Source organism: Sceloporus occidentalis, unplaced genomic scaffold (genome assembly GCF_023333645.1).
Source record: "Sceloporus occidentalis isolate IW3139 unplaced genomic scaffold, rSceOcc1.0.p SCAF_72, whole genome shotgun sequence".
NCBI lineage: Eukaryota > Metazoa > Chordata > Lepidosauria > Squamata > Phrynosomatidae > Sceloporus > Sceloporus occidentalis.
The window spans coordinates 51,127-173,022 of record NW_028317052.1 but is presented as its reverse complement, the minus strand read 5'-3'; the positions used below and the strand labels follow the sequence as shown (position 1 = coordinate 173,022).

The 121,896-nt window shown below is 38.2% G+C and overlaps 1 protein-coding gene and 1 non-coding gene across 4 annotated transcripts; both read right to left on the bottom strand.

The window, feature by feature from the left end:
• Positions 1-235: 235 nt before the first annotated feature.
• LOC149286040 (glycine receptor subunit alpha-2-like) lies at positions 236-68,684 on the bottom strand. Of its 3 annotated transcripts, XM_089494382.1 has the most exons (10): positions 68,617-68,684; positions 66,859-66,989; positions 56,926-56,993; positions 48,488-48,711; positions 44,766-44,848; positions 39,145-39,282; positions 36,235-36,449; positions 20,837-20,986; positions 14,896-15,009; positions 236-514 (listed from the first exon to the last, which is right to left on the bottom strand). In XM_089494382.1, the coding sequence occupies exons 1-10, from the start codon at positions 68,682-68,684 to the stop codon at positions 236-238; spliced, it is 1,470 nt and encodes a 489-aa protein (XP_089350508.1). The 3 variants fall into 3 exon arrangements, with proteins under 3 accessions (XP_089350508.1, XP_089350509.1, XP_089350510.1); XM_089494383.1 differs by lacking the exon at positions 14,896-15,009; XM_089494384.1 differs by lacking the exons at positions 14,896-15,009; positions 56,926-56,993 and adding an exon at positions 56,752-56,819.
• Positions 68,685-100,796: 32,112 nt separating this feature from the next.
• Positions 100,797-100,869, bottom strand: TRNAV-UAC (transfer RNA valine (anticodon UAC)). Its single transcript has one exon. It is a non-coding gene; the product is annotated as a tRNA-Val (tRNA).
• Positions 100,870-121,896: the final 21,027 nt, after the last annotated feature.

The window sequence follows — 121,896 nt, the reverse complement described above, 5'->3', positions numbered from 1 at the left end:
AAAAAGTATTTGAATAAAGTAGGCAAAGTTTATAATCAAGAGAGGCTTCATTTATTTACTTCAGTGTGTATTTTGTTTGTTTGTTTTTTTTCTTACTCTTGAAATGTCTTTTTTTTTCGTTTTTCACTTCCTTTGGAGGAGACGGATAGAAAATTAGTCAAAATGGCATTTGGATCTTTCATCGTTCATTTACAAGCACACTTTGGCTTTCACTTCCCTTAAAAGAAAATGCAGCTTATTTCTTGTGTACATCCTCATGCCTTATTATTTTGTACGTAATCCAGTAAAATATGTTAAAAATGAGGAAGGCGAGTGGGAAGGCAGCACGAGATATTGTGTCAATTCTTTTTGCACGGTCCACAAATTTCTTTCTAATTGATTCTGCATCTTTTGGCTGAGCTGGAGGAGGGATTGGCGGAGATGGTTTTACTGCAGTGCCGTCCTTGACTTGCAAACAGTGACCCATCCCGTATCCGCTAAAGTTAAATCTACTCTCACGCACAGCGTCTTCTTCCTAGAAAGAGAGATATTATATAAATTAGAAACTCTAAAATAAATATACATAGAATGGTGCCATTTAACAAATGTTTCAGGTTTGCATCGCCAATTTTAATGGAAGTCACATGTATGTTCAACCTAAAGTATTAACCTGACATCAAACCTCAACCAGACAGCACTGGATTTATTATAGTATACTTAATGTGAGAACAAACAAATCAGGAAATATTCAAAACTCGTAACTCGCTAGCTAACTAAATTAAGTGCATTGGCCATTCTGTAAAATATTAATTCGAAAGTTTTGCAGGAGATTTGGTATTCAACAAAACTTTAAAGGTATGGATTTCATGAATCTCTAGTTCTGAATGTTACCTTGTATTAGGTATTTTATTTCAGAGTATTATTACAAATGTGCTGAAAAATATGCAGCTGATACAGAATCTTACAGAATTTGACAGCTGATAACAATTCAGGGTATATAGTCTGCCCATTTCTCACTGATGTAAAGACACAAAATGCAACAAAAAAACCACAACACTGACTAACAGCTAACGGGACAAACACATTCTCTAGCGCAATACTGCACAGTAATGTGCAATTATTTGACAGTTTCTTTTGGAGTATCTGAATTTGGATATAAAAGAAAAACAGTGCATGTCATACATATAACAACACATTCAAGTTATATACATTTTGCCAGTAAGAGAAACGTGATACACTTGGTGCGACTCTATTCCTTCAGGTGTTTTGTGAGTCATTTTTTGTTTTTGAAAATGAAGCTAAAAAAAGCCCTGAAACTCCTTTAAAACATATTCTACATTTGCTCAGATGGCAGAACAAAATCCTTCATGACTCTACCCCTCAAATGTATTTGTACATTGTGACGAGGACCCCCTTCAGCATCTCTTATGTAAAGTAAATAAATACAGTTCTTCTCTGTATCCTTTCTATTTCATTGTATCTTTCGAATGAACTCTTATGAATTGTATAGCATTTCTACAGAAATGTAATCACATTCATGCCTCTTTTGAAATACACTAATAACGTGTTAACTCTAGCTACTTGGTATTGTACATGGTCACTGAGTGTTGACCCAACAATCAACTTCATATCTTAGTGATGATTTCTACAAACAGGGAAAAGAAAAAATGTTGGTGCGCTAAGCTAGTCTCAGGCTCAAATAATACAAATGTGTAAAATGAGGCCTACTAAACAGTGTGAGCATGCCGCAAATACAGTGTATTGGCTGTACAATGTATACAAAAAACAAAATACTGTCTGCGCTTTTCACCCTAATAAAGTTGGCAGCAAATATATAAACATAATATAAATGAGAGGTTTTGGTTATATGAATTGGCCAAAGCGAAATCACCCGCGACGTCAAGGCACACTCTCAATAGGGTGAGAACCAAAACCTTATTAATGTGTTACTATCCAGGTTAATTACGTGCACCTCCCCAACACATTAATAAGGTTTAGATAGCAGTATAAACTGCTTTGGCTGATTCATATAACCAAAACCTCTCATTTATATTATGTTTATATATTGGTTGCCAACGTTATTAAGGTGAGAAGCGCAGACAGTTGTTTTTTTGATGATTTCTACAAGCTGACCCCATTTAGCTTATAGTTAGTGTGTGTGCTTTTATTGCCCAAATGCATTACTTTACATTTATCAATGTTAAATCTGCCATAGGATTCTGCCAATTAAATTAAAACATTCCTCAACAAACACATTATAACTGAATTTAAAAGCCTGTGTAATTTGGTGTCATCTGCGAAATATAAGTTTCACTATCAATACTCACTTTTATGGCATTAAAAATAATAAATAATAATAAAGTACAAATTAACTTAAGAAAATTATTATTAGTTTATTTTAAAACAACGTTCTGTTAGGTAGTAGCATAGTAGTAGTGAAATCATCTTAATTAAAAAAAAGCCTCCCATGAGGCACTGTATCAAATGCAAAGTTTAACCCCTTCAGTACCGGGACGTACCTGGTACTTCCTGGTTAACAGTCACCGGTAGACCGGGACGTACCAGGTACGTCTCCTCCAAAAAACGCCCCCACATCACCACAATCGCGGTGATCGTGGGGGCGCTGCTGCTGCTGTCTGCCCAGGAGTTCTGGGCAGACAGCACAGCCTGTCTAAGCCCGCCCCCAAACCCACGATCACTCCCACGGAGTGATTCTCTAGGCAGAAACAGCGATTGCAGAAAAATCTGCAATCACGGTTTCAGCTGCCACAGGCAGCTTCAGGGAAGGGGGGGGTATTGAATGGGTCCCCACACAAGTGTGGGGACCTGATCCAACACCCCCCTGCTGCCTGATCGCTCCATGAGAGCGTCAGTGCAGCGTTAACCCCTTCAATGCCGCGATCGCGGCAATGAAGGGGTTAATTCCCGTTTTTTTTAGGGGGTTCTGCTGCTGGTGGTCTGCCTGGAAGCCCAGGCAGACCAGCAACAGCAAAAACGAGCCCCCAGAAGTCCTCTGATGAGTCCTATAGGACTGATCAGAGAGACTCCTCCCCTACAATCTCCAGTCTATTGGAGATTGTGTCCCCAGCTGCCAGAGGCAGCTTCAGGGACAGGGAGACAGGGTTCTTTGGTCTCCACATGAGTGTGGAGACCAGCCCCCCCACCCCCACCCTTCCTCAGTTAACCCCTACCCCCCTCTTCCTCAATTAACCCCTTCAATGCTGTGATTGTGTATGACCCCCATCGCAGCATTGCAGGGGTTAATATTAGTCCCCACAAGCTTGTGGGGACTAAATATCAATCAATGCTGTGCTTCAATGGAGCATCAGCATTGAAAGAGTTAAAAAAAATAATGTAAAAAATAATAATAATAATTTAAAAAAATAAATAAAAAATAAATAAATAAATAAAAAATTAATAAAATAATAATAATCATTAAAAAAAAATAACAGCACTGACCTGAAAGTCCAGGGTGCTTCCAGGTCAAATGCTGGGCTGATCAGATCGCTCCTGGCCAATAGGAGTGATCGGATCATTATGGCAGCCCACGGATGACCCTGCTCCACAAAGAGAGAGGGGTCATCTAGGGTAATTATGAAAAAACACAAATTATTAATAAATGAAAAAATCATAATTATTACCTGATCACTTGTCGGTGACATTTTAAGTCGCTGATTATTGATCGGTCTCCCTGATTGATGTCAGCGGCCTAAACCTGTCACTTACAAGTAATCTGATGAAAAAAAATATTTAAAAAAATATGTAAATGCACATGTTCCAGTTTTGCTCTCATAGCTTCCTCAAAAAATACATGAACCATGCATGTGAGGTCTTGTTGGAACCGGGGGGTGTTGGTGAACAAAATGTGGTGTTTTTTTTCCAGTGTTACACATATGCTGTGCAAGAAATAAATTGCAACATTGAAATGTATGCGTTAAAAACGCAATAAAATAATTTCCCTGTGAAGTTTGGCAGACATCAGTGAAGAAATGGCTGGCTGAAAACTGTAAAAACTACCCTAGTTGAACACCTTGACTCGTCTACTGTTCATAAATATATACTTTTATGGGGTAATTTACAGTGGGGGGGCTTCTAAAATGTCCCAAATGGGATATGGGCCCAGGAAACCAATTTGTGAAAATTCCAAATGTGAAAACGAAAATGCGCATGTTCCAGTTTTGCCCTCATAGCTTCCTCAAAAAATGCATGTGAGGCCTTGTTGGAACCGGGGGATGTTGGTGAACACAATTTGGTGTTTTGTTCTGCAGTTGCACATATTCTATACAAAATATAATATAAAATCTAAAGCAACATTGCAACATATGCAAAAAAAACCCCAAAAATATAAAAATACCTCAAAATTTGGCAGCAATTGGCGATAAAATCCCTGTTTGAAAAGTGTCAAAATGACCCTAGTTGTACACCTTGACTTATCTACTGTTCATAAACATATAATTTTGGGGGGTAATCAGTATCTGTGACAACTATTGCAGTTATTAGACTACCATGCCAAATTTGAAAAAAATTACATTTCAAAAACGTGATGCATGCCTTGCAATATTTGCCCTATACTGGTCAAAATAGATAAAAATCCTGGCCATGTTGGGTGGTTTCCAAATCAGGACAAGTTAATGAATATATTTGGGATAATTTTTTCCCATTCTTTTAATGTGTGTACAATTTGTATGTATACAAAACTGTAAAAAAATGCGTTTTTTTCCATTTCCCCCCCACTTTTTCCAGTTTTTTTCAAACAAAACAATGTACTACACAGCTTACTACTTACTCAAATGAAAGCCCTACTTGTGCTGAAAAAAACAATATATGATTTGTGTGGGTGCACCAATTGATAAGAGAGAAATTACAGTTGAAGAAAGACATGACAAAAACACAAAAACGGCTCCGGTCCTTTAGCGACACGTTAGTATCAAAATCCCGGTCCTGAAGGGGTTAAATAGACTACATTTACAATAAATAAAATAGAAAGAAGAAAAACGCTGTATGATGGATGTGTTCTAAATAACCGTAAAACCCTGTAGAAAATAAATAGTAAAACTATATAATCAATTTTCGGGTGAGCTAAAACAAAATTAAGTGACACCAACACCAAAATGATAGTAAAATACTTATGTGATAATATAAGTAAAAGTCTTCTATCCCAAATCGGAGGGATCATCCACATTATTCCATGATATTTCAACATACATAAAAGAGAAAAAAATATCATAACATGTATGTAAATGTATTCAGGAAATTCAAGGAATCTCACTCACATGGGGTATAAAACTATAAAATGTTCATATATATATATATAACGCTTCTCAATTTTTTTATCAAACAAAAGGATCACGTTAAAATGTTCCAGTCCTGTGACGTTTCTCGAGAAGGTGGAAATTTTAAATTATTAAAAGAATAATTCATATTTCAAATATTCATGAATGTATTAATCATTAGATAATTTTAAGGATTAATTTAACAAATTTAGTACAAATAAAAGGATATTATATTCCAGTATATATAAATTTTCCTTGCTTATGGTGAACTTTCTGCATTTCAAACTGTAGGGAAACTATGTACAATTTTATCCTATAGGGAACACAGCTGCTTTAGAAGGAATCCCTATTTTACTCAAAAGGAACTTCTATACAAATAAGAACAAACATATGAGAGCCATGTACAAATACAAGGTAACCTGGTCAGGAATGGTTAAGAAGTCAAAACATTCACACAGCTAAACAGACAGCAAGAGAAGCAGCCTAAGTGGAACCCTGGAGAGAACGATATTCTGAAAGTGTGAATGTGTTTGGATGGATGTGAAGTAAACAGCAGGAAAGGCAGAATGTGATAAACAGAGCCAAGGTATAAAGAATATTCTGTAAATGAAAATCTGTGGAAATAGGAGACCCAAATAAATTCTGCCTCCGGTGTGTAAAACCAGCGGCTCCATTTTCTAGTCTGGAGTGTGATGTTCATAAGTGTAACGGATGCTGGACCCCTATTCTATGAAAATGATTGGGACTATAATTGTTAAATAGGGGTTCTATTTTGTATATTCAACTTCTTGTTTCCATTTCTATGTGTATTTAGATTGGCTAACCCTCTAGTCTATGATAGTGTTACTTCCCTAATCCTTTTACCTCTGTTGTGTATTCGCCATTGTTTGATGAGTTATGAGATTAATCTAGTGCCGATGTCTGTTTAATCCCTTGTTTGGTGTTAATTGTGTTAATCTTTTTCCTGTTTCCTGTGTTTCCCTCCCACAGTAAAGTGGTTGTATTATTATATACTATGCCCAGTCCCTAGTATGGTGGGCTGTGGGCTGGTGGCAGGGGCGGGCAATTGCCGAACATTCACAGACGAACATTCACGGCAGCCGCAAAGTTAAAAACTAAGCGGCTGCCACCGGGACTGGCCACTGTGCCGGTAGCGTACCTGGTGGGGGGGCAGTCCGCCTGGACTGCTGCTCACTGAGGGGTGCCAGCACGCCTCCAAAAACAATGCGCGCGGCAACTGTGGCTGTGCGTCAGGACTTGATGTCAAATCCCGGCACACAACACTGAAGCCACGCCCACCGTCTTCCGCGCACCGGAAGGACAGGACACAGAGGAGGAAGAAGAAGAGGAAGAATGAAGAGGAGGAGGAAAAGTGCCAGTGCCAGAGGAAAGGTAGGAAAATATTAGTAATTAATATTGTTGATTTTTTTTTGTCTAATTTTAAACGTTTTTTTTTCGGTTTTGACCAAATGAATGCTGAATTTTCAGTTTTCATTTCGGTGCATCCCTACTATGTACTAAGCCAGTCACTGTTAGGCCTACACCACATCAATGTTTGGCTTAGTATATAGTGATAGGGGTTGTACTGCAGTATTGTCAGTGTCTGGCTCAAAGTATAGGCACACATTGACGGTGGTACAGCGTAATCCCTAAATATATAATGATAGCAGTTATGCTGTACCACCGTCAATGTGTGCCTCAGTATATAATGATAACAATTTTGCTGTACCCCTGCCAATGTTTGCCTAACCATAGAAACTATGCAGTTTTAAAGTGTGTGTGTGTGTGTGTGTGTGTGGGGTGCCACATACAGGATCTGCCACAGGTGCCAAATACTCTAGGTACGCCCCTGCATCATGCAGCAGTCAGACCCAATGGCCATTCCTCAACTCTTCGTCCCACGTCTTAAAAGGGGTGGGATAAAGAGCTGAGGCACGGCTATTGGGCGGCGCGGTGCGTGCACACCGGCCACTTTAATTTCATTAGGCGCCGGTGGAGTGACTGCTATCAATGTCGCTCGCAGCCGCTTTGGTGGCGCAATGGGCCACTTGACTAGACTTGCCCCCCAGGCCTTAGGCTGCCAGCCCTCCCCTGGCTGGTGGGCACCTTTATTCTGAGAACCGTAGTGGCCACCCATCTTGTAGCCGTCTTTCGCTATGAGGACGGTGGAATGACCAGGGACATGACACCAACACCCTAAGGTTCCTGTTACAACGAGATTCTAAGGGGGCAAGGGGCAGCTACTGTAGGCTCCTAAAAATGAAAGATGGACCTTACATGGAACATGTACACAGGTACAACCTTTTGCAGGTTCTCAAATATACAAGTGCAACTCCATACTTAAAATTTCTAATTAGAAACCTAGAAGTTGATGGTAGAACCATTCTGTCTATCAAGTCTATCTGTTTTTCCTGCTGTAAATATCTTTGGTCTCATCTTAGATTTAGGATAGCCACTTGCCTATCCACATGCCCATCCCATGCATGTTTAAATTCCCTTACCATATTAATCTCTACCAATTCTGCTGGGTGGCTGCAACCGTTATTCATGGAAACAAAGCAATGTCTGGAATTATAAACTATATGGAAATGCTTTATACTTCAAAAAATCAGCTCTACAGCCTCTTAAGGGACAGATTCTTTTCATTCAAACTGTAATAATCGGAATGATGGGTGATTCTACACTCAAAATGTTCTCCTCACAAGTATTATCCATTAACCAAGCCAAAAAACTACATACACTTAATCAGTGCCACTAAATGTATTTTGTAGGACTATTTACATGGTCATGGTCACCAGGTTTTTTACATGCAAAATATATATTGACAAGTACTTATTTGAAAAAGATTTTACAGAGTGTGGAAGCTTTCTGGTTATTTTAATGCATTCATATATGCCAGCTGTCCCGTTTCAGTCTTGATTATTATCAATGTGTCAATGCCTTAGTTATTGCCATCCATGTGCAAAGTTTACTTAGTACGGCAGCCTGATGATATCAAGTATCTTTTGACCTGGTTTCTTCAGAGGTATGTCAGTCTGTCTATCCACCCATTGACTATGCCTGTGAAAAATATACCTCGAGTCCGCAGACAGGGAGACACACTATCCAGGGCCGGCCCTACCATGGAGCAGAGTGGGGCAATTGCTCCAGGCGGCTCTTTTGAAGGGGCGGCACTTTGATAATAGGGGGGTGGCAGAGGAAGGGTAGATAATGGGGGGGGGGCGTCATTTTAAACTTCCCCCCAGGAGGCATTATGTCTTGGGCCGGCCCTGACACTATCTGGATTTTCCAGGTGTTTCCCCAAACCGAGCTGCTCCTTTAATTTAATAGACTTGTGCGCAGCAAGTCTTTTTTGCCACATTCGTCTTCGGGCAATGATATGTACCCTCCTACACACATTCCCTTCCGCATTACCTCACCAACAAACACCAAACAGCTTGTAATGGGATGTGGCAACAAATGGAGGAATACTAACACATTTTCGGCACTCCTGATATTCATTTTCGGCAGTTTGGTCGGAGATCGCCCTCGTTATTAGAGATTTGTACAAATGCAGAAAACAGGCAATTTTTTGTTAAAATCAAGTCTACACGAATACGTATGCACACGTCTATTTGATGAAATTATAAATTTGTTCTAGGAAGAGAGCAGCTGGTCAGTGGCTTCGGAGAAGAAAAATATTATGTGCTTGGGTTTTATGATTTAAATTCTAAAATAATGGAACTGAAAATTTTTATCTAGCAAACACATAAATTTGCCCATACATAAATATGCAATGTAAATCATTCTAATTGAAATTCCAGCAATATGAAACACAGCAAATATAAAAGATTCAGGCTGTCATGTCCTAATTCCTGTGTATTAAACACCTTACAGGGATAAAAGTTAATTTTAATCTTTTGTCAAGGATACAGTAGATCTGATTTATTAATCTGTATGTAATATAAGTGAAATCTCATTAAATGCACCAGTCCACAGGCAAATGGAAAATGATTTGTTCCAAATAGCTAAAAGCCCAAAATTCCTACTGTAACATATATTCAAAAATAGTGATTTAAATAATCTTTTTTACTAAGTTACACGATTATAAAATTCATGTATCCTTGTAATATTTATATGGATAAAAATAAAAAATTGGTTAAAAAAACTTGGATGAATGAGTAAAACACATAAAACGCTCCAAAATCTTGTGGAAAGCCTTCCCAGAAGAGTGGAAGCTGTTATATCTGCAAAGGAGAGGACCAGCTACGTATTAATGACTATGTATTTAGAACGTAAAGCTATAAAAGTCCCTGTTGGTGTAATCGTCAGGTGTCCTATTACTTTTGTACACATGGGGAGGTGGGAGAGATACAAAAAGTGATGTTAGACTGTGACCAATTTGTCTTGATAAACACTGCCATGGGTTAGCTGAAATGTTGTCCATCACTTTCTATATGTCATAATAAATTAATCGAAAAGCTTTCTGTGCATGCACACAGGGTCTTAGATCATTAATCTCTCTCTTGTATTAAAGTGCATATAATGACTGGAGTGTACATTTTAATTATTATTTTAGGTTGTCATTGTATGATGTTACCGTGAGTTGTGTGTCAGTGTATGGTGTTTGAGTGCCAGAGGTGAGCCTAGGGTTAGTGGCACCTGTGAGAGAAAAAAAAGAGGAGCATGAGAAAGAATGTCTATGTATGTAAGTGTATGGTGCTAGAGTGAGTGGGTGTTACAGTGACTTTGTGTGTTAGTATGTATGCGTATTAGTTATAGAGGAGCCTTGATGAAATACTGCACCCAGGCACCACTAACCTTGGGTTCGCCCCTGCTGTCATGTGTTTATAGGGGATCTTAAGAGGGAGTGATGGGTGGAGCAATGGGTAAGGAAATGAGATGGGCATGGGGCAGGCATAGGGGCCCAGACACTAAGCCTGTAATAGGCCCCGAGATTTCTGATGGTGGCCCTGCCACACTTCATTTTCTTGGGGTAGCGCAAGGTCTCTAACATCCACCAGCTCCGTGATGTCGTCATGGAGGAGTGGAAGAGGACTCCAGTGGCAACCTGTGAAGCTCTGGTGAACTCCATGCCCAAGAGGGTTAAGGCAGTCCTGGAAAATAATGGTGGCCACACAAAAGATTGACAGTTTGTTTACACTTTATATTGTAGCAGAGTGTCATTTCTTCAGTGTTTTCACATGGAAAGATATATTCAAATATTTACAAAAGTGTGAGAGGTGTACTGACTTTTGTGAGATACTGTATGCCTTCAAAACTGTTAAATAATATACATAAGAAATATATAAACAGAAACAAGCATAAATAGTAATGCTGAGACTGAGAAATGTAGCATAACATAGAACACCCATAGGAAGTTTGCACCATTGTGTACGTCCTATCCAATTCATTCCAGACATACTTATTGAGTCTCCCAACCTCAAGCTTTTAGACATAAACCAAAAATATGACTATTATTTGCAAAATTAACATTTACTTGTCACAAGGCTTGATTATGACCAGTCAATACAAAAGTGTAAGGTTGGACTGGAAATAAAAACCAGTCCTAGAACTAATTGAACACCTGAACAGCCAAGTATCATTGAGCTTTTATGGTGGGATGCATAATGGTGAAGCCCTATCCCCATACTTGCTTTATATTAATCAGTAACCCATTCCAAGGTCTGTAAAATCTCACTAATATGCACTTATGTAATAAGAAAGAGAGTCTCGAAAATCTCTAAACAAATAAGTTGGTAAATAGACAGAGATAGGTAGACAGACAGATAAGAGCTAAATGTAACATACCCTTGGAGTTCTAGGTCTATTATCTAAAGGGTTTGGTGGTAGTTGTGGATTATGTGAGTATTTAGACCGCAGTATACCTGAGCTCTTCATGTTTGTATGTCTGCTCTTTGTTCTCCTTCTGGAATAATCTGTAGGTGTCGGTACCCCTTACCCAAAGATGATGAAGTATGCAGAGGTACTGGTGATTATAACACTCAAGGCAAAATGACATGATTATATACCTGATAAAATGAGCATTTTCCTAACAGCACTCAAGATTTTACAGTAAATCTTCATAAGGTGGGTCCATCAAAATGCTCTCTTACCGATTTCCCACTTTTATATTTTGAAGTAACATTATGGGGACCATGTCCATTATTTGCAAAGTTCTCCAGTACTTCAGTTTGTAGCCACTAAACTTAAAATTATGTTTGATTCTGCTGTAGGCACAAAGGAGTAACTGGAGGTGACAAATATAATTGAAAATTATCCCTGGCTGTCATATAATGTATCTAAGAGGAGCCTACTGAAGACTGTGGATGGTACCCCCACTGATTTTATATTTTCACTCTTGATTAAAGTAACCACACCTTGGGAATTGTTTTCTTGACTTCTTATGTACTGGAGATTATATAATACCCACAGAGTTTAGAAAACAGCGTGAACAGTATCTGAGAACACAGTGTTGGCAACTTTCTCTTACAGAATATCCATATTTTACTTCAGACATAATATACAATATAAGGTGAGAAAATAAAAATGTTTTATAGGCAAACATAAGTATCCACATGCAGGATCAAAAGGGGGCGATTAGAAATTTACAACATTTAGCTAATTTGCTGCAGAATAATTTGGAGGGGCGGGCTATCAAATTGGGAAATTAAATGAAAAGACAAATGTTTGAAGGTACAGTCTAATGTTCCGTACATTCCCACCAGCAAAGAGTGCATATTAAAGTACTCTGTAAGTAGTTGAATATCCATTCTTTTCCACATTACCCAAAAATTAAAAAAACCTCAGACATTGAACTAGAGAAAATGTTGCGCTCCTTTGCCATCCATATCTGGAACTAGTTTTGGCTGTTTGAAGCAACCAGTCATAAGAAAATTCTCCCATCGGAATCAGTTGAAATCACATGGGCACAGGAGGTTCTCGTTAGAGCATGTGAGCCACTACTGGGCAAGAGATGCGTTTGGCAGAATGTATGTAGATGGTGGGGAAAGAGGGCAGATGTATAAACCCTACACGAATTTGCATACAAATAAAGAATATTTACAAATCAGTGAAAAGAGTGCTTTCCATAAAATAATTTATTGTTACAACTTATCTTCCATAAGATCTGTGTTATAATTCCAGAGAAACTCCAAGCATATAAAAAATATAAAAATAACAATAAGAATGTATGACTCTGTAGGGTCAGGGTGAGCCTAGGGCCACTGATGCCTAGGTGCAAATGTTTTTGGTGCCACCAGGTGGATGTGGCTATATTGCTAACTTCTTCCATTAATAAACATAACCCTTCTAACCACACCCATTTTCTATGGCAACCACTCCACCTCTTTTTGCCCACCAACTTCACCATGTAACACATCACAACACAGTGCCAGTTTTGTCCCTAAACAGTTCGTCAGTGCTGTCTTTGCCCCCAAACTCATTGTCAGTGCCATGTTAGACATTTCACATCCGGCACTCAAAATATAAAGAAGCCACTGGGCGAGAGGGGCAAAGCAGTAGTTAGCACCTTTTGCACCTGAGGCAAGAAAAAAAATTGTGCCCCTCACTATATCCTTACAGAGGTTATTTAGTACATACATAAGTACATACATAAATAATACAGAAATTCATGATATGAGAACTGCATAGAGTTAAAAAATAAAACACATTTCCCCAAACCCAGTGATTTTTTCACATTTTAACACTAAGGGTGTAACAGCATAACTCCCATCAATATATACTGAGCCTGAAAGTGGTGCAGTATAACTATTAATCTATATACTGAGCCTGATACTGGTATACCACAACCATAGTGATCCAGACACAGAGTGGTACAGTGTATCTCTTATCATTATAGCAAGACAGACACAGACAGTGGTATCGTATATCTCCCATCACTATGTACTGTGCCAGGCATTGATGGTGATACAGCATAAGTCCCTATATCACATCAGTATATTAGTATCACTTTTTACGTGTGTAGGGCCATTAGTGGAAGCTTTCCTAGTTTTTACACCAAGTGGTTGGAGGTAAAACATGTGTACACTAATTATACTTTATGAAGGACCAGTTTAAATATATAAAAGGACCAGCTAGAAGAAACTATAACATTTTTTGCCCATCAGAATGTACAATTAAAATATGAACATTGATTCATCACAGATCACAAAATTTAAATTTTTATGGTGTTAACAAAGTTAGAATAAAAAACAAACAAACAGAAAACTACCAAAGTCAAAAATGCACATTAGTAGGACCTGCTTAGCACCCTAGTTACATCTAGTCACATGGGACTTGCCCAAGCACCCAGATTGCATCCACTGGAATTTCCCCAGCACCCAGATCACATCGTAACCACTTGCCCAGCACCCGTATTGCATCCACAGGACTTGCTCACCACTCAAGTTACATCAAAACCACTTGCCCATCATCCAAGTTACAGCCAAATCACTTGCCCAGCATCCAGGTTGCATACACAGGACATGCCAGAACCCAAATTGCACACACAGGATTTGCCCAATACACAGATTGCACTCAAATGACTTGTCCCAGCACCCAGGTTGCACTCGTAGAGCTTGCCCCAGCACCCAGATTGCACACAAGGGAACTGCCACCTTTCTTTCTCCTCATTAGCTCTTCCCTATATGTTTCTTTTTATTTATCTAAATCATACAGAGTCACACATTTGTATTGTATATGTTTTTTTCTTTTGTATGCTTGGAATTTTTTTTCTGGAATTACATCACAGATCTTAAGGAAGATAAGTTAGAACAACAAATTCTTTTACACAACACTTTGTGTACACAAGTGTTTTTGCTGCATACTTTACTGATAAAATAAGCGCCTACTTAACTTCTCTATTTTTTAAAGAATATATAAAGTTGACACTATAAACTGTAGTATCCCTATAAGAAACCATAAAAGAAAGATTTGAATGAACGTAGAAACTAAAATATGTGAAAGGAAACCATTTACAATTCTGAAGGATAATTTTGGCTTTGTCCCTCTGGAACCAAAATAAATGCCTGCAAACACCCATATGGTAAATCCTAACTAAACCAACAAAAAATATTTTTACTAAATGTTAGTAATTAGGCTTGCAGGATTACATATGCTCAAGTATGGTAAACAAAGCATAAACCCCATATAGATAATAAAAAAATCAAGGATTTATTTTAATATTATTTGGTCTATTAACTAAAGGCTAATGCCTTTACACTGACAGTGATAATGTGTCATGTATTGCCAACACTAACAATATGTTCAGCAGGTTATGTATAAAAGTATCCAATAATATTGCTCTTGCATCTTTACTTGTTTTAAGACTTTGCATTAGTCTAACTTACATGCATTCAGTGATTTTGTTATTCTAATTTCCCTTCCCTTCTCTCTGATAGAGTAATAATTATATAAATGTGTACTGTTTTGTAAACAGAACAGAACAGCCCAATGAGCACTCCCGTAAAAGACCAGTTACATTTAAATGAATACAACTAAAAAAACATTTAACAGAAATTATAAAGGATTTATAAAGGGATGCTAGTAAAAAAAACTCTCATATACTGCACATCCAAGGGTGAATGAAAATGCTGAATTCTTGTAATAAAATGTTTTATTTCTCCCCTATACTGTTCATTTTTATAATCCTGATTATTTTTACCCTTGTGCTTGGATTGTAGATTTGATTCAAAGTTCCGTATGCTGAGGAATCTGTACTCCGCAATCCATTCATTCGCTGCACGGACTCCACGCTTTCATTCCCAACAAGCACAATCTGTCCCCAGATTGTCACAACAGATAAAGGCAGCAAAAATGGAAGAACAGCAAAACGATTAAACAAAAATGACAATGTTAGACACAACATGAAAAACAATAAGAAAGCACTGTAAATAATAGAAATGGGGAGGTTTGTGTGAAAGGGGAGCACAAATAATAGAATCATGCTTCATTCAAAATCAATGACTAAAAAGAAATCATATTCTTTTGGCTTCTTATATTATTATGTAAAGCATTACATATAAACCTTATATCATATGCTTGTTTGCCATCCAGGAGATGATGGGCTTAATCAAAATACAGGAATACAGAATAGCGCAAATTATTAAAACAAGTTACTGTACCTATTAAAGGTTAAAACATTAATGTTGTAGCATTTGTGAAGTAGATTATATTTGTTTGTTCACTTTAAATGGAATATATACACATACTAGTGTATGTGATGTCATTCAAATGACAAGGACAAAAAAATGTTTTTGTCGCTCCCTCTCCCCCTTTTCTCTCCTTTCTCTCTCGCGCTCTCCCTCTTTTGCCTGTTTTTTCTGTGTTCCTTCCCAATCTCCCCTCTCCCTCTTCTATCTTGTTCTCCCCTCCTTCTGTATCTCATTTATATCTCTCTTCTCTCCCCTTTTCTTCTCTCATCCTCCCTTCTTTTCTCTCTCTCTCTCTCCTCATCCTTCTCTCTCTCTCCCTCCTCTCCTTCTCTGTCCCTCTTCCTCCCTCTCTTTCTGCCTCTGTTCCTTGTCACTTAATCCCCTCCTTGTTTTTCTCTCCCTCCCTTCTCTCCTCTCCTCTCCCCGGTACATCACATTAGATTACTTTACATCATGTCTACTTTTCTTTTGCTAAAACTGAGCGCCTCAGCACTGGTTTCCTTCATGTTGTTCCACTCTGATGCTTTCTTTTTCTCTTAAAGAAAAGTTGTGGCTACATTTGACTGCAAGTATGTACACTATGATTTTTAAAATTATAGACAGTTAGGTCTCATATTTTTGAATAAATGTGTTGTTTTCTGTTGACATACAGGGCATGGGCGTTAATCAAGTCTGGTGAGTCAATTTAAGCCTTAACTTCACTGACCTCTCAACTTGATGTTGAATACGCTGAATAGTATCTACTAAAAATATTTAAACTTGTACATATCATTAACTTTAACATGCCCAGGAAATCACTTTTTGGTCCCATTCTATAATAATTTTTTATTAGTAAGACTAATTAGTATTAGCGAGACAGTAAAGGAATTACTGTATATTTGGGTTGATTCTGACTTGTCTTTGACAATGTAAAATCTGTATTTTGTGCCAAGTGTTCTTCTACATCATGATGCATTAGATGAGAAATATTTCATCACTGAAAGGGGATCAGAATTCACAGCATCTGAATGTTACAAACATCTGAGTGGTTGAAGACCCTTAAAGAAGAGGTTTGTTCATGACATTTTCAAGACAGGCTTGTATGTGGAAAGCATCAGGATGACTAATAACACAATACTTGATGCCTCATGGCACAGTATGGGGAAGACCAAGCATATGTGACAGATATTTGCCTAGTTTAAATGATTCAGCCACACATAGAAAGTAAAAAAATTATTTACTGCAATATATTTATTGATATGCCTAATATAAGAGTAAAGACTACCTGCAATTATGGAACAGATATTTCTTCTTTATATTCCTTGTATTTGTATAGTACTCGTCCTCTGTGGGTGATTAAACAATGATATATATATATATATATATATATATATATAACTAGAATAAACATGCTGGTGTTTGTTATGTTACCTTTGGGAGCAAAATCCATTAAAAGTACTCCTTGAATCCTTGAATAAAGTTAATGTTATGCAATGGCTTGACTTGTATAATTACTTCAAGGGCAAACTTTTTTAATGCAAAATATGGTTTAAGGGTGCCTTCATTTTTTTTTTCTCAGCAATGTCTACAAAAAACTGCATTCCTTCTAAAAGGGATAGTTTACTGATCCTGACAGTCCCACTAAAAATGAATGCATATTAAATTACTCTGCAAATGCTCTGAAAAGGTCATCTTCTAATCAGACTGCACTGCAGGGGACCTGGATCCTCCTCTCCGGCAGCCGATGGGCGTCTGTGCGATACGCGCAGACAACCTCCGCTGCTGCTGGCACTTCCTCTGGGGCTTCTATGACAGAGCGCCGGCATCACATGACCTTCCGGTGCTCATTCATAGAAGCCCCGGCGGAAGTGCCGGCAACAGCAATGGAGGTTGTCTGTGCGCATCGCTCTGACCTCCACCGGCCCAACTAGACACCAAGGAATCTAAACCACGGGGGGGACAAGTCTAGGGAAGCACTGGTAAGTCGGGGGAAGAGTCACATATGGGGGAGGTATAAGGGCTTTCTGGAGGGAGAGTGGCATATAGGGGGTTAAAAGGAATATCAGGGAGGCAGAGTGGAATATTTAGGGTTAAAAGTAATATCAGGGAGGCAGAGGGGCATATAGGGGTTATAAGGCATATCTGGGAGGCAGAGTGGCATATAGGGGGTATAAGGCATATCTGGGAGGCAGAGTGGCATATAGGGGGTATAAGGCTTATCTGGCGGCAAAGTGGCATATCAGGGAGGCAAAGTGGCATATAGGGGGTATAAGGCATTTCTGGGGTAGAGTGGTGTATAAGGGGGTATAAGGCATATCTGTGGGGTAGATGTACATAACTGGGGGCAGGTTGGCAAATAAAAGGAAATAAAAACAAAAAAATTAAATTCTCAATCATAGTTTTTATTAAATATGAAAAAATTGTGAATTAATATTTACTTGTAAAAAATGTTCCTTATAGGGTCGTCTTATATTTAGGCTTTTTCTTTTTTTCCTAAATTAATATTCAAATTTTGGGGGGTTGTCTTATAATCAGGGTCATCTTCTAATAGAGCCAATAAAGTACTTTAATATACCATACATTCTTCAAAAACTACCTACTCAAGCTAGAAACTGCAGCCTTGCAGCTGCCCTCCTCCTTGGTTTGAAGAAGCCAATCAGAGGCAGGAAAGTGCCCCACTGCCATCAATGGGAGTGATTTCAGCATATGCACACGGGGGTCTGCAACGTTCTCCAAGCACGGAATGGTAAGTATATCACGCGCGCGGAAAATAGCTGGGGGTGGAGGAAGGGGCCAAATCCCCCGATGCATTTGCAAGGGGTACGCCACTGAAATATAATGGGACCCTTCATTTATCATACACATTAAATTGCATATAATGCCTGCAGTGTCCCTTTAATTCAAAGACTATTCAGACACTTTGGATCTTCTTGAAAATATTGTACGAAATACATCTCATTAATATGGAATATACCAGTTCATCAATTGTTTTCATGTTGGCTTCTTACCTTTAATATGTCAATTATTAATAATTATCTGTTTTATTAGAAATATACTTAACGTAAACATATTTATCTCTATTGAACCTCAATTCAATTCATTAGCAAACAATATGGGTTTTCTTTTAGTGCTGTTTTATGAATATCTACTTATTACGTGTCAAGCTTCTTTTTTCTTTTAAATTAGGTACAGTACCAGACCATATTCATTTGTTTAATAACTGCCTACTTCAACTCCACATCCCTCTTTTCCTGATTACAATCATTTGTGTAACCTTTGGCCGCCGTGGGTACATATGTTACAATTAGCATAATGTAGGATTATGAGAGAGAAAGTTAACAATACTTCTAAAGCATATAATTTTTCATGAAGTAAATAGAGCAGAATATGGTAACTGATATGTTTGGCGTACGAAATTACAGAGTTGTTTTATATTATACAGAGTAAATTAGAATACAGTAGCTAAAGGGAAAATATACGTTGTGCCAAAATTTATTTAGATGTCAAACACTATCCATTGAGATGTGAAGAGAAGAGAAGAACAGTGCAGGAAAATAGCCTTTTTTTTCTAAATAGAACTTTAAAAGAGAAAATCCTCTTGTGATTTTACTCATAAAGCATTTTGATAAGAAGAGCAAAAGCGTCAGATATTAGCTAATCAATCTGTGAGACTCCTAAGAGGGTTGATCTGACATTTTGGATTGTCAAATGAACCAAAATGCATTTACCCACCAGGGAAAAAAGACATTTATATTTTTTTTAATGTTACCTATTTCCCTGAATTTCTCCTGGATAGAATATGTTATAAATGGCCTTATTCTCAAAGCAAATTTATTTCACTACCCCTACCATAAAACAATTTGAACCCGTATGTATAATTTATCATCACAAGTGGTTCTACCATATAAGCAGGTTAACCAACTGCTTAGGACTCAACGGTCTACAAAAGTCCAAATTTAGGCAACAGTGATGTATTTTTATGTAATACAATTTAGTGATTAGGAATATTGCATTCCTCACTTTATACACAAAGAGATGGGGCCCTAGTATATATTTTTTGTGTTTAGGGCCCCCAAAAATCTATGGCCAGACCTTGTAGCATGCCATTTTCTAAGATCAATACCAGAAATAGTTCCCTTACAAAAAAAATACTGCAGTTTTTTTGAAGTAATACTGCAGTTTTTTGGACATGAAAAAACTGCAATACTGCACTTTTACTGCAGTATTACTTCACATTTACTGCACTTTTACTGCATTTGTACTTCACTGTACTGCAGTTGTACTGCAGTTGTTTTTGTACGGAAGTACAAATGCAATAAAGCTACAGTACTTTAAAGTACAACTGTAGGTTTGCAGTATAAAAAAAAAAGTGCAGTAAATGTGCAGTAATACTGCAGTAAAAGTGCAGTATTGCAGTTTTTTCATGTCCAAAAAACTGCAGTATTACTTCAGAAAAAAGTGCACTAATTTTTCGTAAGGGTTGATTTCATATCAAAAATAGAGAACACATAGAATTGAATCCTGATGCTATTACATCATCAGAATGGAAGGAAACGTGTCGCATTCTAGACCAGATAAACAATGGAGTAGATGAATAAGCCAACAGATCTAGGAAATTGGCTGAGGCTACATACATACAGACACGCAGAAACATAGAACTTTACGGCTGATAAGAACCATTCGGCCCATCTAGTCTGCCCATTTTATCAATGTTTAAATTCCTCCACTGTATTAGCCCCTACCACGTCTGCTAGGATGCTGTTCCACTTATCTACCACCCTCTCAGTAAACTAAAGCTTTCTTACATTACATCTAAGCCTCTGACAATTTAGTTTTAGACTATGACCTCTTGTTCTAACATTTTCCCCCTTTGAAATAAAATTCCCTCTTTACTTTGTTAAATCCTTTTATGTATTTAAATGTTTCTATCACATCTCCCCTCTCTCTTCTTTCCTCCAAGGCATACACCTTTAGATGTTTTAGTCTTTCCTGATCCATTTTTATCCTGCAAACCATGCACCATTTCAGTAGCCCTCCTTTCAATGCGCTCAATACAAATTACTCCCCCACCAAGAAAAAAAAAAGTACTGTTTGGGAATTCTAGCAGATAACTTTTAACCCCTTAATGACAAAGCCCATACATGTACGGGCTCAAAATGTATTTTTTTCAATGGGTTTTGGGACTGCCCATTGTCCTTAAGGGGTTAAACAGAAAGCCTCCGAGGTAAATCGGTTCCCAATTCTAACGTTTAATACATTTGCTAAATATATATATATATATATATATATATATATATATATATATATATATACATATATATAGTCATTAGTGTTAGCATTGGTCGAATAAAAGCACTAAGAGCAATGATTGGGTTATAGATTTTACCGACTTACACATATAATAAATCTGCATATAAAATCTTTATATATTGGGTAAAGAGGCAAAAAGGTAACATTACTTCCAGGCCCTACCTTGCTTTGTCTTTTCTGTCTTCTACGGAGTCTTAAGAATTCTTTGTGTTGTCTTGATACAAAATTGACAGCCGCGTATTCCAGGAGAGCCGCAAACACAAACAAAAGGCATACAGCCATCCAGATGTCAATGGCTTTCACATACGAAACCTGAAAGGAAAGACGAGAAATTACTTGATGTAATTAATCTCCCACTGATTGCTTCTTGTAACGGTGTTACCATGCTTTTTTACAGTATTTCTAAAAATATAATCAAAATCATTTATTTTGTTTTAGGGGTTTTTTTTTGCTTCCATAAAGATGGGGATATAAATTCTGTTTTGTTCTTATTTATATATCAAAACATTTTTTCCCCCCAGATTTTCCTACAACCACAATTATGAGGTCGCTAAAGACAAAGAATAATGTTCAGGATTTGGATCTAATGTTACTGAACCTATCAACGCGTCTACTCAAACTCTGAACTTTTCTAAGTGTTCCCGCCATTTTTATTTATTAGCCAATGCATTTTGAACTGGGTCCAAGAGTATATTTCTCACACTGTTGCAAATTGCTTTTGCTGCCTAAACTCTGCCACGTGGCAAAAGCCAGTAAGGATACAGATATACAATAGAATATACCATTAAACTGAATGAGTTTAGAGTTCTGGCACGTGACCCTAATAAAACACAACATCACATAGAAGGGAGGGGAAAATACATATTGGGGGGATTCTACAGAACCCCTCCATGTTTTTGCAAAAGGAACCACAGGAACATTTAAGGAGACCAGCTGTCATTAAAGTGTTAATTTGTATGCGTAACTAGGGAGATATACCATTTTGGACAAATCCAATACACATTTCTGTACTAACCTAATCTATGTTATATGTTACACAAAACATGCTGTCATACTAATTTCCTTCACTGCTCATACGTGTATTCATTTATTCTGTGTTTTCAATTCATCAGCCAAGCTGAGCAATGATCCAATTTTCTGGATTTAGACTCAGCCTTTTAATTTCTTACTAATTAAATGTAGTTTGACATTTTCATATCCCAGGGAATTTTAACAGATTTTGTGGTATATGCTATGACTGACATGCATTGTTCAGGCTTTCATTAACTATAATTCAACATATTTATGGTGTTTAAACAGAGGTATGACTATGGGTAGAGGAACTCTTTTCATGTAGATTTCCTGGGAAAAATAAATTTCCTTACTAAAAAAGGAAGTGCCATAGCTATAAAGCAAATATGGATAAAATCTCTTAAAATGCGTAACATATTCAGAATTCCGTGTTTGATGCCTTTAACATCCGCTCTTAGATATACAACAGAAAGTAGGAGCCACTAATTTTAAATCAAAAGGATTGCATTTTTTCAATCTTTTGGTGGTGATCCTGACATGTATCCGCCTTGCAAACAACACACACAATACAACACTGGAAATGTAATGTAATCCCAACAGAATTGTTTGTAGAATTAGAAAATATAATGTAGGTCACTTCCAGATTAGATAAGAAGGTGCATTTGGAATAAAAATAGAAAATTGGATATACTGCACAGTTGTACTGCCTAAACTGTTTTCATTCATTAGAACATGACCAAGCGCATAATGTTTAATGGTCATATTAATACATTTCTAGGCTGATTTATATTTTTGAAACAATCACGGAAAAAAAACTTTCTGTAGTTTAAGAACGTGTGTTATTGATGTAGCCTGAGTTACTTTAGGATTTACTTTTTCCCAAAAAATCTCACTACCCAATAAGTAGATGAACTTAATATTACACACCACAATGTATTCCACCTTGAGCTTAAACTTAGGTTAACTCTAAACAGCGAGAAATTTATTATATTGGGACGATGAGTAAAATATGCAGGATCTAAGCAGGAAGGTATAGAAAACCCAGAGTACTACCACTACAAGTGCGCCTTTGCATTAAGCCCTGTCCAGGGCGAAGCCAGCGGCAATGGCTAAGAAGATAATGAGGCGTGAAAGGGTGATAATGTAGAGAAATAAGGTACGACAGAGAGGTAATGCAGCTGGCAATCTGCCGTGGAGATGCTGATGGATGTAGATGGTGACAAGGCTGGTAAGATGGGCATGGAGTAGTAAAGTGTGGATATGCTGAAGCTGAGTGAAGGCAGTAAAACGTATGGAAAAGAGGGTTTGGGACTGAAGGGCTATTGGGGGTGTTAAGGAGAGAGAGGCTACTGTATGGTGGGTGAGAGCTGCCAGATAGTGTTGTGTGCGAAGGAGAGGGGCTGATACTGTGTGATGAGGGTGAAATGAAGGTCTACCGGGTAGTGTTGAGGGGGGGAAATAAAATAGACAGATAAGAGAGAGAACAAAGAAAGATAAAAAAGAAATATAGAAAATGTACATATCATTTTAAGGGCAGTCAATAATTCCTTTATGAATCACAGTAACATTCCTATGATTAGGCTCTAGTTTCATGTAACTCTTGTTAGGAGATCTTTAGTTACGCCAAATAATATGAATATACCCACATGCTTAAATTTCACTAGTACAGATAATGTGCTTAGTATTTGTTGTGAAATCATTTGTGTGTATGCGTGTGTACTTGTATCTATAAGAGAAAAGATCATTAATACTTAAAGTATATTAAAAGCAATATCCTTAAAACAAAGTTCCACAAAAAAACAAAATGAAAAGTTTATAAAAGCTTAGCGTCGGTATCTGTGAACGGCAGAGTTATATGCATATCTCAATATCATTCTGTCATATCCTGGTTAACACCAGTTGAGAATGTTTAAAGCCTTGAACGTATCAAGCGTGAAGTACTAGAAGGAAATCAGCTACCTGCTGTTTGAAATGAGATTTAAAATTGAAAATCACAGCCTTTATCTGCTCTGGGTCATATCTGATAATAAAAGAAAAACGGAAACGTTATACAACACTGATCAGCTGAGCAAAATTAAATAAAATTGATTTTTTTTCCCTCTGTTGGCTCATATCTTTCTATGTCTTGCCAAAAGGCAACCGAGTAAAATGAAATACAGAAATATACTGTATATTTATATATACAAACAATTGTGTATAGATGTTCTGTACAATAATTCTAATTTATCATTTAATCTGTTATTAGACCTATACAAACATACAGTTATCTTTTTAAGACATTCTCTCGCTCTGTCTGTCTATCTCTCTCTTATAAATAGAGAAATCTATTCTTTGAGTAAACTATTTAACCTTGAATTTCTGTTTAATATAAACTTGTACGTGGAAATTAGTATAGGGATTCAATTTACTGATTTTTAGTAGGACTGTGTCTATTAATAAATACAGTTCAAGAAACAATGGAAACACATGATTTATAAAGAAATGAAGATGATAGAGGACTGAAGTCAATATTTCTATATTTAAAACATAACAGCTATAGAATTCCTCTTCTGAGGACTGAAGCAAATAAAAAACATATTCGCCAGGAGGTGGCACGGGGGAATAAAATGTATTTTTCTCTAGAGTTTCCTTCTCACCATGACTGAATGCCCCCCCCTGCCGAGATTAAGTATGTTTTCAAAATAGTCATTCATGTAGTAATAAAAGATTGTTTAACACTGCTGTTGGGAGAATTGCTATAATAATCATAACTGTAAATATTAGAGATTCATGAGCCTCCTGATGAACCTGAACCCTACATGGCTAAGAGAATTCCCAAGTATTTTATATATTTCAAGAATAATTGAGATTATATAGAAGAAACACTAAATTAACATATGCAATGAAAATGATATGAAGTAATACATTAACTACACATTAGACAAACCCATCAGAGATAATGAAAGCTTTTATTTGTAATTCCATAAATAAATGGCTTAAAATGAAACTAACATTTTCTTTTATTATTTTCCGGATTCCGAGAACTAAAGCAAGACTACTGCCACTTGTGATTGTATGCCTGTGGTCAAGACACACAGTTTCCAATCTCTGTGATCCTAATGTGTTTGTACAGCGTTAGTAAACTTGGATCAAGACAAAGCCGTAATCTTTTACAAATAGCATTACAGGCCAAGTTAGACAGGTAATCTTTTATAAATAGCATATTAGAATGAGTCAGAAAGGTAATCTTTCTCAAACTGGGTGCTGAGACACACAATTGGGTGGGGGTTGATGCTTACAACCAACAAGAATGGAGTACGTTAGTCTCAATTACAGCTATTTGCAATCAACATGCAGATTAATCACAAGGACTAGCTACTCCAAAATTAGAAATGTCGGCATTATCAAAACCAAACTGCACCTTGAAATGAATTGATAACATTTAAGAACCATAAATTTGCTGTTCCACCAAAACAATACATTAATTGAGCTCTCTATATGTTTTATAGCTCTGAATAAAAATATTAGCTATATATCTGCTGAAAGCAGCAAAGCCAATTATTCATAGATTTAAAGCTGGAAACGTCTCCCCTCGACTCACAACATACGCAATCCAATGCCTCCATGCTGCGTAACCACTCGGTGCTTCAACTGTTAGACACGCTTCGGAAATCAAACAGGAATTGGGTCCGCAACGCTAGAAGAAATAACTTTTTTAACAAGGTAATGCATTTCAATACGTCAATTTATACACTTCATTCAGCTGGCCTCAGCCTTACCAAGGCATTCGCCAACTGGATTCCTCACTATCTCACTAAATTGACATATTGAAATGCATGACCTTGTTTGAAAGTTACTTTTGGTTTTTTAGAGAGCCTAAGGTTTGTACTCTTCGTGATAAGTGATAAAGGTGATCACTGATCCAAGCTGTGTGAGCCACAGTGGAGCCGAGTTCCTAATCTTTGTCTTCTGGGGTTGCACTCCCTGTAGAGATATGCAGCTGCTTACTTCCCTCCTTGGCAGAATCTACGATTGTTTTCTTCACCCAAATGGTGTTGCTGTAATGTCTCGATGTAGAGGCATTCAGTAACACCAAGATTGGCATCAGGGGCCATGTCTGACCCCTCTCTGATCAACAATCGCCTCTTAAGCTTCAGTGGTTTCGCAAAAATGCCTCGATAGCAAGGCATTCAGCAGCACCGGACACCCTCCCCAGGACGCACTTTGACCGCTCCAGAGAGCGCCACTGTGAGAGATTTTGCCAATCGCAAGATTGCAGCGTCCTTTAAAAAAAAACAAAAAAAACAGACCCTCCTGAGAACTCTGGTTCCACCTACATATAAAAATAATTCTCCACTGATGTCACCATCAGTGAACCTTCCACTTTCAACAAAATGTATATAAAAAAAAATCCTAAAAAAATTAAATTTCTATATATTATGTGAGCTGGGATCATGTAACCACACAGTCTTAAGGTTTGAAATACCACATAAGGCTGAATTATTTTTAGAATTGTAGTCCTTTTTATTAAAAGGTCTGTAAACAAACATAAATAAAACAAACAAAAAGAAAAGCCTTGCTCTCTGAGCACTTACTGACAAACAAAAACTAACTATCGTTGGACGGCTTACCCGCTACCAACAAAAAAACATTTAGCACAGACCTTTTTCGTTTAGGAACCGTTCAGCAGATTTGTTTAGGAGAAAATGCAGTCTCACTCACTGCTTGTATGTTTCTCACCTGACTAACTTACAGGGCTCCTTTTTGTAGCAGCCCCCTGCTGCTCATTGGTAACAGGTGAGTAAATCTCTGAACCAGAGCTCCTGGACTGGCTGCATCACCTGCTGCAAGTAAACTGTGGAGTGGAGCACTGGCCCTCCCTTCTCTCCAAATGCTCCACCCCAGGGACCCAAACATAACTACAACATTACCATTACTTTGCTGGTAACAAAACATTCTCCCTGGGGTTATCGAATACATTGCACTGCAGTATTTGGTGGGAAATGTACATGTTATCCACCACAATGCCCTGTTCCCTGTCACAATATATATATATATATATATATATATATATATATATATATAAAGTCTTAAAACTAGCACTATATCTTCAGAAACAATTATCGCATGGAAAGTGCAAAAATACTGCCGCTAAATGCCCATTGGGTGTCTAGTTTTTAAAAATTTATGATTTGATGGGGTAAATTGAATTGGCCGGGTTCAACAATGTCCCAAATAACACAGGGGGCAGGATGACCACATGTCTAAGTTCCAGTTTGAAAAGTGCACACATCTCAAATATGGCCTTTTAGCCACCCAAACAACCCAACAAACCCATGCATGGGGGTATGACTGTACTCAGGAGATACTGCTGGACACATATTAGGGTGTTATTTGACAGAGACAACCTGTACCTGTAAATCCATACCTAATGTAGAATGTGTGTGGAACAAAAACACACAAAAAAACGACTGCAAACTTTGATGAAGGCTGGTGGTAAAATGCACACTCAGAATATGTTGCTGTAGACATATTATGATGTTGTTTGAAAGTGACATATACCAGGAGTTGTAAATTCATACCTGAATGTGTGTGAAATAAAAAAAAAAAAAATTACTACCACAAAGTTTGACAAAGACTGGTGGTACAATTAGTGCATGAAAAGAGTTAAAATACTAGCATTTGAAATACCCTGGGGTGTCTGTTTTTCAAGAGTATATGGTTTGATGGGGTAGATTGCATTGGCCGACTTCAAAGATGTTCTAAATAGCACACGGGGCAGAATTACCAGATTTGGAAAAAATGGTTTTGAAATGGCAAAACGCTACTTGTACTTATTGCCCCATAACGTGCAGAAAAAATGCAAAAAAACTAACGCATTGGGTATTTCTAAACTCAGGACAAATAGTAGAATCTATTTACCTATTTTCATTAGGTTTTAGAGGGGTAAAAGAGTTTTCAAGTAAAAGTCAGAAAAAGTCATTTTTTCTCAATTCTTCACCATATTTTATACTTTTTCTTTTAGTAAATGATATGATCCGATCATAATAATGATATCTAAAGAAAGTTATACAATATGCAATATATAACTTGCGTGGGTTCAGTAAATGGGAAAGAAGAAAATTACAGCTAAACATGAGGACCCCAGAAATGTTGAAACAGCCATTGTCACAAAGGGTAGAAACATTTTTTTAAAAAGCCATGATCACAAAGGGGTTAAAAGGCTAATTGATCATTTGGCAATTATATAAGCATAGCTAGAAGTGACCCCAAACCTTTGAATGGTAGTGTATGTACAGTATATATACAGTACATATAATATACTATATACTGTATATAAATAAAGATATAATATATTTAAAAATAAGTATTAAAGTAAATAAAAGGAAATGCTAGAGAATGTGGACACTGTACAGGATTTCAGTGAGAAAATGCTTATATATAAAGACCTCCTTCTCCAAGACAGGATGCCAGGTTTCCAACTGTCCTATTATTCTTGCTCTCATTTCACTTCATTGAGCAATAATTTGCTTGCGATTACATATAAATTTGTGTGCGCCAGGAAAAATATTCAGAAACAGTTCATGTTAACAGCTTAATTCATAATCCTCTGGCAGCATTGAGATAAAATATAGAAACACAGATGCATGTAGTTTTCCTAGGAAATATCCACTGACACGAAGGGCTAAAAATCCCAAAAAAAACAAACCAGAATATTTGCCAAGTATGGTAATTCATGACTTTATATATGTATATACACTGTTAAAATGTAACAGTGCGATAATATGCACAGGAGAACATTTTGGGGTTTATTCCAGAAACGGTGGATGGCAGAGAGAAGAACGCTCTGCGCTTCATATATTTAATTTGCTTAACCCCTTCAATCCCAGGGGGTTTTGGTACCTCAAAGCCCGGAGCAATTTTGCGCTATGTCGGTTCAGCGATTATTCACTTTTCCTGTGAATAGTGTACCCATGTAAACTATATATTGTTTTTTCAAGGAGAGATAGAGATAGGTAAAGTGACAGAAAATTCCATCCAGATTTATCAATTCAGGTGTCCTGATTTCAGAAATACCTAATTTATGTGGAATTTTCATACTTTTCCAGCACATAAAGCCAACATACTATAAGGTGTACATTACTTTATACGAAGCCGTACAATTTTTACATTAGGTATGATGGGACTGTAACTCTAGTTTTAAACAAATAAAACAAAAACACCCACAAAAGGTATATATTTCTGTAAAGCAGACAACCCAGGCTATCCTATCAGGGGTATTTGGGCATTCTACATGCAGGTATTTGGCCACCAATCACTGTCAAAGGTGGCCACAGAAATTAGTTCCTGCGCTTTTTTCAACAACGCGTCTTAGTATTTTCTAGTATTCTTAGGATTTTTTGTACAGGGTATGTGTTACGGCAGAGAAATCTATCCTAAATTGTTCAGCCGCCTCTCCTGATTACGGAAATACCCCACATGGCTAGTTTTTTTGTGGTTTTCTGGACATTACAGGGCACAAACGGGACCATGCGCGTTATAGATTCCAAACGTGAAATTTTCACATTTTGCTTTAGTAGACCTATGTTTCATTTGGGGCTGTTTAGCACCCCCTAAGTATAAATATCCCCATAAAAGTATATATTTCCGTAAAGCAGACAACCCAGATTATCTCATCAAGAGCATTTGGACAATTTTCATGCAATCATGTGGCCGCCAATCACTGCCAAAGTCAGCCGTAGCAATAATTTAATGCGCTTTTTTCGCCAACACATCTGTGTTGCTGAGGATATTTTGCACATGGTATATGTTATGGCAGAGAAATCCAGCCTAAAGTGTTCAGCCGCCTCTTCTGATTACGGAAATACCCCACATGCCTAGTTTTTTTGTGGTTTTCTGGACATTACAGGGCATAAGTTGTAACGTGCCGACATACTGGATCACCGATTACGGAAATACCCCACACGGATAGGTTTTTTATGCATATGGTTATTTATGTTTTGTTTTTTTTAATTTGCAGGGGAAAAAACTTATGGAATTGTGCCAATTGAAAATACCCCCCTGTGGCTCACCCTAACACAAAAAAAAATAAAAGAAGTATAACGGAAATTTAATAATCTACCTTGGTGTGGTAGATCATGAAGCACTCATCGATACAGAGTCCTGGCAAAGAGGGACAGGAAGGGCAGTGGTACCTGGAGTCCTTCCTAATACCCTTTTTGTAACAGACTTTGCATCTTTTCTGAGGCTTCTGTTTGGCACCAGTGGTGGGGATTGTAGAAGGAAAATGCCTGCCGGTAAGACGCAGGACATTCTCATCCTGCACGTTAGGGTTTGCCTGCTCAAAGAGGATATCCCTCAGGATTTTGAGCTGGAACTCTAGGAAGGTGTAGATCTTCCCAGTGGCACATTTCTTGCACAACACATATGTGTTGTACATGGCAACCTGGGTGAGGTAAATGGCCACCTTTTTGTACCAGGTCTTGGTCTTACGCAGCACCAGGTACGGCTGCAGACACTGGTCAGAAAGATCTACACCCCCCATGTTCTTGTTGTAATCGGTGATGCACTGAGGCTTGAGCCCCTGAGCATCACCTTCCCCACGTACACTGACAGGTACCACCTTCTCGTTGTGTATAGTGGAGAGGATATACACAGGTCATCACAGCGATCATGTGACATTACTGCCGGATGTGTGGCACTGGGGGACTTCCCCGGATGTGGGGCAGTCCCCCAAGGCTAATGACACACTGGAGGGAATGTATCTGTAATAGTTTACCGGCATTCAGTTTACAGCTCCCTCATCGGCAGTGGCGGAACTACCGGGGTCGCAGGGGTCGCGACTGCGACCGGGCCCCGGCGGCAGGGGGGCCCAAGCCAAGGGGCCGCCCGAAATCTTTTTTCCGTTTTTTTTTTTTTTAAATAAGGCAGGGGCGTCCAACATGCAGCCTCGAGAGACCTCGAGGTGCGGCCCGCGTAAGATCGGCAGCCAGGGCAACCGATCTTACGCGAGCCACACCTCAAGCCCTGCTACTTACTTGTGGGAGGGTCTTCTGGACTGCACAGAGGAAGCGGAGTTCACGTGACATCCTACTTCCTCTGTGCTTTAGCAGAGAAGGCAGAGGGAGGCCGCGCCCCCTGCTGAAGTCTGTGAGCGGCATCGAGGAGCTGCAGTGCAGGTAAGGGGGTGGGGAGGGTGTTTGAATGAGTGTGTGTGATTGAGGGAATGAATCTGTGAATGAATGATTATATGAATAAATGAGTGTGTGTGTTTGTGTGATAGCATGGATGTGTAAGTGCTGGAACCTAGGCATGATGGGACTGTGATTGCTGTTAGCAATCACACTCCTATCATGCCAAGTCAGCCAGTACATGCTGAAACCTGGCTAGCTGCCCCCCTTGTGTAGTGATGCTGCCAGCAGTATGGGGTCTGCACTTACAGCCACCCTGTACCAGCATGTACTGGCTGACTTGGCATGATAGGAGTGTGATTGCTAACAGCAATCACAGTCCCATAATGCCTAGGTTCCAGCATTTACTGGATGGATGTGTAAGTGCTGGAACCTAGGCATGATGGGACTGTGAGTACTGTTAGCAATCACACTCCTATCATGCCAAGTCATATTGCTAATTTTGTCCAATTGTGTGTTACCTACTTTTATTAAACATGTGAGTTTTTATTATTATTTTTAAAGGTGGGGGTCATTTTCGGTTTTGGCTAAGTGAACCCTGAATGTTTTGGTCCAGAATTTTCATTTTAGTTCATCCCTAGAATAAATCTAGGGAATCCTGAATTTGTAGTCGCAGAACTTTCAAGGCCCAGAAATCAGTGAGAGGAAGAGTAAAGGTTTTGTGTCATTTTACTTTATTTTAATCTGCATATTTTATTAAAGGCCATATTTTTTGTCACAGTGAAAAATGAGTGCGGCCCGCGCACGTATACAATTCTGATGAAGTGGCCCACTGCAGAAAAAACTTGGACACCCCTGGATTATGCCCTTTGTACATGCGCCCCTTTTTCTTTGATTTTTTTACAGATATGATTCAATATGTAAATTGAATTTGTTGAATTAGTTGAAAAAAAATTGTTGGGTAAAAATCATGGTTTTTTTTGGGGGGGTGAGGGGGCCCTTAACAGATTCTCGCACCCGGGCCCTGAGGCGTCTAGTTACGCCCCTGTTAGCCAGTATAGGTCTACTCAAGGTTAAGGTAGCTTTATATATATATATATATATATATATATATATATTGAGATACTTCTCATCATTCATCAATTCTGAGATGTTCTTTGAAAAAAAAAAGAGGGCACCTGCAGTCTTTGGACTACTTCGCAATGAAAACAATTACCTAACTTGTGTCTGAAAAATTGCTGCGCAGCACCGTTTTCTAGTCTATGGAGAAGAGATATGATCTTTCTGTACCCCGCTGCCTGCCTTTGATTATTCTAGGCTTGACACCGATCCCTAACAATGTCTGAAATAATAGCGGGAACTTACAACAATTTACCTCCTGCGGAAAGGCTGCAAGCTAACTGGCCCATACTTTCCAGGGTCATAGACAAAGCATGAATAACAGGGCAGGCAGACAGATCTAGTCTGACAGAAACTCACAACCTGTGGTTCTACACAGACTATACGCAGACATCATCCTTGAGGACGTTCCCTTATCCTAATCATCTGGTTTACATTTAATTAACACGCGTTGTCATTTTGGACGCACCATACTCTCCTTCTTTATTCTTAGTACTTTTAACAAAGATCTGATATGATTGTGTCTTCTTATGTGCAATGCTTACATTATCATCACATAATAGAAAAACATCCAATGTTAAAAGAAACAACTGCAAGTCAAACTATGTTAAAATATATGCTTTGATCATAAGGAAATGACCAACATGTGTTACAGCAGTTCGATATGTTATAAAAGGGCCCACCTTTCCATCATTATTTTACTTTATTTGTGGATGATTCACAAATTGCCAATCCTAGTTAAACCGATGTCGTTAGAAAGACTGGTGTGTTACAGGGAATGGAGGGGTATATAGGCTCTAGGTTAATTTTATTGCCCCCGCCCAACTGCGCACAGAATGGAACAAGGGGTGTTATTCTTTGCCCCACCTTTGGTTGATAGGCAGTGACCCCTGATTATTTTTTAACATGTATTTATTTAATTTGTGGATCGGGGGATCAAAATGCTTGCAAGTTTCAGGTAAGGACATGCTAGTTCTCATCAAACTAGCAGACTCTCACCTGAATCTAGCAAAATCAAAAGTCGCATGCTCTCACAAACAACCTGCATACTGGAGAATCTGCATGCTGTTTCACAAAGGCTATCATGTGAGAGAGCGTGCAACCTCAGTTGAATATGGTCAGCGGAGTTAACTCTTAACTCAACTGACCAGTCACATTGTTAGTGAATAGATGTATTTGTTGACACACTGGTGTCGGTATGTGGAATTGCAAGTATAAAGTACCTTGATGTAGACTGTGAAACTCCAAAACAGTTACGCTTTCTAAAACATATTTTAATTTCAATCCAAAGAGGGGCAATTGGAAGATATGACACACTAAATGAGGGAGAGGGAAATTACAGATTAGAACAGACATAGCAAAAATGCTGTTATAAATATGCGTTTTAGCCTTTGTTCTTAACGGGTTATTAAGAAAACTGTAACCTACCATCTGGAATTACTAGGATTAAGAAATCATGATTAAAAAATTAATGTTTATTGTCGAAAGACAGGCCATGGACCACCAGATAAAACTAGAAAGGTAGGAAAAGGGAGCAAAACAGAGACCAGTATTCATCCAGCTAATTTCTATGGCAACAGGCTTTAGTTAAATATAGAAATAGCTTAAAAACGTATCAGATTTCCTTTTTTCTATTTTTTCTTGCATCCACACGTGAGAGTAATATTCTCTTCATTCTTTCGTAAGGATGAGCTTTTAATGCACACATTATTCTTTAGCTCCTGGGTCATTGTCTGTCAAGTATGTACTATTCTTATCAAACTACAGTGCTTAAAATAGAAAGAGGACAAATAGCTCCGAGGTAGAAGACTCTTTTTAATGGTGAAACTGTTTAAACCCTTGAATGGCTAACCACTGGGCTTGGATCAATTTATTCCAGCTTTGCCACAACTCAGAAAAGAAAGGGAAATAAAAAAGACTACGTCCACTACAGTGAAGTAGTAACGGCTCTTTGATGTAATGTGAAGTAATAACATTGCAGTCTTAACGCCAAGTCACATGACTTAGAGAGACATGTAAGGCCAGCCAACATCTCAGAAATAATCATATAAAAGGTGTAGCGTGATCACATTTAACCCCTTGTCCCAGATGCATTCCAGTTTAAATATCAACCATGCTGCCTAAGTAGAAGACAGCTACCATGGAATTTTCTATCATGGATTCATAATTATATTATATAAAGCAAATTATACTGAGATATTGGATAAGCGGACCAGCCTCCCAGCAGAAGTGATAGAGGGTAATACAGTAAGTGAATTTAAACATGCATGAGATAGGCACAAAACTACCCTGCACATAAGAAAAGACCAAGGACCATTTAAGGTCCTACTACTTGAGCCCTACAGTATCTACTGTCTTAATTCTACATTTCTAAAATTCACTGCCAAAAAAAAGAAAGTATCATCCAATAATCCAAATTGTAAATTTCAACGACTGCCACATTTAATAAAAATCTACATTTTTCAGTGATGACCAATCCAGTTTCCTAGTGAAATAACTGTAAAATAAACCTAGCCCTTTTCTATGTCTTCATATTAAGTGTCCCCATCTACAGAAGCTTTGTTCATTATAATCTGTGTTGAATAGCATTCCTTGAAGCCTTAACATGTTTCACATCTGGCACAGCTTTGAATGAATTGAATATTTATTGGATTAAAGCCACACTCAAATGGAACTGGAACACAGCTGATCCATTAGTATTTTTTGACCACATGTATTAGGAGTATTAGGCGTTCTGTGAACATGCAATTTAACTCACTTGTCACATCAATGAAACCGTTACATAAATTATAATGGAAATTAACACCAAATGCACTTCCAGGCTGCCAATTCTGTTATCTATGCAAAGAATTATAAGAAAACTTTCTTCACATTGGAATCAAGCCATAATTTATACTTCCTTTCCCTACGTGCAGCTAGCCCTGTCCCAGGAAAGTTCCCAGGCATGTCGGTATGTATTTAGAAAAAAAAACTTTTTATTACCTTCATATTGATTGATGATTTTTTAAAATATATTTTAAAAAATCAAGTATTTATTCTGCAGTTGTCTTGTTATTTTGCAACAATGTGTAATTTGTACTTCTGTACAGATGAGCTTTTGATACATTATTTTTGTCCCTGGGTCATTATCCATCAAGCATATACTATTATTATCTATCAAAAATAGATAGATTTGCCTGCTCAGAGGTAAAAAGACAATGATTTTTTTTTAATATTAGCATTGTTCACCCTGGAGAAGGAGAATCAAAGTGAAAAACCTCTAGGCTGGAATAAAAATATTTCCGCAGCCATGGAGTTGTGATAGTAACCATTATGAACCCCACATTAGAAAGTACTACCTCTTCATCCCTGCCTAATGTCCAATTATATTGGTAGAACTAGAAACAGACATATCTGGTCTTTGATTAAGTATCCACAAAGAAATGTATAGTAAATTGTGTTGATTTTCCCAGTTACCTTTACATTTTATTCTATAATAATCATAACTGAACGAGTTAGTGATCAATGTGTCCAAGTCTGAGCTGGACCAATTTGGTATTCTATGCAGGACATAAATACAGCAATGTAGTTCTTTGAACAGGCGTACCAATTATTTGAAATTTGGGATTTTTTTCTGTCCAGAGGCTTGGTTAGGCTTGCCTTATATATTTTATACGGCAGAAGAATAAAAGAAGCAAAGCTAAAGCTCTCGGTAAAATGGGTGTAGTCAACGAATAGCGAGTTTGCAAGAGAGTTCTACATTTTAACTTTATTATGCGTTATGAAGTACAACCCTGTGATCTTTTTCCACAAGAAGGGCTAATCTGAACCCACATAGTGAATACTTTAAAAGCAAGATGACTTAGAAGAGATCTTTCTGCATTATCTATACCTTCTACAAAAGACGCTTACATGGGATGTCCTTCCATAATGCATTGGGTACGCCCTCTTTACTGAGTTGGAGCCCCATTTTGTTTGTATATCTTTATTAAATGCCAAATATTTATAGGTACATATCATCAAAAATATTATACAGACATATTAACGCGCTCGCTAAAATGCCCCTTGTCACTTTGTGCACGTAATAATGGATTTTAAGTGTCCTGATACCAACAGTGCATTTTGTTTTATTAATGGTGTAAAGGTGCCGACATGAAGATGAAGTAAGGTACATCACTTTTTGATCCCTTGCTTTATTCTCTCAAGGTATTTTTCTTATAGTAAAATAAAACAGGCTGCAAGTTTGATATAAGTCATAGAAAAATATGGAGCTCTAATGACTTTTTGAAAATGGCGGCCACAATTGGATATCCATTTCAAGCTTTATGTGAAGCCTCTTACCTTTGGAAGGGAAGCTCTAGAGCCGGAGCTCTGAGTTGTCATTGTCAGGACAGTAGTGATCCCCAGAGCAACTCTGGCCGGAGCAGCATCCATGTTGATCCAAAATGACACCCAAGACAAGATGACAATCAGCAAGCTGGGGATGTACATCTGTATCAAATAGTAGCCCATCTGACGTTCCAAGTGAAACTTAACCTCAATGCATGTAAATTTTCCTAAAATCAGAACAGCCATTATAAGGTGTTTGTATTAAATAGGGATATTAGAGAAGTGGTATCGTCGTATAATGATTCAATGCATTAAAGAGAAATATTTTACAAAATTATGGATTATTTCTCGACTACTCAAGCCTGGGTGTTTTTGGAAGGACTGGTGGAGGACAGATCTTATTTATGGTCCCATCCAGATCTGGAACTGAATCTTCACCAGTGGCAATTGCATTCCCTGAATTTCAACATACATTTTAATATTTGCACTTGTCCTTAATAGTAAGTTAACTTCGTATCTCACCAAACACCGAAGCTTCCTAATGCATTCTACCTCAGGACTTGAAATGCTGTTCGAGAGGCCAGGAGCAGTATCTATCTTGCTCTTCCTCATCCTTCCCAACACCATTTGTGTTTATGTCTGATTTTTTACATTTACTGTCCATTTAAAGAGCCACTCCCAGTATAAGCTTAATTTTTTTTTTTAATAACTGGATATTTTACTAAAACATTATTCTTAGAACTGTTGAATAACCAAACCCTTCCCACAAATAATTATTGAATAAAGTCATTATTTTACTCATGCATATATTTTACTGGGAACATGTCATTGTCATGTGACACAAAAGCTGGCACCGATAGGCTGCTCTCATAGAAACCAAAAAAAACCTTCTTTAGTGTTTGTGTTTTTCACTGTCAGTAAAAAAAATTCATCTAATCGAACAGCACATTTAAAAGATACGGGAAGTAATTCTAGCAGATTCATAATAATAACATGTGCTAGGTTCTCTCTTAATACTAAGTTTTTAAACTACGAATGCATTTCACCAGTAAAATATGCACTCACATTTAGTCCGTGCACCCAAAGTGGAAGGATCTATTTGGACTATTCTATATTCCACAATCGGTGGATTTCCCACATACACGCTTCATGCACTTTGGGTGCACGGACTAAATGTAAGTGCATATTTTACTGTTGAAATTAATTCTTTACCCGGATATTGCACTATTTTAGTTTATTTTTTAGAGTCAACACGAAGATTATTAAAGATATTATTGCATTCTACTTGGATGGGTCTGAATCATCTATTCCACTTGTGAGTGCAACACTTCACCTACACATAAAATTGATCTTACACTCTACACTATATTGTTTTTGTTTTTTTCCCTTATATGTATTGGTTTGACGTTTCATTATGAGGATGAATGCAGTCACAGGCTGATGCGAGAAGGATACACTCTTGCTTATCTCCCAAATCATGGCTCTGGTTAGAGCATATTCATTTGGAAACGTTCAAGAGGCTGTATAAGCATTCATTGGATCCTCTCGGAGCGAATCTCAGCATATCGCCATCCATCACACAAATGCTTTGGGAAATGTCCTGAGACTTTAATTTCCAAGGAGTGATAGCTTCATTTCTGACTTATTATGGAGGCACTTAGAAAAGACATGCAATAAGTAGTGGTACAAAGAGACACTGAAGTATATTTTCTATGTTATAAAGATTTAAAGAAAAAGCAGTATCCAGTAGATTTTAATTTTCCAGTACTTTGTGTTTTTTCCATGAGTGCTGCTGGTGGGCATTGTTAGAGCAAAGGGGGCATGCTAGCCATCGGCATTCAGAAGTGAATTAAAGGGATACTCTAGCCATAATATGTACTTCAATGCATGTTGGCTGAGAGGTCTCTTTAAACCTACTTGGTGCCTGCCTTGCAAATGCATGGGGGGGGCGGGGTCTGCAGAATCTCCCCATATGCATTCGCCTTATCCCCTCAGTTATTTTCTGTGCAGGAGATGGACATATCCTTGCACCTGATATATTTACTGGCAGTCAGCTCCAGCGCTAGCTCAGTGAACAACAATCTACTCCGACCCCCATACGCATGGAAACTGCTCTTGTTAATTTCAATGGGGGTACTTTGTTTCCATTGATCGGCTGCTTCATTTTGCATGGGCTCCAATACATTTTACTGCATGCAACGTACATGTAAAAAAAAACCACTTTCCATGTTTATCTGATTAACATGCAAGTGAGCACAATTCATGTTTGGTCTGTTGAGAGCATCCTTCACTTTCCAGAGGAACGTAATCTCCCAAGATGTGGACAAAATAATATATACATGTGCAGCACGTTTTCATTATTTGAATGCTGCAGTTTCACAAACAACTGAACATGTAACATCAACTATGACTGCAATTCTGAAGGACTTTTGACCATCTTCTATAACTGTGGTGACTGAGGCCATGAATTTAAAGAGGCATCCAGTGATCTAGTCTATATAGCAATAAGGGTTGCAGAGGTTGGATGAGATACTAGCCTTAGCTATCTCCCTCTGCTGATGACAACAACCATCTCCCACTGCGGGAGTAGTGAGAAAAGATTTCTCATTCAGCTATTTGGCTGGAGAATGCATCAACATCATCTATATATTTCTACACAGTCTACGCACTGATGAGCTGACCGCTGCGGAAAACTTGGTGTGTTTAGCAAGATCTGCTTAATTTTCTCAAAATTAAATTTAAAAAAATTAACTTTTGACTTCTATCATAAAATAGAACGAGCTTTTAATCTGACCCCGATTTCTGTTTTACAATGCGATCGACTTCTGTATTTTTGTCTGAATGTATTAAACTAACTCCTTCATTCACAACTTGATAATAGTTGGCTATCACCAGTATAGCTAAACGTTTAAAATAAGTTACCTGTATTGTAGTGTTTGGTACAGTATCCAAGCTCATTTTCTTCTTTCAGGATAAACTGCGGCAACGTTAAACCATCAGCTACTTGCACTGGACTATTACTCAGCCATTCAAATATAAGGTCATTCATTGTGTATCCAACTAGAGTAAACACAACACAGTTCATTACGTTGTAAATTGGAGGCACATAGATGTCTTGTCTAATAGTGAACCAGACATCACAGCTGTATTTGGAATGGGAAGAGCTCTTACTATACTTATTACACTTCCAACAATCACAGTGGCTACAAATAAAGCATGGGACATTTATTTTACATACATTTTGTATACTAATTTTCAATAAAACACAATTTAGAATAATCTGTACAAGATTCCATGGACAGCAAAACCCACTAGAAGAGAATATAGTTAGTAATATACCGTATTTGCTCGATTGTAAGACGAGGTTTTTTTCAGAGCAAATGCTCTGAAAAATACCCCTCGTCTTATAATCGGGGTCGTCTTATAATCAGACCTCAAATAGGTCTGACTATGAGACTAAGATCCAGATCCCCCGCAGCGATGCAGGGGACCTGGATCCTCTTGTGTTATGCCCCCCACTTACCGGTGCATCTGAGTCCCCAGTGCTTAGTCTGGGCAGTGTGTAGAGCTCTACCTGATTCGTGCAGCAGACGTTGTCTACGCGAATCGGGTAGGGCTCTACACACTGCCCGGACTAAGCACCGGGGACTCAGATGCAGGGCACCCGGAGCCTTCCCCCCAACTTACCGGTGCCTCTGAGTCCCCGGTGCTTAGTCCAGGCAGCGTGTAGAGCTCTACCCGATTCGCGTAGACAATTTCCGCTGCAGCGGACGTTGTCTACGCGAATCGGGTAGAGCTCTACACGCTGCCCGGACTAAGCACCGGGGACTCAGAAGCACCGGTAAGTTTGGAGGAGGGAGGGGGAGGGAGTGTTAAATGGGGGGCATAAGGTATTTCTGGAGGCAGAGTGCTCTGTGAAGTGCCTTTTAACCCCCTTAATGCCACTCTGCCTCCAGAAATGCCTTTTAACCCTCTATACTCCGACTCTGCCTCCTGAAATGCCTTATAACTCCCTATATGCCACTCTGCCCCGTAATATGCCTTTTAACCCCCTTAATACCAGAGTGGCATATAGGGGTATATGGCAATTCTGGAGGCAGAGTGGCACATATGGGGTCAAAAGGCATATCATGGGGCACAGTGGCATATAGAGGGTTAAAAGGCGTATCATGGTGCACAGTGGCATTTAGAGGGTTAAAAGGCATATCATGGGGCACAGTGGCATATAGGGGGTATAAGACATTTCTGGGGCAGAGTGGCAAGCCAGGGGGCAGATGTGCATAACTGGGGGGGCAGGTTGTAAAAAAAGGAAATAAAAACAAAATATTTTTCTCAATCATAGCTTTTATTAACAAACAATAGTTCACATAGTTTACATGAATTAACATTTACTGGTAAAACTTTTTTCCTATAGGGTCGTCTTATATTCAGGCTTTTTCTTTTTTTCCTAAATTAATATTCAGATTTTGGGGGGTTGTCTTATAATCAGGGTCGTCTTGTAATCGAGCAAATACGGTAGTTAGCTTAGCATTTCTTTACCGGTTTTCTGTCTCTTACCAGTCACTAGTCCCCGTCAGAATACGATTACCCTATGCTATTGTATGAAGCGCTGCGTAAATTGTTGGCGCTATATAAATAAAAGATAATAATAATAATAATAATAATATATATAAATAAAAGATAATAATAATATGGGAGGCACAGACCTCAACACATGCCTCCCTCTTGCCCCATCCCGTTACTGGTGGTTTAAGTAAATAAATATCACTGCATTTTGATATAGTTGATATATTATTAGATCAGGTTGTTGTCATCATAAGAACAATTGTCCAATCCCTGTTTGCATGAAGGAATCAGGATTGTGATGTGACAGATATCACCCCACCTGTCAAACTCTCAATACAAAAAGGCATAAAGGACAATTATAAATAAAATTATTATATATGTCATAAAAAGGCCACTTGAATTATTTTTGGATTATGGCTCCCATAATCCTCAACCATCTAGTCATAGCCTTTGAATATATGTATTGTACAAGGCGCTGAGTAAATTATTGGCGCTTTATAAATAAAAGATAATAATAGTAATAAGGGTCATTGGATCTGCAACCCACAAGAGATGTGAAAAAGGATCACTTCATTTGAAGAAGGAATATTAAATGGATGAATTATATGGTATATAACATCCATCATAGCTGTGTCTGCCCTTTAGTCATACCTGGGAACGCTCCAGGTATTGGAGTTCTCAGGGTCGTGGGGTCCTGACACGCCCCTCTACCCGCCCATTTCCCCGTTAAATGGGGGGGGGTTTCTCACTGACGGCCTCTGGAATGCCCCCGACGTCAGCGGGACCACCAGGGTAGGCTCCATGTAGCCAGAGCCCACAAGTTTCCAGGTATGCCTATATTAAATATTAAATCCTGTCAAATGTGTGGGTTTCACATGAAATCTACATATATGTAAAACCACATACAATGGATACATAGCTAAAGGATTTTTCAGGAAAATATCTTGCAGTCGCTGCTTTCAGTTGCTTTACATAGGTAAATAAAGGGCAGTAATCAACGGGTTAAATAAAACAAGTTGCAGAGCAATTTTGGTTTACATGGTCGTAGTTATTTAATCGCCTAAAACAGTATTGATAAAAAGTGTCAAGGAATATGATACAGTGCATTTCTGGTAATTTAAATGAATTAATTAAGCCTAATCTAATTTGTTTCTGCTTATTATCAGAGCAGGAATGTGCACAAATGATATAAATAAAGAAGGGTTTTTTGTGTTTTTTTCACTGATTGAGGTTTAAACGACATTCCTGTTTATATCTTGCAATCGTGTAATTTAATGATGATTTGCTGATAAATACATAATTTTGAAAATGTGTGTAATCTGCATAAATAATTTGCATATCATGAAGATTTGCATATGGCAGATAGAAAAAAATGAACATAATAATCTAATTTTTGCATGGCTTGAACATGCAACGTCAGATAAGATGAAATTTGAGTGCAAACAGCCAGTTCCCCCTCAAAAAGCATCTGCCAAATGTTAATAAAAAGCACAAATTACTGTTCACTTATCACACATTCTTCTAGTTTTTGTGCAATGGCATTATTGTTTTGACAGCACGCTTGCACTGAACACTTAATGGACTGTATAATACTCAAAAGACCACACTGCATTTAGTAGTATAAAAAGAAGTGTAAGAATGAATGTCGCATAGAATCCCAGCAATGAAGAATGAAAACACTTAAATATGCATTCTTCACCTGTAAAAACTCTGCAGCTCTGGAGCTGCAACCTACTGCCAACTTCTGCTCTATGCACATAGCATATGATATGATATAGCTGGGTGTCTATTTAACCCCTTAATGTCAAAATGCATTGTTTTCAATGGGTTTAGGGACCGCCCATTGTCCTTAAGGGGTTAATAATACTGTAACATTTAATCAGTCCTTGGCCTAGTCTTAGATTCAAGATAACGTATGCCTATGCCATGGGTGTATAAATTATTTTACTGCTGGGAGGCAGTTCCACTTATCTACCACCCTCTCAGTAAAGTAAATCTTCCTTACATTAGGTCAAAGCCTCTTACCCTCTAGTCTTAGATAACCTCTTGTTCTAACATTTATCTTCCTTTGAAATAATCTTTCCTCCTGTAGTTGTTAAATCATTTTATGTATTTAAATGTTCCCATCACATCCCCCCCTCTCTCTTCTCTCCTCCGCTCAGTGAGATCCCCTGGCCTTTTATGATAATTTTTACCCTGCAACCCATTTACCATCTTAGTAGCCTTTCTCTGAACTCTCCATGGATATGGAATATGGTTCTTGAACTTATTGCTTCAGGTGCTTAACAGATAAAACATCTTCTGCGCTTCTATTTTCCGAATCATGGAAAGCTGAAGATCTTGCTCTCTTTGTCAAAAAATAACCCTTTTTTTAGCAAGAGCTTAAGCTTTCTGTGACTCGTGAAGTTGAAGCAAAATTCATTTTATCTGCCAATCTCCAATGAAATATGGTTATAAACATGCAGTCATTTACTAACAGCATTAATAAAAACACGCTTCTATACAATTTCATGTATTTTATCTCTCTCTCTCTTTCTCCCAATCTACCTCTTTCTCCCTCTCTCTCACTCACTCTATATCCGCTTCTCCCTCCCTCTTTTTCTCTCCCCTCCTCTTTCTACCTCTCTCTCTCCCCCTCTTCAAATGAAATATGGTTATACAGTCATTTACTAACAGCATAAATAAATACTCATAGATCTTATAAAACATGCTTCTATACAATTTTATGTATTTTATCTCTCCCTCTCCCCCCCTTTCTCTCCCCCACCCCCTCTCTCCGCCACCCCCCAACCCCCTCTCTCCCCCCTCTCTCTCCCCCTCCCCCCAACCCCCTCTCTCCCCCCCCCTCTTCTCCACCCCCTCTCTCCCCCCTCTCTCTCTCCCTCCCCCCAACCCCCTCTCTCCCCCCCTCTTCCCCACCCCCTCTCTATCCCCCTCCCCCCAACCCCCCCTCTCTCCCCCCCTCCCCCCAACCCCCCCTCTCTCTCCCCCTCCCCCCAGCCCCCTCTCTCTCCCCCCTCTTCCCCACCCCCTCTCTCCCCCTCCCCCCAACCCCCTCTCTCTCCCCCTCTTCCCCACCCCCCTCTCTCTCCCCCTCTTCCCCACCCCCCTCTCTCTCCCCCTCTTCCCCACCCCCTCTCTCTCTCCCCCCTCTTCCCCACCCCCTCTCTCTCCCCCCTCCATCTCCCCCCCCTCCCCCCCTCCCCCCTCTCTCTCCCCCTCTTCCCCACCCCCTCTCTCTCCCCCTCTTCCCCACCCCCTCTCTCTCTCCCCCCTCTTCCCCACCCCCTCTCTCTCTCCCCCCTCTTCCCCACCCCCTCTCTCTCTCTCCCCCCTTCCCCACCCCCTCTCTCTCTCTCCCCCCTTCCCCACCCCCTCTCTCTCTCCCCCCTCTTCCCCACCCCCTCTCCCCCCTCTTCCCCACCCCCTCTCTCTCTCTCCCCCCTCTTCCCCACCCCCTCTCCCCCCTCTTCCCCACCCCCTCTCCCCCCTCTTCCCCACCCCCTCTCTCTCTCTCCCCCCTCTTCCCCACCCCCTCTCTCTCTCTCCCCCCTCTTCCCCACCCCCTCTCTCTCTCTCCCCCCTCTTCCCCACCCCCTCTCCCCCACCCCCTCTCTCTCCCCTCTTCCCCACCCCCTCTCTCTCTCTCCCCTCTCTCTCTCCCCCCCCTTCCCCACCCCCTCTCTCTCTCCCCCCCCTCTTCCCCACCCCCTCTCTCTCTCCCCCCTCTTCCCCACCCCCTCTCTCTCTCCCCCCTCTTCCCCACCCCCTCTCTCTCCCCCCTCTTCCCCACCCCCTCTCTCTCTCTCTCCCCTCTTCCCCACCCCCTCTCTCTCTCTCCCCCCTCTTCCCCACCCCCTCTCTCTCCCCCCCCCTCTTCCCCACCCCCTCTCTCTCTCCCCCCTCTTCCCCACCCCCTCTCTCTCCCCCTCCCCCAACCCCCTCTCTCTCCCCCTCACAAAATAATAAATACTTACAACTCTCAAGCTGCATTGCACATGTTTGTACATCCATAGGAAAGTTCTTTAAGTCCATTGGGCATGACAAGATTAATGTTAACCTGTAGAAGAAAGATAGCAGATAATAAAAAAAACATAAATCACGTTCATCATTTTTGCTTTTGTTTGTATATACTGTATATGTGACAAAGACTTCAAACTTATTTGAAACCAATATTGGTAACACTTTATATAAGTAACATAAGTAATTATGTGGTGATAACGTGAGATCTACAGTAATAAAATATTTTGAATCTTAAAGAAACAAAAAGGCAGAACCAGAAACATTTAGATATAATTTAGAAGCCAAATACTTTTTGGATTAAAGTTTTTAATATGTTCCTGGAAGAAATTGATACCACTGCCTGATTCCGTAGATGTATCCATACTAGAAAGAGGTATATAATTCTTCTATAGTGGTGATTACCAGCCTGATGTTTATGTTAGTTATTATTATCAAGCATAAGCACTTAACACTGCTGGCATCGAAGAGTCAACCTAGGAACCGTTTTACATTCTAAAATAAAAAGGCTTGTGTTTAGACATGTCAAACCGAAACGAGATCCTCAACCACTCCCACTCAGATACTTTTGATTGAGCTAATTAAACCATACTGAAATGATTAGCATTTCAATGGCATCACGGAAGATCTTGATTAGGTGGTAAAAAATAGACCAAGCAAGTGTTTCCATCATTTATATGTAAGCAAAGAGGTTTTGTTTGTGTTTCTCAAAATAACAACTCTTATTTAATGATCAATCAGTGTATACATGAAGAAAAGGTCAGTCCACTTAGTGTCCAAGAGGACAATCTGTGCCTACATGGTACAGAGTTCAACATTCAAGTTGCTTTTTAACTTGTAATCATGGAAATTCATGGGAACTGTGTCAAGTTTATGCCATGGAAACTAAAAATGCTGGATAAAAGTAGCCAGTCAATACTTTGTGAAGAAGAACCTTTAATACCCTCCAGATGCTTTCATGGAATAAGAGAAGCTCCTTGCCATGTGATGCCAGAAAAGGTGACTGCAGATTTTAATAATCATAATAAAACAAGCATATCATTCTTAGCTTAATGACTCTAAGAACCTTTAAAAAGTCTTTGACAAAAAACTATGGACAGGGGAGAGATTTGTTTTAATGCCAATTTACCTCTAAGAAGACCTTTCTTAAATAGAAGGACATAGCTTGTCAAAACGCTACTTAGGATAGAAAGGTATTACTTGTTTAAGTGACACCAAATGCCATTTTTCTGAAAACATTATGTAGTTGGGTGCCGTTGTGAAATGAACTGGATAATGTTCTTGACGTTTGCCCAAGACAAAAATTCTGAAAACTTATGCAAAACGGAGTTCACAGCTGCATTTCCTAGTACAGCAGTGAGCTGTCGGGCATTAGTCACGGTACAATAGTTACTGATTTGTTATTCACTTAAATAGGAAAACAAAAATGTCAACAAATGTGTAACACTTCTTAATACCTCATCATCTTAAAATGTAAAACAATTACTGTGGGAAAAGTCTTTCTCTTGCGACCGTATTACCGGAATTCAAAGGTAGTAGGGAACGATTTACTGATACTCCAATTAACACTTTAAGCTCCAGAATGCAAACAGGTAAGATTTGTATTTAAACAGAGATGCACAGTATGGCCTAGGCAAACTAATTCTAAGCCTAGAACAGCAGGTCTCAAGAAGGCAGCAGCCTCATAAACGGGCGACATAGCTAATTAGGCGATCCAGCCTCCCATGCGCTGCTGTTCCATGGAGTGGCTTGGGAGATCAGATACAGATATGAAGGTCTGTGCCTAGACAGCACAGCCTCCACAGTAACCTTACTCAAAACCTGTATTATCTTAAGAAGGGGAAAACTGACAAATGACATCATATCCTGATACTCCTAAAGGACAGCTGGTAGCAGAGAGAGCACTGGCTTGGGTGAAAATACACCACCAGCGAACGGTTGTGTGTTCCTAACCCAGCTGCAAGGGAAAGAGCACTCCCCTCCCCCATTGACAGGCTGTACAATTACATTTTTATATCACATGTTCTCTAGACCCAAAATATTTGCTGCAACCAAATGATCTAAAAATGTTTTTAAAGATTGTGTAGGTGGGCTGAGAAATGGATAGTGGGAAAGTGATTGGGCGGGTTTATCAGTGAGCTGCACTCTCCCACAAGCCTCCGGCACAGGACACTCAACACAAATCTTTAGTCGGACAGGGAATCCGGTCCTCCTGGCTGGGAGGACCCCCCCCCCCCATATTACCAAAAGGTTAAATTGCAGAATGAAAAAAACACAGACATTTTGCTATTTTAGTATCATTTATAAAGGGTATACAAAAAACAAAAACTGTCTGCGCTTCTTACCCTAATAAAGTTGGCAACAAATATATAAACACAATATAAATGAGAGGTTTTGGTTATATGAATTGGCCAAAGCATAATTAAGCTCACCCGCCACGTCAAAGCACACTCTCAATAGGGTGAGAACCTACGCTCACCTCCTACATAGTGGGCACACAAAGCAGTTTATACGGCTACCAAAACCTTATTAATGTGTTGGGGGAGGTGCAATTAAACCTCCTCCCCATTAACCCCTGGACAGCAAGCTGCAACCAGACTGATGAGGAGCCAACAACCTCAAATAGGTACAAACAGGGAAAAGAAAAAATGTCGGTGCGGTAAGCTAGTCTCAGGCTCAAATAATACAAATGTATAATACGAGGCCTACCAAACAGGTGTAAGCATTCTGCAAAAACAGTGTGTTGGCTGTACAATGTATACAAAAAACAGAAACTGTCTGCGCTTCTTACCCTAAGGTTTTGGTTCTCACCCTATTGAGAGCATACCTTGACGTGGCGGGTGATTACGCTTTGGCCAATTCATATAACCAAAAACCTCTCATTTATATTATGTTTATATATTTGTTGCCAACTTTATTAGGGTAAGAAGCACAGACAGTTTTTGTTTTTTGTATACATTGAAGCACAGACAGTTTTTGTTTTTTGTATACATTGTACAGCCAATACACTGTTTTTGCAGCATGCTTACACCTGTTTGGTAGGCCTCGTATTATACATTTGTATTATTTGAGCCTGTGACTAGCTTAGCGCACCAACATTTTTTCTTTTCCTCATTTATAAAGGGAGATATCCTTAAAGCAAATATATATTATATAGTATGAAGCAAGATTATTTAACAAAAAAGCTTTTCGCGTTATTGACCAGAGCATCCTGAAGAAGCTTTCTCCCTGGGAGAGTGGCAAGAGTTCTGGCTAGCTCTACAGAAACTGACGAGGGAACATTAAGCTTTACTGGGTACGTAGCAACCAACGCAGTTTGCAGTCTCTTTGAAAAGCATGAACATTCCACTGGTTTCCATGGTCACTCTTCTAGATTTTAACCCTTTACCTGGAAATGTTTTTTATACATAACTTTGCGTTGGTACCACCCTGAACAGGTCCTTGCAGGGTGAGTATGTTGGGTTAGCCATTCCAGCTAACTCAACATACTCAAATCAAGCTGCACTAGAATTAGAGTTTACTTATTTCAACTAGTTAATCAGATTAAATATATAGTCCATCCTGTAACTGCTGGGTAACCAATAAAGCCCCATGGCTTCTTGACAACAGGTTTAGATTTATTAAGAAATCATTAAAAAAAAAATATGACATGTAACCATGTAATAAAAAAATTCCTTACCTAATACTGTACAACACGTTCCCATTTTTGAAAATTCGCAATAATTTGTTGTCCGTTGTGACGTCATGAAAGTTTGCACCCTTTTCATTAGCAAAGAATAAATCAGGCTTCCAAATAGAGTCTAACATAGAAGGATCCAAATCCAAAGAATCATCAGGGTATTCGCTATAAGAAAGTCGAGGGTCGTTCCATTGCTGCCTTAAAAATATGTTCACTCTGTAGTCCTATGAAAAGTATATGAATGCAGTTAACAAACCATTACAGTTTAAAATGTCCTTTAAAGCTCTATCACATTTAATTGTTTTGCTGTCAGGATGTTCTGCAAATTGTTGAAGAACACATAGGGTCAGCCTTAAAATACTGATAATTCCCTAATGCCTTTAAAAACAATGGCAATGACAGACAATGTAGGGCAGACCTGGGCAAGAGGTGAAGCATGGCATCACTTTTAACCACACACAAGTGACTACTCTACTTCAAGGGAAATCTGGCCCTTCGAGTAGACTTCCTTGGCCAGTTCAAGTCTTCTAAATACCAATGTAAGAGACGTGGCATGATGTTAACCTTGCTTTACACCTACAGACAGGGCAATAAAATGATAATAAAACAATAAACAAATTCTAGTATAGAAATAATAATTAAGGGCCAATTTTCCAGTAGTTCAACTTGAAGCTTTGATCACCTGAGAGGTAAGAAACATTTTATCACATCTCTGCCACTATGATGGTTAAATACCAAGCATGTGTATTCTTTATTTGGTACTTGTGCTTGATAATTCAGTTTTAAAGTCTGTATTTTTGTAATATTGTTCATATAGTTACATTTAAAACAGGTTCCAGTTTGTTTTGCCTTAATGTGTAAATCCCAAAGTAGTTAATGCACTTCTTACACTGCTGATGCAACTGAATAAGCTCCATACTACACTGTCACAGAGGCAGTCAAATGTACCTCGCCGAGAGTAATGGAAACACCCTTCACTACCCCCCATAATATAATCCGTGCCACGACTCACAAAGGCGTAATATTTGACAGCGGGGAGTCCATTTTGTGCTAGACTTCCCACAGTTTTAATCTTCCTGGCTTGGGGACACATCCATACAATAAAACGTATTGTTATGGAAGAGTGCAGAAAATTGTAGCTAATGCAGTATTTTGCTATAATGGTTCCCTTGTACCAAACTGTAGCTTTCATGACATGTAAATACATTCTCATTACAGTATTTTAGGGCAGAAATACTAATTTCTGAAACTTAGCGGGTAGGTAGAAAAACTGTGCTATGGTATAGCATAAACTGAAAAACAAGAGTAGGTAAATACTGGAGAATTGTCAGCAGTGCGGCAATATATAAGTAAATATACTGTATGTTAAAATAGTTTTCTGTTAGGGATAGTGGGCTGTAGCCCTCCACAGAAGGTAGGGTGCCAGAGGTTGATTCTACTTGTTCCACGGATTGGAAATGCAGAAACATATTCGGTACATGGTTTGTCTCACGTCAGGGGACACATGATAGAGATTAGAGTGGCATAAGGGGGTTCCAGTAAATGCATATGCAACTGTGATCAAAGTCAAACTGGGAACAGCAGCTCTGCACTCCTGCATTTCGACTCTTGGTGGCTTACTGATGGGGAGAAGTGAAATATATGGCTCTGATGACACTTACCAATACTCAACAGTAGTGACAGGAGCCAAGGTATAACATCATATTATAGAACTTTAAGACAAAGGGCAGTGGTGCCACAAAAGGGAGCAGAGGAATAGTGAAATGTGCCATCAAAGGTTCCTTTCCTCTAGTGAAATGATGATTAGGAATGTAGGACTTACTACACTCCGTACAAAATGGTGTGCAAAACATCGATGGGACACAAAGTCCCTTTTCACAAAAATATGTGAGTTCTAGGCACTGAAACCCAAGGGAGAGTCATTGTTTGTCAGCAGCTCCTTCTGAGGTGAACACACACTTAATTGGTTTAGAACTTTGGGAAATATACCAGATCTGAATTTGTAGCACATTTTCACCAAAGTGAGATACTTGCAGACATTGTCAATTTTTTTTAAATTACTTTGTCACCATCCCGTGTGAAAATAGACTTTGCGAGTTGAAGTCAAAATAGACCAACGGAAGTTTGAAAATATCCAAGGTACTCCACTGTGACCGGCTGGTAGCTTTACAAATAATGCCCAGAGCGGATGCTTACTGTGACTTTTTTTAGGTTACTAGGTTATAGATAAGCTTTGAGATGCTCATATTCTCTAAAAATATCAATTGCTTCTGAGGAAGGACAACCTTTTCTCCTTTTCGTTTCTTAGTAAAATCAACTCTGATTGATCAAGTCTGATATACACCAATTAGCCATAAGATTATGAGCATCTGTCTAATATGGTGTAGGCCCCTTCTTTGCAGCCAAAACAGCCCTGACCCATCGAGGCATGGACTCCTTATTCCTTATTTTAGCTGCTTATCCTAAAAAGACACATTTTTGTCTGCTTTATAATATGTAATAGGTAACATACTGTAATAGGTTGGATTTCAGCAATACAGCAACAAACAGCCATAATTTATTCAAACAAATTATGCACTGCAGTTTTGGGAACAATGGCGCTGCAATGAGTCGATGAGTTTTTAAATGCCTTCCATATGCCACATGGTATGCAGATCAGAGATAAATAGACTGTGTTATCCTAGTAATGCCAAAACAGTTTAATCAAATCAGTGTACCCTTATTTTTACGCACAGCAAATGCAGGCTTCAGAGAGCTCTACAGACAGAGGATTCCTCATCGTCTGTGTGTGTGTGTGTTCCAAATCATCACTGTGTCCATATGGATCCCTGATTTAATGCTATTAATCCATTAACAAAATGATTTGGTTTTGTTTACATCAGTTTAAATCTATCTGCACATAAACAACATATATATATATATATATATATAAGGCTGCCATAGGGCTGCAATGGGTTTTACGAATGTATGGGATTCAGCCAGTAGCAATGGAGGCTGAGATTGTAAGGTGTAAAGTAGGGCTGAAACAACTAATCGATAAAATCGATAATGAAAATTAGAGAGAGGCAGAGTGGTGAATGGGAGGGGGGAGAGGGCAGAGTGCTGTATGGGAGGGGGAGGAGGCAGAGTGGTGTATGGGAGGGGGAGGAGGCAGAGTGGTGTATGGGAGGGGGGAGGAGGCAGAGTGGTGTATGGGAGGGGGGAGGAGGCAGAGTGGTGTATGGGAGGGGGAGGAGGCAGAGTGGTGTATGGGAGGGGGAGGAGGCAGAGTGGTGTATGGGAGGGGGGAGGAGGCAGAGTGGTGTATGGGAGGGGGGAGGAGGCAGAGTGGTGTATGGGAGGGGGAGGAGGCAGAGTGGTCTATGGGTGAGTTATAGTGGTGATTTGGGGTATAATGAATTTCAGGGTAGCAGAGTGGTGTATGGGGGTGTAATGAATTTCAGGGAGGCAAAATGGCATATCTGGGGGGAGTTAGAATGGTGTAAAGGGGAGGTAGAGTGGTGTATGGGGGGTATAATGAATTTCAGAGTGGCATATCTGGGGGAGGCAGAGTGGTGAATCAGGGAGTATAATGAATTTCAGGGTGGTGCAGGGAATTTATGGGGGGCGGAGTGGCATATCAGGGTGCACAGTGGCATATAGGGAGGTATAAGGCATAAATGGGGGCGAGTGGCATATTGGAAGTTATAAGGCATATCAGGGGGCACAGTGGCATATAGGGGGTATTAGGCATATCAGGGGGCATAAGACATATCAGGGGGCTCAGTTGCATATCACTGGCATATAAGGAGTATAAGGCATATCGGGGGGCACAGTGGAATCTGGCATATAAGAGGTATAAGGCATATCTGGGGGCAGAGTGGCAAGCTGGGGGTCAGATGTGCATAACTGGGGGCAGTTTGGTAAATAAAAGAAAATATAAACAAGGCTTTTTTCTCATAGTTTTTATTAAATATGAAAAATAGTTAACATATGAATTAATATTTACTAATAACTTTGTATTAAAACGTAGTTTGAGAAACACTGTGTTTGGGTTCTTGTAGCTTTTATTATTATGTCAGTAAAATAAGAAGGTGAATAGCGAGAGGCCATTGCAATAAAGAGATGAAAGTGTAAATTGTACGTTTTTTATTACATTATTTTAAATTTAAAAAAATTTGCATTTTTTTATCCGATTAATCGAAAAAATAATTGGCCAACTAATCGATTATTAAAATAATCGTTAGTTGCAGCCCTAGTGTAAAGCACTTATACAGTCATGAAGCCTGTAATATTCTCATAATCCCCATGACAGCCCTGCAATGGTGTGCCACCCTACACACTACTGCCTGGAGTAATAATACCCTGTCGCCAGCATCATATATGGAAACATCTGAGGGTGGGCTACCCTGAGCTTCATGAAAGGGGCGTGGATAGCCACACGTAGAGGTAGGCTAGTGGACATGGTAAAAGGTTGCTCCCCTGTCTAGAGGAAGAAGGACTCTGACCCAGTAGAGTAAGGCTTCACCCACAGAGTCCAGGTCAAACTCAGAGAGTTCCGATACACATGGCCATCATTTATTACTACACTCCTCCTGCGGATAGACAAAGCCACTTTCAAAGGACCTGCATCTTTACTTAAGTCTGAGATTCCAAACATGAAGGGCCTAGAAGAGCTGGATTTGTTTAACAAGATAGCTCAGGGGTAGGAGGGGTGAGTTTTTGAAGAAGAGGGTGGATGAGTTTTTTTTTTCAACATGAGGGGCCCTGGGAGAGTAGGGGATTGTCGTTTTTCTAAATGCATGGTTGGGCCTGGGGGGGGAAGAAAACATAGAAGGAGGTGATAACTTAACACCGGGGCTGATTTGTGATGGTGTTCTTATATATTTATATATGAATCAGATCTGCCTGTTTGTGTGTTTCTCTATCTATATACCAATTTATCTATCACTAGCATAATAGAGTATATTAGAACATGCACATGCATGCATAACCATTTAGTTCACCAAATTTGTGATACAGCTTTAAAATAATACACACACATTTGGTTTAGGCAAATACATATCCCCAAACAGCAGTCCAAGGCAATGGTTACTCATTGTGATACTGGGAGGTAGGGTTCTAGTGCTCCAAAGTAATCATTGTGCTGAGCTCTGGATAGTGTATTTACATGCAATGCATTCTACTTGATACAACACTGGAATATTCTATAGCTTATCACATCGATGTGGAACATCATACGTGCAGACAGATGGTTTGAAACATAAAAAGGCACTTTCATTACGAAACAGTAATTATCAAGAAGTATTGTATGAACGGGAAAACAAGACGAAAAGAAGCATTCATTATCCAGGAGTAGAACAATAAATTATTAGAAAATATTCTTTTAATATAATAATGAAATTATATTGTAATTTCCTCTTCGTGCTACAGGCCTTTATTGAGTCGGATGTGATATATTTAAAAATAAATTCATAAAGAAGCCAAATGCTGGTGATACCCTATAGGTCAGTACAGCTGCCTCTGGGTAGAGTGACTCAGGCACTTCCAACCCCTGGGTATAAAGCCTGTGTTAAAACAACATCTGTGACCTTTAAACCAAATACTTGCATACATTTTTAATTCTCTTTATTTTTCTTTTGTTTCTTTTTTTTGTTTTGCCTCATCTTGTTCTTGTCAGTATAATGTTCATAACATCCATATAACGTTCCAAACATTTAAAAAAAATATTTTAAAAATAGTATTATTGTATGTTACGAAATTTAGGTTTTGGCAATATATTATTTTTTTTATTTCAATACCCCCGTAAGGGATTTCTTCAAAGAAAATATTACATTCTCTTTATTCTATTCTAAAAACATGTTTTGTAATTTTTTTTTCAGAATAATTAAAAGTGCTAAAGCATATAGGTCTACATCTACCTATAATTTATTTCATTCTACAAATCCTATAGTCCAGTATGAAGGATACCTAAGGAGAATTTTTTACTCAATTGCCAGGGCTTTCAGATTATTTTCCCCTGGACCACCTTTCCAGTAGGTCATGAAACAATTTACGTATATCAAGTTCACTTTAATAACAAAAAGTTGGATTTGGTTATTTTTTATATTTTCTTTACGTATAACACTGCCTATGTTTTTTCAATTCTATTCTGCACATGTCCTATAAGTAAGTGACAATCTCTCGGTGGCTTGAAGACAAACCATTTTGGAAATAATTAACATTTTTTTTACCATTAATTACAGGCAACAATATATAATGTTACCTAGATTTGCCAATATTGGTCTATTTCAAAATATTATTAGGGTAAATGATCAATCTAGAATATATCTATAGCTATAGATAACAATTTGCATCAATTCTATTTTCCTCCACAATATGCGGTGTCTTGAGTGTTGTTTCATCTTCCTACTCCTACTGTGGTAGATTAGCGGTATAATTAGAACTGTCTGTCACCCTGCGCCGATCCGTATTTCATGCAGGAAATGAACACAGGAACCTGTAATCAGACGCAGCGCTTTGATGTGTTATATTCCTGGTGTTGGCAAAACTGTTAGACTTTGCATGCAGAAACATCATTACACCATGTAGCAGAGGCTCTGCTCATCAAGCACCTTGAAAGGCAAGGTTCAAGAGCCACACGCAATGCAATGTCTACAAGCGTCTCTATGTTCTCTGGTCTGACTAAACAACTATTTACATGCTACAATCAACGTTATAAATGTTTAGAAAATATATGTGAGGGCCTAGAATCAATTGCTATCATATACATATCGTCCCCAGTCCATATACTAAAACATCAGATTCACAACCACAGACAGAAGACGCACGCTGGCGTCCAGTGACTATCCAATCTAGTAAATCAAAACCAGTTCGCTCCATTTTGGTCTAAAGAGACTGGTGAACCTGTAGGTTTATCGGTTCACTGGATGACTGGAAAATACTATGGGAGCACATTACTTCATTACTTTTTGTGTGTGGCAGGGAGCTTACCTTGGGGATGTTTCTGGGGCTGGTGTAAAAACACCAATGACCTTGATCCGAAAATGCTCTCATTAACAAGGGTAGGCAGTAGCATTCTGTGTTAGACATTTGACTAAATGCCCCATAAGTAGCAATTACTTCTATAAGCTTTGTCATGGACCCTGGTGTCCCCGTCCAGACACTTTGCCTCCCCGCCTGAGTAAGTTGTTAATACTCTGTGGAAACCTCACAGGTACTCATTGACCATCCAAAAAGGTATCTATGTAAAAGCTCTGGAGAGCTGCCTGTTTGATATAATTATAATATATATATATATATATATATATATATATATATATATATATATATATACTGTATTGACTCGGATATAGGCCGCACCCTAAAAGTTTGGTGCTTTTTAAAAGAAAAAGTTTTTTTTGTAACAAATACATACTATTTTACAAATCAACAAATAGCATCATCAAATATTTAGATTATTTTATAAACAAAGCAAAGCGAGGAAAACAACAAATATTTCAACCAACATTTTTCAAACTGCGTAAACTTATCGCAAGTGAAAAATCCTTCTGTCCTATCATTCACAACTTCAGATTCATCAAAAAAGATGGTTCATTGTGCATCCTTCAAAACTCAGCTTATAAATAGCATAAGACCGATTGATTTTTTCACTGGAGATAAGATGACACCGTTTGATAAATCGAGGTTCATTGTGCATGTGCCAGAGGCAACAATGAAGTTTGGAAATGTGCACATGTACATTTTTTCGGGTGCCACGTAAAATGCAATGAGAGGACTAGGTAGAAAACAATGCAGCATTGTAAGCGTGTCCAATTAATCGCATTGAACGCCATCCTGCCAAGATGTTGACATGCTTTTTTGATGCTTTTTTATTGTTCTGCTGAAATTAAATATATATTTTTATTGTGCAAATTAATATTATAATATCACAATTATTAAAGAATATTTTTTTTATTGTGTGAATGAATGGTAAAATAGTATAATCCGATCAATAAATCTGCTTACAAATATGAATACTTAATATTTAAATTGCATTAAAGCAATCCCAGCGCAAAAAAAAATAATTTATATTATTATTAGAAAATATATTTTCCAAAAAAATAAAAATATTAATGATTATTGTTACCCAATACTGTTAGTGATAAACCTTATGCTAAGACCATTTTAATGTCAATGTGCCATTATAATAGTTTTTTTGTTTGGTTACTTCTAGCTGAATTAGTAGTCTCGGATAGCATGTCCATCTCCTTCGCAGGGTGGCATCAATGGTCAATCCCACTCACCATTGTAGTTTCTGCTATTGAACCAAAGCTGTTGATAAATATGTTGCAGGTAACATTTACAGGAGGACCTGTAAATTAAACAATAGATAGAGAAAAAAAAAGAAATGACAGATTGCGTTTAGAGAAAAGCATTCGTTTAGGATGGGCTTTGCCAGCAGCAATAGCTGCACTTACCATGGTGGTTTCTGTAACTGATCCAAAACTGTTTATAAAAATATTGCATGTAACGTTTACAGGAGGACCTGTGGAATGCAATAAGAATGTTGCAATATATGCAGAAGCAAAGGAATGAGTTGGATCTGTACGAGCCATGGCAGGCACAGAGGAAGAAAGGTAAATTTCATTTCAGAAAAAAATGGTAAAAAAGCAGTGAATCAAAGCATTGTGGATGCTGGAATATTAAATAAAACATGAACAGAAAAATGCTGGTTTGTGTATTGTCAACTGATGATGTAAAATGAAATCATGTATAGTACTATGCTGGTAATGTATGGTAATGGTGAATTACATGTAAAAGCTTTAAAAAAACAAATACAATCATCTCTTCAACAAGCGATGTAATGTAAAAACAGTGGAAAATACGGACGCTTTAGACAGTACGCTTATGAGTATGATCAGGGGAAGATATGAAAGCAGAGAGATAGGCATAACTCAATGACACAAATGGGAATGTTAGACACAAAATACATTTGGAAATGTATTTAGTGAAAATCTAATGAAAATAGAAGCAAGTCAAAGACACGGAGAGTCACTCTGAATAAATGTCTGAAATGCAGAGGGTCGTGCACATTTTTTACATCCCTTGGGAAAACAGGGATCAATAAATGCCATGTCTTCTACTGTACAAAGGTATATTATATTCACTTCCCGTACACTGAATACAGATGAGCATGCGGTTGATAAATGTTTGCAAAAATGATGGATTCCGTGAGAAAATATAACATTGATCATTTCGTTGTCTATGAAAGGTTTGGCTGGTTTCAAGTTTTTGAATGCTGACCCATTAATCGGCGATGTATGAGCAATGCATTGAGTATGTTAATTATATTAAAATATTTCTGTATTGCAATTCCAATGTAAGTCTCTTTATCCTGCCTGTACGGACTAAGAATACTGCCATCCCAAATTATTGGTCATGGAGGGAATAAAAGGGATGCATATCTCAGTAGAAGAAGCCCAGGAACCAGTGATCTATTGTGGCCTTATAATCATACATGGGAACATCCAGGCTCCAGCTACCCAGAGCTCTCCCAATTTGGGCCGCAGGTGGGCGAGTTTGTTGACAATGGACGGGTCCGCTGATGTCAGTGGGCAGTCTGCTGGCATCAATGGACAGGCTTGCTGAAGGGAGTGAGCGGGGCCAATGATGTTGCAGATGGGGCCCCCAAATGTATTTAAATTGTAAGGGGTGGGAAGGGAAATGGGCTTGGAGTGGGGTTTGCCTAAACGCTGCTCCCACGACCCTGAGATTTCCTACAGTGACCCGGAGAACCAGAGAAGCAGCGCTTCAACCGAAGAGCTCCCAGGTATGCCTGCGATCCCACATGGTTCACTCCATGTTTAGGCTGGACACTGAAGCCCAGGACTTGGGCGGGAAAATCAGGAAACTAAAATCTTTACAAGTGCATCTCACCTCTATGGTTGCTTAAAAGCTGGAAAGCAATATGTATAGGGGAATTTTTTAATAAAATGACACTAACATTTATTTTGCTTTACAGGTGCAGTTTCAAAGAAATTGTGGATTAGAATGCTGATGTCAAACAACACTTCTTTGCAGGCCGTAATCAATAAATACAAACTTGTCTTCAGGGAGATTTAAAGTCACTTAATCCAAGTAACCATTTTCAATTAAATCAGTATTTTTTACATGCTCTTGCAAACATTCCTTATCACTCAGTTTCATCCACTCTTTGATGTATCTTATACTCACACCAACATAAAGAATTTTCACAACTTCTGTTTCTTTATATCAAGATGTTATCTTGATATTGCTTAGTCTCCCTGCACATAAGCAAATAAGGTTTCAGCCAACTAACTCACATCCACGCCAAATTAGTTAGCATGGTCACCATGGCAACATAACATTTCTGCCCCTTTCCTCATCCTTTTTCTCCCATATTTTGTCATCTGAGTCTTTCCATTTGCATTTGTTTCCCTCCATATGCTTTTTTTTTTTTTAATGATCCTTCAAATGTAGTCATATATCGAGTTTGATTGATAATGTATAATTCTAAAGCTACACATGGTTAGGCACCAACATTGGACAATTTTGTGATCTTCTATGGACCTTCCCAACTGTTGCCACGGACACTGGTGTCCCTGTACAGACACTTTGCCTATCCTTAAAGCTACATGATTGCATAAGAATAATACATTAAAAAAATGTAAGACTTCATTCTGTGTTGCAGACTGGAAATGACTGACAAAAATTGCTGTGGCATTCCTTGGAAAAAAGCATACATGCCATAAAATGTATTAATTGCTTAGTATACCTCACTGTGTATATTTAGTCTGGGGATCCTGTTATAGCTTTTGACTAGTAAGGGGCAATTAAGAGAAAGCAGACGCATTTTTATGATATATTTTATGGAGAATTTTCATTCGCCAGTTAAAAAAGTTAGGAGCCAGGATTTTTTTTTAAACTAACAGTTGGTCAGGCGTAATCTGATCATCATCAGCCCACTTACTAAACTCACAGCATTTGACCTGAAAGCACCCTGGACTTTCAGGTCAGTGCTGGTTTTTGTTGTTGTTTTTTTTTTTTTAATTATTATTATTTTTTTAACGCTTTCAATGCTGATGTTCCATTGGACACAGCATTGACTGATATTTAGTCCCCACAAGCTTGTGGAGACAAATGTTAACCCCTGCAATGGGGTTATACACAATTATGGAATTGAAGGGGTTAACGCTGCACTGTCGCTCTCATGGAGCGATCAGGCAGCAGGGGGGTGTTGGGGCTCGTCTCCACACTCATGTGGAGATTAAAGAACCCTCTCCCCCTGTCCCTGAAGCTGCCTCTGACAGCTGGGACGCAATTGCTGGTCTATAGACCAGCCATTGCAGGGGGAGACTCTGATGACTGCTGTAGGCTTCCATGCCTACAGGAATCATCAAAGGGCTTGTGGGGGCATGTTTTTGATGTTGCTGGCCTGCCTGGGCTTCCAGGCAGACCACCAGCAGCAAAGCCCCGTACAAAACGGGAATTAACCCCTAAAATGCGGCATTGAAGGGGCTAACGCTGCACTTTCGCTCTCATGGAGCGATCAGGCAGAAAGGGGGTGTTGTGTCAGGTCCCCACACTTGTGTTTGGACCCAATCAACACTCAACCCCCTTTCCTGAAGCTGCCTGTGGCAGCTGAAAACGCAATTGCAGGTTTTCCTGCAATCGCAGTTTCAGCCTACAGAATCACTCCGTGGGGCGGGCTCTACGTGGCTGTGCTGTCTGCCCAGACTCCTGGGCAGACAGCAGCAGCAGCGCACCCCGCGATCACAGGTTGACAAACACCTAGGCGCCAGGACAAAATTCTGAGTCGCCATGGCGACCTGGCGCCTGGATTTGTCGAGCCCTGTCCTATATTATTGTATACATCTTACAAGTGGTTTAGAGGCTTTTCAGAACATAAAGAGAGAGTAAAGCTCTAGTAAGTACCCATGGTGTATGTGTAAAAAAAGAACAGGACACTTTAAATTTTGAATTTCTACCTAAAACAAATGTCCTCAATGGCTTTGTATGTCAAACAATAAAGATGGTGGCTAATTCTGATTATGTTGCAATTTTATTGAATTATATATTAACACTATAGCTATAATGTTTGGTGAATTGGTTTAAATAATATATTATGAACAACGCCCTTTAATTATTTGTTCCAGGCTAAAAGCAGCCACAGTTTGTAAAAGATATAATAGCCCGCACTTTGACCAGGTTTGTGGGTAGCTCGCATTCTTTCCAAGGCAAAATATATAAATGTTTGGCGAAGCCCTCACTCTAGCCACACCTCTACTTTAACAAATATTTTGCTCTTTTAGATATATTCTAGATTAAATAAAATTAACATCATTAATATAAATATAATTTTTTTGCTGTGCATATTTGCAGGTTCTCACCAAACCTCCTGCCTTACAGGTGGCTCATTAACGGTGTCCAGAGAAGGCTTTAAATGCATGAGTCTCTTTGGCAATATAGCCATTAAAAGTTAGATAGGACTCAACAAACTTTGGGTACATTGACATAGTGGCACACTAATCTATTTGGCCATATAGTGTTATGGAATCCCCAATATTTATGCCGTAGATAGGTGATTTACTGGGTATGCACTGAATTCTTGCTCTGTTTTGTGAACTTGTTAATTTGGCATTAAAAGAATACCAAAACCAACTCCTTATATAAAGATCCGTGTTAACCAAGACACACTATCAAAACCTATGTAAAAAAAAACAACAGAATTTCATCAGGTTAGTGCAAAAGATTCTAATGAACATATTGGGAGGTAGACTTGCAACTTTTAGAGAGTTTGTTAAGTATATTAATGTGTTTAGAAGTATGCTACTGAACTCCCTCCTTCTCAGCCAACCAAGGTAGAGAGGTGTGTCTATGTTACTATGTGTGTGTGAGTATGGTTGTATGTGTGTCACAGTGTGTTTGTAAGTATGTGGTTGGGTGTGTGTTAGTATGTAAGTGTGTGCCTGCAAGTATGTATGTGTATTAGGGTGTGTAAGTATGATAGTGTGTGTAAGTATGTTACTGTGTGTGTGTAGGAAGAGGAGAATCTTGGCCGCCAACAGGGAGGCCCTGGCGTCTTTTGTTACGCCACTGCACCTTTATGGTTTTTTTGAGTTTTGTTTTTGGCACCTGTATATTATTATGATACATGGCAAATGTTTATAGGTATGCCTGTTACTAATCCTAATTTTTCTTTGTATGTGTTTTGGTTTTAATGCTGTATTGTTATTTTAAGTGTTATTTTTTGTTTTGCTTTGTTTTTGTTCTCTGTTTGCACTCAACCCAGAGAAATATGACATTCCACAAAAAGATTATTTTCTCTATCTTGCAGATAAGAATTCTCATCTTGAACAAATAGTGTAAATTAGAATAACAAGAGGAAATAAGACTTATCGTATAGTAACTGCTTGTTACGTGTGTTATTATTATTTTGTGTTGTTTTGTTTTCATTCACTAAGTAAAGGGAAGCCCCAGGTATGTTTTAAAAAAAAAAAGACTGGTTGCTCTAGGGTGGTCTGGAAATGTGCATATGTAGATACATTTAAAATAAGCTTCTCTTGAATATATTGACCCAACAAGTGCTACATCACACACTGCTGCTTATTGTAATAATAACATTTAAATGGCATTCCTATGAGTTATCTTAAAAGGGTACTCACAACAATTATTAAAAATACTTAAAATATTTTTTCCAAAAATATTCTCATTTTTGGATAATAACTGGGATTAGCCCAATGTACCCAACACACTGACTCCTTATGATACTGCCTGTGGAAAGAAACAGATCTCAGTCTTAATCACAGGCAGAAACTATAACTAATAACTTAATTAGCATTGCCATAAAGAATCAGTTCAGTGTGGCGTTTGAGCAGGAAAAACGTTATTCAAAATATCACATGACTAACAACAATGGCTGCCTCCAGGCATGCAGATAAAGGAAGTTTTTTTGTTAGAAATTCAAACAAGATTAGGTTTTTTTGGCAATATTAAACTATTTTACTTTATACATCACTGTATTTTGGACCCAAGTACAAAATATTTTTCCAAGAAAATTCCAATTTGACAAAGAAATTAAAAAGTGGCACAATGCTCTTTTCATTTTTTTCAATTTAATGTATGATTAAATGTGGATATGACATGTTTTGTTATAAAAGTGATCCAGGTAGGTATGTTACTTCAGGGAGGGTAAATACTAAAAGATATCACAAACTTTATATGACATACACAGTGATGTATCCTGGCCAAGGCCGACTAGGCCTAGGGTAGTGGCAGTCCCCCTGTGGCAGTAGATTGCCCTCTCCCCGGTGTGCAGCTCCTCAATGGACAAGTTACAGGGGAGACCTCTGATCTCCTCTACTGGTCCGCGGGTCGTGCAGGCTTAAACGAATGCCAAAGGTAAATACACCACTGGACGTGCAATAAGTAAAGGCAATTTTTATGGTCAACAATAATTACTATTGCTGTGATTCTGTTTTCTGGGTTTTGGTTTTTTTTGCTAGGTATAGCTTTTGACCATATTTTTGTGAAAGTGCTGACACTTCTAAGCACCTTTCAAAAATGACTTAAAATTATAGAATGCTTAGGTATTTTATTATTACTTTATATTTGCCTAAACTATAATCAATAGCCTAGGTCCTGAAGGCGCACTTTGCCTTTGATAACTGCCCTCTATATATGAAGGATTCATGTGCATAAAATGTTAAGACAGGTAGAGTGATTGTATAGGTATAAACAACATATAATTGGTTATCCATAGAAATAATCAATTGCAGCATTGATTGTAATTTATTCCATGTGTCACATAGCATTCTAAGGTCTTTAGAATCCAAAAAGAATCCTTAAAGCTCCAAATGCTCCGAAATTTGGTAACACTGGTAAGGCTACAAATAAACAGTAAACTCTAAATAAGTATAGTAAATTATAGCGTACAATTATGTTAACATTTAGTGAACAGAGACCCTAAGTAGCCTTGATTTGCCAAACTGACCATAAGCATAAGGCACATGTATAACCAGCTGGTTGCTTCACTTACCAGCAACTCTACATGATATTACAGGGATGAACATAAGGACAGAGCTCCCCTCTGCCCTCAGTCACGGACACCGCCGGTTTTTAAAATGTGTTTGTGGCATTTCCTAAGAACTGACTCTAGAAGGCACGCTTTGTGACCCTGCCATATGAACCCACAAAACAGATTTGGGGTGCTGGCTTGAGTAAAATTCTAGATTCTGTTTTATTGAAGTTTGTTCATTCAGTGGAAAGATGAATAACATTGCAAATATTTCAAAATCCACTGTACTTAGCTTATCATAGCTTTGTGAAGTATCTGGAAGATTCACACACAGCATTTTCACATGTGTCTCTAGATCAGTATGCTGATAATATGAGAAGGTTTCTGCATTACATACATCAGGACTCAACAGGGAAATAAACTGGTCCGTGTTGTTATATTATAACAGACTAGACAGGTCATTTAATTAGGGGTTGAAGCCTCTGTCATTAAATAGTGTTTTGGTTTTCAATACTTACCTTGATAATGGTGTAGGAAACACTGAAAAACTAACTCTCTGTCACTCTGGTGATCCATAGAAATCATAAATACCAGCCAGACTATATAATATAAATTTGTATAACCATTTTCTGGTATTGAGCTAATAATTCATCTATTCTTGTTACAGTTCCTGTTTTAGTCAAGACACTCCTGTTTGAATCAGGTTAACAAAATAGACGACAATATTACTCTGTGGCCTAGGAGCTTCTTGCTATAACTGCCATATTTGCTTTTAATAGATCAGGCTTTCCAGTTAACAGTTTATTTATAGTGTCTATACCTGTAAACCCTCCAGGTTTGACCTAGACTCCAGACTGACAAATTCATCATCATGTCCGAGCAGCGAAACCGGGAGTTATACCAACTCCTTGTCCATTTTCCCTCCTACTCAAGACCATCTGGGGCTAGCCCGGTCCCTATGCATGGCCAATTCCAGTCCATGCAGTGATAGCCCCACCAACACAGCTGGCTAGCCCTGCCTCTTACAAAGCTATTCCCCCAGAAGACGGATAGTTCCAGGCAGCCTGCCCTGACAGGCTGCCAGGTATGAAAATGTCCCTAAACCCAACATCACTTTCACAAGTGTATTCTATAGAATGTTAATAATTTTAATAAAGTGCTGACTCGTTCTGACATGTCCTCCACATATGGAGGTTTTTGCGCTCATGCAGAAGGACCTTCTGCCAGAGGTTGTAGCTAGTAAGTAATTTCATATAATGGCTGTGGCCCCCTTCCATGCATTTTTACTAATACACTAGATGACTAGTCTTTGGTTGCCCCCAGATATACTGCCATATTGTCTTTTAAGTAATTTTAGACCCTTTTTCCAAATATAATCATAGTTACATAGTCTATAAGGTTAAAAAACGACCTAACTCCATCAAGTTCAACCCTTCTACCTAACCTTCCTAATCTTGATCCAAAAGAAGGCAAAAAACATTTTGAAATTATTTCATTCTAAAATCAAATGCAAATTTCATAGAATTTAGATTTTTTTAAATACTCTATTTTATTTTACAAAGCATTAATGCTACCTGAATGCAATACACTGACATTGAGACTTACGTAGCCAAGCCTGTGTATTCCAGAGAAACAGAGAGGATATGAATTACTTTGATTATAATCATTGAACTAAGCTTAATACAGAAGTACAGATAAAGTTAAAAAGCCTTCTTGAAAGCTACTGCTAATAAATGCAATATCAAGTTCTAGAATCACCGTTTGAATATTAAGCCATTTGAAAAGCACTCCCAGATCTCTAGCAAATCCTCTATGTGTTATAATCTGGAAACAAACATGCTTATGTTAAGTACTGTGGAAGATAGACAATCTCGCCAAAGTGTGATACCTAAGAACATTAATTCTGCATCTATTTTGAAACAACAGAGATTAAAGCCTACTGATATCTTTTATTACATCCTATTCACCAAGTAAATCTAAGTAATGGTGTTTACAGAATAAAATAAGCAATGCATATATTAAAAACCAACTTTATGTGTATACCGTGGGAAAGGGAAACCAAAGCTCCTGTTCTTTGGATATGCACTGTATGATTATTGTTCCCCATTGAGTTAACTCTCTCCTAGTATTAATTTGATGATTACTGTTTGGGTGGGTTAGGAGTAGGAAGACACAATTTCAGTTTCTCTGAAGGCGAACTTTAAGAATAAATGTTCTCCAAAACAATTTATTGATTTACAAACACAAATCCCAAGCTATACACAGGGTTGGCCCGAGTGTTTCTAGACCCCTAGGTAAACCATGATCTCCTGCATGCATTCACTTGGTAGCAAAGGGAAGAATATGTGCCCTCACCAGCTTTGCCCCTAGGCAGCTGCTTACTTAACCCATATAGTAGGACTGGCCCTGGCTATAGGTAGTTTTCATAAATGTATTTAGTTATAGTAAAAGGTAAGATGATGACAATTCCTTTTTAAGACCACCAGATACTAGCATGTCTTTTGCGTGCTGTATAGGTAAAATGAAACAAGACTGTCCTTTTAACTATCCTTTCCAGCTACAAGAGGAGGTATGTTAAGAATCCCAGATAATTGCTAAGGAACACAGAGGGATCCCTTTTCCAAGGGGGTTTCCCTGACTCTTCATTACTCATGATCAATGTTATTTCAGTTGAAGCAATGAATGGAATGTATTGGAACAGTGTCTCTCAAAATGATGGATTGGTTGCTTTAAGACATAGTAAAAAAACATGACTTCCTTTTAAGGCATGGTAGCAAAAACAGGCATGATTGGATATGATTAAATGCATTTTTTTGTAAAGAAAAAAAAACACAATGAAAAATTAAGTTGCTCTTTATAAAACAAAAACATTTGTTGGGTTTTTTTTTGTATGAACTATACTATTCCGTAATTTATTTAATTATTTTTTTTCTGTTCTTTACAACTGTTTTGCTTTATTTTTTTTTAGGAAAACATTTTGTATTATGTATATAATAATGTTTACCACTGTACTACATACTAATGTAAAATTTAGGAAGAAATATTCTTCTGCTAATCCAGCTGGTCTGGATGGCAAACTCTGGATATCAAAATCCACAGATGTTCTACCATAACTATTACATTTATTTAGCATAAGGGTTTTTAAGTCTGGTCTATAATACTACTGAAACATTCCTATACACCTATTTAGCCAATAATATTCTCATTATTCTCATACTCATTAAATTACATGCTGTCATGCAATAACTGATGAAATATTTACTAAATTAGATACATTTTAAGGCTTGTTAATCAAGCCAATTAAATATGTATATTATTGCTTGACTAATATGAATGATTGTATTATTTATTTATTTTCATAAATACAGCTTACCTTTAAAGTTTGGTCTGATTCTTGCATCGTATCCCGATGTCCTTCCCATTAACTTGTCCAAGAAGTCTGAAGGAGACATGCTCTGTGGAGGAGATTTTCCCCTGGAATCATGTTCTTTACAGAAAGCAGTCCTAAACAAATTAGCATTCACTGTTAGCTCTTGTGGTTTTTAGTTAGTTAAATTGTGTTAATTGTTAGCATTCCTATTAATAGAATCCATTCATCAATGCTAATCATGATTGCCTTTGTGTCACAAACAGCCAGGCAACCTGATAAGGTTCTGGGGACTATAACTCCCATCAGGTTGGACAAGTCAAATGCAGGTCCCATTTGATGATATCATACAGCAAAAGGTTTTCTGTCATTGATGATGATAATTTTCACAACTTTCAATGGAAGTTTATTAAATAAACTTTTCTTATAGAATTATAGGACCTCTCAAACTTTATTTTATGGCAGGTATTGCAAACAGTAATCAATATATATATATATATATATTTATTTATTTATTTATTTATTTATATATATATATATATATATATAATTGCATCAAATTAAGCAGTCTGAAGCCTGAATCTTTACTCTTGATCAGCTGAAAGTATATTCCGTTATTTCTTTATGATGTAGACCTACATTTCTGCAGGGTTAATCTAGTTTAACTCCAAATTCTGTATCGCATGGCAACAGACTTCTATATCAGAAATGTGCAAGAGAATCACTGTTAATGTGATATTAATGTCAAAAATCATATCCCGAGTATTATCCAATAACTTTGACGGTCAATTCAAAATGTCATAGATTTTGAGATCCATAGCTTTACATAGACATATGTTGGTTCCTTATACATGTATGCATTCTAGCAACAGTCAAAGGGCCTTACAATGTCTCTGATAATCCATGGGCATAGCATGTGAAACATAAGAATAACATGAGGACAGATTAATTAAAGGTTAGGTAGCACTACTGAAATTTACCATTATCGCCATGTTAACCACTATTCCATTAAACAGTTAACATGCCATACATTAAGAAATTAATGATAATATAATGGCCCTTTTGCAATGATTTCTTGGGTTAAAATAGGAGATCATGTATACTCAGACAAAATGGCATCATTTCAAAATCAACTGAAACACAAGGACAAGAAGAGATCCAGTGCAAAAACCTTGATCTTCACATGTTTTTAAATAATATTTAATAATGTAAACACAATATATTGCTTTAACATGAAATTTCCTATGAAAAAAATCAACCCAACACCTGATCATCCATTTGTTTAATGTTCATTTTGAGAAATAGTTTTTTTTGTTTTAGCTTGACATTTGATTATTTTAATAACAGTTTGTAATGCAGCAGGGAGCATCTGTATGGGAAATGCTGTGCCATTGGTGTGGGTCTGTTGTATAAAATAGATATATGGCTCATTCCTATGCACACACAAGCATGTAGGCAGTGCACTTATTAACTACCAAAATTAGGATTAAATCACAGGGAAACAGAAAGAGGATCTTGGATGTGATCTGATTTACTAGCAGATTAAATACACCATTTGGGAATGGTAATATTACAGTACAACTACTGAATTCACAAATCAAGCCCCCCCCCCCCCTGTAAAGCTGCATTAAACATGAATATCCATTGATTTACTGCACTTCACTAGAAAGGTGGAAAGAAATCCTTTACATGCATTTTACATATATGTATATGACATAGCTGCGTTTGTAAATGTCATCACAGCATGATTTCATTTTTGCCTACCTTAAGTGATTGGTTTCAAGGGTTATTGAAAGCAAGGCTGTCAGAATTGTGACCAGCTGCCGGCTCATTCCTTCTGTTTTCTGTGATGATTGTAAAAAAATATTCCAGAAACGATTCCAGAAGCAAAAAGCTGATGGTGCAAGCCAAGAGTGTTAAAACACGGCTTCTAGTGTCTAGATCCCATGTGTTTGTTGTCCTTCCGTAACAAAACAAGACAAATCAGCATTGTGATTGTCTTTGGGGTGATCACAACCAGAGATTGGATCTGGAAGCATTCTTAGGTCAAACCAAGGCTCATTATCAGGAGACAAAGCAGGAGACGATGTGCTTTCCCCCCTTCCTTGCTGCCTTTTTTTCAGTCCAGGGAAAGGCTACCTTAAGAACATACCGTGGACCCCCCACATTTGCCAGTTCGGGAACGCTGCTCTGTTTGACACGTATGTTGCAATTACACACACAATCCTGATGGTGAGAGTTCCATACGGACACTGGAATCCATAGGCACGGATAAATAAGGAAGATCGGGAAGGGGTTAATGCTCCTAAACCCCTCCTCTAAACTTTTAGATTAGGATAATATATTGGACCCCTATGTATTTGGATGTGTGCCGAGTGGCCCCAGCAGTTCAGAGCTGCTGATACAGTATTTACAGATGCTGATGCGCTCCTTGGTGTAGCAGCAGCTACTTCTCTGATGCTGATGCTGCTGCTGCTGATGGTGATGCTGCTGATGCTGCTGATGGTGATGCTGCTGATGCTGCTGATGGTGATGCTGGTGATGCTGCTGATGGTGATGCTGGTGATGCTGCTGATGCTGGCACGGAGGCTGGTGTAGGAGTAGAGAAGGAGGGGTGTGAGATCTGGAACAGAAGCTTTTAATACTGCAACTGTAGAGGGGTAGTTGGTGGGAGGGTGTAGAGACAGCTATCTCAATCCCTTCTTGTAGGTCCAAAGTGTCTCCCTCCCCGGGACACATTATGTGGCTGCCTGTTTAAGTTTGCAAGGTATCTGACTCCTATGGTCATACAGACCCATGCAACAATAAAAAGTGAAGGCATGCAATCAAGAATAAAAAATAATACAAGTGGACACATTGTACCCTAGTTTAAAAAATAGATTTTTAGCTTTTGTGTTTTTATTTGTGTTACATTAGTTTTGCCTGCTGCGTTTGGGTAACAAAACTGCTTCTTAACAATGGCTTCTACAATATTAACAATTTATTTGGTCATTCAAGGAAAAAGCTTTTTTTTTAGTCTGATGGCTAGTTCTACTGACTGATATTGGCAGCTACTGACTGATAGTAAACCTATTATTTTACATATAAAGTCTTCTGCAGGATAAAGGCAAAATCATGGCTTTCATAATAAACAGTGAAGTGAAACCACAACTCTCCTGCAAATTCTCATGGCAACTCTCTCTTAAATGGGGTTGCCATATTGGCCATAAGGAACAGACTGGTGATTAAAACTGGCCCTGGCATTATAAAGTCAACAGTTAATTAATTGATGTACATGTGGACTCTTGCTGGAAGCACTACTAAAGTTTTGTACCATGTGGCTGCGGTATCCAGCTGGCATCTAAACAATGAGCAACGATAAAGGTGGACAACGACACAGTCCCAATGGAAATTCTTCAGGGACACATCTACGTTGGTTACCCTAGCCTACATACATACATACAGTACATAGAGTTGTCCTGCACTGTAAAAAAACACAGAAGAAAATCAATACTTAAATCACATTTATGCAACCCCACAAGGCAGAGAAGAACTTCATAGGTGGTGTTCAGCAACATGTAAAAATTGAATGTGTTCTGAAAAGAAATAACTGGTATGGCAACCCTAGCTTGGGTGCCTTCACAGCAGTCTAGTCCTTGTCTGTTATAAAGAATAAACCACTCTTATTTTTAAGCCTCACATAACTCATTTTACCCATGTTATGCCACCTCCCTTTCTCATTTACAATTACCAAATTGATTTATATTATTTTGGTGATATATTATATGACTAGTGGACATTGTCCCAAAGGGGCACCTGAGATGTAATCCCCCACCCCAGAAATTGAATATAAAATACTAGATGGGAAAAAGTGACCAGAGAAATGCCAGACAAGGGTGTGTGTAGTAGGTAGAAATAAGAATGCACCTACTAAAAACTCCAAACTCAGTGTTTTATTATATATTAATAATGTGTATATTTGATATAGATTTTCAATTTTAATTGGCTCTTTAATGGGGGAAACTCCTGGTCCTGCTCTGGCAGAGAACCGGAAAAATGCCATAGAAAAGCATGATGAAGCAGTTGACTGTAAGCCTACCAGCCATGTCCCCGGCTGCACTAGATCCAGGTGATGTGTCTGACATTTCTGGAGACACAGACAGAAGCCATAAAATAAGAGGGATTTTTTTCCAGCCAGGAAAAGCAGTGGCTACTATCTGACACTCTCATGTAATAAGGATAATATCGTTGTTGAGAAAATTGTTGCACTGTGTGACAGGCTTTTGGGAAAACTGTCTGCAAAGATAGAAGAACCAACATTTGCAAATAACACAATGCAGGGACATTGTAATCCTTGTCAAATGATCAATCCTACGGTGTAAGGAAATCAAGGTATCAGAAGTGAGATGAAAAAAGGGACTTAGTCTTTGAGTGACCAATTTGAAGTCTTTAGTTGAAGCTGATACCTCCAATGTTTCTTTTCTAGATGGAGGGAGAGACCTCTGACGCCCTGAAAGCTACACTAAGTACTGTTACATCTTTTCTAGGTTGGTCCAATAAAGGGATCAACCTCTAAACACTTTATTTTCTCCTGAGCTGATATGACCATTTACATTGTTCCATACTGGACAAATCAAGGAAACTGAAACATACAAATTTGGTATTATTATTTTTATATACAATCCAGTTGCAGTCATTCTTTCATTATTTTTCTCAATATTCTAAATATATGCATCTACTTATTAAGCATAAAAATGCTCCCTCTTTTCTGAAACCCAACTAAATTCAAACACAAATAAAACATAATTAATGTAAAATAAAATGAATGATTCCCGTACATTTCTTAATGATGTCAGACCCTGTTGCTATTAACCAGTGGCATCAATGATGGCCACTTGATGGCCACCAGAATGAGGAATCTGCACACACACCAAAGGAACTCAGGTGCTTAACTGTGCCAGGAAGGGCCAGCTCCCCAGTAGATCAAACTAAATAAAGGCTCCAGGCACTCAAGGGTTCCAGCTCAGGCAGATTTATTGAAGAAGGACGTCAACAACAACAACAATGTTTCGACCTCACAATGAGGTCTTTATCAAGTTGATACTTGATGGCCACAGCAGATCTGTTAAGTGTCAACCTATTGTGACATTGGACAGGACTCTTAGTAAGTGGCACAACTCTTGGTCAAGACTGTCCCATTATATCAGGACAACTGGCAAAAAATACAATATATAATTATATTATTTTACATATACAGCACAACACAAGAGTGGGCAAAACGAGGCACTTAACCTCCTCTATGTTGTTTCTGTTAGCTGATACAATAAAAAAGTGTTTCATAACCTCACTGCTATATAATATTTCAATGTATGCATTTGAAAAAGGATATTTTATCCCTGTGAAAAGGAAAACTATCTTGTGAGCTTTAAAAGCAGATGGCAGCTGCTAGAGAAATAAATCTCTTTTAAAGCTCACAAGATGTTTTTATTTTTTTAAAAAAAGATTCCCTAACAATTAAGTTAGAGGAGAAAAGTCCCTCCTTATTAAGGGTTAAATGAGTGAGGTACGTAAAGTCTGTCTTCTTTCTTATACTTATATATCATATAAGTAGAAATTTAAGTTTGGGTGGTATTTTCAACTTTCCTGTCCAACATGAGGTTGGAATATAGATGCTGTATTCCCAGTCCCTTTCCTTGTTCCAAATTTTATGAAAGTAAGGGAACCCAGAACGCTTAATTGGAGGATTAGATGAGATTAAGGTCCATGAAATGGAGTAATTGGGATTACTAAAATATTTCTGAAAAATAAAAATTGTGTATAGGCATCCAACAGTGAAACATATTGACAGTAATGTGGCAATAAATCTTTATGGTATACTGTGAAGCAAAAATGAATTGGCCAACGAACGTACCTGGAAACAGATTTCAAAAGACAATATGCCAATAGTTAAAATACAACTTTTATTATGGCAACTTTTTTTTAATTGGGGACAGAGCATTTAATGTATTCCAACATCTATAAAGTATTTAAAAGATAGGGTATATATTCCCAGATACATAACATGTGAAAAAAAAAAGAAATCCTAAATTACCTTGTAATTCGATGGTTGAAATACCATAGAAGTACGGTTTTCACACAAGCTACCTCAATAGTACAATATGCATACTTGCTAGTGTTTAAGATACCACATGTGTGATGCCCTGGACTGGAAGCACATCCATCTTGTCTTGGTTTGGTAACAATGTATTTCAATAAGGGCTGAGATCTCATGGGGTACCTTGATGTGGCAGCTGAGCTTCTATGCTTTAGCCAAGATACAGTACTGAGTTCATGTATATTGAACGTATATATTTGTAGGTGTGGATTTGAGTGCTGCTAATGATTTTATATTTTCTGTTATCTATCGCCAAAAAAAAAAATGTTTGATGAGAGCCATCATATTCGCTTTTTAGACAGTGGCTACTGTTGTTTAAATGTGTCACTAAAGTGAGATTTGTGGTTTTAGCTCATTTTAGCTCAGTATCTTCTCTGTCCTACCCCAATTAGCTTCTGCAGCATGACAAGCTTGGTCGGCCCTTTAATGTATAGTCAAAACCAGTGAGATTTCTACAACTATACATTATGCAGGGCCAGCTGAGCCATTCTTGGCGGAGAAGGTTGCCATTGTTGCCCCTTCATAATGAATAACAAAGGGAGAAAGTTGAAACAACACCACCACCTGGCAACTATCCCTTTAGTGAATAAAGCTCATTAGAATGTCTGTTTAATACTGTCATGCTGTGTAGTATAAGCCAAGATGAAATGGGAAATGTATATTTCTTCACCAGAAGCCCTGGGGATAGCAACTGTACCAACTCCCTGCATGATCCCACCAACCCCCCACAGTCCCATTCCCGTTATTCACCTAATGCTGCCCTCCGAGCATTGTTGTAACCTCCTTCTGGCTTCTGCATCAGATGGTAGGAGTACGCTAGAGTCCTAGAGTAGGAAACCAGAAAAGGTGGCATGTATAATGACAGGTAACACAAAATGAAGATAGACGCTGGAATGCACAACAAATAATTCCAAATACATATATTAAATGTATGTATTTTATATAAAAAAAAAAATAAAAACAAATAATACACATTATAATTAAGAAATACATTTTTCATTTCATTCTTCTGCTCCATGTCTAAGCAGTAATTTTACTATTTGCATTATTTAATAGAAATATGCTAAAATGTGTGATTTGTGAACCCAATAAAACATAAATTGAATTGAAGATTTTATGGTGGCACAAAAAGAATACATTCCTAATGACGGCAAAAAAATAAATTGCAGGAAAATTTGAAAATGTATTCCACCTTCCTCGTAAACAGTGATTCACTTGTTTATTCTATGTGCGTGTATATAACCTTTTATGCATGCGCATACGGTTATCCTGTTGTAATGAGAACAAGACGCAATGTACTTTAGCATGAAATTTCAGCACTTGGACAGCGCCATACAGCCTTTTATGCAAAATCAGCAGGAGAGGGTCAACAATCGTGATAGGGCGCTAAGCGCGATACAAGTTTTGGACAGGTCTGGTTTTCGCTTGTTCGTTTAAATTAGGGTATTGTGAAATCACACATTGAAAATGGTTGTTATACAGACTGGGTTCTGCTATACATCATTTAAAAATAAAATGTGAGTGCAATGCTTTGGTCTTGTCAATTCAATGAAAGGGTTTTTCTTTTGCAGTACGATATTAAAATACCCCCACAGAATATACCTTATTTGCTCGATTATAAGACAAGGTTTTTTCCAGAGCAAATGCTCTGAAAAATACCCCTCATCTTATAATCGGGATCGTCTTATAATCAGACCTGAAATCAGACCTAAGCACCGGGCAGCGTGTAGATCTCTACGCGATTCGCGTAGACAACTTCCACTGCAGCCGGGAAGAGGTGCGGTTAACAGCGGGGGTTGTCTGCATCCATCACGCAGACCTTCCCCGGCTGTCAAAGATCAGAGTTCCTTGTGATCTTTGACAGCCGGGGAAGGTCTGCGCGATGGATGCAGACAACCCCCGCCGCTAACCGCACCACCTCCCGGCTGCAGCGGAAGTTGTCTACGCGAATCGCAGAGTGGCATTTAGAGGGTTAAAAGGCATATCATGGGGCACAGTGGCATATAGGGTGTATAAGGCAATTCTGGGGCAGAGTGGCAAGCCAGGGGGCAGATGTGCATAACTGGGGGGGCAGGTTGAAAAAAAAAAGGAAATAAAAACAAAATATTTTTCTCAATAATAGCTTTTATAAAAAAAAAATTGTTCACATAGTTTACATGAATTAACATTTACTGGTAAAACTTTTTTCCTATAGGGTCGTCTTACATTCAGGCTTTTTCTTTTTTTCATAAATTAATATTCAGATTTTGGGGGGTCGTCTTATAATCAGGGTCGTCTTATAATCAAGCAAATACGGTAATATAAGCAAAATGTAACTGTTTTTTGGAGACTGCCGTTCCTGCTACATCCTAATTATCAAGATAGGGTGACATAGATAAAAATAATTATAAAACTACGGAAGATGAAATGGAAATTAGGGGATCTATGCATTGTATTAATGCATTGATCACATTAACTCTTTCCCTGAATGTAACAGTACTGCCCTTTGATTCAAGATGAATTTTGATTAGTTCAATGAGTGCAAGATCAAACAGTTTGGTATATTAATAGACGGTGTCTTTTTGTGAAACATTCCTTTTGGTTATAGAAGGTAGCAATGTAATGTAACAAAAGCAGTTTGTGAATTCAATAATAACGTAATGCTATTGATATTAAGAAACTATCATGGATCAAGATTATATGCAGTGCAAACGGTTAAACAATATTAAACTTTAAAAAGCCGAAACTTAAAATGGCTCTGCCCTTTTCCAGGTCATAGTTTATCAGTGGCACCTACTGTGTAGAAAAAATTCTAAGCAAAATTGCAAAAAAATATGTATATTTTGTTATTTTAGTATAGTTTTTTTTACATACAAGCACTCACAATTGTTATTATTTTTATGTTTCTATGGTTTCAAATGTAAGCTATATTTTTTTCTATAAATAAAGGATGTATAATTTGTGTGGGTACGTCAAACAGGAAAAAGGGGAATCATGATTAAACCCACATGTGGTAAAAATTACATAAAACCTACGGTACGTATGGCACTAAAAAGGTAAAGAAGGGGTTGAATCAGAAATGGATGTCATCTCCATGCAGAAAGATGTAGAAAAAATAGGAGACGTGGCAAAATATGGCACATATGTTTCAACATAGAAAAGTATAAAATGAAGCACTTGGGGGAAAAAATAACCAAGCTAATTATAAACGGAATGGCTGTTTATTGGGCAAATGCTATATGGGATGTAATATTGGTTCACACCTTGAATATGCAGTACAATTTTTGCCACCAGAGATTAGTTTGAAAGGTTCAGGGGTGGGAAATCTCAGTTATTAAATTCCAAATTGGGCTAGTTGTGTTTGAAGAAAAGATGCCTATGAAGATATATGATTACCATATCAAAGTATACTCAAGAACAATACAAAGATGAGCCTGGGATTCTTTTCACCATTAGACCTTTGCAGACGACATAGAGACATACTATAAGGTAAAAGGATTTTTTACACAAGGAAAGTTTATTTTCACAGCTAGGGCAGTTAACATGTGGAATCTACTGCAAAGTAAAATGGTGGTTAATGCTTTCAAAACACAAGCATTTAGGGCTATAATTTACTTTAGCAGAGATTATGTTGATTTAGTGAGGACTGAAGAATGTTTTTTTACCTCTTTGGGACCACATTGGTCATTTTTGTGTGTATTCCACTTGATAGACAGATGAAGGTGTGTGCATTTTTTCAACATTTCTTAAAAGAACACAAAGCTACCTTGAAAGGTTTAGAAAAGTTGATTTAGAGATGTATAGTGATTTGGAAAAAAAATAACTAAAATAGCTGTATTAAGTGTTATGTGGAAAACTAAGATTCTGAAGAAATAAAAACACAGAAAGCTATGTGAGAAAAGAATATCGGTTTGGAGGGGCTTTGACTATGCATCGTTTTAACATCTCCTAAAATCAGTGAGCACCTTGAAGAATTCATTATTTAATGGCTGAAAGTACAATAGTGATTTTGCTAAGAATGTTATTGTCTGAGAAAAGATACCTTGTGTTATGTGCTCCTTCCTTCCTACTGATCATGGACTCATTGTTCCTTGACATCCTTTCTGTGACTCTTGAGAACGTAATCCTTAATGCCCAGTCTGCTTTTGATTGCTCACAGACTGAATTGTCTCACCTGCTGAGTATATAACATTAAAACAGCAGAATTACAGAGAATGTTCTCTATCCAAGACTTAACTAGAGATTGCTAACCCTCAAAGACAAACAAGGAGTTGGTTCTCTTCTGTATTAACCAGGAATGTCCATATGTGACCCTCCGGATGCTGCATTTTCTAAATGCTGCATTTTTTAGGCATCAAACTTTTGTCATAAAAAAGAATTTTGTGTAGGGAAGACCAGGTAATGTTCTTGGTCTGGTAGAATGCTTTAGCATGATATCCAAGCAGTATTTTTATACTCTTGATAAGAGCAAGGATTTTCCAGCTTGTCAGTCAGTTTTAACATACACAAAACACAAGGTTCTTTTCTATATATTATTCTCTAGGGTCTTCTCTACTTTTAAAATGCTCTTTTATACTGACAGAAAAAACGTAGAATGTAAGGCAGTTTGAATGAAAAAATGATGTTCAAGTAATGGCAGATGAGTCTAAGATATATATATATATATATATATATATATATATAATACTCCTTGGCCCTCACTATTTATTATCTGTGTTGTCTTCTAGTAAAGATATTAAGGCAATACGGCCATTGATTCTCACAGGTAAAAATACATATACAAAGAAGAAAACTAAATAGCAACTGAAATGTTCATGCTAATCCCACCAAATGTATTTCCTTTGGCAGCTGGACATTGACCGGATCAAATCACAGTTAAATGCCATTATTAGATTGAAAAACTATTATTTACAAGCACAATACCCTATATTTTATGGGAGAATAGCATCAAAGTCAAAGAATATGGAATGGGAGATTCCATACTGAAGAAGGAAAGTAGAAGAGAGACACTCGTTTCCTTTGATCCTAACTGGACGTGATGCAAGGGATGAATGGATCTTTACGATATACAGAAAGCGCATTCACTTAATGGATGAATAAATGTGTATAGTTTATTATGCAAATCAATGTACATGCATAAATGAGAAATGCAAAAAAGGACAGATTGCGTTTATGTTTTTTAGCTGCACGGGGACTCTGAAAGCTTTCAGTACTTTGATTCACAGCGCAGAGGGGGTGCGGAGGGAGTGATTGCCAGGCACAATAAGCCTGAGCCTCATTAGATGTAGATAGATAGATAGATAGATAGATAGATAGATAGATAGATAGCATACACTCCTCCAAACACCAGGAGTAACCATATGATATTAATCTAAGGCTGGGCAATTCAGTTATTCTTTGTGTGGGCATCATTAAAGGTTGAGTCTAGCAAAAGCGCCCCAAAGATCTAACCCTCCTGTTAGGACTTTAGGCTACAGGGGGAGGGGACAGTGAGTTTCCCCAACTTTTGCTTGACTTCCAGGTTTCGAGTGTCGGCTTTAAAAAAAACTTTGTAAGTATATTGCCTGTGTAGTCTAGGCTCATTTATACACTTCACCTCTGGGATATGTCACTTTTAACTTCCATCTGTGGAAGCAAATAGTCATCTGCCTTGATGAGAAAGTGAAAGATTAATAACTTGTTCTATTAATTATGTGTTAAGTGACTACTCAAGGGCAAATCCTGATCCTAAGTCCAAAATAGGAAGCTGCCTAAGGTGCAAACTTAAAGCGGCACTTTTAAGAACTTACTTGTTCACAATACATTGGATTTCAGTTAATGTTTAGGTTGACATTGTGCTTGGGAGAATGAGTGACAAGGCTACTCAATAACTCAATGCCTATATTCATTTCTATATTCCCAAATATAATAGGGGAAACAAAAGTCTAAAAACAAGTCAACATAAAATACTTGCTGTTGATTGTGGGGTGATTTGCACAGTGGTAAAGCACCTAACTTCATGTAGATATCTAAAGGAAACTGCACCAAAGCCCCACTAAACATGGCAACTGCATAGAATGAGAATGTGGATGCTGGCTAAGCGTTGGCTGAAGTCTGCTGCTGGAACGGACGAGGTGGGGAGGCTACCAGACGTACATTTCACAGATTCAGCATGAAAGGGTAACTACTTCAATCGTGCAGCCGTCTGATCTCTTTAAGATGAATTGGCCGCACGTAGCAGGAGAGAAGGTGGCTGGCATACAGACCTCAGGGCAGGTAACCTACCAGCAAAATAGCCTAATATACCACTTAAACTTTGGATAGAAATGAGTGAGCCACTTGTTTATTTTATTAACAGATAAGCAACTGAAGATCTGTGTTTTCCTTATAATAAGACATTCCTCCAAGAGACAGCAAAAAACATGAAATAATTTGAATTCAGCAAAGCTTCCAGCATTTTAATGAAGTTACTTTGTTTACATTCTACTTGTGAATATATGAAAGTTACTATTTATAAAACAAGAGATGAAGATTCTTAACTTAAGAAATTAAGTAATTGGAGCAAAAATGTCAAGTGATTTTCAAAGCTACTTTCAAGTGCGAACAAAATCACTGCCAAACATGTGTAGAAGCCACATACCACAGTACGTAGACACCACAGTCTATTAGATATGCAAGCTGTGTTCAACTGACCACAACAACACTCTACAATACAATGAAGTTAAATCAATAATGAGAATACAAAACACAAAAGGGCAATTAAATCTCCACTGTCTCCTGCCTACAATTCCTATCACGTCCCAATTTCTTTGCAGGCTTAATAAATATGAACCTAACATGACCTCACTTGTGCATCTTCATAAATGTCTGGCATGCAAGAATGAGTAATGGATACTTCTCTTGTGCTAACACACATGTGTATCGCTGTTCATGACAGTGTATGTATGCGTAATAAGTAGAATTTGTCAGAAGTTCGTAACTGAGCTCCAGATACACATCTCAATGGTCTTTGAGTTTCAGCAAACAGAGTATAGTCTGAAACACGCTGATACTTTTTGTTTAAATATATTCAACCATCTTCAAACATACTCAGATTCTCTGGTGATGTATAATATTAGTCTAGCAATCACAGTCCCATCATGCCTAGGTTCCAGCACTTACACATCCATGCTATCACACACACAAATTCATTCATTCACAGATTCATTCCCTCAATCTGACATACTCATTCACACAATCTCCCCCACCCCCTTACCTTCACTACAGCTCTCGATGGCGCTCACAGACTTCAGCAGGGGGCGCGGCCTCCCTCGCTCTCCCCACAGAGGAGGCAGGACTGGAGCAGAGAATGGACCCTCCCACAAGTAAGCAGCAGGGCTCTTGTGATCCTGGCTGCCGATCTCACGCGGGCCGCACCTCGAGGTTTTGCGGGCCGCATTTGGCCCGCGGGCCGCATGTTGGACGCCCCTGTACTAGTACATCAGTGTATTCGGTTTGCTAGATCATTGTCCTGACAAGTTAGTAGAAATAACACGTTTCTAATTCACATCAGTTCTGGATAGCACCCCGTGTTAGGGGGAAGTAAGCAGAGTAAGTAGAATAGTTTGTGTTGTAGGGAGCAGTTTACCACGTCTCATCTTCTGTTAAAGTCGTGTAAAACCCTTCCCGATTTCTTCTATTTTTGCTCACATTTATAATGTTTCAGATCATTCAACTACATATGACAAAGACAACTTGAGTTCACACAAAATGCAACTTTTAAATGATCATTTTATTTATTGAAGGAAGTTAACCAAAGTCTATAGCATCCATGTGAAAAATGAACTCCCCCCCCCCCAAACCTTTAAACTAGTTGTGCCACCCTTGGGCAATGAGTCTTTTACATCTCCGTGGAGGAATGTTGGCCGTTCTTCCAGAGCATTAGAAATGGCTTTGTAACCCTTTGACTTTGTTTCCCATCTGTTCTTACATTTTTGTTTAGATCACTGCATCATATGCAGCTTTTTGATACCTTTTTGCCTACTTCATTTTGAAGACAGTTTCTATTTAATTGATGTTTGCATTCAACAGGGCTGGCAGTAATCCTGCGTGGGTTTAGTAAAATTTAACCCGATGATCAATTACATTTGGTTAATTGGTTGATTTAGTAACTAAGGGGGGAATTACTTTCTCACATGGGTCCTGGCACAGTTGGAGAGCTTTTTTTCTTTCTTTCTACACATGAAATAGTAATTTAAAAACTGCATTTTGTGTTTACTTGGTTATCTTTGTCAAATAATAAAAATAGTTTGATGAGCTGACAAATGTGCAAAAATAAAACAAATTGGGAAGGGGCAAATACTTTTTCACAGCACTGTATACATACTGCCTGTAGTTTTAGATAAGCAGTGGTATGGATAGCTCATGGAAGTTTTTCTCCATCCCTTCTACTACTTATCTGCAGACAATGCCTCGGTAAGTATGTATTATTTATCCCTCGATAATTGAAGCTAGAAAGGGTCGTTTACCACTGACCGGGAACAGTATTGACTGATCCATACAGTATAATTAGGCCAATCAACCTCCAAGGTTCCTCCTTCGCTAAGTGGAAGACGTTGTTCTTTTCTTATGTCTTATGGATGACAATAAGACACCTTAACGGTCAGAGTTTCACCATAAATTCAGTTTTTGGTTACATTTAAGATGAATCATTCACTTGCATTTCTTAAGACTGTAGAATGTGTCTTGTTCAGGTTAGTTTTCAATAGATTTTACATATTAAATGCTATAAGAGGAGGCCCTGTACTTACAGTGTATACCATCTGCAAAATTTTTCACATCATCTTGCTTTTATTTTAGTCAGAGTTCATTAATCTATTTGCTGCCCCATGGGGCTGGTATCCTAATCAGCATAATAATTATTACAGGATATCTCCTATTACTTAAAACAGTTATACTAATTAGCTTTATATTACTAAATTCTTCCATAAAATTAAGAAGAAATGTGCTGTTACTGGACGACAGATATAATTTCACACCAATTTTAAGTTAATTTAACTCATTTCAGCTTGTGATAGCAGTTATATAACCAGATTACTTTTTTTCTCATTACAGAAATTATTTAAAACCCAGTGTTCTATATATTACATAGTCGCCTAAGTATGAAAAACCTCAGCCAAAAGCGTAACCACAATGCATCAATTGTGAGTCCCTCATTGCAGAAATGTTATAACTCTCTGTGCCGGTTAATAAATAGTTATAAACCTCAAATTATGTTGAGAAAAGAGTTAAGTTCCCCCCTATTTACACAGATCCTTTTTCACGTTTCCTTCTCCAACCTGTACAGCTGGTGACTGAAGGTATGAGAATATGATGGCCTGTGTCATAGCAAGACCAACATCCCAAAGGACTCAATGACTTTGCCTGCATCCCATTACATATCATTGAATTACATCGCTGCTTCCTTCCTATAAATACCTAAGCTAGTGGGCTATTATTATTACATATTATTATAACACTGATGATTCTTGACATCAACTAAATATAAACTTATTCTTCACTTTGTCTTTTTTCTAAACTTTACTAAACAGAAAGGATGTGTCTTAAACAATAGCCCTAGTCCTAATGGATTTTTTTGTTTTCGCGATTTTATTTTAATATATCTGAATGATTTGCACAAAATAATTGCATTCTTTATTTTGCTTAATGACCAGAGAAAGCAATTCAGTCCACATTTTCTGCACACTGAGACTAAAGCTGCATAATCATGTTTACAGATGGAATAAGCCAGACAAGCTTAATTTATTTGCAAAATGGATTTTCTCAAAGTGAAGTATTCATTTTTCTTACTCCTTGAAATCAAAGAGAACAAACAGTGCAAGAAAAACCAGTAAAAAAAAAACCAATAAAAAGTATCTTTTCAAACATTCTCCTGCAGAACAGATTTTATTTCAGACTTTCTGAACACCTAATAATATGGTTAATTCATAATTAATTGTTTATCCCACCATTATTACACACTATATACTCTACATATCTACATAAATTAAATCAGATTTTTTGCATTTATTGACATGATGAAGACGATATTAGTAAAATATAATTTTTTTGCATAATGGTGGCTTTGATACTCAAATATCTTAAAAAAATGGGTTAAATAAAATATTTATTATAGTATTGGGCCGGCAGAATTAGGTAGGCATTGTCTGTAGGGACTAGAAAGCACAGGACCAATAAATGTTAAAACAGAAAAACATATATTCTAAATTAAATGTATTATCTTTTTATTTATATGGTGCCAACATTTTACACAGTGTTTCTTACAGTACATACATTAAAAGGGAATAACAAAACTAAAATTGACAGACTAAGACAAACTGATACATTAGATAAAGAGGGCTCGGCTCACAACCCTACAATCCAGAGGTAGAATAGCTAGTCATACATAACTTGGATTGGATAAATGTTAAAACAGATGTTAAAAGACTTTAGTTAATAAACATGCAGCCAAGCAAAAAATGCTTTCAGGATCATAAAATTGGTGTCAAAACTTATTTTCTAAAGTGAAAAGTGCCAGGTGAACTGTTTGTGGTGGCAATAGAATATAATAAGGCTGATTTGTGCTTATGGGAACAGGCTGGGCTACTAAATGAAACTGTGCCTGTGCCTAAACCTCAGCTAAGTCACATATATGTTTACAGTGGGAAGAAGGTAGCTGATATAATACAATTTTCTATGTTTAATTATTTCAGCACCATGGACAGCGAGCAGAACCACTTTAACTTCACTTAGGCAAAACATTGAATTTGATGGTAAAAAATAATAAAGAAAATAAAAACACATTTGACCAAAGTAGACTTTTTCAGCATTCTACAGCATTCCTTGTCTCACAATGTCTACAGTTGCACTCTTGGTGCAAAACGACTAGGGATATCATCTTAGTGTAGGACATCTGTCTATAAGAGTTACGTTTTGAGATTTCGCTAATATGTTCAATAAATCAAAGTGCTAATGGGAATCCTTTCTCAAAGTCAGTAAATAGAGCAAAGTGTTAGGGCAGGCTGAGATCAGATGGAGTCAACTGGACCAGCCAAAGTCAAATAAATGGAAAATCAATAACTGGAAATAACTCCCACAGTTTACCAAAACTGCCTCATTACATGGGCAATAAGGAAATTAGTCTTATTGAAACAGATGCATAGGACCTTGTTGTTTGGTACAAGTTTGTTGCAATATATTGCTGCATAGAAGATGATGCAAAGAAGGGTAGGAAAGGCACCAACAAAATCGCCTATGTGCAGGAAATCAGAGACAAATTGACGCAAGTATGTGACAGGGAAGATGTCCAGACTGAGGCATAGCACGAAAGAAGATTCATTGCCATACAAAAAAATTTCATCCCTGCATTGATGACAACACGCACAATACTATCACTATTAAAAATCTGTACTCCTGTGCTGTAACCTCTCCACTGGTTAACAACATGCTTGGGCCCAGGCATTGGACTGACCAGGAAGGGCCACGTACTGGTCTCAAAAATGTTTGTGGAGAAAATAGAGGCATATTTGTTAAGTTTTTATAAAGTTGCATGGGTACTACATGATTGGTGTATTCTCCTTTTATTCAGCAGTATGGAGATTGACATTTATTGAAACACTTTTAGCCAAGCATCCCATGTACAGCACAGTTGTTCCTAGTATAGGTGTCTAGGTTATATTACACTATATGTGGGATTTTGTAATCCCACTGCAATTTAATAGCATTTTAATTTTCTTTACTTTAAAAAAAAAAGTTATAGGCACTGTCCATGCTCTTCTTCTCTGTTCTACCAGCATCTACCAGACTTTCTTTTATTAAACCAATCTCTGTACATTACAGACCACTCAACTTTCCTACAAAAAATGGTAAATATTCTAAGAATTCCATGCAACAGGAATTCCTCACATAATCTTAGGTCTATTCACTAAGAAGATGAGAGGTCAGTCGGGTTATTTCAAGTCAACCAAGATGCATTGTCTCGTCCAACCATTTGGGCCTTTTTTATTTTATTATTTGGCTGTCCATTCACTGGACCAAGGATAAGTACTCAAAATCACCTCTTAACAGCATTGGATGGTTCCTAAAAGTTGTGTTCATTTTTTATCCCCAAATCTTGAGCCCCTTGAGTTCTAAGAGGGTGGACAGTTATTCTTCAGAGTGTGCGACCATTATATGTGTGAATTCAAGATCTAAAGGATGTAACTGAAGTCTTATGGGCTCTAAGTGTATGGATTTCTAGGTTGTCACAGATTTTAAATTACAATTACCACACTGATTGGGGTGACACTTGTAAAACAGATGTGGCATGATAGCTAACCGTGTTTTCTGGTTTAGATCAGTTAATTTAAAATATCACATATGAGGTGCAGGGAGTTAATACAAACTAAAGGAGAGGAGGCAGAATACTTTTTTATCAATAGTCATCTAATCCAAGCCTAATGGCTATCGTTGCTAGCAGTAGTTTATTAATAATAAATAATATTATTTATAGTTTATGTATAATACTCCTTCTGGGTGTTTTCAGACTTCAAAACATTTGTGGACAGGTTAACATTCTAAAGAGCTGAATGAAAATCAATGCAATTAGGATGTTAGAGGATGAATAGGTATAATGACAATGTATACCTGACAATGTAATATATAGACTTGTGCATTCGTCTTAGGGCGAACATGAAAACGAACACGAAGAGTGCGTTTTCGTGTTCGTTCCGAAGACATGAAGAAGAGAAGACAGTGCCGGTAAAACGTAGGCGAAGACGAAGACTCACACACGAAGAATCTTCGCCTTCGTCTACTATTCTCCCCGGTCCCTTCCCCATCTAACTTACCTTATCTTCACGGCATCGCGGGAGTTGACTGAAGTGGAAATCCGCAGGTCCGTCGTCAGGGGTTACAGGGCAGTGTGAGTGAGCCTATTGGTCACCTGCAGGGTCTTCCTCTGGCATCAACCAATTGGTTGATGCCAGAGGAAGACCCTGCAGGTAACCAATAGGGCTCACTCGCACGGCCTTTTTAACTCCTGATTTCCGCTCCCGTTAACCCCTGCGATGCTGCGTTGGATAACGGGAGCAGAAATCCGTAGGGTAAAGGGCTGTGTAAGCGACCAATAGGCTCACTCGCACGGCCCTTTACCACTAGTTGCTAGGCAGAAAAAAAAATCAACCTGGGACCCTGCTGCAACAGTTAAAAGTCCGTGCCAGCGACCAACAAAGTCGCCGGTACGGACATTTAACTGACACAGCAGGGACACCAGTGGTCTCCCCGCTGTGTCAGTTAAATGTCAGTGCCAGCGACCAACAAAGTCGCCGGTACGGACATTTAACTTAGCATAAATAACTTACTATAACTTCGGACACAATGCTGCCCTCTGTTGGTTTTACATTAAGTAGCATATGCTTGAAATCCAAAGTTATTATGCTACTAGTGTAAAACCAACAGAGGGCACCATTCTGTCCGAAGATATATTAGCCATATGTGGCAGTGTGCTCATTTGCATTTATTCAAATAAAATATATTCCCATGATCCTTTTGTGTAATGGTTTAATACAAAAAAAACCCCAAAATAAATAGAAAAAAAGAGTTTGCAAGTTCGACAGAATTAATGTCTGCGAGTGCGGACATTTAACTGTTGCAGCGGTGAGACCAGCGGATCATGGGGATATATTTTATTTAAATAATTAATAGATGAAAATGAACACACTGCCACATATGGCTAATATATCTTCGGACAGAATGCTGCCCTCTGTTGGTTTTACTCTGAGTAGCATAATATTCTGCCCGAGAATATATTAGCTATATATGGTAGTGAGCTCATTGGTCCCCAGCAGGAGGCCCCCTGCTGGCGACCAATAGAGTTGCAGCAGAGCTGCTGCGGTACGCGTTAACCCCGTATTAACCCCTTAACCGGAAAAAACGAAGAAAAAACGAATATTCCCCCGAAGAGAAGACAGGAACGGGCGAATATTCGCGGAATACGAAGATTTTTTTTTTTGACGAAGACGAGCACGAAGACGAACACGAAGAGCCCCCTGGTGCCCAAGTCTAGTAATATACTTTAAAGGAACACTTTACAACAAAAACTGGAGCCAGAAAACATATAATGCAACTTTATGATCATCTACAGAATTATGTTCCGGTCCATAAATCAAAGGTCAGCAATCTCTCAGTAATAAAATAAATGGAAAAAGATATCCACTTTTGTTGATAGGGACAGTTTATTTTGTCTAGTCTAAGAATCTCGGTTCAGTGATTTTATGAGAGACCCATGTCCCCTTTAGAAAGCATCAATTGTATACTCTACTACCACAATACAGAAAAAACCTAGATAAATTCTCAGGACCCCCAACATCACCAAGGAACATGTCCCACAATGTCATTTTTCCCCCAAACAGATTATCCATGCCATCTTTGTTCAAACAGCTTATTTGTGACATATACATCTTTGCAACCAGCTTGTCAGGATCCCTAATGAACAGCCTGCCCATACCATATTTGCCCCATTAACAACCTACATGTGCCATCTTTGCTACAAAACAGCTTGCCAGTGCCTACAAACAGCCTGTCTGTGCCATCCTTGTCCCCAAGAAGCCTGCCAATAACTCCAAACAACTTGTCTGACTTCACCAAGGAACATGTCCCACAAAACCATATCTGCCCCCAAACGGCTTATCAGTGCGATCTTTGTCCCCAAATAGCTTGTTTGTGAAATCTATGCCCCCAAACAACTTACCTGTGTCCCCAAACAGTTTGTGTGTGCCATCTGTGCCCCAAAAAAACTTGTATGTGCAAACTTTGTCCCCAAACAGCTTGTCAGTGTTATCTTTGCCACTAAACAGCTAGTCAGTACCCCCAAACAGCCTGCCCATGCCATATTTGCCCCAAACAGCCTGCATGTGCCATCTTTGTCCTCAAACAGCTTGCACGTCCCACCTTTGCCACGAAACAGCTTGTCAGCACCTCCTGAAAAGCAGTACTCTCAAACCACCTGCCTGTGCCATCTTTGCCCCAAACAACTTGTCAGTGTCCCCAAACACAAAAACAAATGCAGGAGTGCATGTCTCTCTTCCTCTGTGCTCTGATGTTACTTCCTGCCTGCTGTATCAGTCAGAAACAGCGTGCAGGGAGAGAGTGTGAGAGATCATCCAATCAGATAATCTCTAAATTATTACCCACACCTAACACCTTTAAACAGTGGACAAGCGCCAAGATGGTTACTTCCCTGCCCAGACTGGATGCATTATGTGCTCCTTTCATTGCTATTCTATATAGTACCTTTCTGTAAAAGTGATTTGCATACATTTAGTAGTTTGTGATCTGCTTTATTACTGAATGACAGAAGGTGTAGATGGCTGATCACTACAGCAGGCAAAATTAAGGACACAATTCTACATCAATAGACACACACACACACACGTGTGTATATATATATATACATTACTTGCACAACAATTTTAATGCTAGCAATAGATATCTGTTGAATTTGTAATAATCTTGAGGGTTACTATAGAAACATGTCCTAAAGGATCTGAACATGTCTTATTTAGACTGTTTACAAGAGAAATGTTGTGTTATCAAACTTTTTAGATACATCAAGACTTCTACTTTGTGGATCTATCTCGGTTAGCAGAATCAGGTCTTTAAAGTAAATGTGACTATTGTATGAATATGTTAACAAACTTAAAAGCATTATAAAGTACAGAGGATATTGAAACGCACAGAGATACACACCATTTTTTCATGAAAGCTGTCAGTTACTGTTGATGCAACAATCACAGTAATTGCCTAGAAATGAACCAGCTTTATATATGCATTTGAAAAGGGGGAAGGAATTCTAGAATATTAAATAGTAGAGGTACAGAGAATTCAAGGGAGGTGAATTCTCTCACAAATTAACTATACAAAACATGGGGCCAAATCAGAAAGAGAAAAATATTTTTGCAATAAACAAAAACTGAAGACAATATACGGTTATCTTCTGGGTAACATTCTAATATGTAATAGTAACATGACCATTGTGTTCATGGTTGAAACTCTGCTTGGTTTGCCCAAATTTTACAAATTATACCTTAGGGTTATTTTTTTATAATTTTTGTTTATCAGGTTGAGTTGAAATATTATTGGGTGTCTCAAAATACAGCACCCTAGGCCTTGCATTTTAAGAAAAAAATTTCAGTTAAGGTCAAAACATTGACAGTTAGGGTTTTGATAACACATTTAATAACCACTTGCCATTTGTATTTATGATCAAACAAATGGTGCCAATGAGAGAGAAGTTTAAGGTCTCAACCTGCCCTACACGTGCAATTAATATGACCATTTGTGATTGAGCTAGCAACTGCTGTCAGTGCATCTTTCTTCTAGATACTAGTGGCTTAAACTGAAACACATCACATTATTGACTCAAAGAGATGTTTTCTACCAAAGCAGTTCATGGTTATCTTTTTACATTTCCCTGATTTATTGAACAGAATTTTTCTATTGATTTTTCCAAAGAATCGTTGGAGTAATTCTAAGAACTCTGTAGGACATTAAAGGCAATGAATGTATCTGAAGTGCTTTAAACAACATCATGTCATGTTTTCATAGAAAAAAGACTGACATGGAAACCTATGAGCTTACTAGATATGGTAATTCTCATTATATCAACCAATAGCTGTTGCCATCATCTGACATACTTACTAAAAATACAATACTGGAGGTGAAACAAGCTGGAGTGGGGAAATACATATTAGCTCGCCGCCAGGCCTTTTCTCCACCCTCATCCCTTGACGTCATACATTATATTCTAAGCCACTGAATTCATTTTCCAGGGGGGTTATAAACCTAGTTATTCTTGTTACCAAAAATGATTAAAAACTATGGTATGCTTTCATACCTTAAAGACTAAGGTATGACTTCACAACTTAAAGTCTTTAATACATTTAATAATTCACTGTATTACTTTTTAGAAATGGGTTAATGTAAGAGTTGAAAAAAACTTGGTGTATATTATGTATCTTATGAATCATTTAAATTTTAACCTGGAGGTGGTTTTGCAGTATCCATACTAACAAAGAAATATGAATTATCGCATCCTGGCCTCTTGACCCATGGATTCCGTTTAGTATACACTAATACTGTCAACTTTTATTCATCACATTTTTCTGCATAAATCTTAATGTGCCATTTTATATGGCTTTGCCATAGTACAAATGTAAAGATCAACAAAAAAAGATATAGTATTGATACATGTCAGCATACAATACATTTGGTTTGCCTAATTTTATCTAACGCAAACACAGCACTTCCACTTTGACCTCATCTACTATATGTATGCATCATATATCTCCTTGTTATTGTTTTGACTGATGAATCTCTCCTCCAAAATCCCTTAACACCTTGCCCTTGAGAACATCACTTCTCCTTTCTTATGTCAAATTTTAAATTCCATAAGTCAGACAGGCCAAAGCACGGGGAAGTATCAGATGCGGAATACAAAACAAGCTGAGGCCGAGGTCAGGGTCAGGCCGTGTGGTCCTTCTAAGAAGTTACTCCTATTCCTAATTTCCTATGTCTACAGTGCTCTATCCAAATACTATTGCCTTATGGAAAATCCATTGCAGCTGTTTTGTATAAAGAGTTTCTGGACATAAACCATACATTATTTCCAGCCTTAAACCAAATCTGAAAAGGTTGAGAATATGGGAAATGTGAGACGTAGTGATCTAGTAAACAGTCACACTTGGAAATATTTTCCAATTTGTGCAGTCTTAATATAATTATATATTAATTATGAACTTGGTATACCCATTCCACATAGAAATGTAACTGGCTAATTTAAAAGCATTTCTGATTCCTTTCATCTGATGAAAAAATACAGGATATTGTAACATCTTCTACATCTTAAAATAAGCTAAGAAAGCATTTGCTCAGGCATACACATCAAATAACTTTTATTAGGATAAATGTGACTCATAATCTTTCATACTGTTTTATATCTTTTCAAAGCAAATAATTTGTTTCCCCTTCTGGATTTAGTGTGACACATGCAATATATCATATATTTTTCTATGTCCCTAGTTACTGTCAAAATAAGCATTTAGTAAGCTGAAGATTTTTTAATTGTCTTATTGATCTCTAGAGGAAAGAACATTTCTATCAGTACGGCATTCTGTTAGTAATGATTAAGAATGTTGTACTTTCAAACATTGGCTTTGTAAACAACCTTTACCCAGTAGGGTATATCAGAGAAATTGTTATTTGTACAGGTCATATTTCATTTTTTCCACAATACTTAATTCCATGAATTCTAAATATTATCCATAACTGAGCACTTTCCAGGATAGGCTACTCAGATGTCTCCTTCTTCTGGGAGATTGGCTTAATTTGGGGAGAGAGAACATGGGCAGAATGAGTACATAGCCAAATGTCCGGATAAAAATAAACTGACTTGGAGACCCAAGGAACACCGCTTCACCTGGAGACTCCAGGTCAAAGCCAGAGAATTATTAATAATGTACATTGAATAACTTGTGAAAAGATGTTTATGAGATGTTTTATTTAATCATTAACATGTACAAATATTTAATGAAAGAGTCATACAATGTTTTTCTGGGCACAAAGCATTATTCATGGTCTTACCTAGTATAACATTTCATAACAATGTCGGCAGAGGTGTCTCCTGGCCAAGGCTGACCAAACCAGGGATAGATTGCCCCAACCAGCCTATTTACACTATGGAGACTGTGCCGACCGAACACACCTTCCATGCTGTTTCCAGGCAGAGAACATGGATCTCCTGTTCTGGCACTCAGCAGTAGGGATAGGGGGTCCTGGTGGGGGCCTCTGTCAAATAACCCTATTGATGCCTGTAAATGCAGGGCAATTGCAAAAGTTATATGTGAAGCCTGTGTATTTTCTACACTTGCTTAGTTAAAGTTTGGTAGAAAGAAATATTAGGCCCTAGCGACACTAGAGACCGATATTAAAAAAATAATTTATAAATATTATTCCCAGCATTAGTAGGCTTCAGAATAGTTGAAAAACAATGATGTTTAAAATCTAACTCTTGTGTGCAGATTATTTTTACTTTACATGAATAAATTGAGAAATAGAACAGCTAACCCTTTAGGGTATAGAAAGTGCATCATTTCCTAGTTAATCCCTACAAACTTTATCAAACTGTCTTCTTTGGGACCAGTATGAAAATAAACTGACTTGAGCACCAAGAACTGGCACTGAGAAAATTGTCAAATTTAATAATAAAATAAGAAATGATAGTTCTTATAGTCAACCACTTAGATACCTCGGTAGAAACAGATTAGCACGTGATGGTTGAAAATTCTACTATTGTCACAATGATGATAATGTTTATTGGATTAATGCTGTGTACTAAATAATTTTACTGTAATAGAAATGATCAAGAACTGTATACCCTCTTCCACTAACAAGAATATGAAAAACTCCAAAAGCAAGTGGAATGGGAAGTGTCTTAGAAAGGCAGCATATCTAAATTATTCTGAACCACAAATGTAATAAACATTGAGAATCATACAGCAAACCAACACTAAGACTCTCTATCTCTCTTTGGTATCTTGTGATTGTTCATTAAAATGGAATAAAAGACCTTGAGACAGAAACCATCTTTTTGTTTAAGTGTTTTTCTGTTTTCTGTACTTCCTCTACATTGTGCTCTTAATCAAAATACCAAAACACAAGCCTTGAGGATGTTTTTTTTAACTCCGCATAAACAAGGACATTGAAGGTGCCTTTGCCATGGTCCACGGTCACTTATAGTTTAATTTCAGTATTGCTTCTGGGTACGTGATGCCATTAATCACTGCAACTTGCTAATTAGTTGCTTTGAAACCATACAGCATTTAGCGCTAGGGTTCCCATCATTAATATCTTTGATCAGATAAGTAATTATACGTGTTCAATAAAAGTAACACATTTTGAACATATTAGCAACTCTTTTAAAAGATCAGAGATTCGTGGCGTCCTGGATCCATTTGGCAGTGAAGTGCTGTTAAGCAGTTGAGAAGCATTGTGATCTCTGTTTGACCCCTGATGGTTCATATTATAGAAATAGGATTATTATTCATCTGCCGTTTGATTAATCTTCTCTTATAAGCTAGTAATAAATCAAATGGGCATACACTATAGTGTTCATTTTATTTACAGCTTATTAAGAAACCCATACTATTTAACCCAACCTCGGCTTATCAAATGTTTGCTCTTGCTTTGCTTGTTCAAAACTTTGATAATTCTATGGCTAGCCAGAAACTTGAGTTAAGCACTGACATTTATATTAAAAGACTTTTATTTTAATATGGTAAATTTATGTATCTATATTCAGTGAGAAGAAAGAACTCTTGTTAAGGTCTTTTAATTACATCTCCTTTGATAATGACAAATAACAGAATGCACAACCAGGGCTTGGCAAAGTGTTCGTATAGGGACACCAGCGCTCGTGACGAGGCTTGTGAAAGTCATTGTTGCTAATGGGGCATTTATTTAAATTACCTTCACAAAGAATGTTGCTGCCTACCGGGATACCGGGATACAACTCACATTATATATATATATATATATATATATATATATATATTTATTTATTTTTATTTTTTATACTGACATACATTATGTGCATGCAAATATATGTAAAGGGTATAACGTCTCCACTTGTATGTGATCTAGACAATTTGTCAGCTAATAGCCTAAATTATACCACTAATACAGCGGCAATCTAAGCAGAGGGAAGCTGGTAACAATGGCAGTTTTATGAAACCATTTGTCAATATGTTGAAATAAATTACAGTATACTGTTCTTTATTGCTTGCCTAGGAAAAGAACACCTTTGCAGAGAGTGTGGTATAAATTATTGCTCTGCTTTTTTATTATTAGAAGTTGCTCTTACAGAATGGTTTCAGTTGTGGATATTGGTAGTTTAAACAATTTGAGAAATATTAAATTTCAAGTCCTAATTATCATACAAAATGTATACCATGTGCTGTGGACCTTCTTTCATTTAAATACAAAGTCATAACATGTTGTTTTATACTTTATTTTTTATCTAGTTCTAGCCGAGGCTGTCCTTAATTAAAATGGGCTATCAAATACCCAACTCCATTTGCAAAAATGCAGCCCCAAACTTGCAAAGAACTTCCACCAAGCTTCACCTTTACCTGCAAACACTCATTCTTACCGATCTTCAGCCCTTCAACGAATAAACTGCTTTCTGCTACAGCCAAATATTTCACATTTTGGCTCATCAGTACAGAGCACCTTCTGCCATGTTTCTGCACCCCATTTCCTGTGTTTCTATGAATAGTTGAGTCACTTGGCTTTGTTTCCACATCGATGTATGGCCTTTTGTTTGCAAGTCTTCCATGAAGACCACTTCGGACCCAACCTCCCTGACAGTAGATCGGTGAACTAGGGTCCCACTGTTTTCTGCCAATGCTGAGTTGATGGACTGCTGGACATCTTCCATTTGAGAAGGGAAGTAAGCATGATGTGTCTTTCATCTGCTGCACAACGTTTCCTTGACTGACCAGTGCATTTATGGTAACATAGTAACATAGTTCATAAGGTTGAAAAAAGACCAAAGTCCATCAAGTTCAACCTATATACATATTGTGTCCCTACTGTGTTGATCCAGAGGAAGGCAAAAAACCCTTATGAAGCAGATGCCAATTGCCCCATACCAGGGGGAAAATTCCTTCCCGACTCCAAATATGGCAATCAGAATAAATCCCTGGATCAACGTTCTGTCCCTATTAATCTAATATCCATAACTTGTAATATTATTGCTTTCAAGAAACACGTCCAGGCTCCTTTTGAACTCTTTTATTGAGTTTACCATCACCACTTCCTCTGGCAGAGAGTTCCATAATCTCACCGCTCTTACTGTAAAGAACCCCCGTCTGTGCTGGTGTAGAAACCTTCTTTCCTCCAGCCGTAGAGGATGTCCCCTTGTTATAGATACAGTCCTGGGTATAAATAGGTCCTGGGAGTGATCTCTGTACTGTCCCCTTATATATTTATACATAGTTATTAAGTCCCCCCTAAGCCGTCTTTTTTCCAAACTAAATAACCCCAATTCTGATAATCTTTCTGGGTACTGTAGTCCTCCCATTCCCCTTATTACTCTGGTTGCCCGTCTTTGAACCCTCTCCAGCTCCACTATATCTTTCTTGTACACTGGTGCCCAGTACTGTACACAGTATTCCATGTGTGGTCTGACTAGTGACTTGTACAGGGGTAGAATTATTTCCTTGTCGTGGGCATCTATGCCCCTTTTGATGCACCCCATGATTTTATTTGCCTTAGCAGCAGCTGCCTGACACTGGTCGCTACAGGTAAATTTACTGTTAACTAAAACTCCTAAGTCCTTTTCCATGTCAGTCGTCCCCAGTGTTTTCCCATTTAATACATATTCCCAGCCTGGATTTTTCTTCCCCATGTGCATAACCTTACATTTATCTGTGTTGAACCTCATCTGCCACATCCCAGCCCAAGCCTCCAACCTATGCAGATCCATTTGTAATCGTGCGCTGTCAACAACCATTGTGCTTCTTCCAAAGAGTATAATTACCTTGTGTCTTGTTTTTCTGAATTCTGTATTGCCCTGGCTTAACTTTGGCATTTCATGCTCGATACCAGGATAATAGCCGTGCCGAATTGTATTATCTGTGCATTATCCTAACATAAACATCCCTTACACAATGGCATAGTGTTTCTGAAATACAAGATCAGCACTGCATATTACCCTGGCCCGAACTGGCCATCGGGCAAACCGGGCGTTTGCCCGGTGGGCCGGGCCACGGCAGGGCCGGATTGATTTAGGGGCTGATGGAGCTGCAGCTCCAGCCCCCTACCTTAAAATAGGCCCAGTCAGGACCGAACTGACTGGGCCTATGCGGCCTCTACGGCCGCATTAACTCAGGGCATAAGGGGCACCTGCCCCTTAAGCCCGCCGCAACTGCGACCGGGTCCGCCACTCTAAGGGGCCGGGAAGCCCCCACCAGGGCCGGCCTTAGGGGTCTGCGGCCACACAGGGTTTAAATTAAAACATCGGGGGTTTTTTGTTTTTTTTTTACTTTACTTAACATCCTCCATGTTAAATAAAGTTTTTGTTAACTTTATTTTACATGGAGGATGTTAAATAAAGTTTTAAAAAAAACCCTGATGTTTTAATGTAAGCCCTGTGCGGCCGCAGACCCCTAAGGCCGGCCCTGGTGGGGGCTTCCCGGCCCCTTAGAGTGGCGGACCCAGTCGCAGTTGCGGCGGGCTTAAGGGGCAGGTGCCCCTTATGTCCTGCGTTAATGCGGCCGTAGAGGCCACATAGCCCCAGTCAGTCCGGTCCTGCCGCGGGCCCGGCCGCAGTTGCTGCTTGCTCCGGCAACAAGGTAAGTAGGGTGAGGGAGGGGGGTGCAGTGAGAAGGGGCAGAGGGGGGGTTAGATAGTGAGAAATGTGGAGAGGGCATAGATAGTGAGAGGGGGTACATAGGGAAAAGGGGGAACATAGTGAGAAGGGGCAGATAAGATGGGGAGAGGGGGTAGTGTGAATGCGTATGAGAATGAGTGAATGAATAAATGTGTGGATGAATTATGTGAATGCGTATGACAATTAATGAACAAATACCTAGAATGTATGCCATTAAAGGGTGCTGCTGGAAGCAAAAGAGCATGACCTATGCATTGCTCCATCCATTCAGGTCTATGCTTGGTCAAATTGTAGCCAAACTCTTTATGTGGTCAAAATGTTTTGGTATATTCTGCATTTTGCCTATTTATGCCCTGTATATTTATATATATATATATATATGTATATATATATACACAGGATCCAATTATCAATGTTTTTAGGTAAAAACTGCAGCCTTTAGTCAAAGATGATACCTTTTGTTGGGCCGCATTAGCTTTCAGGTCTTTCCTTTGGGTGAGCTAATATTACATCTGTCTCTTTTTTAATGAAGTTTTTATGAATGTTTTTGTGACCTACTTTTAGTAAGTAAGAATATAATTTCAGTTACATCATTTCATTGATAATTTTCTGCTGTTTACATGCATATTATTGGGACTTTTAGGGCTGTGAAACACTGTAATACACTTACAATAAGCAAACTCTCATAGAAAAAAGGGGAGAAAACAGGGTTTGGGTCCCAAAGAAAGACTTTTCATAATAAAGGGGGCATTTGAAAGTTAGGAATCATAAGCACTAGATGTTAGAAGAGAGAGGGTCATGCATGTTTCACATATAAATATTAGCCCCCCTTTTTCTCTGCCGTTCTGCATCTTGAATTTTTATTATTTTGTTTTATTAAACACCTTTATCCACACTATGGTTCTGACAGACGTGATATTATTATATTCACATGTCTCATTTCTACATGATTCATGAACTTCATTAAGCAGCTTTTCAAATTCAGTTTTAACAGGAAACAAGTTTTATACGCGACTTGTCTCTGCAACGCTTGGAAAATACTGATTTTGACACGGAACTTCAACTGTCACAAAACCTCATTATGCTTGAAAATACATTTCTCTAAATTAGGTATTCTCTGTTTTCCACTTGCAGTTTTGTAGAACTAGAGCTATTTCCACCGTTTGCTAAAAAGGAAAATGGAAACTACAGAGAAGGAAATATTTGTTTTTGCAAAAAGAAGCAAAGCATTCAAATTATTGACTCCCAGTGGAATATAATGGAAAATATTGAAATTTCACTAGCAGAGTAAACATTCAACAGGTATAAAGAATTATAGAAAAACAAGCACAAACACCTTTACAGTCATTGACAATTTGAAAATTAATTTACAGACATTTTGCAGGACTTTTCTGTAGTTTAGGTGCAAAATATTTCATTTAGAAAACTATAATAATCATAAGCACAGTGTGTTGGATGACTGCTAACCTTACTTCCAAGGGTATATTGATGTTTTTCTTTAAGTATGTACCACAATTTTAATGATGTAAGGACCTTTCCTCTAGTGTCCCATACAACTGGTCACTAGTGGTGTTGATTGTGTGGTTTGGCATACTACTGGCATCTTGCTGATTGTGTTTTCATAGCAGTTTCTTATAGTCCTCTCACATGGGTATATGTTCGATGTCTTTTGTTGCATGCTTGTGGTCCACATTACGTGGGGCTCTTCCTAACAATATCACATCAATACCTAATTAATTATCTAATTCCGACAGTGACATCTCTTTCTTGACTGTGTAGCAAGCCCCTGTGGTGATGTTTGGGTGGGCTCTATTTGATTTTCACATTTCCTATTTGATTTCTATTGTTATCTCTACTTCTCAGTCTGCTCTGACCCTTTGGCCTCATTTTTGACATTTTTTAGGACCTGTTGGTTGTACTCACAGGGTTAATCCGAGGGGGACATCATACCTCGCTAGACAGCATTCATTGTCTGAACTCTCTCTAGTAATCTCAGACTAAGGGCTCTATCTTTCACATGGTATGCATTACACCTAAATGATGCAGCAATATGGCCCCTTATGAGGTGGTTAACTTCAGATCAATGGAGGAGCACCAAAACATTTACTAACTTTCTTACATTCAAGTCAAAGCATTATGTAATGCATCCAACTACTTGGAGCTGCTGATACACAGGAGTGTATATATATATTTATATACTTCAATTGACCTGCAGCCATTTTGGAGTAACTGCCATCAAGTGAAGAATGGGGTAGGATAGAGGTCACAGGTGGTGCACTTTGCACTTGCAACTAGACCCTGATATATATGGTGGTCCAGTGTGAAAAGCTTCAGCCAGTCTGCGTAATGCATTCAAAATGCTATATCTTAATTGAAAAAAGTCATAAGTAGCACAATAGTTAAAAAAATGAATACTGCTGGCTCATTTATCAGGGAGAAACAGGCCAGAGGCACGTACGTGAAAATAATATCTGGGTAACCGGATCTTGGAGCCATAGAATCGGGTTTGGGTCTACTATACAGACCAGCTAAGTGTGTGGTGCTTCGAGCAGGTTAGAGTTTCTATGACAGAGTATTCTCAAGAAAACATTCAAGTCCAAGAGGAGGAGTATGGTAGACATAACTTACCCAAAATATTACAAACGCTATAAACAACACTATTATAGAACTATCTGTAGTCAATATGTGTCTCAGCGCTGGGCCAGTCCTAACCAACTGGTCTGCTCCAAGCAAGGAAAGCAACAAGAAAATCCAATTCAGTTTCAGGGTGATAGTTTTAACTATAATCTAGTATTGTTAAGGTTAAATATATCACTTTAATATTTAAAGTCACTGATTTTGTCACATCTAAAACTTCTTAACATTGCTGATTTTTTTTTTACTAATATAGATTTGTTGCCTAAGTCATCTTTTTTATGACCATTAGCAAAATGTACTGACAGATGGTTTCTGTAGAACGCAATAGACATTGAATTCAGAAAGCACTTTATGTCATTAAAATAGGTCACTGGAAAGATTAAGGTGACCAAGCTAAATAAGACTTTTAGTATTACAGAGAAAACACCTTATCTATCAGACGTAGAGAACCATATTATATTTTATGGACAATGAATCGCTGAATGCTGTTTTTCTTTATTCTTTTTGCTGTAATAGAGTTTTTAATAAATGGACTTGGAGTTAAATGGAACTTGGTGATGAATATATTCAACATACTTTATTTTTTGATTTTTGTTTATAAATTAAACCGTTTAATGAAACATTTAGTATCAACAATTTGGAATTTTGAATTAAAAAAGAGTAATTATATGAAATATACTGTGAAACATCCACAATAAAATAAAAAAGATGTTATCCAGAAATGGAAAGTAAAATGGATATTTCCAGTGCTAAGTTCTGCTTAACTCCAAGTCCATTTATTGTAAAAAAGTTATGTTTTATCAAAAAGTATGATCTATGTAGATGGGAAAAAAACACCAAAATATATATTTATAAACATTCCTTAATAAAATAATAATGTTTGTATGTTTCATTAGAATCAGGATTATCTGGGTAAGGTGGATTCCATATTGCAAAGTTTTGACTATTTTTGTTTCTGATTATCGTGTTTCTTTATTTCCTTACCCTTTCAGCATTTGTTATTGCATGGCGACAGGTTACTCTATATGTGAAGAATGCTGTTGTTACAAATAATTTCACATTCCAGATTAAAGAAGATCGCCAATTAGAAGTCTACATTACAGAAGTCAACATTGGTTGACATTTATTGAATCAAAAGCATACCATAGACACCCATGGAATATTTCTTCTAAGAGCAGCTAGGTTATTTTCAACTTTGAAATATACCAGCAGGTTCAATTATAAAAAGAACAGCAGACTTGTATGCAGTATGGTACCTAATATGATATGCGCTGCCGAAAGTGTCAGACTCTAGGTTTATCAATACCTGTATATCTTGTCATTGTTTAAAAAATACTTGTACTTTTCAGACTAAGACTTTTCCCAATAAAATCTTGTGAGCTTATATTTCTAACAATATCTGCTATCAGATCTAACTTTACCTGTTTCGCCAACAGATAGGTGCTTCATATCTGTGTTTTGTGCAATTTTAGAGAACTACTACTAATAGTTGTGACAAAACTGTATAGCTAATACCAGTTTACAGAAATGTTTATAGGAAAACAGCAGATTTTCTATGTATATTGAATCTGAAGTGTAAATAACCACAACTATGTCACCATAGAGAACCATACACATAGCACTTGTAAAAAGCAAACATTAGATCCCAACCCCTATAAATATTTTCATGTTTTGATGCTGCATGGTGTTTATAATTGTGCATAGTGCTTAAAAAATACTTTGTCATTGTTCTGGAATTAGTTTTATTTATTTATAGTTTAAAAAACAAAATGGTTCCACTGGGGCTCGAACCCAGGACCTTCTGCGTGTAAAGCAGACGTGATAACCACTACACTATGGAACCTGACATATATAATAACATAGACCTGGAATTAAAAGTCTGGACGATCAGTTGGATGATCCCAACCAGCCCATGGAGCAGTGGTGCCATTTATCTGTCAAAAGAGCTGCCCCCCCGCGTCCGATCTGCTGCCCTAGGCATAGGTAAACTTAGCCTAGGGCAGAAAATCCTTCTCATGTATGTTTTTATGTGTACCAATTTGTATTTGAGACATCCAAGTGTAACCAGATCTGTTTTCAAACCAATTTGCTTGTTTTTCACGTATTGATTGAATCTAGTTAAAATTCTGGTGCTCAGCAATGATGTATCAGTTCTGTCAATTTAATTTGTCACCTCTTTAAGTTCTACCAGTCTGCACTACATCTATCTCACTGAAGATTATGTTTTAAACTGAGTATTCCAAACTCGTGCCCAGGCATTTCTCAGTGATAATATAAATTTCGATTTTCCCTGTTTCAGTGTCAGACTTAAATTTAAGGTTGGCCTCAACAAGATAACACAATTAACTTTGATTGTGCAGAGAAGAGGGGTCAATTTCTTAAGTATATAAACACATTCTCTAGCTATTCTTAGAAAAGTAAAAAAATCACCTCCATTATCCTTTGTTTGTTGCTCATTCTGCATTAACAAAAGATGATTTCATAATTCTTCACTCAACAATTCTTTAGCATTGGCAGAAGGGGGGGGGGTATAGTACTTTAACCACTACTGTTAACTGTCATTGCTTGATCACTTAACAGTGAATGTTGTCAATTAATTTAATTCTGATTTCTAATATAGTTTTACCAAAGTATACATTTAATTCACATTAAAGGCAATCTCTTACATAAGAGCAGGTCTGGAATGGCAGTGAATAAAAATGTAAGACCAATGGCCAAGAAATCACAGGTATGTGGCCACCTGTTGGCTACACAGGGCCTAACCATTTACCATAAACACTCTTTTAGCGTGCTGCTGTGTTAATCCAACAGGTCAAACTAATTTATCTGAATCCCATTGAGCGGGAGAGTTCCAAGCGCCACTGGTCCACCACCACTTGCCAAGTGTTCCGAATTGACAGTTCAGACCTGCATAAATGGTAAAAACATAACTGAATTCTGCTATCTTTTTTCTTCAGGGTTATATTTTGTGATTCTGACATCACAATCCCAGGACATATCATGCTTTGGAACTATATGGCAGTCTCCTTAACTGTGTTTATGTCTCAATTTTGTATCTCACAGCCAGGTTGCTATTGCTGCCGCCCACCCCATGTGGTCCCTATTAAGGGCTAATAAATGTGTAGGGGTTTAGAGAATACCCCTCTTTGTCTCATTAGAGTTTTTTACCCTTAGCTCACAGCAGCGAGGTGAATTGTTCAGTGTTGGACTCGCCTAAGAGGTTTGCCGTGATGTGGCAGGCGAGCTTCCATTTTAATGGCCATTGGAGTGAAACTAAAAACCTCCATTTGTCTATATAAGCACAGGTGTTTGGGATAGTGCGCAGGTAACTATTTTTCGGTCCTTAACTGTAAATGTTGATAATCATGCAGATTCTCTGTAAACTTATTTCCACAAATATTGTATTGTTAGGGTTAGACCTATGCAAAGAATTAAAGATGGGTGGGCTGTAGGGACCAAGCCAGATTGCATGAGTAAAGATCCAAAGACAGAAGGGGAAGAAGGAATTCAATCAACCGGGCTCTCCTGCTCTTCTGACGAGTCATGCTTGGGTTCAGTGCTACTAAGAATAAAGATTTTATCAAATCTATTGTTAAAATGGCAGCTGCTTTTCTACATATTTCATTTATGCTTGTTCTATCATGTAATGGATAATACATGCCTTGTTGAATGTTAGAAATCTACATCCAGGTCTGGCACTGGCTACTTAACTGACTGCCGCATGGCAGTTCTAACCCTTGAATTTGTGGCCACAGGCTGGCTGTACATGCAAAATTATATAATAATCCACATAGATTCAGGAAGAACTTGTCTTCATTTTTCTGACCTTCTGGTAAACTTCCACAAAATGGTGTCTTTTCCTGGCACACCCCCTCCTCCCATAGGAAGAACAGGGGAGAGGGCCCGAAGGCCGAAGAAGAACAAGATGCAAGCGAAGAAGAGATGGCAGCACAACAAGAGGAAGGTAGGGAGACATTCAGATATAGTATTAGAGAGAGTGAATGAGAGTGTGAGAGAGAGTGAGTAAAAGTGTGAGAGAACGTGAGTCAGTGTGTAAGAGAGAGTGAGAAATTGAATGAGGATAAGTGACATCAAATTTATTTTCCAAATGTAAAATGCCCTCCGATTTAAATCTGAATGGAAAGGACAGGAAAGTTAATTTGTTGTATGAAAACAAAAGGAACAAAAACGAAACAAAAAAAAATTGCATAAGTCTACATTGTAACAAAAAACATACGCATTTGCATATTTTCTCGCCGCCCAGCTTCTTAGCTTGCGAGAGATGTGCTTGGCTGAACACATCCCCTGCTGCCTGCTCCTATGTGGTATGTTTTATTGGAAAAACTTAAGTCTTAGTCTGAAAACTACAATAAGCATTGTTTTAAACACTGACAAGATATACAGCTATTGATTAACCTAAAGGCAGCACATATCATATTAGTTACCATACTGCATACAAGTCTGCTGTTTTTTATATTATGGAACCTGCTGGTATATCTCAAAGTAGAAAATAACCTAGCTGCTCTCCATCCAAGAAAAAGCATAACTGTTACAGTAATTATTAGGAGAAATATTCCATGGGTGTCTATGGTATGCTTTTGCTTCAATAAATGTCAACTAATGTTGACTTCTGTAATATAGACTTCTAATTGGCGATCGGTTTATAGCCTCTGCATCTTCTTTAATCTGGAATGTGAAATTATTTGTAACAACAGCATTCTTCACAGCTCTCAACTAGAGTCCTGGCAGGATACTCTAATCAGACCCCTTGTGGACATACACAGAAAGTGGTTCAATTGATTTAAATGCCGTTCAAACAGTCAATCAGCAGTGAAAAACAGGACTATGTAAGGGACTTTGCACTTCAGCTCTGGATCTGCAGCTTCTCCTAATAGTAAGTAATAGTAATAATAGTAAGTAATATTTACAGGAATAGATATTAAAGAACTTAGTTTGTTAGTGAGGCAGTGGGATGTCTCTTTAAAAAGTACGCATGGATGACAAAAAGGGGGAAATACAGAGGGTAACAGAAAAAGGGAGCAATTATTAGGAAGCATAAGCTCCATGATGTAACAATGGAGGTTGTAGTAGGGAAGGTGAATAAAAGCTAATGTGGAAATTGTATGAAATGCTAAATAATTTTATTAATTATATTCTTCATTCACAAATATTAAGTAATGAAATAGTATGTATTTAGCTATCCAAATGATTTTTGACTATTAGCTCCGTAATGTCTGGTAAACAGAATGCAGCTCCCAGTATAAAATGCTAAGTTGGTTCCCGCTGTTGAGTTTATTCCATAACATCTAACTTTCACCACTTAAAGCACTTTGAGCACTGAGCAGCAATTAATGTCAGTGCTTTCAGTCTTATACAACAAAAAGGCTGTTTTGACATAGATAGGAAAACTGTTTTTCCTTCACAAAAAATGATTATACAGAATATGTTATGATTAGGTTCTCTAAGAGAACACACTTTATGCCTTGTGTTTTCGTCATGTTCTTAAAAGACTTACAAAAAAAGCATCCACTTGAGCAGTCTACGTGTTCTTTAGGTATGTTGTATTTTACCATTAATCCACATGGAACAATTATTTTATGTTTTACAGTGACATAAAAAATTATTGATAAGTGTGGTGTTTAGAATCTTATAAAAAACTTCCAGTTGTCAGGTTAGAGAAGAACCAGATAGAGACGATTTAGTTTAGTCACACCTTTATTAAATATAAATAACAAGGCAATAACGGAATCCAGAGACGTAGTCAAAATAGACAGCCAGAAGTTAGGAGCCAAAACAGGCACTCAGACAAGTCAGAATACTGGAGGAGAAGGTAGTAAGGAGTAGAACCAGGGTTCAGAAACCAAAGTGGGGCCTCAGCCGGGCCAGGGTCAACACAGAAAAACAGCAAAAAGAATGGTAAACGCGATTGGAAGTCAGAGACCACGTAACGGCAGAGAGATACTGGGCCTTTGCTCCTAAATAGTCAGAGCACAGCAGGAAAAGGGGCTGGCTGATCAGCAAGTAACCCGTGAAATAGAGGAATCAAAGGCTGCTCATTAGTGTCAGCTGAGGTGTTCCTGTTTGCTAAACAGAAAAGCAAGTAATTGAGTAGGGAAAGGATGAGAACCCTGACACCGGTATACAAGGAAAATTAGAGGATATCTTCAGTTCTAGAGTATTATATGGAATACTTTGCAACTGTCCTGGGATGTGTTCCAGCTTATGTGTGTCTTTCTCTGCTCGTGGACCAGCTGGCGGCGGCCTTTCAACAAGCTTTACTGACTCTTCCCGGCTCAGTGAAGCTGTAACTGAAATGTGAATGCCTTTCGTAGTGTTTCCTCAAAGGGGCAGAGCTTCCACGCACACCCTCTTCCGCCCTTTTGAGGAAGTGCTCCATGAGGCCTTGGTCCTGGGAGAAGAGAACAGAAGAAAGAAAATAGAAGAGGCAAGAGAAGAAGTGGAGCTACAGGAAAGAAAACAGGGACATGGACTTGGTTGGCAGAAAAGGTAGGGAGACATTGAAAGAGAGAGAGTAAGTGATAATATAAAAAGTGTGTGAGGTTGCGAGAAAGCATGAGTGAGAGTTACAGTGTGAGAAAGCACGAGTGAGTGTAAGAGAGCATAAGTCAGAGACAGCGTGAATGAGCGTTTGAATGAAAGCATGTGAGAGAATGTGAGAGAGTAATTTAGAGCATGAGTAGAGTATGAGTATGAGAGATTGTGAGTGAGAGTGGAAAAGCAACAAAATACAAATGGAAATGATGATGGGGGTTATGCTGTACCACCGTCAGTGTCTGGCTCGTTATATAGTGATGGGAGTTATTCTGTACGACAATCTGTGTCTTGCTTGCTATATAATAATAGGAGTTATGCTGTACCCATGTATATGCCTGGCTTGCTATACTGTATAATGAAAGGAGTTATTTAACAGTAGTAGAAACAAAATCCAAATCAAGTGATAGATTTATTTACTTTGAGTTTTTTCATTATTTAATTTGAACCAATTATCTGCTTTTCTTTAGCTTTATCCTACAGCTTCCTCCTTACAGTCTATCGGTTATTATTCTGAATTATGAAGGTCCAACTTCAGTAAGTTCACCTTACAAGAAGGCTTGAACTGGCCCTTACATAATGAATAATTATTGTGAGATTTCTTGAACTTACTTTACTAATTAAAATATCCACTTTGCAGGGCTAACTTAGACCTTCTTGTATGAGAAACATGGCAGAGCTGGCCTTTTATAAAGTATAAGAGTCGGGGATCTGAATTCTTAACTGTTCATAACAAATTTTATAACGTAAATGTGTAGCCACAGCAACTAGGATATGTTATGCAGGTTCCTGTCGAATGGCACCTTTAACACATTTGTACACATTTATCCTAAAACTACAGTTATGCCAATTGTTTTAAAGGATGTAGAGATAGTAGCTAATGCATAGTGATTGTATGCTGACCTGCCTGCCCAATTATCAGTTCCACTTACACTCCTGTAGAAATTATGTTGAGTTTATCGATGCAATTAGTGAGATAGGCAATTACATTGAATAGAATTGATTTCTAGTTTGTCAGAATGTGTGGAAATTACAGCCACTAGTCGTTTTCCTTATTCCTTAGACACTCCATCTAACATCCATTCATAACAGAACCATGGTAATTACTAATACTGCAAATTTTGAATAATGCAGTAGGAGGCACATGTGGTTGACAACTGTTTTGTTTTCTGGTACCATAAAGTGCATTAAAATATTTTAATTGAATTGCATTTGAAACATTGTATATGCATTATAACAAATAGCACACTGGAATTTAGGAGACACAAGAAAATATATTGAAAAAAAGGCTTTAAGTATTCATCTATTATATATAGTGGTGTATATATATATATATATGTCTATATATAATATGTTATATATGGTATAATAATTATATGTATTATATGTATGTCATATATATATATATATATATATATATATATATATATATATATATATATATATATATATATATATGAAAGAAAGTGTTAGTCTTGGCATTTACATTAAAATATTTAATTTAGTGACAGCTGTTAGCTTCAGACACATTTTCCAGAAGGAAATATAAAAAGGTTGAAAAAACCATCAGACATGCTTTTCTGATCTTATATGGCCTTAATAATATAAAACTAAGGTATATTTTTAAATTATACTTTACACAAGTAAGCTTTCTCTACACTGATAGACAAATAAACTAGCTTATTGTAGGCAATCAACTCTGTGAATCTAAAGTTCCAAATATATTTAAACAAAAAAAAAACCTTTTTTCACAGATGTTAGATTGATAAATGTCTATCCTTCTGCTTAGCATTTTAATAACATCGTTATGTTTAAATATTTCCCTGTGGATTGTTTGTTTTAAGACACTATCAGACTCAAGGAAAAACATCAATGTGACGTCCGGATGGTCCCTACATCCTATCAGACCTTTAACATCTTGAGGCATAGATAATCATCCCATTTGAAAGAAAAAAATATATTTTGTGTGAGCCATCATTCATAACACTCTATGGTCTTACTTTGAAATGTATGTTACTGTATTGAAAGTATGCGGGAAGTACTGGAAAACTAGCAGATTTCATTAAACCCAATGCGTATAAGTCTGAAGCTTTTCACATGAAATCAAGGGCTGTTACTGTTGTTCAATGCACAATATAGTAACTACGCATTTCGATAAGTGGCCCAGTGGTATGCTTTGGGGTCATAATGTTGCATTGAATATAGGGCTATGCAGGACCTCCATTGTATTCAAAGCCACCAACAGAACTGAAAGTTCTTAAGGAAAGCTAAGGAAACAGGTTAAACCGAACAGCAGTTAGAATTAGGCTCTGTGGTTGTTTCACACCAGAACATAGAAATGTTCTGCATGATAGGACATAATGTTTGCCAGTAAATGAATCAGTTGCTTTATAATTTCCCCGGGAAATGGTAATCTTTGACGGGTCTATTGAGACCCTATTCCCACAATCCACTCTAATAATAATACATGCATGCTAATAAAGATAATAATACATGCATGCTAATAAAGATAATTTAAAGGATCCAGGGACTTACACATTACATGTGCTCTTGGGGTATGTAACAAGTATATATTATTCTTAAATATCTCCCTTTACTGCATGCTGTGAATAGGGTAGTGGAATTGTACCAGGGAAGACATGTCCCTCAGCATTCCAATGTGGAGAAGAAGGTTATATTAATTTTGGTGCCGATCCAGCTTTTCCCATTATTTGGAGTTGAGAAGTTGAATAATTCTGACCACTGACCATTACTCCTTGTACCTGCTTATTAGAATGTTGTGCTGAAGACTGGCTTTATAGTCACATTCAGCATTTTTTTAATGAGTATGTCAGCAGCCTGCCTGCTTTTGGGAAGGATGTGAGTGGAGGCACAGCAGCGGATCAGTTGGAGGATTACTAGGCATGTAGACCACTGAATCAGGTTGCAGTATGTTTTTGAGTGCCCCATGTATATTTTGTATTGGGCTATTTTGCCCAGGGTGTTTAGTAGCCTAGGGCTGACCCTGCCAGTGTTCTTTTTGGTTCATCTGCCCTTACATCTCTTAATGTAGACTAACAGGCATTGTTTAGGATGTGGTCCAGGAACGGTTAATGGATGGCACTTTTACTGTCACTAGCAAAAATAGAACTAATAAGAACGAATAAGAATGAGTAATAAAACTAGTAATACACCAGTAATAGAGCTAGAAACAGAAGTGCTTGGAAGGGCAATGAAAGAAAAAACAACAGAGCCTGAATATATTACACAAGGAAATAAAACAATTACAAATCACCCACAATAGTCCTTCCAGAAGCCCACTGTCAGACTTATTTAATGAGTGCATCTCATCTCTGTAGGGGATTTGAAAGTATATATAGTTAGAAGCTACCACTTGTGCTTTCACATGTAGGACGTCTATGGTCAATGTGACTTCTATTAGTCCTTCACACAATGTGCTTACAACTGGTATCCAAAAATAATTCTGCATGATAATGATTTCTTTACAGTCACACATTCAATACGAAAGTTTGGGAATTCATTAAGGATTATGTTTGGTAGCACGAGCAGGATTAATTCCTAAAGGCCATGATCTTCCGAGATGTTTGTAAGCATAGTGTACACGTTATGTTTTTGTCATTGCTTTTTCTTTTCTTTTCTTTTCTTAAAGGCCAAATAGATGTTTTGTATATTTTTAAATACCATTGGCACAGTTAGAACCTAAAAGCCTTTAAAAACAATTACCCCTGTGAGTGCCATGGTTGAACAATACAAATCAGTTCACTCAAAGGTTTAATGAAATGCTACAGTAACATCCTATAGCGTACATTTGCCAAAGAATGAATCAATAAAATGGTCAATTTACAATCACAGAAAAATGGCCTAGAGAAATTCAATATAGTATAGGTGAACGAATGTCATTCCTACAACAGGCATAGACAAACCAGTCAACTTGATGAATTGATATGGAAACGTCCAAAACTGTGCTTGACATGAGCCCTGGGGTATCATAACTAATGGTTTGTCGGTGAGCCTCACCTTTATGAAGGAAGAAAAACACATTTTAGAAGGTTATAATTAAATATGGAAGCCAGAAGACATTTTTTGTTTGTGACATCCCATCATAGTCTAGCTATTACATGTGTAATTTCTGCTGAACTTGCCCAATTGTAGAATGTCTAAGGCTAATAATAATACATTTACAAATTACTATTGTCATTCTGATGGTCATTAATCTCATCTTGTTGTTATCCCCTCCAGAACATACAATTTTTATCTGTATTATTTAGCAAAAGGTGTTTAAAACGTGGTTGAATGATGCACATACTCATCATATCAACCATACATGTGATATTTTGTCTCATCTGAAATATCAATATGACAGAACCTAGACAATTAACGTTCACCTTCCTTAAGGTGTCTCTAACTTTTGAGGAATATCACAAGTAAGATAATATAGACAAGGAAAGCTTCTCTTTATTGGAAACTGTCCAGAAAACATTCCTGCGTCTTGTTTTTTGGCTACAAACATAATGGATTTTGCCTGGGTTATTTTAATCTTTGTTCATCTTTGTAGTGACCTGGTTTCTAGGAATGCACCAGAGGGTTTATTCTCTGCAGTGAACTTAAGCAATTTTAGTGTATCTAAATCAATATTTATACATATAACTTTAATTTATTTACTACTATAAGCTTTTTACTGCCAAAGTACACATCTCGTATGGAGTGTCACCTCTCTGAAGAATAAACAGTGTTTTGTTTTAATACTAAATAACCACTCCTGCTGGAACTTGCTTGATACCTTTTAGTTACATAGTGAAATGTTGTTTGTTCGTTGCACGCAAAAAGTTAATAAAGGACATTATTTGTAAGATCAGGCCAACAAAGCAGACTAGAGAATTCTTGGAGACTATGAGAATGTTCCATTAATAGGATATGTGGAAAGTATTACCGTATTTGCTCGATTATAAGACGAGGTTTTTTTCAGAGCAAATGCTCTGAAAAATACCCCTCGTCTTCTAATCGGGGTCGTCTTCTAATCAGACCTCAAATAGAGTCTGATTAGGAGACTAAGATCCAGATCCCCCGCACCGCTGCAGGGGACCTGGATCCTCCTGTCTCACCCCCCCCCCCATCATACACACTTACCGGTGCTTCCTGCTGTATTGCCGGGGCAGCGGGTTGACGTCTACGCGATCCGCGTAGACAACGTCCGCTGCAGCCGGAAGGAGGTGTGGCTAGCAGCGGGGGTTGTCTGCGTCCGTCGCGTAGACCTTCCCCGACTGTCAGAGATCTCTGATCTCTGACAGCCGGGGAAAGTATCCGCGACGGACGCATACAAACCCCCGCTGCCAACTCCACCTCCTTCCGGCTGCAGCAGAAGGCGACGTCAACCCGCTGCCCTGGCTGGAAGCACCGGTAAGAGAGGGCTGAGAGGGGAGAGAGGGGAGAGAGGAGAGAGGAGAGGGGAGGGGAGGGGGGGGAGAGAGTGTGTGTGTGTGTGTTAGTTAAATGGGGGCATAGGGCATTTCTGGAGTGGCGTTAAGGGGGCATTTAATAGAGCACTCTGCCTCCTGAAATGCCTTATACCTCCCTATATGCCACTCTGCCCCATAATATGCCTTTTAACCCCCTAAATGCCAGAGTGGCATATAGGGGTATAAGGCATTTCTGGAGGCAGAGTGCTCAATACAATGCCTTTTAACTCCCTTAATGCCACTCTGCCTCCTGAAATGCCTTATACCTCCCTATATGCCACTCTGCCCCATAATATGCATTTTAACCCCCTAAATGCCAGAATGGGATATAGGGGTATAAGGCATTTCTGGAGGCAGAGTGGCATATAGGGGGTCAAAAGGCATACCATGGGGCACAGTGGCATATAGAGGGTTAAAAGGCATATCATGGGCCACAGTGCCATATTGGTGTGGCAAGCCTGGGGGCAGATGTGCGTAACTGGGGGACAGGCTGGAAAATACAAGAAATAAAAACAAAAAAAATATTTTTCTCAATCATAGCTTTTATTAAAAAAAATAGTTTACATGAATTAACATTTACTGGTAAAACTTTTTTCCTTTAGGGTCGTCTTATATTCAGGCTTTTTCTTTTTTCCTAAGTTAATATTCAGATTTTGGGGGGTCGTCTTATAATCAGGGTCGTCTTATAATCGAGCAAATACGGTATTATTGTATTACTGGAGCTAAATTAGATGTGAGTGGTACCCAGCCCAAACTGGCCATCTGGCACACCAGGCAAATGCCAGATGGGCTGCTGTCCAGCGACGCCACACACTAACACATGGCCACTGTTAGGATATGCCTGGCCAAGCTATATGAGCATAAAAAAGTGCCATGGGTGCACCGTCCATACCAGTCTGGCCCTGAGTGGTACATGCATCAATAGTAAAATTGAACTTACTGTTTTAATAGAACCATTTTTTCTTGTTCCAGGCTAAAAGTCTCTGTTATCTCTGTCAGGCTAGGTTTCCACTTGTTTTTTTTTAGCTACAAACGCCCATAAAAACGCCAATAGCGCCACCTGGCGTTTTTTTAGTGAAAAACGCTGCAGCCAGATGTTAGCTGTTCTTCAATAGGAAATCGCAGAATGCCATATCCACTTGGCGTTTTTTTGTTTGGCGTTTTTTCAGTCCTCTTTGGGGGTTTTCTGCTTTTTTGGGCTCTGTGGCAGTTTTTCAAAATCGCAGCATGTTGACACTCTGGCGTTTTTTGCAAGGAAATCATGGCGTTTTTCTCCAATAGAAGTCTATGGGAGAGAAAAAACGCCATGAAAAAGCCATGTGGGTTTATTGCCTTGGCGTTTTTTATGGCGTTTTTTCCACAGTTACAATGCAGAGGATGGACCCAGTATCTGTGTGTCCTACGAGAAATAGGCTGGAAACAAACAGTTTCACACAAAACAAAGTTCATATTGAATTCTACACCATTTGGAACAAACATGCCATTACAAACAAACATACGCGACGCATCAACTGGATCCTGCGTGCCAAAAGCAACAGCAAACAATTTGCACCATCATTTGGGGCCAATCTTCCTAGAGGAGCAGACATTCAGAATAAAGCAGGCCTTACAAACCACAGAAAAGAGACAAAAGGGTCCGCCGGGGCGTTTAAGTAGAACTCTACCAAGTAAATGACATCAGGGGGCAGATACTTGCCATTTATCCTAATCCCTTTAAGCTGGGTGAAACTTCTAACTTGTAAAGGCTGGAAAAACTGCCTAAGGTCAAAAAAAGCAATTTCCACAGAAAGGCTAAAACGCCAGAAAAAACTCCAGAAAAAAACGCCAAAACGCAGGAAAATGCAGTGGCAGTTTTCTTGGCGTTTTTCATCAAGAAAAAAAACGCAGGACAAAAACCCAAGTGGAAACCTAGCCTCAGTGTTTCTGTAGCAAGATGATTTTTATGGGGTGGGGTTGCTAGCCTCCTTTAGGCTAGGTTTCCACTTGGGTTTTTGTCCTGCGTTTTTTTTCTTGATGAAAAACGCCAAGAAAACTGCATGCTTTATTCCGAATGTCTGCTCCTCTAGGAAGATTGGCCCCAAATGATGGTGCAAATTGTTTGCTGTTGCTTTTGGCACGCAGGATCCAGTTGATGTGTCGCATATGTTTGTTTGTAATGGCATGTTTGTTCCAAATGGTGTAGAATTCAATATGAACTTTGTTTTGTGTGAAACTGTTTGTTTCCAGCCTATTTCTCGTAGGACACACAGATACTGGGTCCATCCTCTGCATTGTAACTGTGGAAAAAACGCCATAAAAAACGCCAAGGCAATAAACCCACATGGCTTTTTCATGGCGTTTTTTCTCTCCCATAGACTTCTATTGGAGAAAAACGCCAAGATTGGCGTTTTTTCCACAGTTACAATGCAGAGGATGGACCCAGTATCTGTGTGTCCTACGAGAAATAGGCAGGAAACAAACAGTTTCACACAAAACAAAGTTCATATTGAATTTTACACCATTTGGAACAAACATGCCATTACAAACAAACATACCCAACTGGATCCTGCGTGCCAAAAGCAACAGCAAACCATTTGCACCATCATTTGGGGCCAATCTTCCTAGAGGAGCAGACATTCAGAATAAAGCATGCCTTACAAACCACAGAAAAGAGACAAAAGGGTCCGCAGGGGCGTTTAAGTAGAACTCTACCAAGTAAATGACATCAGGAGGGGGCAGATACTTGCCATTTATCCTAATCCCTTTTAGCTGGGTGAAACTTCTAACTTGTAAAGGCTGGAAAAACTGCCTAAGGTCAAAAAAAGCAAATTTCCACAGAAAGGCTAAAACACCAGAAAAAACTCCAGAAAAAAACGCCAAAACGCAGGAAAATGCAGTGGCAGTTTTCTTGGCGTTTTTCATCAAGAAAAAAAACGCAGGACAAAAACCCAAGTGGAAACCTAGCCTAACTCTGATTTATTTTGGTCAAAAAAGGTAAGCATTTGTATTTAGAAAGCACAAGTCCATCACACTTCACCATTTCAATCAAACATTTCTTAAATACCCAAAAATTATGTATATATTTTTTTTTTTACAAAGGAATAGAAAACAATCATATACGGCGCTGTGGATCACTAAAATGTTGTTTTTTTTAATTGCTATTAAACCTTTTTTTAAGAAATGAACCATATTACTGCTTTGATTACACTTCATAGTGTGAGTTTTATTATTTTAACTTTTCATGCTGTTCAAGACATCAAATACATTTCCTCTGCTCTGTTGATTCACACCAACTGCAAGGATTCATGTATTAACAGGTTGAAATTATTTTACCTATTATTTTCCGGCAGACTCTATTTTGTTTTTATTGTTATCAAAGTTTATTGTAGGAGGCCCCCAACTGGCTGTTTAGCACAATGGTCAAAATAGCACTCTATACTAGACATGTGCAAATGTACAAACATCAGTTTGTTTTTGTCCCATCCCATTCAACTGGGGGCACATGTTCCCTCTCATTCACTTTCACTCTCTCTCACTCCCTCTCATTCTTGTTCACACTCTCTCACGCTGTCTAAATTGTTTCCCTACCTTCTCTGCTGAAAAAACGTTTGCTTCTGCCAACCACTTCTACTTCTGCATTTTTTGTTCTTCATCTTCTCTCTTCAACTATCTGTCTTTCATCTTCTCTACTTTCTCCATCCGCATCTCCATGGACATAACCTGGCATGAACTTCCCCCCACAATGACAGCGCTTCCTGTGAAGTCCTCTCCCATGATTACCAAAATTGGGTACCTTTGTAATTCATACGAATCCGAATACACAAGTGTACTCTATACTCATCCAAGCGACCACTCAAACCGCAGATCAGATCCTGCAGTTAATGGCTACAAGCTGAATATTCCTGGCTGCACACTGCATTAAGACATAAGGTGCGGCCTCTCATATCTAGCTGCCAGCTGCACTTACGTCATTAGACGGCCACTGGCCTTAAAGTGCCAGGAGTGTCTCGTCATCCCCAGTCTAGCCCAGATTGTAGGTACCTTTATTCCTAGGTTAAATATTCATAATTATGTTTTCAGTTTGAGTGTAGTGTGCAATTTTGAGATTTGCCTGTGAATGTAGTTAAGTCTACGGAATCTACCAAAAAAAACATGGAACTATGGAAATAGACGACAATTATTTTACCATGTATGGTTTAGATTGTGCCACAAAATAACTGTTACTACAACTTTACCAATAAGAAATATTCTTAATTGAAACTTACCTTTACAATCATGGGGAACAAACATGTCAGGGATGGTACTTAATGTTATTGAAGTTATTTCTCTGGATATTACCAGGCAATGAAATTAAGCTATACATAGATACATATAATGTAGGAAAGTAGGGGGAATAGCAGATGGCAAGTACTTTTTTACTAGGTCACTTTTCAGTCACGAAGGATATATGTCAATTTAATCTGGGTATTTTAAAAATTTACATTTTCTAGTTTAAATATTATATTTTTTATCAGTATTATCATATAAAGCACTATACCCGCTTCATTTTAAAATAAAGTGAGTATAATAAACGCTTTGCATTTTAAAAGCTTGTATAAGCATCCCTATTAGAACTGCTGCCTCATATTACTAACCTATTCATCTCTTTCAGCGCCTCGAGCATTTCAGTAGGACCAAGGGAAACCACATTACCCTCTTCATTATTTATAAACCATTTTCCCCAGGACATAGCAAAGTCATACACACGGTTTCCATGGAAACTCAAGAAAGAAACGGATTACCAGGGGTATTTGCAGTTTATACATTTGTGGCTGCAGTAAACAAAGGTCTGGAGCTGCGGAAGTCATAAGGGAAAGTGGGACGGGGCACATACAGGGGAGGGCTGGCAGCCTAAGGCCTGGGGGGCAAGTCTAGTCAAGTGGCCCATTGCGCCACCAAAGCAGCTGCGAGCGACATTGAAAGCAGCCGCCGTGCGGCAGTCACTCCACCGGCGCCTAATGAAATTAAAGCGGCCGGCGTGCACGCACCACGCCGCCCAATAGCCGTGCCTCAGCTCTTCATCCCATCGCTTTTAAGACGTGGGACGAAGAGCTCAGGAATGGCCATTCTGCCTGACTGCCGCACGACGCAAGGGCGTACCTAGACTATTTGGCACCTGTGGCAGATCCTGTATGTGGCACCGCCCACACACACACACTTCAAAACTGCATAGTTTCTATGGTTAGGCAAACACTGACAGGGGTACAGCAAAATTGTTATCATTATATACTGAGGCGCACATTGACGGTGGTACAGCATAACTGCTAACATTATATACTTAGGGATTATGCTGTACCACCGTCAATGTGTGCCTATACTTTGAGCCAGACACTGACAATACTGCAGTACAACCCCTATCACTATATACTAAGCCAAACATTGATGTGGTGTAGGCCTAACACTTCAGTGACTGGCTTAGTACATAGTAGGGATGCATTCATTTGGCCAAAACCGAAAAAAAAAAAAACTTTTAAAATACTTTATTAAAAGTAACACACCAAAATTAGACAAAAAAAAAATCAATAACAATATTAGTATATATATATTTATATACATATACATATATATATATAATTAACAGCAATCACAATCCTATCATGCCCAGGTTCTAGCATGTACTGGCTGACTTAGCATGATTGCTGTTTGCAATCATATATATATCTATTAATACTGTTATTGAATTTTTCTGTCCAATTTTGCTATGTAATTTACTTTTAATAAAAGTGTTGTTAACACACCACAGTTGGACAAAAAAAAATTGATAACAGCAATCACACTCCTATCATGCCTAGACAGCCTCCCTATGCCATGCTATCCCCCCACACTTCCATGCAATCTTAAACCCTCATTCACAAACATTCATCATAAACTACAGCATAACACCCATCACTCTCACACACTTACTAATATTTTCCTACCTTTCCTCTGGCACTGTCACTTTTCCTCCTCCTCTTCATTCTTCCTCTTCTGTGTCCCGTCCTTCCGGCGCAGAGAGCGCAGAAGACGGTGGGCGTGGCTTCAGTGTTGTGCGCCGGGATTTGACATCAAGTCCCGACGCACAGCCAAATTTGCCGCGCGCATCGTTTTTGGAGGCGTGCCGGCATCCCTCAGTGAGTGGCACGGCGGACAGTCCCGGTGGCAGCCGCTTAGTTTTTAACTTTGCGGCTGCCATGAATGTTCGTCTGCCAGCCACCCGGCCAGCCCGCCGGCCCGGATTCAGGGCGGCCTGGGGGGCAATTGCCCCCCTGTCCCCCGGCCCAGCACGCCCCTGGGCACATACGTTATGAGACTGGAAACTAAAATTAAGGGATTCAAAACCAGCCAAATAGCCTAATAATGCAGTCTTCCAAGAACACATTTAGATGAATGTTAGCGAGAATTACACACATGGCGGCCAATCTTCACCAAAGTAGATCACCAAACTGTATAGAACGTCTTTAGGAGAAACAGAAACAATATGACGGCAGATAAGATCCATTGGCCCACTTATGTCATTTTTTACCTACTGTACAAATGTCAAACCTTAGCAGGTCCTTAGTTTTGTGTCATATTATGGAAAGCATTATGCCTTCCCATGCATGTTTATATTCCTTCACTCTATTTACCTCTACCACTTCTGTTGGAAGGCCATTCCACATATCTACCTTCTCAGTGAAGTAAAACTTCCTTACATTACTGACACTCTGACCCTCTATTTTTATACCATGACTTTTTTATCTTAACATCCCTCCTCCTTTGAAATATCATGACTGCTTAGGCCCTTAGACGTAAGAACCCAATATTAAATCCTAAACCAACAGCCAAGGCAACAACTGAAGGTGGGTAAGGGCATTGGCCACAGCTTTATTTAACCATGGGAGTGTATTATAACAACTGTCATGACCATAACTAGGAACTTCAAGGGAACTTCCAGATAAAGCTTTCCAGAGCTCTGCCACTTGTAGGGGAAGTGGCTACACAAGAAGTGGGGCTAGCCATATGCAAGGGCGAGGCTAACCCTGTAAAGGGAGTGACTAGCCCCAGATATCATTACATGAGTTGGGAGTAGAAGGGGAATAAGTGGACATAACTAAACACCTCTCCCCTGCCCTGGAGAACCAAGACCCAGAGATACAGGGAACCATCACTTCACCCGGAGACCAGGTCAAACCCAGAGAGTTCCTCATTATACATTTGGATCTGCATAGGTTTACAGTGTTATGGCATCCGGGTAATTCTTTATAGCACATATTCTAAATGTTGTACATCGCTTACTAGCATACTGAAATTGCCATTAACTGTAAAGACGTTAGAATGAACTACTTTTCAGCCTGCTAAAACATCCTTATTTCTTCTCTTGGGGTAATTTTGCCACATTTCTGTGTGTGTGGGGGTATTTAAGATATGCACCAAATGTTTTCGTAAAGAGATTTTCATTTTATGGCATATATCTGTTGTTTTATTGTCTTTTTCTAATTAAAAACTGTGTTTTCTTTTTCATTTGCTTCGTTTATTGCTTACATGTGTTTCCTACAAAAGGTGATCTAGAATTAATTACTAGCAGCACAACTGGGAAGCCGGCATACACTTTTTAGAATAATTTTTCTGCATATTGACTTAAAGAGTATTCCCGACAAAGGAAATCAATAATTATAACCTAAACTCTAATTCTCAGTTTAAAATTAAGAGTCACAACAGTATCCACAAAAAAGATATTACCTGTCTGTAGTTGACCTTGCTCCTTGAATATGGACAACAGAAACTGTTTTGTAGAGGACCTTGCATTTTATTGGACAATGGTCAAATATGGAAGTAGTATTTTATTGTCATGTCCTTGAGCGTATTATTTCTGAATAATTTTCATTGGCTACACAGTTCTAATATTGAGAATACATTTCATAGACAGAACTAATAAAAGTCTTCACTAGCGCTGCATTTTACTAATGTTCTAAAATTAGAAATACCACTCAAATAAGTTATTTTTATTTTAGACCTTTCTTTAACATCGTGGATTTGGGAAATGTTTATGAACAGGCCTATGATAAATGCCTCCTTATTCTAATGGTAGATGCATGGCTTTAACCGTCTGCTCATAAATATGCAATATGCAGGGTCAGTACATAGTGAGGACACTAAAATGTTCAGCTGTCCTGCAAATTCCCAGTTTAGTGAATACACCACACCTTGTTTTCTAAACCTCTTTCTTCCTACTTAATGTCAGTCTAGTTATCTCACTAATATAGTAGTGTCAAGTGCCATACAAATAATATAGAGCAACGAGTAGGGCCAGGATTTTAGGGACCTTGAGTAAATTGACTTAGGAGGGCAACATCTGTATTCCCATGTGACAAAAAGAGTCATTATAAAAATTGTTGCATTGCCTAACTGGGAATATTTCATGCCTATCACCTCCTCCGAGGGGGACCCTCTATGGGAACCCTGAGGAGCTCCTCATGTTCTCCTGATGTTCTAACTATGTGGTAGCTTAACTTATGTCTATTACACATCTCAGTGTTTTATGTGTCTTCTCTCATTCAGGTTAATTTTGTGATTCTGGTTATGAGAAAACCAAAGTCAATACATAAAATGGTTCCGACTGTAGGTTATTAAACAAAGTTATTAAAATGATACTCTCCAACAAAATCTACAAAAAAGGGTTTATGACTGAATGTGTGCCAAATATATGCTCAAGGACAATAGGAGTAATGACGAAACTTACTGGAAAATATTAGTGAGAACAGTAAATCATACCAATGAGAAGTAGCGTGATCATAAATTAAAGTTACAGACTAAAGATTTATTTTGATCAGGTTAAAAAATGATTTCCCACTCTCTTTCAGAGATACTCTATTTGGCACATTTAAAGACAAACTATTTTAATATGCAAAGATTATAAAACCTGCTTGAGGGTTTAGTTAATACTTGGAGCCAGTCCATCCTTTTTTCCATAATTTCTGTATTTTACAACAATACAGTCTTAATTAAATCTTAATTAACCTGTCAATGACAAAATACGGCCTATGCTGTCCCGGAAAAGGTGGGCAGATTAATAAAGTCCAACTATTATGGAAGTGAGGGACAATTATAAGAATTTAAATGGGACTGGAATCCCCTGCTTTATGCGAAGTGTATCTGGAGGCAGGAAATGTCACAGGAAAATAACATGTATATGAATAAAAACAAAATAAAACACATTTTTAATACATATACACACTGTATAGACAAAATTATTGGGACACCTGACAGTTTCACCAACAGGGACTTTTATAACATTGCATTCTTAATCCATAGACATTAATATGAAGTTGGTCCCCCCTTTGCAGCTATAACAGCTTCCATTCTTCTGGGAAGGCTTTCCACAAGATATTGGAGTGTTTCTGTGGGAATTTTTCATCCAGGAGCGCATTTGTGAGGTCAGGCACTGAAGTCCTGGCTCACCATCTCTGTTCCAGGTCATCCTAAAGTTGTCGGATGGGGTTGAGGTCAGGTCTCTGTGCTGCTGGTCAAGCTCTTCCACATTAAACTCATCCAACCGTGTCTTTATGTACTGCGTCATATATATATATATATATATATATATATTTACATTAAACAATTGAAGGCTGCTTACTTTGGGAAAACAAGAGAAAATTCAGTGTGGGTCTTGATCATTTAAAGGTACATATTTACATTCTATTATGATGGATTGGCATGTTTCCTTGTGTTTAGATTTCTGCTTATACTACATTACTTAGGTCTGTAATATATTAATGTGGTTATAAAATTTAATAACGAGTCCCCATTATAAAATCAAGCCAATGAATAAAAATAATTAAATTGACTGTGTTAGGGAATTTATGCTTCCAGTGAATAATTAGAATTACTTTGTCATTCTATTTAAATTTAGCAGCAGAACTGATGACATTAAACATGTTAAAGCTAATATTCTGATATTATAAGATGAATACATCATTTGCAGATATAATGATGTGTGTTTGCATAGACAATTTTTAGCACTTTCCAGAAATGTAATAAATAATTATAATAAATATATAAATGTTAGCAAGATAAGGTAGTGCATTTTTATATAAATAGATTATTTTTAGATTAAAGAAGATAAAATGAAGAAATGAGTATAAATGTGACATGTACATGTAATTGTCTAGATAAACTCATTTCTAATATTAAAGCTATTGTTTTCTCAAAGTGTTGGTCTGTGTCTAAGTAAGGGAGAACATGAACATGTGCAAAAAGGGAATATTCAGCGTTCTATTACAATAATCGTTTTTGTCGTTAATATGGTGTCCTATCTCATAAATTGATCATTGTTTGTTGTAGCTAAGACAATGGTAGATACAAACCCGTCTATAATTGACTATATCATTGTCTAAAATGAACAAGGCGTTTGTATTCTTCAGGACTCATGATCTCCGTTAATTTCTAGGTGTTGTAATCCCTTAAATGAATATATTCTTTTGGTTCAATTGCATTATGTATCTGCTTTGTTTGTTGGTATTATACGCGTCTCTGCATTTGTTATGAACCGAGAAATCAGATTCAATTTTCAGCTCTCCTGACGGTACGTTGGGCACACAGTGATTCAAACCCATCATCCTTTCACTTTTTGGGGGGTTTTTTTGTGTGGAAAATGACCATATAACTGCAGCCCATCACCACATATATTTGCTAGAGTTGGTTTGCTTATTAGGCAGGTGGATACAATCTGGCAGTCACATGTTTCTCTGACATCACTGGTATAACTAATTCAGAAATCTATTGTTAAACCTAGTTAGTTAACATGACTTTATTTACTTTTGGGGTTTTCTTTGAATAGTGCTTTAAATGTGTGCTGTTACTGATGGTAAATGTGCAATCTCCGTTCCAGT

Coding starts and splice junctions, on each gene's coding strand:
- LOC149286040 (XM_089494382.1), bottom strand. CDS start 68,684: ATGAGCCGGCAGCTGGTCACAATTCTGACAGCCTTGCTTTCAATAACC. Junction 44,849..48,487: donor AACGTGTTGTACAGTATTAG/GTAAGGAATTTT, acceptor TTTCTTCTACAG/GTTAACATTAATCTTGTCAT. Junction 15,010..20,836: donor GACAGAAAAGACAAAGCAAG/GTAGGGCCTGGA, acceptor ATCTGGGGACAG/ATTGTGCTTGTTGGGAATGA.